Genomic DNA, 144,179 nt, shown 5'->3' with positions numbered 1-144,179 from the left:
TAACCCTACCATCGATTGGCAAGCGAGACATATTCTTGATTGGAGTGATTTTTGCATAGACAACTGTCTTAGCACGTCGCTTTCTGTTGTAACCACTAAAATAGTACCTTCTTTTATTTCGGATTTTTCTGATGTATTCTCTGAAAATGGAGACCAGGAGTTACCTCCACATCAGGAGTATGATTGCCCCATCAACCTTATTCCCAGAGATAGATTGCCCAAGTCTTGGTTGTATAATCTTTCTGAACCCGAAAGAGTAGCCATGCGATAATATATCACGAGAGCTTGGCTAAAGGTCATATTAGACCATCCAAATCACCAGTGGCTGCAGGGTTCTTCTTTGTTAAAAAAAAAAAAGGACGGAACTCTTAGGCCATGTTTGGACTTCCTTGAGCTTAATCGCATTATTGACCGTGATTCCTATCCCCTTCCTTTGATCCCAGATTTGTTCAATCAGATTGTTGGTGCCAAGGTGTTCTCTAAGTTGGATTTGAGGGGGGCATATAATCTGGTAAGGATTAAGGAGGAGGACGAATGGAAGACGGCCTTTAATACCCCTGAAGGTAATTTTGAGAATTTGGTCATGCCTTGTGGGTTGACCAATGCTCCTGCTGTTTTTCAACATTTCATCAATGACATCTTTCATCTTATGGTGGGCAGGTTTGTGGTGGTGTATCTGGATGATATTTTAATTTATTCACCCGACATGGAGAAGCATCAGGATCATGTGAGACATCAGCATCATAAATACCAATTTTTTTTCCTTCCCAGAGTCCTTTAAATCAATATAAAGAGCCTAGTAATAGTAGAGTCTAGAAGGTACACAGCTATGATTGCCCTGTTTTTCTGCATGATACTGTGACAACACACGCTTCACAGGGTGACAATACCAGCTTCATGTATCCCAGAGTTACAATTTGCACATCTCTGGGTGGCTATATGTCACCGCCAGCTCTCTGAGAAGCTCTGGAAGACGTTCTTCTGTACCTCTTGCATGATGTTCTTTGTTTTGGTTTCACTTTGTCATCTCTTTTCCTTTTCCCAGCTGTCACCTATTTACACTGATTGCCTCCCTTTATATTCCCTCCCATACTGCCTCACTTTGCGGTTTATACTACTTCCTGGATTTTGTTCACTGCTAGAGGCTGCAACTGCTGGTTCCTCAGATAAGTCTTTTTCCTTTATTTGTGTTTCCGTTCTGGCTTGATTCTAGGTGACCCTGACTCCCTCCGTATTAAGTGCAGGGAGCCGGTGGTCATGTCCCCTCACTATTATAGGGTTTTCAGGTGTCACACAGTCTAGGTACGAGGGCATGCAATCCTCTATCATAAAGATCTTTGCATGGGCATAGCAGTCAGGGAGAGCTCTAGGGGTTTTATAGGGCTCACCCATATGTTCCTTAGTTTGGGATCAAGTCAGTCGGATGTTTATTTATAACTTCCAGTTTTCTGCAACACCATCCATGACATTATAAACCACCAATACCGTCTTAAGCATGGATCCGGTTTCAGCCTTGATTGACCGCATGCAGGGTCTTTCACTGGAGGTAGCAGATCTCCGTAAAACTGTGTCTCAGTTTCAGGTGACCGATTCTGCTTGCGTTCATGGAGTTTGTTCCGAGCCTAAGATCTCGCTTCTGGATACGTTCTCCAGGGGTAGTGAGAATTTTGTTAGCTTTAGAGAGGCTTGCAAACTCCATTTTCGCCTACTTCCCCATTCCTCTGGTGATGAGGAGCAGAGGGTGGGGATCATCATCTTGCTGCTCAGGGATAACGCTCAGTCTTGGACCTTTTCGCTTCCGGTGGGGGCACGGCCCCTCCGATCGGTGGATGAATTTTTTGTAGCCAAGGGGCAGATATATGATGACCCGGATGGTATTGCTCTGGCTGAATCTAAACTGCATCTTTTATGCCAGGGTAAACAGTCCGTAGAGATATATTGTTCAGAATTTCGGAGATGGGCAGCTGATATTGGTTGGAATGATGCTGAACTCCGAAGTCAATTTTGCCATGGTCTTTCGGAGGGATTGAAAGATGCATTTGCCTTTCATGAGAGACCTGCCTCGTTGGAGTCTGCCATGTCTCTAGCTGTTCATATTGACAGGCGTCTTAGAGAGAGAGGAGAGACCACTCCTTCCTGTCATATTCAGTCCAAGGACAGTGGGGCGGTCTTATTCAGTGTGCAGGGGCCTCAGTCTCTCTCCATTCCCTCTGAGCAGGAGGCCATGCAGCTGGGTTTGCTTGCCTCTGATAGTAGAGCATTCAGCTCTCAGAGGAGGGTTTGTTTCTGTTGTGGGGGTATAAATCATTTGGCAAATGTTTGCCCCTCTAGGAGATTCAGGGGGTTTTCTGAGGGTAATAAGGCAAACAAAAAGAAAAAAACCCTCCAAAAACTTTCCATCTGTTACTATTGGCAAGGTTGATGCGGAAATTCAAGGTTTACCGTTTGCTTGTAGTTCCCGTTTTGTCCTACCTGCCTGTGGCGCTAGATAGCAAGAACATTGTGAGATTTTTGTAGATAGTGGCGCAGCTGTCAATCTCATTGATAATCAATTTGCTATAACACATGGTTTCCAGGTATGCACTTTGGGAAAGGATATACCTGTTTTTGCTATCGATTCCGCTCCACTTTCTCAAAAATCGTTAAAGGGCATAGTTCACAATATCCGTTTGACTGTGGCTGATGCTCATGTTGAGGATATGTCATGTTTCGTCCTAAGCGGATTACCTACTCCTCTAGTGTTGGGGCTACCCTGGCTCACTAAACATAACCCCACCATTGATTGGCAAGCAAGGCAAATAAATGGTTGGAGTGACTTTGCAGAGAGAATTGCCTCACGGCTAGAGTTGAGCGAACACCTGGATGTTCGGGTTCGAGAAGTTCGGCCGAACTTCCCGGAAATGTTCGGGATCCGAACCCGATCCGAACTTCGTCCCGAACCCGAACCCCATTGAAGTCAATGAGGACCCGAACTTTTGGGCACTAAAAAGGCTGTAAAACAGCCCAGGAAAGAGCTAGAGGGCTGCAAAAGGCAGCAACATGTAGGTAAATCCCCTGCAAACAAATGTGGATAGGGAAATGAATTAAAATAAAAATAAAAAAAATAAAAATGAACCAATATCAATTGGACAGAGGTCCCATAGCAGAGAATCTGGCTTCACGTAAGCAGAGAATCAGTCTCTTCATGCCATAGCAAAGAATCTGGCTTCACATCAGCAGAGAATCAGTCTCTTCATGCCATAGCAAAGAATCTGGCTTCATGTCAGCAGAGAATCAGTCTCTTCATGCCATAGCAGAGAATCTGGCTTCATGTCAGCGCAGAATCTGTATTCATGTCATAGCAGAGAATCAGGATTCACGTCACCCACCACTGGAACAGGCCACTGTCACACATTTAGGCCCCGGCACCCAGACAGAGGAGAGCGGTCCCGTAACAGAGAATCTGGCCTTATGTCAGCGCAGAATCTGTATTCATGTCATAGCAGAGAATCAGGCTTCACGTCACCCACCACTGGAACAGGCCACTGTCACACATTTAGGCCCCGGCACCCAGACAGAGAGAGCGGTCCCGTAACAGAGAATCTGGCCTTATGTCAGCGCAGAATCTGTATTCATGTCATAGCAGAGAATCAGGCTTCACGTCACCCACCACTGGAACAGGCCACTGTCACACATTTAGGCCCAGGCACCCAGGCAGATGAGAGAGGTCCCGTAACAGAGAATCTGGCCTTATGTCAGCGCAGAATCTGTATTCATGTCATAGCAGAGAATCAGGCTTCACGTCACCCACCACTGGAACAGGCCACTGTCACACATTTAGGCCCCGGCACCCAGACAGAGGAGAGGTTCATTCAACTTTGGGTTGCCCCGCAATATAATGGAAAAAATAAAATTAAAAATAGTATTGAATGAGGAAGTGCCCTGGAGTAGAATAATATATTATTAAGGGGAGGTAGTTAATATCTAATCTGCACAAGGGATGGACAGGTCCTGTGGGATCCATGCCTGGTTCATTTTTATGAACGTCAGCTTGTCCACATTGGCTGTAGACAGGCGGCTGCGTTTGTCTGTAATGACGCCCCCTGCCGTGCTGAATACACGTTCAGACAAAACGCTGGCCGCCGGGCAGGCCAGCACCTCCAAGGCATAAAAGGCTAGCTCTGGCCACGTGGACAATTTGGAGACCCAGAAGTTGAATGGGGCCGAACCATCAGTCAGTACGTGGAGGGGTGTGCACAGGTACTGTTCCACCATGTTAGTGAAATGTTGCCTCCTGCTAACACGTTCCGTATCAGGTGGTGGTGCAGTTAGCTGTGGCGTGGTGACAAAACTTTTCCACATCTCTGCCATGCTAACCCTGCCCTCAGAGGAGCTGGCCGTGACACAGCTGCGTTGGCGACCTCTTGCTCCTCCTCTGCCTTCGCCTTGGGCTTCCACTGGTTCCCCTGTGACATTTGGGAATGCTCTCAGTAGCGCGTCTACCAACGTGCGCTTGTACTCGCGCATCTTCCTATCACGCTCCAGTGTAGGAAGTAAGGTGGGCACATTGTCTTTGTACCGGGGATCCAGCAGGGTGGCAACCCAGTATTCCGCACACGTTAAAATGTGGGCAACTCTGCTGTCGTTGCGCAGGCACTGCAGCATGTAGTCGCTCATGTGTGCCAGGCTGCCCAGAGGTAAGGACAAGCTGTCCTCTGTGGGAGGCGTATCATCATCGTCCTGTGTTTCCCCCCAGCCACGCACCAGTGATGGGCCCGAGCTGCTTTGGGTGCCACCCCGCTGTGAACATGCTTCATCCTCATCCTCCTCCACCTCCTCCTCATCCTCGTCCTCCTCGTCCTCCAGTAGTGGGCCCTGTCTGGCCACATTTGTACCTGGCCTCTGGTGTTGCAAAAAACCTCCCTCTGAGTCACTTTGAAGAGACTGGCCTGAAAGTGCTAAAAATGACCCCTCTTCCTCCTCTTCCTCCTGGGCCACCTCCTCTTCCATCATCGCCCTAAGTGTTTTCTCAAGGAGACATAGAAGTGGTATTGTAACGCTGATAACGGCGTCATCGCCACTGGCCATGCTGGTGGAGTACTCGAAACAGCGCAACAGGGCACACAGGTCTCGCATGGAGGCCCAGTCATTGGTGGTGAAGTGGGTCTGATCCGCAGTGCGACTGACCCGTGTGTGCTGCAGCTGAAACTCCACTATGGCCTGCTGCTGCTCGCACAGTCTGTCCAGCATATGCAAGGTGGAGTTCCACCTGGTGGGCAAGTCGCATATGAGGCGGTGAGCGGGAAGGCCGAAGTTACGCTGTAGCGCAGACAGGCGAGCAGCGGCAGGGTGTGAACGCCGGAAGCGCGAACAGACGGCCCGCACTTTATGCAGCAGCTCTGACATGTCGGGGTAGTTGCGAATGAACTTCTGCACCACCAAATTCAGCACATGCACCAGGCAAGGGATGTGCGTCAAACCGGCTAGTCCCAGAGCTGCAACGAGATTTCGCCCATTATCGCACACCACCAGGCCGGGCTTGAGGCTCACTGGCAGCAACCACTCGTCGGTCTGTTGTTCTATACCCCGCCACAACTCCTGTGCGGTGTGGGGCCTGTCCCCCAAACATATGAGTTTCAGAATGGCCTGCTGACGTTTACCCCGTGCTGTGCTGAAGTTGGTGGTGAAGGTGTGTGGCTGACTGGATGAGCAGGTGGAAGAAGAGGAGGAGGAAGCTGAGTAGGAGGAGGAGGAGACAGGAGGCAAAGAATGTTGCCCTGCGATCCTTGGCGGCGGAAGGACGTGCGCCAAACAGCTCTCCGCCTGGGGCCCAGCCGCCACTACATTTACCCAGTGTGCAGTTAGGGAGATATAGCGTCCCTGGCCGTGCTTACTGGTCCACGTATCTGTGGTTAGGTGGACCTTGCCACAGATGGCGTTGCGCAGTGCACACTTGATTTTATCGGACACTTGTTTGTGCAGGGAAGGCACGGCTTTCTTGGAGAAGTAGTGGCGGCTGGGAACAACATACTGTCGGACAGCAAGTGACATGAGCTGTTTGAAGCTGTGTGTGTCCACCAGCCTAAATGACAGCATTTCATAGGCCAGTAGTTTAGAAATGCTGGCATTCAGGGCCAGGGATCGAGGGTGGCTAGGTGGGAATTTACGCTTTCTCTCAAATGTTTGTGAGATGGAGAGCTGAACGCTGCCGTGTGACATGGTTGAGATGCTTGGTGACACAGGTGGTGGTGTTGGTGGTACATCCCATGTTTGCTGGGCGGCAGGTGCCAACGTTCCTCCAGAGGAAGAGGCCGAGGCGGCGGCAGCAGCAGCAGAAGAGGCCGAGGCGGCAGCAGCAGAAGAGGTAGCAGGGGGAGCCTGAGTGACTTCCTTGTTTTTAAGGTGTTTACTCCACTGCAGTTCATGCTTTGCATGCAGGTGCCTGGTCATGCAGGTTGTGCTAAGGTTCAGAACGTTAATGCCTCGCTTCAGGCTCTGATGGCACAGCGTGCAAACCACTCGGGTCTTATCGTCAGCACATTGTTTGAAGAAGTGCCATGCCAGGGAACTCCTTGAAGCTGCCTTTGGGGTGCTCGGTCCCAGATGGCGGCGGTCAGTAGCAGGCGGAGTCTCTTGGCGGCGGGTGTTCTGATTTTGCCCACTGCTCCCTCTTTTGCTACGCTGTTGGCTCGGTCTCACCACTGCCTCTTCCTCCGAACTGTGAAAGTCAGTGGCACGACCTTCATTCCATGTGGGGTCTAGGACCTCATCGTCCCCTGCATCGTCTTCCACCCAGTCTTGATCCCTGACCTCCTGTTCAGTCTGCACACTGCAGAAAGACGCAGCAGTTGGCACCTGTGTTTCGTCATCATCAGAGACGTGCTGAGGTGGTATTCCCATGTCCTCATCATCAGGAAAAATAAGTGGTTGTGCGTTAGTGCATTCTATCTCTTCCATCCCTGGGGAAGGGCTAGGTGGATGCCCTTGGGAAACCCTGGCAGCAGAGTCTTCAAACAGCATAAGAGACTGCTGCATAACTTGAGGCTCAGACAGTTTCCCTGATATGCATGGGGGTGATGTGACAGACCGATGGGCTTGGTTTGCATGCGCCATCTGTGCGCTTTCTGCAGAAGACTGGGTGGGAGATAATGTGAACGTGCTGGATCCACTGTCGGCCACCCAATTGACTAATGCCTGTACCTGCTCAGGCCTTACCATCCTTAGAACGGCATTGGGCCCCACCAAATATCGCTGTAAATTTTGCTGGCTACTGGGACCTGAGGTAGTTGGTTCACTAGGACGTGTGGCTGTGGCAGAACGGCCACGTCCTCTCCCAGCACCAGAGGGTCCACTAACACCACCACGACCATGTCCACGTCCGCGTCCGCGTCCCTTATTAGATGTTTTCCTCATTGTTCCCGTTCACCACAATTTTGAGAATGGCAAATTTGGGAATGCTTTTTCAACCCAGAACAAAAAGTCTGCTTTGAAGGTCACTACAAATAACTTGACCAGCTAAAACTGTGCAGATTTGGTTGAATAGAGATGTGAGACCTGTTTTTTTTTGCGCTGTGTGACAGTTATAGGTTTAATCACAGAATGACACTTCTATCAGCACGCTAGCGTGTGTCTTAGGTTTTTCTGAATGACACTATCAATAACTTCAATGTAAGATTTTCTTTTTGGGATAGATTTCAAGTAGGCCTGAAATACCACAAACTAGTTATTTTCAGAATGGCAAATTTGGGAATGCTTTTTCAACCCAGAACAAAAAGTCTGCTTTGACGGTCACTACAAATAACTTGACCAGCTAAAACTGTGCAGATTTGGTTGAATAGAGATGTGAGACCTGTTTTTTTTTGCGCTGTGTGACAGTTATAGGTTTAATCACAGAATGACACTTCTATCAGCACGCTAGCGTGTGTCTTAGGTTTTTCTGAATGACACTATCAATAACTTCAATGTAAGATTTTCTTTTTGGGATAGATTTCAAGTAGGCCTCAAATACCACAAACTAGTTATTTTCAGAATGGCAAATTTGGGAATGCTTTTTCAACCCAGAACAAAAAGTCTGCTTTGACGGTCACTACAAATAACTTGACCAGCTAAAACTGTGCAGATTTGGTTGAATAGAGATGTGAGACCTGTTTTTTTTTGCGCTGTGTGACAGTTATAGGTTTAATCACAGAATGACACTTCTATCAGCACGCTAGCGTGTGTCTTAGGTTTTTCTGAATGACACTATCAATAACTTCAATGTAAGATTTTCTTTTTGGGATAGATTTCAAGTAGGCCTGAAATACCACAAACTAGTTATTTTCAGAATGGCAAATTTGGGAATGCTTTTTCAACCCAGAACAAAATGTCTGCTTTGACGGTCACTACAAATAACTTGACCAGCTAAAACTGTGCAGATTTGGTTGAATAGAGATGTGAGACCTGTTTTTTTTTTGCGCTGTGTGACAGTTATAGGTTTAATCACAGAATGAATAGTATAAGTGTGTAGAGTGAATCTCTAAATCGCACATCCTCATACCTATGCTTCTGATATACAACTGTTTATGAATTATCAGCATTTCTTATGATAAAACATGGCTATCTAGCGATGCTATCAATCATTTGCTGTGCACTATAAAGAGACAATTAGTATACAGTTTGATCAAAGTTGGAGTTCCTGAGAGGCTGTGAACAGGTGAGCCATTTGCACCAGTTCACATGCGGCGCTGGACGGCGGCCGTCTTTGCTTCTATGCCGTGCTGGTGGAGTGATGGGACCCGGGGCCCATGCGGCCTCACTGTACAGTGGGGCTGCTATGCGGCTGCCGGGTCCCGTTGCCTGCTGGAGCGATGTGGAGGCGTGGTGGTCGCCGCACGGCTCTGCGCCATGGTTAGAGTAGGTTCCCACTTAAACTAGAGACACCCTTGTCGCGGTAAGTGGGCCTATGCGCTTTGATCAAACTGTATACTAATTGTCTCTTTATAGTGCACAGCAAATGATTGATAGCATCGCTAGATAGCCATGTTTTATCATAAGAAATGCTGATAATTCATAAACAGTTGTATATCAGAAGCATAGGTATGAGGATGTGCGATTTAGAGATTCACTCTACACACTTATATTAATCACAGAATGACACTTCTATCAGCACGCTAGCGTGTGTCTTAGGTTTTTCTGAATGACACTATCAATAACTTCAATGTAAGATTTTCTTTTTGGGATAGATTTCAAGTAGGCCTGAAATACCACAAACTAGTTATTTTCAGAATGGCAAATTTTGGAATGCTTTTTCAACCCAGAACAAAAAGTCTGCTTTGACGGTCACTACAAATAACTTGACCAGCTAAAACTGTGCAGATTTGGTTGAATAGAGATGTGAGACCTGTTTTTTTTTGCGCTGTGTGACAGTTATAGGTTTAATCACAGAATGACACTTCTATCAGCACGCTAGCGTGTGTCTTAGGTTTTTCTGAATGACACTATCAATAACTTCAATGTAAGATTTTCTTTTTGGGATAGATTTCAAGTAGGCCTGAAATACCACAAACTAGTTATTTTCCGAATGGCAAATTTGGGAATGCTTTTTCAACCCAGAACAAAAAGTCTGCTTTGACGGTCACTACAAATAACTTGACCAGCTAAAACTGTGCAGATTTGGTTGAATAGAGATGTGAGACCTGTTTTTTTTTTGCGCTGTGTGACAGTTATAGGTTTAATCACAGAATGACACTTCTATCAGCACGCTAGCGTGTGTCTTAGGTTTTTCTGAATGACACTATCAATAACTTCAATGTAAGATTTTCTTTTTGGGATAGATTTCAAGTAGGCCTCAAATACCACAAACTAGTTATTTTCAGAATGGCAAATTTGGGAATGCTTTTTCAACCCAGAACAAAAAGTCTGCTTTTACGGTCACTACAAATAACTTGACCAGCTAAAACTGTGCAGATTTGGTTGAATAGAAATGTCAGGTCTATTTTTTAGGCGCTGGGTGACAGGCTCAACTTGCCCCTGATGTAATATATGGCCAAAAAATAACCACACTGTTGATGGTTAAATGCACTTGGGTGACACAGGCTCAGCCTGCAGCTGATGTAGTATATGGCCAAAAAATAATCAGACTGTTGATGGTTAAATGCACTTGGGTGAAACAGGCTCAGCCTGCAGCTGATTTAGTATATGGCCAAAAAATAACCAGACTGTTGATGGTTAAATGCACTTCGGTGACACAGGCTCAGCCTGCAGCTGATGTAGGATATAGCACAAAATAACCACACTATCGATGGTTAAATACACTTGGTGATAGCTCGTGCTGGCGCACCACAAGTCACAAAATGGCCGCCGATCACCCCAGAAAAAAAGTGATCTAAAAACGCTCTGGGCAGCCTCAAAAAAGTGAGCAAGTCAATAATAGCACTTCAATGATCCACAGCTGCAGATCGATCACAGAATGAAGTCTTTTGGAGGAGTTAATCTGCCTAATCTCGCCCTAACGTCGCAGCTGCAACCTCTCCCTATGCTTGAATCAGCAGAGTGACGTGCAGCGTTACGTGACCCAAGCTTATATAGAGGCTGGGTCACATGCTGCACTGGCCAATCACAGCCATGCCAATAGTAGGCAAGGCTGTGATGGCCTCTTGGGGCAAGTAGTATGACGCTTGTTGATTGGCTGCTTTGCAGCCTTTCAAAAAGCGCCAAGAAAGCGCCGAACACCGAACCCGAACCCGGACTTTTACGAAAATGTTCGGGTTCGGGTCCGTGTCACGGACACCCCAAAATTCGGTACGAACCCGAACTATACAGTTCGGGTTCGCTCATCCCTACTCACGGCGTCTCTTTCAGAGGTTTCTACCAAGACGGTACCATCTTTTCTCTCTGAATTTTCGGATGTGTTTTCAGAGAGTGGTGTCCAGGAGCTGCCCCCTCACCGGGAGTACGATTGCCCTATTAATCTCATCCCAGGCGCCAAGCTGCTAAAATCACGTTTATATAATCTCTCCCAACCTGAAAGAGTCGCTATGCATACTTATATCTCTGAGAGCCTGAGAAAGAGACACATCCGACCCTCGAAGTCACCTGTTGCCGCTGGGTTTTTTTTTGTTAAGAAAAAAGATGGTTCTTTAAGACCATGTCTGGATTTCAGGGAGCTGAACTGTATCACAATTCGTGACCCTTATCCGCTTCCTCTGATCCCGGACCTGTTTAACCAGATTGTTGGGGCTAAAGTTTTTTCTAAGTTGGATTTAAGAGGGGCATACAACCTAGTCAGGGTCAGGGAAGGGGACGAATGGAGGACTGCCTTCAATACCCCTGAGGGCCATTTCGAGAATTTGGTTATGCCCTTTGGTTTGATGAATGCTCCAGCCGTCTTCCAACATTTTGTGATCAGCATTTTTTATAATTTAATGGGGAAATTTGTACTGGTGTATCTAGATGACATTTTGATTTTTTCTCCTGATTTCAAAACTCATAGGGACCACCTACGTCAGGTCTTGCTCATTCTGTGGGAGAATGAATTGTACGCTAAACTGGAAAAATGTGTGTTTGCGGTTCCGGAGATTCAATTTCTGGGTTTTCTTCTCTCCGCTTCTGGTTTTCGCATGGACCCTGAGAAGGTCCGCGCTGTGCTTGATTGGGAGCTTCCTGAGAATCAGAAGGCGCTGATGCGGTTTTTGGGTTTTGCCAATTATTACAGGAAGTTCATTTTGAATTATTCCTCTGCTGATATGACTAAAAAGGGGGTAGATTTTTCCTCCTGGTCGGTAGATGCGCTTAAGGCCTTTTCTAGTATCAAATAGAGTTTTGCTTCCGCTCCCATCTTGGTACAACCTGATGTCTCTCTACCTTTTATTGTTGAGGTGGATGCTTCTGAGGTGGGTGTGGGTGCGGTCTTGTCTCAGGGTCCCTCTCCTGCCAAATTGTGACCGTGTGCCTTTTTCTCAAGGAAACTCTCCTCCGCAGAGAAAAAATTACGATGTGGGAGATAGGGAGTTGTTGCTTTTGAGGAATGGCGCCATTGGCTAGAGGGATCCAGACACCCTATTACCGTGTTTACCGACCATAAGAATATGGCCTATTTGGAATCAGCAAAGCGTCTGAACCCGAGACAGGCCAGATGGTCTTTATTCTTTTCTAGGTTTAATTTTGTTGTCACGTTCCGCTCTGGGGTTAAAAATGTGAAGGCTGATGCCCTGGGGGAACTTTGAAGACCCGGGTCCCATTTTGGCTGAAGGGGTGGTCGTCTCTGCTCTTTATCTTGATTTGGAGGCAGAGGTTCAGGCAGCCCAGGCAGAGGCTCCTGATCTTTGTCCTCCTGGGAGGTTGTTTGTGCCTCTCGCTTTACGACACAAGGTTTTTAAGGAGCACCACGATACTGTCCTTGCTGGGCACCCGGGGAGTAGAGCCACAGTGGATCTCATTGCTCGGAGAGTCTGGTGGCCGGCTCTTCGTAAGACAGTTGAGGGTTTTGTGGCAGCCTGCGAGACCTGCGCTCGTGCCAAGGTCCCTCATTCATGGCCATCGGGTTCTCTCCTCCCGTTACCCATTCCTTCCCGTCCTTGGACGCATCTGTCCATGGACTTCATTACGGACCTGCCTCGTTCCTCGGGGAAGACTGTGATTCTGGTAGTAGTGGACTGTTTTAGCAAAATGGCGCATTTCATTCCCTTTCCTGGGTTACCCAATGCTAAAACGCTGGCGCAAGCATTTGTTGATCACATTGTCAAATTGCATGGCATTCCTTTAGACATAGTTTCTGATAGGGGCACGCAGTTTCTTTCCAGATTCTGGAAGGCCTTCTGTTCTCGCTTGGGGGTTCGGTTGTCGTTCTCTTCTGCTTTTCACCTGCAGTCGAATGGCCAGACCGAACGCGTCAATCAGAATCTGGAGACATATCTGCGCTGTTTTGTGGCAGAGAATCAGCAGGATTGGTGTTCTTTTTTGTCCCTTGCTGAGTTTGCTTAAAATAACTGTCGCCAGGAGTCCTCTGATAAGTCACCATTTTTTGGTGCATATGGGTTTCATCCGCAGTTTGGGACATTCTCTGGAGAGGGGTCTTCTGGTTTACCTGATGAGGTATATTGTCTTTTTTTTGGCAAAAGATTCAGGGTAATCTGAAGAGGATGAGTGAGAGATATAAGCGTGTGGCGGATAAGAGACGTGTGCCTGGTCCGGACCTGAATGTGGGTGATCTGGTGTGGTTGTCTACAAAGAATATCAAACTGAAGGTTCCCTCCTGGAAGTTGGGTCCTAAGTTTATTGGGCCTTACAAGATCTTGTCCGTCATCAATCCCGTTGCCTTCCGTCTTGATCTTCCTCAGACTTGGAAGATCCATAATGTTTTTCACAGGTCCCTATTAAAACCATATGTCCAACCCACTGTACCCTCCTCTTTGCCTCCTCCCCCGATTGTTGTTGATGGTAATCTTGAATTTCAGGTCTCTAGGATTGTGGATTCTCGTATTATCCGCGGTTCTCTCCAGTACCTCGTTCATTGGGAGGATTATGGTCCTAAGGAGAGGATGTGGGTCCCAGTGGCGGACATTAAGGCCACTCGTCTCATAAGGGCTTTCCGTAGGTCCCATCCTGAGAAGGTGGGCTCTGAGTGTCCGGAGTCCACTCGTAGAGGGAGGGGTATTGTCACCGCCAGCTCTCTGAGAAGCTCTGGCAGACGTTCTTCTGTACCTCTTGCATGATGTTCTTTGTTTTGGTTTCACTTTGTCATCTCTTTTCCTTCACCCAGCTGTCACCTATTTACACTGATTGCCTCCCTTTATATTCCCTCCCATACTGCCTCACTTTGCGGCTTATATTACTTCCTGGATTGTGTTTACTGCTAGAGGCTGCAACTGCTGGTTCCTCAGATGAGTCTTTTTCCTTTATTTGTGTTTCCGTGCTGGCTTGATTCTAGGTGACCCTGACTCCCTCCGTATTAAGTGCACGGAGCCGGTGGTCGTGTCCCCTCACTATTATAGGGTTTTTAGGTGTCACACAGTCTAGGTACGAGGGCATGCAATCCTCTATCATAAAGATCTTTGCATGGGCATAGCAGTCAGGGAGAGCTCTAGGGGTTTTATAGGGCTCACTCATATGTTCCTTAGTTTGATCAAGTCAGTCTGATGTTTATTTATAACTTCCAGTTTTCTGCAACACCATCCGTGACACTATAGTATAGATGCTTCACACTTTCCAGGGTGACATACACTTAACCCAGGATGATCATAGTCGTTTAACGCATCATGGTGTCTCAATACATACTTCACACTTCCCAGGGTGACAATACATATTCCATGTATCCCAGGATGACAATATGCACTTCACGTATCCCAGGATGACAATATGCACTTCACGTATCCCAAGATGACAATATGCACTTCACGCATCACAGGGTGATGATACGCACTTCATGCGTCGCAGGGTGACAATATGCACTTCACACATTGCAGGGTGACAATACATGTGTCACGCATACCAGGGTGACAATACATGCTTCACACGTTGCAGTGTGAGAATACATGCGTCACACATCGCAAGCTGTCAATACACGTTCCACACACCCCAGGGTGACTATACGTATTCCACGCAGGGTGACAATACATGTTCCACACATCGCAGGGTGACAATACATGCTTCACACATCGAAGGGTGACAATACATGCATCACACATTGCAGGGTGACAATACATGTTCCACGCATCACAGGGTGACAATATAGGTGTCACGCATCGCAGGGTGACAATACATGCGTCAAACATCGCAGGGTGACAATATATGCATCACTCATTGCAGAGTGCAATACATGTCCCACACATCGCAGGGTGACAATACATACGTCAAACATCGCAGGGTGACAATATATGCATCACTTATTGCAGAGTGGCAATACATGTCCCCCACATCGCAGGGTGACAATATGCACTTGTATCTCAGCACATTCCTGTACAACAACGGGAGTTAATAACCGAACCAGTAAGCCTCCCTGCAGAAATCTCTGCTCACTTCTTTTCGCTGCCTCTGGTAATGTGCCTCTCGTCAGTAACACCACATATATTGGAAATAGCTTTATAAATCAACTGTGTAACTTTTTTTTATACCGCCGAATGCATTGCTTTACACTGGACTCTGCAAATAAAAGATGGTTTTATCTTTTACATCAAGGTATACATTCCCTGCACGTCGGCAGCAAGTATTAATGTCATCCTCTGGTAACATATGGTACCAGTCAGCCATATAATCTATCTGGGGGTCCCTGGGACCATAGCAGCAGATCCTCCTCTTCCAGTGTTTGTAAGGAGTCGAATACTGGTTAGTAGGTGTAATTAAAACCAACATTCTTCCAATTTCTCTGGCTATAAAATGTCTGAGACAGCTTTATTCAGCAGGAACAGTGACCTTGCTTGAGACCAATCCAGTCTGACCTCGTTCACATCAAACTATCAATCTGGCTATAAGGAGAAGAAAGGAAAATCATAGTTCATTCTGGAGTCAGCTGTTACCTTTGAGCTCTTGACTGAGAGTGTGAATGGTGTAATTGAGTATGTGGCGAGCGGGGCTTAGCGAGTACACAATGGCTTCCACAAGTTGAAAGGAGCAGGTCAGTTTTTGTCATGCAGCGCCGTTCCTCTGCTACGGTTTGGACTGTCTTCTCAGACTATTCATTATGGTAATACCCATACCGGGCTGTAGATTTACTGTGAATGGAAAATACAAAAAGATAAAAAAACAAATGGTCGAGCCGTGCCGTACACCGACCAACCACTGCATGGAGTTGTGGTACCTGGAGGCCAAGGATATGACCACGCGGTCATGTCTACTGATGCAGTTTCAGCAAAAATCAGGAGTGGATCATAAAAGGAGAGAAAGTATAAAGGACAGATACGACTTCTCCTCTTTTTTTTAATTTACTCCTGGTGTTGGCTTCCAAAGCTACATGCAGAAACCTGACAGTGTGGTCGTACCCTCAAGGTACCTTCACACATGGCAAATTTTGTTGCAGAAATGTCTAGGTCTGAACTTCAGTTCCATTAGTAGTTTTGGCAAGAAGCCCATGGATTTCTACAAGCCATAAGATGCATGATGTAGAAAAACAACAACTGTTTTTCTTTACTGAGTGAAAAGGATGAGCTACAGGACATCCAATTTTCTGTACAATGTGCAATGTCTCTATCCTCAGATGATGAGATATGGTGGTAGGCAAGATGGCAGATAATAGCACTCTAAGGTAGTCCTTCCCTCTCTCCTGATTTCCCTTTGCTATGGCTATAAATTGGTAACTGTGGCTTTCAGGGTCCACTTGATAATTACAGGCTTCAGGGTTTAACTGGTCTGGGCTGTGGTGATAGATGTCTTAAGATGTTCTCCCTCACCTGCAGCAGGATCTTTGAAGCTATAGTTGTTGATCACCCCATTGACTGTAGCACCACAGCTCCAAGGAATATCCACGTTCTTGGACCTTCAGTCTCCCTGGAGCATTGTTCCTCACGGTTGAGCTTATTCTGTGGCCCTAAGACCATTGGAGCAGGAGCGATGTTTGTACCTCCTCACTCCTCACTAGCTCTGCCTCCTCCTAGCAGGAAGTTGGACCAGCCCACTGCAACCAAGAGGGGGAGGAATAGGACAGTTAGTCCTATTCCTTATACCAACCATACTTTATCATTGCTGGTGTACTTACATATCATTGCAATAAAAATACATAACATTACAATTTAAAATATAAAAAAAATAACATTTGCAGATACCCCCACGTCTGGGGTACTGCATATGTATGCTACTGTGTGTGTTATGACTGATTTTTACATGTTATGATGAGTTCATGGCATGGTTCTCTCCCATTCTCTACTCTTAAGGGGCTGTCCAGCACTGTCATGGTTTTAAAATATCAGCCCCACCCTGTCAGACCTATTAAAGGAAGCATAATTACCAGCTCACCGCTGCTCAGTTCTGGCTCCATGGGTCCCTGGCTCTCTCTCTTGAGGTTTTCGAGTCCCCGCATGTAAACTTCTGGCAAGATGGGGATCCCTTGCTGCACTGCAACCAATGACTGGCCTCAGCGGTGATGTTCCTAAGTGGCATATGCCCCAGCAGTGCTTCTTGGGGACATATTACCACTGAGGCCAGTAATTTACTGCATCAGCACAGGTGACCCTGTCCTTCTGGAAGTTTACATGCAGGGACTGGAAATCTGAAGAGAACCAGGGACCCACAGAGCCAGAACTGAGCAGCAGGAGGCAGGTAAGTATGCTTCCCTTCACAGGTCTGGAACGGTGGTGCTGGTATTTAAAAACAAAACATGTGTTGGAGAACCCAAGGTTCTTTCACATAGTTTTCTCCCTGGTGTTTTTTTGCCCTTATAACTGTTTTTACCACCTGTTTTTCAGTGGCGTATTTTGCATGCCACACTGAACATAGAATTTTTTGAAGCAGAAAAAAAAACAATAGTTGTCTATGGAAGAAAAAAGTCAGGCAATGAGGAAACAAAAATACACCAGATTGCAAAAAAAAAACAAAACGCACCTCAAGGGTGAAAAAACACTACTAAAAAAAACACCTGTTTGTCTTGCATTTAATATTTCACATATACTTCCTTGTAACATCTGCAGCTGGCGTTTTTTGCCTAAGAAAACACGGCAAAAATACCAGCAAAAAACCACACCAAAAATGCCACAAAAACAAAAAAAAAATATGTGTGACACCATCCTAATGCAGGGGGTCCACCTAGCCTTTCTGCTTCCTGAGGCGAAAAATGAAACCCCCAATGCCAATTTCTTAACCTAACCCCTTCCCTCCAGCTCTAGTGTTGAAGACATACTTGGAAAACATTACATACAGAGCTACAAAACATACAGGGTAATACAGTGCCACATACTGTGCCCCAGGGGCATTGCTAGGGTCTCAAAAGATCCGGGGCCCAAGCCCAAATAAATATGGCCCGCATTTTACTGTACTTGCTTTACTGTACAGCAGCATACCTCTCACATCCAGTGCCTCCCAGGTGACGTCTCCTCCAATGTAGATCATTTTCGGTCATCATCTCCATTTGGTCCGTACAAATTCTCTCAGCCTCCTCGTCTCTGCAGAGTGTGACACACAGACATCTTAGCTTCCTCACATTTCTATCATCATCCCCCAGCCTCGAGTCCTAACCGTGTTATCCTGCTGCTCGCTGTGCCCCCCAATACCCCCAGATACTATCCTGAAGTAAAATTAGTGCCCCCATAGTAATACTGCCCCCTACAGTGCCCCCAACCGTGATAATGCTGCCCAAGAGTGCCCCCATTAGTAGAAGAGCCCTCCAGTATTATTAATACCCTCACAGAGCCCCCAGTACAAATAAGGCCCCCTATTGCTCCCCAGTGGTAATAAAGCTCTCTACAGACCCCTCAGTATTAATAAGGCCCCCCATAGTACTCTTAGTAGAAATAATGCGGATCTATAAGTCCCTCCTATAGAGCCCTCAGTAGTAATAAGAATGCTTATAATGTCCCCTGGATTTGCAGTGCCCCCTGTTGTTATATTCCCGCCTCCACCATAGGGCTGCAGTAAACGATTATTTCAGTAATCGAGTATTCTATCGATTATTTTTTACAATTAATCGAGTAATCTAATAAGAAAAAATGAATTAATAGACTGTTTTCCTTTATAAAAACTCATCAGACCCCCTGCCGTCATTCCCCAACACCCTTTGTTCCCCCCTGTGTGATCAGCCCAAGTGCATCAGTTCCCCCAGTGCAATCAGCTCCACTATCCCCCAGTGCCATCAGCTCCACTCCCCCAGTGCCATCAGCCCCTCCATGCCATCCATTGCCATGTCCCCAACTCCCCCAGTGCCATCAGATCAGCCCCTCAATGTCCCCCAGTGCCATCAGATCAGCCCCTCCATGTCCCCCAGTGTCATCAGATCAGCCCCTCCATGTCCCCCAGTGTCATCAGATCAGCCCCTCCATGTCCCCCAGTGCCATCAGCTCATCCCCTCCATGTACCCCACTTTCATCAGTCAGCCCCTCCATGTCCCCCACTCCCATCTGCCCCTCCATGCCATCCTTTGCCAGCTGTCCCCCTTCAGTGCCATGTCCCCAGCGCCAGTGAAATAAAATACTTACCTTTCCTGTAGGGGCGCCGCTACACAGCTCCTTCCTCTTCTTCTCTGCGCGTTGCACTGGATCCTGACGTCACACAGCGTCGGGTCATAGTGCGCGCTTACGTGCACTATGACCTGACGATGTGTCAGGATCCACCGCAGCGCAGTACGGGCCGGTGGGTGACCACGGAGCGGTAAGTAATAGCAAGCGCTTCACTCCCACTCCCTGGTCACATGACACAAACGAATCCTCGATGCAAAAAATTTGCATCAAGGTTTTTTTTGTGTCGAATTACTCGATTCTATCGAGTAATCGTTTCAGCCCTACTCCACCATACAGTCCCATGTAAATACCATCACACCATCTCTCCTGCCCCTCCAAAATACAGTCCTATGTAAATAACATCACTCCCCTCCCTTCACCCCCTCTAACATACAGTCCCATGTAAATTACACTATTTCCCTCCCTCTGCCATACAGTCCCATGTAAATAACATCACACCATCTCTCCAATATACAGTCCCATGTAAATAACATCCCTCTCTATCTACAGCCCCATCCAAAATACAGTCCCATGTAAATAACATCCCTCTCTATCTACAGCCCCATCCAAAATACAGTCCCATGTAAATAACATCACCTCCTCCCCAGCCACCTTCAACATACAGTCCCAAGTAAATAACATCACCTCCTCCTCAGAAGCCTCCAACATGCATTCCCATGTAAAAATCCCCCCCTCAACATTCAGTCCCATGTAAATAGCATCATTCCCCCCCACCAGCCACCTTCAACATAAAGTCCCACGTAAATGACATCGCCCCCTGAACATTAAGTCCCATGTAAATAACATCACTCCCTCCTACAGCCGCCATCAACATACAGTCCCAGGTAAATAACATCACTGCCTCCCCCAGCCCCCTCTGACATACAGTCCAATGTAAATAACATCACTCCCTCCCACAGCCCCCTCCAACATAAAGTCTCATGTAAATAACATGACCCCCTCCCTAGCCACGTCCAATACACAGTTTCACATAAATAACATCGCTCCCTTCAGCCCTAACATACAGTCCCAGTTAAATAACCACAACTCCCAGCATTGCTCTGCATCTCCCTTCACTTACCTCTCCTGATGTAGCAGACATCACCTCAGCTTCTTCCCCTCTTCACTGCCGCCCTCTCCTGCACTAGTCACATGATGGTGACCTCATCGCAGGTCCTTCTCAACCACTGACTGTTTTACTGGTCACATGACAGTGATGTCACCACAGGTCCTTCAGCTCTTCCACCGCATTAGATTCAATTGTATTGCCATCATGTGGATGGCAATACAGTTGTATCTAGCAGGGAGGCAGGACATTCATCAAAACATCAGGGGCCCAGGCCCCGAATGTTTTAACCTAGCAACGCCCCTGCTGTGCCCACTGTGCTTCTCAATACTATTATACAGAAACAGATACTCCCCCCCTCTTGCCCCTACCTGGTGCTGCCTGAGGCAATCGCCTCAACTCACCTCATTGTTGGTGCACCCCTGTCCTAAGGGTTGTATTGTTCTGGCACTACAGTGGGATAGTTGATAAAAGCATTGCATACCCAGACTAATTGGAACAGCAGGTTGCTCGTGTCGCTGGTCTGTTGAGACCCATCCTGGAAACCCAAATGTTGAGGCCTACCAAGGGTCAGGAGACCTACACAGGTAGAGACTATACATCAGCAATTGACAAGCCATTAGATGGTCACTGTAACCTGAGGGGCATAAGAAATGGAGTCAGGAAATATAGGAGAAACCCAGGCTTAGGACAAGAGAGAAGAGACCACAGCAACTCTGTAGTAACAAGTTCTGTTATAAAGTACTGGACCTCTGTATTTACTGGATGTGTAACCGCAAAGCCTGTGTGACTCCGTGGAACAGATGTGTAACCATTATTATGAATAGTGCTATTGCTGCTACCTGTACTGTAACTCTCATCATCAACTCAGTAAAGTGACTATATTTGGTGCAACCAATGGCCCTGGTCATTGCATCCACAATCCACCAGCAGTGCATCCATACTCCTGCCTTGCACCCTGCCAACTGATCACTATCAAGGGCACCCTAAAAACTACTAGGCAGGAGTCCCATTAGGGAGCGCTCCGAGGGAAAAAAGGGTGCACCCTCCTAAGACTGCACGGCCCCTAACACCATCTTCACCACTACCACTCCTCCCATCCTTACCTCCCCTGCGGGTCGCTGTGAAATGATGCTGGAACTTTACATTTGTAAACTCCAGAGATGCTAATTTTTCTTCCAGAAGTGATTTTCTCATGTATGGGAGTAGACCTAGACATAAAAGAGTCTGCAATGTGTGTGATCCAGATAGACAGCTGTGCGCCCCAGACGGGCGTCTTTTTTTCATCTCCGTAATACAACTTTCCTGATATTACAAGGACACACCTTTACAAAAACAGCTCAGGCGGCAGACAGTCCCCAAATGCCAACGCACAGATTCAGGCGCCGGCGATTTATTACCCAGATATCTGCTGTGTTAGGATTTTACGTGTTTATATAGTGATACGGTGCCAGCTGTATTTATTCTACCTGACTTCAGTCACCTGCATACAGAGTCAGGCTGAAGAGCCAGCAAAGCAGAAATCGCCCCTTGCTTTTACTATGTAAGACAGCGGTCAGCAGCCTCCAGTACTCCAGCAATTGTGAAACTACAACTCCCAACATGCCCCATTCACTTCTATTGGTGCTCCAAAAACAGCTGAGTAAGTGTGCATTCTAGTAGTTGGAGTTGCTAACCCCTGTTGTAATGAATAGTTCTACAAATTTTTTTGCATACTTTGTTTCAGTTCCTCACCGTTTACTATACCCCTGCTTGCAGTCAGGGAATGGAGACGATAAAAGAGTTGTCTGAATTTGTCAGATGAAGCCATGGATAGCCAGACATTTCCACTGGAGGAACAATGTAGTATTAAATGAGTTATTAAAACATTTTTAAAAGGTTTAGAATGAGTTAAAAAGTGTACCTGGATTTTCGAAATGAACTTTCTTAAAATCTGTTCTAAATGTGATTAGATTAGTTTTTGTAATATACTTTAAAAAAAAATTTTTTTAACTTTTGCTAGCTAAATTGGCGCCCGGAGTACAGGTGATAGCTCGGCTCAGCTCTGCTAAAAGCCTGCATACCACATCAGTACAGGCTCTTAGTAGAACTGAGCACAGCAAGTGCAGGACAGGAGCACATAGCACATTGCTGCTCCTCCCTGTGCAAGCCACAAAGCCAGACATAGCACATCTATGCCAGGCTTCAGCAGAGCAGCGCTGGTACAGGCAGGAGCAGCCATGTGCTATGTGAGCTCCTGCCTGAGCAACACACGGTGTGGCAGCAGTGGAATCTGTACTTCCATACACAGCGCTGTATGGGAGTATGGATAATTAGGCGTCATAGGCACCTGAACTTTAGGCACTTATTTTGTTAGGAAAAGTTAAACAAATAATAATAATATGTGGGTGATTGAGTCAGCACAACCCTGTATGTGGTGCACATCACTATGGCGAAATACATATACAAACGCAAAATACAAATGTGATAGCACTCTGCAACCAGCATTCTGCCCTGCCTCTATGCTGGATGAGGCATTGGTGTACATTTTGGCCAAAGCGTAATAAGCCACTCACCACGTCAAGGTCGCCTCTATGGAGTGGTCCCTCTCCATAGAGGCGACCTTGACGTGGTGAGTGGCTTATTACGCTTTGGAAAAAAAATGTACACCAATGCCTCATCCAGCATAGAGGCAGGGCAGAATGCTGGTTGCAGAGTGCTATCACATTTGTATTTTGCGTTTAAATAATAATAATAATAAAGCATATTACAAAAACGGATTTAATCACATTTAGAATAGGTTTAATAAAGTTTATTTGAAAGTTTAGGTACAGGCCCATTACACTGGCCAGCGTGGTGACGTCATACATCACTGTGAATGAGTGATTGGGATCTTCAATCAAGATGGCGTTCTCAAAAGGATGAGGTGAGTATGTTTTTTCTTTTACCGCCATTTCAGGGAAAATTGATTTGTTACCACTAAGCATGAGGAAATTCGGCTTCGCGGCAAATCAAATTTTTCCTGAAATTCGGATCGAAGTCCACTTCGGATACTTCGATTTGCTCAACCCTAATTGTAGGTATAAATAATCACAGGATAAAGTAAATTTCCGAAGCCACTTTATTTCTAGGCATACCTCTCTGATAGCTTACAGGATTTGTCCAGAATTAAATAAATGACCTATCCGAAGGATAGGTTATCAACATTAAAAAAAGTGGGGTTCGACCATCATGCACATTGCCCTACATTGTATAGTGACTGTGCTTGATATTGCAGCCCAATCCCATTCACTTAACTGGGACTGATCTGCAGAAAGGCCATGTGTCCATTGGACGTGATATCACAGGCTGAAGCAGAGGAAGCAGCACTCGTCAGAGCACCATAGTCCCTTTTTAACAGATGATCAGTGGGCATTCCAGGTGTTGAACCCTCACCGATCAGATATTTTTGACCTATCCTAAGGATGCCTGATCAATATTTGAGTCTCAGTCAAACCCTTGGCAACATACAGTATTTTTCACTCCAGATGATACACTTTTTTCTCCCGGAGGTGTGTGGGGGGGGGGGAATGGCATTTATTATGGAAGTGCTCACTAGTATGCAGGAGGTGCAGGGAGCGGTGAGAGAAGCACTGTACTCACCACTCCCTGGTCTTCCTCTGGGCGCCACGCTGCACATGTCCTGGCTGCGTACAGTGTCAGGACGTAGTGTACGCAGTGTGACCTGACACTGTACATAATATGAAGAATGAAAGAAAACCGGCACTCCCAAAAATCTTTGCTGGTGATAGATTTATTGGTCACTCATATGACGCGCAGCGTTTCGGCACTCACAGGTGCCTTTTTCAAACAAGAAGTGAGCAGCAGTATGAGTGAGCACTCATACTGCTGCTCACTTCTTGTTTGAAAAAGGCACCTGTGAGTGCCGAAACGCTGCGCGTCATATGAGTGACCAATAAATCTATCACCAGCAAAGATTTTTGGGAGTGCCGGTTTTCTTTCATTCTTCTGATTTTGGGATTACCTCCACACAAACCGAGCACCCCTCAACCAGTACGCTGTGCCGCCTGACTTCATTACACTGTACATAATATGGTCACAGTGCAGCCTGAGCCCAGAGAAGACCAGTGAGCAATGAGTGCAGTAGAGACTTCCTGATCTCCAGATTGGCGGCAGCGCAGAAGAGTTAAGTTAATTTATTTTATGTCTGATGGGGTCTGATCTGAGGTCTAATGCGGAATTGAGGTCTGATCTGAGGTCTGACAGGGATGAGATCTGAGGTCTGATGGGGGTCTGAGGTTGAATAATCAATGGAGGTCTAATTTAGGGGTCTGATCTGAGGTTTGATGGGGTTCTGATATGGGGATCTGATATCTAATAATGAATGAAAGTCTGATTTGGAGGTCTGATCTAAGGTCTGATAAGGAATGGGGGGTCTGATTTGCGGGTCTGATGAAGATTTGGGGTTTGGTCTGAGGTCTGATTTCACATATATGCTGAGCCCACTCTGTATTTTAAAGAACAAAAAGCAATGGGAGGGTGCCTGAGCGATAAGTTCTCTAGCTTGTTAGTTCCCTGCAAAGGTGCTCTGTATTCATTTGTCTGTTTGTGTACCTACTTCTGCCTGTTTCCTGGATACTGAACTTCCGCTGCCTGGCCTGACCTCCGTATTGACCCTTCGCTGCCTATTCAGACCCTGGACTGTTTAATGGATTGTGCATGCTCTGCCTGCCCTGATGTCGGCCTCTCCCTGACTATGGTTTTGCCTGATCCCTCGGTGCTTTGCACTGGTGTCTCTGACCCCTATGGGTCAGCTGTCAATCACACAGAGACTGCTCAAAGATGTAGGAGCCTTGTGGTTCCCCTGCACTGAAGTCCAGATTTATGTACAAAGGTTAAAGGGTTAAGACCAGAGGACTGCCAGGGTAATGTGCTGAGGAGTAGCCCCAAGCCAAATCACAGTGGTTCCACACACACTGCCATAATACTGAGTTGTTTGAAGAGTTCTCTAGTCTTCAAGGTGCCACTTTTTGCCTGATTCACACTGTGCTGAGGAAACTTGGCCCATGTGTCGGCCACATCTCCTGGACCGTCCAGGACTCACCTGACCTGAACTGACTTCATTATAGTGAATTATGATACAGCCAGTTCACAGTTGATTCTGGATCTATTGTACTGTACTCATATCATCTAGTGAGCATAGTATAATAGACATACGGTTAGATAGCAACTGACCTCATCATAAATCATTATCATTCACTTCAGTGGCAGCAACACTGCAATAATCAGCTCCGTCCACTGCACAACAGACAGAGCTGTGCATTTCTGGCACTGGAGCTACTGCAGAACAGCTGATTGATGGGGTACGGAGTGCCAAACCTCCACCCAGGGGTGTTGCTAGGGTCTCAAAAGATCCGGGGCCCAAGCCCCAATGAATATGGCCCAGTTCTCTAAGTCTCCTCCCGCACACCGCATTTTGCTGCACTTGCTATACAGCAGCATACCTGTCACATCCAGTGCCTCCCAGGTGACATCTCCTCCAATGTAGATCTTCTGTCATCATCTTTCCATTTGGTCCGTGAGTGTGACACAGAGACATCTTAGCTTCCTCACATCATCCCCCAACCTGGAGTCCCAACTGTGTTATCCTGCTGCTCGCTGTGCTCCCCAATACCCCCAAATACTATCCTGAAGAAAAATGAGTTCCCCCATAGTAATAGTGCTCCTCATAGTCCCACCAATAGTAATTCCCTTCTAGAATGCCCTCATTAGTAATACTGCCCCCTACAGTGCCCCCAACAGTGATAATGCTCCACAAGAGTGCCCCCATTTATAGAAGAGCCCTCCAGTATTAATAATACCCTCACAGAGCCCCCAGTAGAAATAAGGCTCCCTATTGTTCCCCCAATGGTAATAAAGCTATCTACAGACCCCTCAGTAGTAATAAGGCCCCCCATAGTGTTCTTAGTAGAAATAAGGCGGATCTATACGTCCCTCCTATAGAGCCCCCAGTAGTAATAAGAACACCTAATGTCCCCTGGATTTTTTAATACCCCTACAGTGCTCCCAGTATTTATACTGCCCCCCTACTGTTATAATGCTCACCCTGAAGTACCCCCAGTATTTATAATGCCCTCTGCAGTGCCCCCTGTAGTTATATTCCTCCCTCCACCATACAGGCTCATGTAAATAACATCACACCATCTCTTCAGCCCCCTCCAATATACAGTCCCATTTAAATAACATCCCTCTCTATCTGCAGCCCACTCCAAAATACAGTCCCATGTAAATAATATCACCCCCTCCCCAGCCGCCTCCAACATGCAATCCCATGTAAAGATCATCCCCCTCAACATTCAGTCTCATGTAAATAACATCACTCCCTCCCCCAGCCGCCATCAACATACAGTCCCATGTAAATAGCATCACTGCCTCCCCAGCCCCCTCCGACATACAGTCCCATGTAAATAACATCACTCCCTCCCACAGCCGCCATGAACATACATTCCCATGTAAATAACATCACCCCCTAACCAGCCACCTCTAACATACAGTCCCATGTAAATAACAACCCTCCCTTCAGCCCTAACATATTGTCCCAGTTAAATAATTACAACTCTCAGCATTCCTCTGCCTCTCCCTTCACTTACCTCTCCTCATGTAGCAGACATCACCACAGCTTTTTTCCCCAGGTCTTCTCCTCTTCACTGCCCTCCTCTCATGAACTGGTCACATGATGGTAACATAATCGCAGGTCCTTCTCAAGCACTGCCTGTTTACTGGTCACATGACCTGTGATGTCATCACAGGTCCTTCAGCTCTTCCAGTGCATTAGATTCAATTGTATTGCCATCCTGAAGATAGCAATACAGTTGTATCTAGCTGGCAGCAGGGCCGTCTTTAACGTGGGGCAAAAGGGGCAGCTGTCCTGGGCCCAGTTGCTCCTGGGGGGCCCAAGGTGACAAGTGGGGGGTGGCGGCAGGGCACAGGGAGATGAGGACCTCAATACCAGAAGAAACGTTTCCGTTTAGTCCTCATGCATTCTGAATGGAAAGAGATCCGTTCAGGATGCATCAGGATGTCTTCTGTTCCATTCAGTTTTGTGACCGTATCTGAAACAATGTAAGTCAATAGTGACGGATCTGTTTTGAAAAGTGGGAATGGGAGCGGGTGTGGTCAGTTATGTTAATTAGCTTCCCTCCAGATTTATGACTGTGATTGTCATGAACTTACTTGTCTGGACTTCAGCGCCGAGGTCACTGGCTTCGGCACAGCCGCCCTGGGTGAGACGTGCTAGCAGGCCACGCCCCGCGGTGATGCAGTCGTGTCCCTAGCATCATAGTGCAACGCACTGTTTCTCCATGCGGCATGCGTGCGCTGGGGGAGATGGGTGGAGGGCTAATTTACAGCTCAGTTGCCCAGTGACTTTGAAGATTGAAAACTGTCCTATAGAGTGCCGAGTCCATGGACTTATCAGGTTCTGATCCAGGGGCTCAGCACTCTATTTAAATCCCCTCCAGACAATGCACCTTTGCCAGTGATAGTCCTTGACTCCCTAGCTGTGCTCCTGGTTCTGTGTGTGCTTTTGGATTGTTTGTATATTTGACCTTGGCTTGGTTTTGACTAGGGTTGAGCGAACCCGAACTGTAAAGTTCGGGTTTGTACAGAACTTTAGGATTTTTGGACCCCAGACCCGAACCCGAACATTTCAGTAAAAGTTCAGGTTCGGGTTTGGTGTTCGGCGCTTTCTTGGCGCTTTTCGAAAGTCTGCAGAGCAGCCAATCAACAAGCGGTTAACTGTCTGACCTTAGAAGCCATCACAGCCATGCCTACTAATGGCATGGCTGTGATTGGCCAGAGCAGCATGTGACCCAGGCTCTATATAAGCTTGAGTCACGTAGCGCTGCACGTCACTCTGCTTTTACAAGTGTAGGGAGAGGATGCTGCTGGACTTGTGATTTCAGGGAGAGAATAGGAGAGAATCTAACTCAGCGATCTACAGACAAATAGTTGTGTGGGTGCAGGGCACAATCGTTTTACCCTGCCCTGAGCTCATTGGCCAAAAAAAAAAAACTTTTAGAATTCTGTTAGGTGGGCGGCGGCGGCCATTTTATGCAAGCTCAGTGCACCAGCACTGCATCTGAACTTTTGGGACATTGCAAATCACCATTTTTTTTGCAAACTACAACATCTGCATTAGTTAGTGTGCAATTTAAGCTAGAAATACACCCATCATTTTCTGGGGTTTTAAAAACACACTTTTTTGTCAAAAAAACTGTATTTTCCTGATCTGCAAGTGTTAAATTCAAGTTTAATATATACAGCTTTCATATTCTGTTACCAAAAAAAGACTTTTTTGGCAATCTACAACATCTGGATTAGTCAGTGTGCAATTTAAGTTAGAAATACACCCATCATTTTCTGGGGTTTTAAAAACACACTTTTTTGTCAAAAAAAAATATTTTCCTGATCTGCAAGTGTTAAATTCAAGTTTAATATATACAGCTTTCATATTCTGTTACCAAAAAAAGACTTTTTTGGTAATCTACAACATCTGGATTAGTCAGTGTGCAATTTAAGCTAGAAATACACCCATCATTTTCTGGGGTTTTAAAAACACACTTTTTTGCCAAAAAACACTATTTTCAGGCCTTGCAGCATCAGCACATGTGAAATTACAGGCTTATATACTGCTGTCAAATTCAGTTGTTAAACAAACACTCGTTTGGGCCAAAAAAAAAATGTTGGCAGCCTTTGATGCTGATGTCATTGTGAGATACACCCTTAATTCATTTGTGTTAGATTCAGAGATTTGAAATACTGCCATTTGGTGCACCAATATTGAATTCAGCCCTACACTGGTTCAGGCCCTGTGAGATACACCCTCTACATACAGGGGTTTGATTCAGGCATTTGAAATACAGCCATTTGAAATACAGCCTTGTTGGGCAAAGAGAGGATCTTCCAGCAACACCACCACCTGGGTCACCAAGCATCTCCACAATGTCCCATGGAAGCGTTCAGCTCTCCATCTCCCAAACCTTGGAAACCCTCGATCTCTGGCCCTGAATACCATCATTTCTAAACTACTGGCCTTTGAAATGCTGTCATTCAGGCTGGTGGAGACGGACAGCTTCAAACAGCTCATGTCGCTTGCTGTCCCACAGTACGTCGTTCCCAGCCGCCACTACTTCTCCAGGAGAGCCGTGCCTTTCCTGCACAAACAAGTATCGGATAAAATCAAGTGTGCACTGCGCAACGCCATCTGGTCCACCTAACCACAGATACGTGGACCAGTAAGCACGGCCAGGGACGCTATATCTCCCTAACTGCACACTGGGTAAATGTAGTGGCGGCTGGGCCCCAGGCGGAAAGCTGTTTGGCGCACGTCCTTCCGCCGCCAAGGATCACAGGGCATCATTCTTTGCCTCCTGTTGCCGCCTCCTCCTCCTACTCGGCTTCCTCCTCCTCTTCTACCGCCTCCTCATCCGGTCAGCGACAGACCTTCACCTCCAACTTTAGCACAGCCAGGGGTAAACGTCAGCAGGCCGTTCTGAAACTGATGTGTTTGGGGGACAGGCCCCACACCGCGAAGGAGTTGTGGCGGGGTATAGAACAACAGACCGACGAGTGGTTGCTGCCAGTGAGCCTCAAGCCCGGCCTGGTGGTGTGCGATAATGGGCGAAATCTCGTTGTAGCTCTGGGACTAGCCGGTTTGACGCACATCCCTTGCCTGGCGCATGTGCTGAATTTGGTGGTGCAGAAATTCATTCACAACTACCCCGACATGTCTGAGCTGCTGCATAAAGTGCGGGCCATCTGTGCGCGCTTCCGGCGTTCTCATCCTGCCGCCGCTCGCCTGTCTGCGCTACAGCGTAACTTCGGCCTTCCCGCTCACCACCTCATATGCGACATGCCCACCAGGTGAAACTCCACCTTGCACATGCTGGAGAGACTGTGCGAGCAGCAGCAGGCCATAGTGGAGTTTCAGCTGGAGCACGCACGGGTGAGTCGCACTGCGGAACAGCACCACTTCACCACCAATGATTGGGCCTCCATGCGACACCTGTGTGCCCTGTTGCGCTGTTTCGAGTACTCCACCAACATGGCCAGTGGCGATGACGCCATTATCAGCGTTACAATACCACTTCTATGTCTCCTTGAGAAAACACTTAGGGCGATGATGGAAGAGGATGTGGGCCAGGCGGAGGAGGAGGAAGAGGGGTCATTTCTAAGACTTTCAGGCCAGTCTTTTAGAAGTGCCTCAGAGGGAGGTTTTTTGCAACAGCAGAGGCCAGGTACAAATTTAGCCCACTACTGGAGGACGAGGAGGATAAGGAGGATGATGATGATGAGGAGGAGGATGAAGCATGTTCACAGCAGGGTGGCACCCAATGCAGCTCGTGCCCATCACTGGTGCGTGGCTAGGGGGATACGGAGGACGCAGACGATACGCCTCCCACAGAGGACAGCTTGTCCTTACCTCTGGGCAGCCTGGCACACATGAGCGACTACATGCTGCAGTGCCTGCGCAACGACTGCAGAGTTGTCCACATTTTAACGTGTGCTGACTACTGGGTGGCCAGCCTGCTGGATCCCTGTTACAAAGACAATGTGCCGTCCTTAATTCCCTCACTGGAGCATGATAGGAAGATGCGCGACTACAGGCGCACGCTGGTAGAGGCGCTCCTGAGAGCATTCCCGACTGACGCCGGGGGACAAGTGGAAGCACAAGGCGAAGGCTGGGGAGGAGGAAGAGGTCGCCAACGCAGCTGTGTCAACGCCAGCACTCAGAAGGCAGGGTTAGCATGGCAGACATGTGGAAAAGCTTTGTCACCTCGCCGCAACAACCGGCTCCAACTGCTGATATGGAGCGTGTTAGCAGGAGGCAGCATTTGACCAACATGGTGGAACAGTAAGTCTGCACACGACTACACGTACTGACTGATGGTTCTGCCCCATTCAACTTCTGGGTCTCCAAATTGTCCACATGGCCAGAGCTTGCCCTGTATGCCTTGGAGGTGCTGGCCTGCCCTGCAGCCAGTGTACTCTCTGAACGTGTATTTAGCACGGCAGGAGGCGTCATTACAGACAGATGCAGCCGCCTGTCCACAGCCAACGTGGACAAGCTCACGTTCATTAAAATGAACCAGGCCTGGATCCCACAAGACTTGTCTGTACCTTGTGCAGAATAGACAGTTCTAACAGCCTCAACCATCCATCCTTGTACTCAAGTGCACTTATTCCTTTTTTTTATTTTTATATGTCCCAATATTTTGGGGGATACCCCTATGTAAAAATGCAAAATAACACACATCTGTGTTGGCTACCTATTCCTCCTTCACCACCGCTTCCACCAAGACCGCAACGTGAGCCTACACCTCCACATCCACCCATTTACTGCCTCCTCAACCTCTTCCTCCTAGATCATTCCTATTTTTTTTTTAAGGTCTTTTATGTTATTTTTATTAATTTCCCTATCCACATTTGTTTGCAGAGCATTTGCCATGCTCTTAAGCACATTTTGCTGCCTTTTGCAGCCCTCTAGCTCTTTCCAGGGCTATTTTAAAGCCATTTTAGTGGCCAAAAGTTTGGGTCCCCATTGACTTCAAGTTCAGGTCCCGAACCCAAACTTTTTTTTAAAGTTTGGCCGAACCTGCCGAACCCGAGCATCCAGGTGTCCGCTCAACTCTAGTTTTGACCAGTCTCTGCCTCGTGATTTGGTACTGTTTCCCGCCTAGTTCTAATTTCGGCTTAGTTATATGACTACTCTCTGTCTTGTGATTTGGTATTGTGTTTCCCGACTAGTTCTGATCTCGGCTTGTCTGTTGGACTACCCTCCGTCTCTCATTTTAGTACTGTATCGTCCGCCTGGTTCCGACCTATTCCTGTCTGACTCTGCATTTCTGTTGTTTTTGTCTCTGTGTGTTGTCTGTCTTGCACCTTAGTAGAGTAAGGAACGTCGACCAGTTGCAGTCTTGCTGCCTAGGGCTTGCACTGGCAGTAGTCAGGGAAAGCAGGCGAACTCCCAGTGTCTTCCTTTCCGACTGCTGTCACAGTGATACAATGAGAATTCAGACAATAAAACATAAAGGAGTAATATTTCAATAATATTTATGGATTTCTAAGGACCCCTTTGACTACCTAGATTTATTTGAGGATCTTTATACAATAAGAACATAACATGTCATTAATACATTACACTGAACATTGCACTGTATATGTGGACACGTGTCAGTGCTAGTCATCTCACTTCCGGGCAATGAACCTTTTTTATTTTCCACAAAAAAATATGACTATACTGATGTGTTTACAAGCGAGATCATGCAGATTGCAAAGTGAGTAGTATACTTAAAGTGGAGTACACAATAGACTGTCACAAGATGTTCCTGCATGGATAGAGCGTTCACCTAACAATAACGGAGCCTTGACTGGCAATCAGCATGAATCAGAGCCGACAAGCTAGAGCAAAGCAATTATCAAAGCGGAATATCTTTTTCATAGCGCTAATCCTCAGAAAATGCCACATTAAATATTGTGAAGACATTGCAGAACAGGACATATTAATGCTGACATATGGATCAATAAAATCAGTGAAGCAAATACAATGTAACATTGAAGTTGGTCAGAGTGCAACAATACCTAGCAAATGTCTCTCTCGTGGCTAGTTTTCTGTCAGCTGCCAGTTAAAGGACACTTCTATAAAAATGTATATTTGCCATTGTGTGGTGAAGTGAGAAAATTACAGTCCTTTTTGGCGTCTATTAGTAGCAAAAAATAGATATATTTGCGTTTCAGCTGTGTAGTAATATGTTCTAAAGACCTTCTTGGCGAGTATTAGTGGCAAAAAAATATATATTATTTGCCGTTCGGCGATTCAGTTATATATTCTAAAGCCCTTTTTACGGTGTATTAGTGGCAGAAAAATATATATTATTTGCCGTTCGGCGATGCAGTTATATATTCTAAAGCCCTTTTTACCGTGCATTAGTGGCAGAAAAATATATATTATTTGCTGTTCAGTGGTGTAGTTATATGCTCTAAATCCTTTTGTGGAGTGTATAAGTGTAAAAAAGGAAGGGCCTATTTGCCGTTCAGCAGTGCAGTTATATGTTCTAAAGTCCTTTTTGGCATGTATTAGTGGAAAAAAATAAGGGCCTATTTGCCATTCAACGGTGCAGTTATATTTTCTAAAGCCTTTTTGGCGTGTATTAGTGGCAAAAAAATATATATTATTTGCTGTTCAGCGGTACAGTTATACGTTCTAAAGCCTTTGGCGTGTATAAGTGGAAAAAAATAAGGGCCTATTTGCCGTTCAACGGTGCAGTTATATGTTCTAAAGCCCTTTTTTGGCGTGTATTGGTGGAAAAAAAGGGCTTATTAGCCGTTGTGTGGTGAAGTGAGAAAATTACAGACTTTTTTGGGGTGTTTTAATTTCCTTTTTATTTATTTATTTGATCTAACAGTATGTCAGACAGAGAAGTGCCAGGCCCTGCACAGAGGAGTGGCAGAGGCCTAAATGTTTCTGGCGCAGGCACAGGTCGCAGCAGAGTAAGGGGGCGTGGCAACAGGGGTCGCAGTGAGAGGCCTGAGCTCCCAGTGTCATCTAGCGGTCGTGTCTTGACCAGCAACCCAGAGATTCTTGAATGGTTGACTCGGTCAACCACTTTGTCCCAAGTGACATCAGACACCCCCAGCCAAAAGTCAGTGGGTTCGTCAGTAGTGTTGATCACGAATATTCAAATTTCGAATTTTTATCGCGAATATAGGTACTTCGAAAATTCACGAAAATTTCGAATATAGTTATATATATTAGAAATTTAGAAAATTCGAATTTTCTCCAGATTTTTATTTTTTTTATTTTTATTTTTAATTTTTTTATCAGTACACATGATCCCTCACTGCTTCTAGCTTGTGGGCCAAAAAGAAGGCTGCAATAAAAAAAAAAATCGAATAGAGCAATTTAACTAATATAGTGATATAATCTTCTTTGTCTAATAGTTGTAAGTTGAAAAATTCGCAATAAAAAATTCGAATCCGAAAATTCGCATATTACACAATCATTACCTTTACGATTTTTTGAGTAAAAAAAAAATCGTGAATTTTCGAATTTGCGAATTTTCAACGAATATTCTACAAAATATTCGCGAAATATCGCGAATTCGAATATGACCCCTGCCGCTCATCACTATTCGTCAGACACAAACCTTAGTTGGCATGGCCCGGAAGCAGGCCTTGTGCCCTCACCTGTCCTCAACCTGCCTCTGTCCTTTTCTGTTCCCTCAGCCAGACAAGTATATGCTGTGGACTCAGCTCCACTATTTAGCGAGGACGAGCTACTAGAGGACAGTCAGCAGCTACTGACCAGCCAAGATGTGTAGGAGACATCCGCCGCTTCCTCCGGTAGGCGGGCAAGTAGTGATGAGGAGAGTGGCGTGGGAACTAGTGTTGCGAGCGGTCTGACCCAGAGACCGTTGAGGAGGACATCAGTGACATGCAGACAGTACTCGTTAATGATGATGTAGCTGATCGCACTTGGGAGCCGGGTGAATTCCTCATCGGGAGAAGAGGGTGGCAGGTTGCCCGTGAGGCAGCGGCGGATCCAGCAAGTCGCTAGCGTGGCAGGGAGTCAGCAGGTTGGCAGCAGTGGGAGGTCGGGAGCTAAACGTGCCTGGGGCAGACCACCTGTTTCGCAGGAGCCTACCTGCCCACAAAGTAGTTCACGGAAGCAGCAGCGGTAGCAGTCAGTCAGTGCTGAGTGTTGGGGGTAAAATCACCTACTCGGTCGGTGTGGCAGTTTTTTGTTAAGCCGCCGAGGGAGGTGAACATGGCTATTTGTAGAATCTGTGGCCAGAAGGTAAAGCGTAGGAAGGGTGCCAATGTTGGCACCACGGCCCTGCGTCAACATATGCAGCATCAGCATAAAGTGGCCTGGGAGAATTGTGGCTCCGATGTGGTGGTCCAGCCTTTTGCAGCAACCGCTGCATCACCCAGTGGCACACACCTGATTTCAGGCAGTCAAGGCTCCACCACCTCAGCCGAAGGGAGCTGTCTGTCCTTCCCATCATCTGATGCTCCTGCTTCTCCTCCTACTCCTCATCAGTCATTCCGTCAGCAATCGATCACCGAAGTGATTGCCAAGAGACAACAGTATGCGTGCACTTATCCAACGGCGCAGAAGCTGAATGTGCTCCTGGCCAAGTTGCTGGTGCTGCAGTCCCTCCCTTTCCAAGTGGTGGACTCTGCACCTTTCATAGAACTGATGGCTTGTGCCGAACCAAGGTGGAGAGTAGTGTTGAGGGTGAATATTCATATTGCGAATTTTTAGCGCGAATATCGGCACTTCGAGAATTCGTGAATATTTGGAATATAGTGCTATATATTCGTAATGATGAATATTCAGTTGTTTTTTTTTGTTTTATTTTAACACAGTACACATCAGGTGATCATCCCTCCCTTCTTATAGCTTGTGGGCCAATGAGAAGGCTTTGTCACAGCTTAGCAACATCCCTAGCAACCAAAAGAAAAATTACCTACCCCTTCACTATATAAATTAAAACACTCCCCAGCAGGCATTTTGTGGAGTTTCATGTGAGAGAGAGAGGAGCTTGAATACTGTGCTGTGCTTTTTCAAATTACATTCAAAATCGCATATAAATATTCCAGATAGTTAGTGTTAGAAAGTAATAGGGACTTGTGTAGCTGAATAGCTGATAGGGTCCAGTGCAGGGAGTAGTGTAGGTTATAGAGATAGCTAGCTGAAATATATAATCCATATAGTTAGCGTTAGATAGTATAGTTTATATAGTGTGTGGCAGGAAAATAAATGTGCAATGTGCATGGGAGAGAGATTTCTCTGCTGTCCTTACATACATACTACAGACATAGTGCTGTGATGTCACAACAATACTAAGTTCAACAATCAGTATTATGTTGTCAGACCTGATTAAAGGTGAAGTTGTATGTATTGCGCTAAAATATTCGAATCAATAGTTGCGATTTGCGCGATCTCGAATACTTTGAAAAACTCTATCTGCATATAAAGCTATTGTTATGACATGCATGGAATTTTAATCTAAAACAGTGCTGTAATGTACAATTACTTACCGTGGTCAGGAGTTCTTCCTCACTATCCCAAAAGTTGCTGCCAACCATTTTCATCACTTATGTAGCTAATAGTGCGTGTAGCGCAATCGAAAAGAATATCACGAAATCGTGAATATTTGGTGAATATTCGGCTAATTATTCGTGATATATCGCGAATTCGAATATTGCCCCTGCCGCTCATCACTAGAGTCCTAAGCCATCATTTATTTGCCAAAAGTACCAGCCCTGCACACGTATGTAGAACAGAATCCTGTCGGTGTCTGCCAAAGTGTACAGCAGCGCCGAAGTGAGGAGCTGTAACTACGGTCAGGGACAATACATGTCTGTTACAGCCCACTGGGTGAATGTGGTCAGGGCCGTCTTTAATATTGATTGGACCCTGGGCAAAAATTTACTTGGGCCCCCTGGATCCCGCCTTCCCACACCTTAGGCAATCACGCCCTCCACCACAACACACACACAAAAAATCCCCACATCTGGTAGAGTACAGTGAATGACTGTAAATACTTCCAGTTCTGAAGACTCCAGCGGCTCAGGATCAGTGCTCGGGGCAGCTGGGCTTAGGCTGGAAGTGGGCACCGCTCTCCAGGAAGGAGACCAGGGCTCGGCTCACCCTAGTGTTACAGTGCACCCCAGCACCCCACAGTATGCAGTATAGCACCCTATAGTATACAGCACCACACAGTATGCAGTTTAGCACCCCACACTATACAGTACCCCACAGTATATAGTAGAGCAGTATAGCACCCCACACTATACAGTACCCCACAGTATATAGTAGAGCAGTATAGCCCCCCACACTATACAGTACCCCACAGTATATAGTAGAGCAGTATAGCAGCCCACAGTATACAGCACCTTACAGTATACAACACCTCACTGTATACAGCACCCCAAACTATACACTATACATCCCCCCACACTATACAGTACAGCAGTATAGCACTCCACACTATACCGCACCCACAGTATACAGTATACAGACCCCCACAGTATACAGTACAGCAGTACAGGCCCCCCCACACTATACAGGCCCCCCCACACTATACAGGCCCCCACACAGTATACAGGCCCCCACACAGTATACAGCCCCCCCACACTATACAGGCCCCCCCCACACTATACAGGCCCCCCCACACTATACAGGCCCACACAGTATACAGGCCCCCACACAGTATACAGCCCCCCACACAGTATACATCCCCCACACAGTATACAACCCCCACACAGTATACAACCCCCACACAGTATACAGCCCCCCACACAGTATACAGCCCACCACACAATATACAGCCCCCCCCACAGTATACAGGCCCCCACACAGTATACAGCCCACCACACAGTATACAGCCCCCCCCCCACAGTATATAGGCCCCCACACAGTATACAGTCCCACACAGTATACAGCCCCCCCACAGTATACAGGCCCCCACACAGTATACAGCCCCCCCACAGTATACAGGCCCCCACACAGTATACAGACCACCACACAGTATACAGACCCCACACAGTATACAGCCCCCTACAGTATACAGGCCCCCACACAGTATACAGCCCACCACACAGTATACAGCCCCCCCCCCCCACAGTATACAGCCCCCCCCCCACAGTATACAGGCCCCCACACAGTATACAGCCCCCCCCCAACAGTATACAGTCCCCCACAGTATACAGGCCCCCACACAGTATACAGCCCACCACACAGTATACAGCCCCCCCCCCACAGTATACAGCACCTTACAGTATACAACACCTCACTGTATACAGCACCCCAAACTATACACGATACAGCCCCCCACACTATACAGTACAGGAGTATAGCACTCCACACTATACCGCACCCACAGTATACAGTATACAGACCCCCACAGTATACAGTACAGCAGTATAGCCCCCCCCACTATACAGCCCCCCCCCCCCACTATACAGGCCCCCCCACACTATACAGGCCCCCACACACTATACAGGCCCCCCACACTATACAGGCCCCCACACAGTATACAGGCCCCCACACAGTATACAGGCCCCCACACAGTATAAAGCCCCCCCCCCCCACTATACAGGCCCCCCCACACTATACAGGCCCACACAGTATACAGGCCCACACAGTATACAGGCCCCCACACAGTATACAGCCCCCCCCCCACAGTATACAGGCCCCCCCACAGTATACAGGCCCACACAGTATACAGCCCCCCCACAGTATACAGGCCCCCACACAGTATACAGCCCACCACACAGTATACAGCCCCCCCCCCCCACAGTATACAGGCCCCCACACAGTATACAGACCACCACACAGTATACAGCCCCCACACAGTATACAGCCCCCCACAGTATACTGGCCCCACACAGCATACAGCCCACCACACAGTATACAGCCCCCCCCCCACAGTATACAGGCCCCCACACAGTATACAGCCCCCCCCCCCCACAGTATACAGGCCCCCACACAGTATACAGCCCCCCCCCCCCCACAGTATACAGGCCCCCACACAGTATACAGCCCACCACACAGTATACAGCCCCCCCCCACAGTATACAGGCCCCCACACAGTATACAGCCCACCACACAGTATATAGCCCCCACACAGTATACAGCCCCCACAGTATACAGGCCCCCACACAGTATACAGCCCCCACACAGTATACAGCCCCCCACAGTATACAGCCCACCACACAGTATACAGGCCCCCACACAGTATACAGGCCCCCACACAGTATACAGCACCCCACTATACAGTAGTTTACAGTATATTAACATAACAGCCCCTGTCACCTTTTTCTGATGTAATCTTCACACAAATAAGCTCCACAGTTAACTTCTGCAACACTCCTGGTAGGACCTGTGATGACCTCATAGCCATGTGACCAGTAATTGCTAGGTTACTGGTCACATGGTGATGATGCCATTAAGGTCCTGATCACAACTTTAACACAGAACGATCATGATGCCTTGACTCAGTGCAGGCAGGCATGGCAGCACCCCCTGTGTAGCTGACAGCTTGACACCTAGGGCAGTAGCTAGCAGGGCTCAAGAGGCAGCTGCCTTGGGCCCCCCAGGAGCAACTGGGCCCGGGGAAGCTGCCCCTTTTGCCCCTTGGTAAAGACGGCCCTGAATGTGGTTCACACCAGCAACTTGGTCAGGTGACGTCGCTTCCGCCTCCACGCTCTCACACCGTTGGTCCTGCGACAATATCCGCCTCTGCCTCCTCATTCTCCACGGTCTCCTTAGCCTCCACTGCAGGGACAATTCACAGTGCCTCTCCAGCATACAACATGTGCAAGGCACCTCGTATGCCTGGGCAAGCAGAGTCACACAGGGGAGGAACTGCTCCATTTCCTTCATCAAGAAATCGAATCCTGGCTTTCTCTGAGACAACTCAAAATCTGAACCATGGTGACTGACAACGGGAAGAACATGGTGTTGGCGCTGCGTCAAGGAGGGCTGAGCCATGCGCCCTGCATGGCACACGTGTTCAATCCGATTGTCAAGCGGTTCCTAAAGTCTTTCACCTATCTGCAAGACATCCTAAAAATGGCCAGGAAACTTTGCATGCACTTCAGCCACTTGTACACCGCAAAGCACACCCTCCTTGAGCTTCAGCAGCAGAACGACATTCCCCAACATAGGCTGACATGCGACGTTTCTATCAGTTGGAAACGGGTAAATCTGGCTGGTAAGGGGAGTGGAGACGTGGCGCCTAGATCTCATGGCCACATGAGCCCTGTGGGGGCTGAACTGGAGGAGGAGGACATTGGAGCACAAGCAATGTGTAGCGAAATGGGTAGTTTTTCTACACAGGTGACAGGAGAGGAGGAGCAGGAGCAGCCAGAGGAGCTACAGGGCGATGAGGAAGACGAGTCAGAGGACCCAGACACACCATGGTAGTATGCAGTGGAGATGGAGGCAGGGAGTCCTTCCGAGTCACTTGCACAAAATGGCCCGATGCATGCTCACTTGCTTGCGTAATGACACCGAATTGTCACCATTTGGCAGAAGGATGACTTCTGGCTCTCCACCTTGTTGGACCCTCGCTACCGGTCCAAAATGGGGGCCTTTTTTACACCCAATGAGAGGGAGGACAAACTGAACTACTACAGAGACATCCTATGTAGTTCTGACCGGGGGGTCCTCTGCGTTCACGTTCCTCTGCCATGGCTGCTGTGGCAGAGTTGGGGGGTAGAAGCAGTTCCAGCTTCATCAGCAGCAACTTGAGTCTAGAGTCGCTGATGAGCAGCTTTCTTCACACGCCTCGTGAAGAAACTACTCACCAGCAGCAGCAGCTAGAACAGGAGCAGCACCTGAATCAGCAGGTGGTGGCATACTTGGACAGCACCCTGCCACCCCACATTGAAGATCCGCTGGACTACGGGGCAGCCAAACTGGATTTGTGGCCGCAACTGGCAGAGTTTGCCCTGAAAAAGCTGTCCTGCCCGGCCAGTAGTGTGACATCAGAGCTGGTGTTTAGTGCGGCGGGGGCCATAGTTACCCCAAAAAGAACTCGCCTGTTCACCAAAAATATGGAGAGACTGACCCTTCTCAAGATGAATCAGGCGTGGATCAGTAAGGATTTCCACCGACCAATGCCTGATGCATCAGACTAGATCATCCATGGTGCCACACCAACACTTTGTCAAAAGAGACCGGTTTCTTCTGGCTACCTGCCTCAGTTACTATTCTGATGCTGCCACCCGCCTGATGCCACACATCTGATGCCAAGTGTCCTTCATTCACCCACCATCTTCAGCTGGTACTGGTATTGCCACCCACCTCCCCACTCTGTCATCAGGTCACTCTGTGGTCTCCTGATGCTGCTGCCACATCCACACTATGTCACCTTGCCACTCTGTGGTCTCCTGATGCTGCTGCCACCTCCACACTATGTCACCTTGCCACTCTGTAGTCTCCTGATGCTGCTGCCACCTCCACACTATGTCACCTTGCCACTCTGTGGTCTCCTGATGCTGCTGCCACCTCCAAACTATGTCACATTGCCACTCTGTGGTCTCCTGATGCTGCTGCTGCCACCTGCACACTCTGTCATTGTGCCAATGTGTGGCCTCCTGATGCTGCAACCACCTCCACACTGTCATTGTGCCACCCTGTGGCCTCCTCCTGATGCCACTGCTGCCACCTCCACACTCTGTCATTGTGCCACTCTGTGGCTTATTTTATGGTCCCTATTTTGCATCAGAATTGGCTTATGATTTGGTAGCCAAAAGCAGGAGTGTGTACAAAACACTGAAGACATGCAAATATTCCATTTACGTGTCATCTCTGTTTTAGATCCACTCCTGTTTATTTGGCTTTAGCAATACTGATGGATTACTGACTAAATGCTGACCGAGTGAAGGCTGATGCTCCACAGACAGGATCCGTTTTTTGGGGGTTATTGTTCTGATGGATCAGAGGAAGGGCAAAATAATTAGCAACGTCAACACAAAGTTACTGCTGACACCCTGTCCACTCTGTCGGGGGGGCTCTACTTGTATAAGCATTTAATAGAACAGGTTCTGTAGACATCTATGTGGAATCAGCTGCCGACGGTGTAAAATGAGTGTGCTTCTTCTTGACGTTAACATTGACCTGTAAGGCTGAGTTCACACTTGAGTTATTTGGTCAGTTTTGGCCCTGTGACTGCCCAAATAAGTGCAGTGTGCAGTGATTCTAACAGCGACGCCTGTCATCTGCATGTCATACGGACTCACAGTATTATTTCACTACCACAGCAGACTCCCTATGTGTGCTACTGCAAGGCACAGTGTTCTACACCACTATAAAGGCTCTCTGCAGCCAGGAAATAGACGTTTTTTAACGAGCAAATTCGCCACAAATAAATTCGGATCGAAACTAATTTTTTTGGAAAATTTGGCGAACCGGCCGAATCGAATTTTGGAGAAATTCGCTCATCTCTAATCTTTATCACTCACAAATCTCACTGACCCAAGGTTAGATTTGAAGATGATCTGACTGCAACCTTATTTACCGCTAGGGCTGATTCGGCTGCCTAGACGCGTGTCTTCTTTCTCCTTCTCCACTCATTGGGGCAGATTTACTAATAGTGTCGTACCTTGCACTGGCTAGGAATACCAATCCCATTCTTAATATTAGACAAATTTACTATTCTGGCACATGGACCTTTCTAACTTTGGAGTATTGTAAATCCTGCTCCAGATTCCGTCCGTACACCAAAAATCTGTTTATGCCACCTATAAGTTATCATAGTTTTACTCCAAAAATGTGCCAAAATTTGCCCTCTTGTAGGACATATGCAAAACAGTTGGTAAATGTGATCAAAAGCATCAAATGTACTATTGAAAATGGCGCATTTTTAATAGTAAATCTGCACACTTGATCAAAGATGGTAGCTATTCCCTGTAGATGACACAGAAATTTTTGGTCAAGGGTAAGCAAGACCGTACACATGCACTGCTTAGACCCTCCAAACAAGTTCAAGATCCTCTCTGTTTTCATATCATCTATGGTGGTGCTTTATTTGCCACCAGTTGAATACAGTGACAGATAAAATAAGCAAAAACGTAACGTCAAAACTGTGGGGAAAAATTTGTTAAAAATAAAAATTAATCAATACTCACCCTCACCAATGCCCTGTCGCTGTCATTTCTGACACTACCACCGGTTCTGCTACTCTCTACTTCTTGGTCCTGGGCTCTCACACATGAAATGGTTTGGACTGCCCTCTCAGCCAATCATTGGCTGAGGCGGGCCACTGCTTTGGACAGTGATTGGCTGAGCGGCATTCCATGACATTTCCTGTGTCACTGGTGGGAGGTCAGTGAGGGTAAAGTATTGATTAGTTTTTACCCATACCACTGGTTTAATTTTTTTTATCTATCTATCTATCTATTTATCTATCTATCTATCTATCTATCTATCCATCTATCTTATCTATATTCCCTTGGAAAAACCCTTTAAGGACTGCCCATCAATGCTTGAAGAGGTACAAGCATGTAAGATAATATTAAAATAATCCTCTTGCTTAAACAAAACTCAAGTCTGCTCCCATCCTGCTGTGAGTCACTCCAGGCACATCCCAGCAACTTCTAGACCAGGAGTAGGTAACCTCCGGCACTCCGGCTGTTGTGAAACTACAACTCTCAGGATGCATAATTGCTCTGTCTTTTTAGAACTCCCATAGAAATGAATGGAGCATGCTGGGAATTGTAGTTTCCCAACAGCAGGAGTGCCAAAGGTTGCTGACCCCTGTTCTAGACACTGTTGCCTCTGGTGGTAGGGGTGGGATGTACATGGATGGATAGTTATTATTATGAATACACATATCATTTCTATGTAGCAGCTTAGGAGAAAAATTTTAAGTGTACCAAAACTATCAAATAAACTTCACTAAAACGTATTCTAAATGTGATTTTATAAATTTTTGTAATATACTTTATTTTTTTTACTTTTCCTATCAAAATAAGCACCAGAAGTTCAGTTTCCAATTGCGCTAGGAATCCGTGCTCTTGTACACCGCTGTGTATGGTAGTATGGATTCCATCGGGGCTACACTGAGTGCTGTACAGGCAACAGTTCGGATAGCGCATGGCTGCCCCTGCCTGCTCTGCTAAAGCCTGACATAGCCCATCTAAGAAAGGCTTTAGCAGAGCAGCACTGGTACAGGTGCAATGGATGCCTCCCCCCAGGGCCCTCTCTATTGGGTGTCCCAGGTGTAGGAATGCCGAGTGGTGTAGTGCGGCCTAAATGTCTCTTTATCTGGGTCACGGTGCTCCTACCTGGATACGGCTGGACCTCAGCCTTTGACTCCGAAGCAATAAATAGGGGGAATAATTAAGGAATTGGAAAAAAAATTTAGTCCAGACCTTGTATGTACTTGAACAGCAGCTTTACTTGAATAAACGTTCATCAGAAACAATCTTCAAGCTTTGTCTTGGTCCCAGCAGGATTTAGCATTAAAACTGGCAGGCAAACTCGACTTTGCTACATCTGTTTCTCTCTGGCTCTGCTGTACTGACAGGCTGGCTGTATAACTTTGCTTCTTCTGTCTGCTGCACCTTCTCTCTGTAGTCTAACTCTTGAGTTATGCCAAGGAACTATGCTCCTGGCTTCTGAGGCTTTAAGCTTTGGCCTCCATGGCCAGCAGAGCTTAAAGGGAACCTGTCACCAGTTTTATGGTGTCCTAACTAAGGGCAACATAAATAAGTGACTGACTCTCATAGCAAAATGCTGGGTCACTTTCTTTAATTGACCCAGACAATAGGCCAACATCTTGTATCGGAAAGCTCCAGCTGATAATGATGAGTCCTGAATATTCATGAGCTCCTGACACTCCCCGCCCACCTGCTGCTGAGTGACAGTTGTTTTCCATATGAATCAGCAGCAGGTGGGCAGGGGAGTGGCTATAGCTGTTAATTAAATAAACGCTGGACTCAATTACATCACGCCGGACTCAAATCAGCTCATTAGCATGCGGCATCTTTGTGTATATATTATAAGGTAACCATCTGTCACACCAGTAAGTGAATACATCTAAAGTACTTTTTAGTAGTTAATGATTGTATATAATTAGTTAGATTATAATCAATTATCCACATGACAGGTTCCCTTTAATGCTCGGGCTGGGTTGCGCACTCCCAACAGAGACGTGCCCTGCACACCTTTCCCTAGCAGGGGGTAAGCTACACTAACTCTCACTGGTCCCCACCCTTCCTGCAAAAAGTAGGACTCGCCCACTTCTTTCCGGGGGAGGTTAGAATGGAATGGGAAGCTCCTTTCTACCTAACTGCAGCTCTGTCGTGTTTGCTGCCACCTCCTGGTGAACCAGGCACATTAAATGGGAACAGAACAAAATACAAAAGATGACGCTTTGTTAGCCCGTTAGAGATAGTAGCCGGGTGCAGAAGTAATAATGACACTCTGGGGCGTTACACAGGCAGGAGCAGCGATGCTCCGGCTTATACACCACTAAGTACGTCCCAAATGGAATCCATACTACCATACACAGTGGTGTACGAGAGCACAGATTCTAAAATGCAATAACCAACTGAACTTCAGGCATCTATTTTGCTAGGAAAAATGAACAAAATAATAAAGTATATTACAAAATTTCATTTTGTCATATTTAGAATAGGTTCTTTTATTTGAAAGTTTTTAGGTACACTTTAAAACAATGTTTCCGGAGGACAAACTATACACCAGGTCCAGTGTATGGAAACGCTGCGGAAATGATTTGTGGCTTTCTCAACAGCCGTTTTGCTTTAGTGTGTGATCTGCCAGGATCCTGCTGTGTGATGTCACAATCGGGGTTACTAATAACTCGCACACAAGCTGCTGGAACCTTATGTAAACTATTAAACAATCAACTGATGAGAAAGTGACATGCTCCTAGCCAGCAGCACCAGACTACTGGGTTGTGTCTTCTGTCACTGGTCATGTATGCAAGGAAGAACCGATCACTGGGGAAATGGATTTTTGGTTGTCGTTGGTAAGATGCTGACTGCCTATTGTAGATGAGTGGTCAGATTAGGCCAGGGGTGCACAACCTTTTTTGGTCTGGGGGCCGCATTGTCACATCGCAAAACAAAAGTTAATTAGCGCTTGTTTGCATCAGCCTATTACACAAGCTACCGGTAATGCAAAGCGACTGGGGAGGAATGATCACTACCACAGTCATTTCTCCCTCATTCACTTCTATTGATTATTGGTTACACGGTGAGATGTGCTGACGATTACTGTACGTCTTTCATCCTGATAAAATATGCAAATCAGCCGACAAACGAGCGATTCCTTGTTTATCGGCTGATCAGCGGCACGATTATACCGGCCAGATATCAGGAATGAGCGCTCCTATGAACACTTGTTCCCAGTAATTGTCCTGAATATCGTGCCCTGTAACAGGGGCTTAGAGATTTCCTGGTAAAAAATGATTTTTAACACATTCCTGCAGCATGGGCCTGAAACAGAAGATTCATACTCTCCTGCTCCCCGCCGCTCCCGCTGTCTCCACCTTCTGGTTCCGGCCGGTTGGATATGGGCATAGTCACTTGTGCCGCTCCAGCCAATGACTGGCTTCAGTGGTGATGTGGCCACAAGCAGCGTGTCACCGCTAAAGTCAGTCATTTGCTGGAGAGGTGCTCAGGGACCGGAGGATGGAGACAGCGAGAGCAGCACGGAGCAGGAAAGTAGGAATCGTCTGTGTCAGGGACCAGTGATGGCCAGTTCACATTGTTCGCCCGCGAACATATGCGGGCTGCCATCTTTTTTCACAAGTCCGGCGAGGCACAGGTAAGCCCTTACCTGTGCCTGTGTGCGAGCCGGTCTGAAAACAAGTGCGGTCAGCGGGAGCAGGCAGTTCCGAGAACAGCCACTGGGGGCCTTCATCTGGGCTGTTCTCGGAACTGCCTGCTCCTGGTGACCGCATTTGTTTCCAGACCGGCTCGCGCACAGGCACAGGCAAGGTCTTACCTGTGCCTCGCCGGACTTGTGAAAAAAGATGGCAGCCCGCATATGTTCGCGGGCGAACAATGCGAACTGGCCATCACTGTGAGGGACTATGCTGCAGGGACTGGTTAAAAATCATTTTAACTAGGAAACTCCTTTAAGTGGCGACGTTTCCTTCCTGCCTCCTATTTACTAATGAGCGTTCTCCCTCACTGCAGAGGTCAACGCTCACTGGTCATTACCACCTCCTGCACCCCCAGATATACTGTAGGTGCCCTGCAATAACCAGTAAGCACTTTCCCTGAGGGCTCACGCACACGGCATCTGAGACGCTTTTTTTTTGTGTGGCTTGGATGTGGAACCATTCACTTCAACGGGGCTGCAAAAGATGTGGACAGTGCTCCATGTGTTGTCTGCATCCGTTACTCCGTTCTGCAGAATGCAGAACATGCATGGCTGGTGTCCTGCAGACCAAAAGAAGGGGAATGGTCGTGTGTACGAGCAGGGGCGTACATAGAAATCATTGGGCCCCATAGCAAGAATCTTAATGGGGCCCCACTAACTCCGTCCACTGGCCCATCCCACCACCTGCCCTGGCTTCTCCCCTGCCATACCCCCAGCAGTTGCAGCCGTGTAGACATTAGGAGCTACTTTCACACTTGCGTTTCTATTTTCCGGTATTGAGATCCGTCATAGGGTCTCAATACCGGGAAAAAACCCGCTTTTGATTGTCCCCATTCATTGTCTGAGGGCACTGTCCACTATAAGCAGCACACAGGCACAGCTCATTGGGGGTGCTATGGTGGTGCTGGCATAATAGTATACCAGTGCCACCATAGCCCCCCTTGCCTTATGAACTGTCAGAACCTCCTAATGCATACCTCAGCTGATGCAGAACATATAAAGCTTCGTTCACATCTGTGTTGGGGCCTCATTCATGGATCAGGTCATAAATGCTGGACACAATTTTATAGCCTGGAAGATGGCAACCTGACAGATCTCATCATAGTCAGCGGGATCCGTCAGGTGTTGTCGTCCATGAAGTGCCAGATCCGGAACTGCAGTGATTTTCGTTGTTGTGCTCCTATGACGGCAGAACAGCGACCGTCACCAGCACAGAAGTGAACAAGTAATATACACCTCAGCTGCTGCAGAACATTATAATAGTGACAAGGGAACTACAAGTCTCATCATCACCAGATTATTATTGGAAATTAGGGAGCAACACAGGGAGAGGTGAAAGTGGAGAGAACTACAACTCCCAGCATGTCCAGGCTGTTATGATCAGATACAAGTAGATATTACACAGAGTATAAGGCCGGGTTCATATCACCGTTTAGTTTTCAGTTCTTCTGATTCGTCAGATAAACAGAAAAAGAAAGAAAAAAAAAATGATCCTGTATTTCAAGCATCAGCTCTGCACATTTGGCATCCGTTTATGCCATTTCTGTCGGAGATCCGTTATTTTAGACAGAAAAAAGTCCTGCATGCAAAACGGAAAACTAAACTGTGATGAGAATTCAGCCTAAGAAAAGAGAACTACAACTCTCAGCATGTCCAGATTATAGGACATCATCTAGTTGTACCAGGTAAGAGCTTTAAAAAGAAATAACTATAACCCCCAGTATGGCCAGACTTATTATGGGTCATCAGTATACATTCCAAAGAGAGGGTATAAGAGGAGAGAACTACAACTCCCAGCATTACCAGCCTGTACTAGGGCATACGTTTAAATTACATTGAGAAACATATAATACGACAAAACTACAACTCCCAGCTTTTCTAGGATGTTATGTTATCCCAGAACACCACTAACCTCTCCTTCAGGCGCCACACAGAAGCTCCGCCCCCTCACAGCGATATGCCACAGGTCTTTCACCAGTCCTCTGCACTGGTCACATGATGATGACATCACCAAAGGTCCTTTAGACTTCTGCTGCTCTGCTATTCATTGGCTTCCTGCACTGGTCACATGGTTGATGACATCACCAAAGGTCCTTCTCTACCTCTTACTTTCTCAGGTAGCCATACAAGTGTAATTAGTGGGCGGGGCCTATCCTCCACTGCGGGCCCCCTTCGCCCAGGGGCCCCATAGCAGCTGCGTGGTCTGCCTCTATTGGAGGTACGCCACTGTGTACGAGGCCTTACTAGCCGGGAAAGCACTTATCGGTTAACCCTTTAATGACCAGACCTGAAAAGGCCTTAATGACCAGTCACTTTTTGGAGATTTAGCACACGTGGTTCAAGCACTTGTAACTTTTTTATTTTTTGGGCTACCAAAATAACTTTTACAGCTTTTTACTACATAACACAGGGCTTTTTAATATATAATTTTAGTTTTATTAGGGTAAATAGTTATAAGATTAGGTGCACTACTGTGGTGGATGCAAACAGTAACATCTGACTAACCCTCACACTGATGTTATAAATGAGACATTAGCCAGTATATCCTTATATTAAGGACATACCTGAGCCCGCACACCACGCCAAGGTTTCTCAAGTGGCACGGGACCTAATGCTAAACCTACCTGTACCATATGGGTAGTACCACGAGCCAATGGGTAAATAGGTAGGTATGTCCTTAATATAAGGATATACTGGCTAATGTCTCATTTATAACATCAGTGTGCAGGTTAGTCAGATGTTACTGTTTGCATCCACCACAGTAATGCACCTAATCTTATAACTATTTATTCCATATATTATTCTACATCCACACATTTTACCATCTGGTGAGGATGTCTCTGTGGCACTTGTGGTCTGCTGCTGGCATCCTCCATTGTATTCATTTTTTGCAGGGGATCGTCATTAGCAACAGACCACAAGCGCAGTATCTGCTCCCCCGACCATAAATGCACAACTGCATTTGGGGGGTTGAGCATTTCCTGCCTTTTGAGACCACATATTTTTGTCATTTAAATAGTTTTATTAGGGGGAAACTGTACAATTTTCATTTTTTTTTTGTTGTCATTTTTATTCAAACTATAGCTCATTATTTAAATATGCAAATTATTATAATTAGTTCCCTATATGTGTTAGATCGTTTTATTATACAATATGTATAGTTTCACATGAATGGGGTGATAATTGTAATGGTTTTGGTTGTTGCGGGAGGTTTTTTCTTTTATGTATTTTACTATTTATTCTTTTGTTTAACTTATTTTTTTAATATATTTCTGCTACAAAAAGACCTTTGGGGGGACAGTGACTTTCTTTTTTTGCACATTTTCCTTTTTTTTCCGTTTATTTGTATTTTATTTTGTATCTTTTAATTTTTTTATTATCACTTTTTATTTATTTTTAAAATATATTTTTGCCACTTAATATAACAGTGAACAATTTTATTTTGCACTTTTCCTTTTTATAGATTCTTTCACTTGTATGTTATTTATTTATTTTACATCTTTTTGCTAAAATTTTCTTTTTTGTTTTTTTCTTTCATATATTTTTGCAGCACTGTATGTCCCTCAAGAGGTCTTTAAAAGACGTCTGTGGGACAGTGACTTTTTTTTTTTTTTTTTCATTTTGCACTTTTATTTTCCTTTTATTTGTATTTTTTTGTACAGTATATTTTCTTCTAATAGACAGCTATACAGCCAGATGGCTGTCCATGGACAGCCACACTCCCTCAGCGCTGCTCTGTGGCACCCTTTTCTTGCCTGGGTTCGTGCAGGCAAAATGGACATCTCTTACCAATTCCACTTCTCACTTGTTCTGCTGCAACACTTCAGATGTCCATGCTCAGACAGACTCTGCTCTGGTGATTTGTCTCCTGATCATCATTACCATGGTGACTGCCTCACTTTATCCTAGTCAGGGACCCTGCTCCACAACTGGCCTGCAGCCTGTGCTCCCAGGCCTGGTCTGTGGCTCAGGCTTCAGCACATCCCTGGCATAGGGCAGTGCTCCACTTCCAACACTCCTGCACCACTGTGTCATCTATGAGTCTTTATGCTGCTGCATCCCTCTTCTGGCGCACCCCTAGCAGAGAATACACATGACATCCCAGCATGGCTGTTCCACATTCTGCAGGAAACACTCTTCTGGTTCTGTTACCTGGATGAAGGAACAAGTGCTCTTCACCTGCTGCAGCAAAGCCTAGTGCTCACTCATCCTCAGCTGAGAGATGAGTGCCTTAACACGCGGTATGCACTGCAGTCTGCCCAATATGCCATTATCAGGTGCTTATGAGGGGATGCTTACTGTCCTTCAAATTGGGTGACATACTGGATATGTCACTGCTTATCACTACAAGGGGGCTGGCAATTTTTCCACCTAGCTCCCTGCATGAAGCTGAGCATAAGTCCCATCAACGGTGCTACATCTAGTGGCCAAACTGTGGCATTGCATCCAGGCCATCATTATCTTCCAGCGACAGAGCAGTGCAGCATTGCAACTGCAACTCAGTTTAGGACTTCAGAGGAGTGAGGCTTTGTACAGGGCAGAGCTGGTGAGGCTCTGCAGTCGTCTGCCCCTGACACCCAGCGATCACGTGATCGCCGAGTCTAAACTGCACAGCGCGCCGCCCACCTGTGTGAGGAGAAGGCCGAAGCGCTGATACACTGCTTCTGCCTTCTCCTCAGGTCTCGTGCTGTCTCTGACAGCCGGGGACCCGTCCTGCTACAGTGCAGGAGCAGGAGCTGTAATCCTGCAATTGCACGATCAGCTGTGTTTCTTCCCAGCAGGAAGGGGGCCGCAAACAATGGCTCTGGGGGCCGCATGCGTCCCGCGGGGTTGTGAACCCCTGGATTAGGCATAGGTTGTAAACAGTCATAGCAAATTACAACTTCCAGCATGCATGGTTTGTCAGGGCATGCTAGTGCAGTACCCCAGGCCTGGGTGTATCTTCAATTGTTTTATATGTATGGTAATGTCATGTTATGAACAAAATTCCAGCAGAAGAGGTATGGTTGGCAGGAACAGGGCTAAACACCCTGTTTCTTCCCTCTTGGGTTGGTCCTGCTTCCTGAGAGGAGGGGGAGCTCCAGTCCAGACAGCAAGGAGGTAGGAAATATATGCCAGAGCTGCTTCTCCTCTCCAAAGGACTGTATCCAGTTCTCCTGTAAGACCTTCACTCCAGGAAATCATCAGAATCGAGAACACTGCTTCCAATAACTTCAGACAGCAGAGTGATCAGTGAAATCCCAGCTGCCGGTGAAGGAACACAGGTCAGAAACCCATCACCATACAAACCTTACAAACCTCAAGTGCCTACAGCTGCTTTTTAATTGCCACACAACCAGCCATCATACCTCCCCATTTGATTCCAGAAACTGCACTTTGCACTTATTACTGCTGGATGCGTCACAAGTTATATTCTGCACTAAGTAAAGGCAGACTGTTATATGTTTGCTTCTGGCCTGATTCTTCAATCTACATTATCTCTGCACCAATTCCCAGGGAGCAGCAGAATGAGAGAGTACACCGCGATGCAACATCTCATCAGGGCCACCACCACTCCCATCCTCTGCACCAGCTCCTCCTGCACTAGGAGTTGTAGCTTTGCAACATAAAGAGAGTCACAGCTTGTAGACCACAGGCCTAGGGCACAGTTCCTCATTTTCTGGTAGAGGTACCTATACCTATAGGTGGGTACATGCTATAATCCAGACCTCGAGGTTCTCCATGTCATGCTTCTGTCCTTGACTTTTCCCCTCCTTTACCATAGTTTGAATCCATCTCTATTATGGGGCTGTCTTATAAGGCTAGTTTCACATCTCCATTTAGAAAAATCACAGAAAATTATGCACTAACACAATAGATGCAAACATTATATATGGACTAAGCCCCCACTCTGATGTAATAAAATCTGAGCCTCTCAGCTAATATACTGTATTCTGAACAACACACATCTGTGCCCGCCTACCCGCGCCAAGGTGGTTTCAGTCAGGCAGGTCCTACTCTAAACCTACCTATGCCGTATGGGCATCTACATTCAGGAGAGTTATCATATCGTGCAGAATGTTTTGTATCGTTTTCCCGTGATTTAAGTTTATGTTCATGAAGGAGTGGCACCATCAAGTGTGAATTCGCTCCTATTTTATCAGGGGAGCATAATTTTTGTGCACTTTTCCCCCGCCTATCCCACAGGCGACCTTGATTAGGTGGTACACATAGCTGTTTGTGCTCCTCCTCTCATCGGTTGCTTGGTGCACATAGAGGTAACTAGGAGCAGCACACTATATGTGCAGGGTCTGCACACCATTATACATACAAACAATAGAGCTAAGAAATGGGGGTCATTATAAATAAAAGTGGTACAATACCTACTATAAATGAGTCAATGGAAGCTCTTAGCGCACATATCTGACCAAACGTGTGTCGGGCCCATCTACCAGGCATCAATGCACCTTCTGCAGATGGGTCCCTAACCCTAGTATACTGCCTCTGTTTGGACTTACCTAAGCCTACAATATTCAGGGCAGTGTAGGAACCAGCTACATACGTACTCTGCTCAGAAGTCCAAGGTAGATGGGCGTGTCCAGTCTAAAAGAGGCACTACCCTCAATTAATACTAGAAGAAAATTTAGACTAGAACCTTCAGAATCACAGGTGCATATCCATAAAGCAAACATGATTATAAAAAAGAAAATGGCTGCACACCATTATACATACAAACAATAGAGCTAAGAAATGGGGGTCATTCTAAATAAAATGACCCCTGAATGTACAGTGAGGAACAGAAGTATTTGAACACCCTGCGATTTTGCAAGTTCTCCCACTTAGAAATCATGGAGGGGTCTGAAATTTACATTGTAGGTGCAGTCCCACTCTGAGAGACAGAATAAAATAAAAAAATTCAGGAAATGACATTGTATGATTTCTAAAGAATGTATTTCTCCTGCACTGCTGAAGATAAGTATTTGAACACCTGAGAAAATCAGTGTTAATATTTGGTACAGAAGCCTTTGTTTACAATTACAGAGGTCAAACGTTTCCTGTAGTTCTTGACCAGGTTTGCACACAATGCAACAGATTTTGGCCCATTCCTCCACACAGATCTCCTCTAGATCTGTCAGGTTTCGGGGCTGTCGCTGAGCAACACGGAGCTCCTTCCAAAGATGTTCTATTGCATTTAGGTCTGGAGACTGGCTAGGCCACTCCAGAACCTTGATATGCTTCTTACGGAGCCACTCCTTGGTTATCCTGGCTGTGTGCTTCGGGTCATTGTCATGTTGGAAGACCCAGCCACGACCCATCTTCAATGCGCTGACTGAGGGAAGGAGGTTGTTGCTCAAAATCTCACAATAAATGGCCCCATTCATCCTCTCCTTAATACAGTGCAGTCGTCCTGTCCCCTTCGCAGAAAAGCGCCAAAGCATGATGTTACCACACCCGTGCTTCACAGTAGGGATGGTGTTCTTGGAATGCAACTCATCCTTCTTTTTCCTCCAAACACTACGAGTGAAGTTTAGACCAAAAAGTTCTACTTTGATCTCATCCTACCACATGACTTTCTCCCAAGCCTCCTCTGGATCATCCATATGGTCATTGGCAAACTTCAGACGGGCCTGGATATGTGATGACTTGAGCAGGGGAACCTTCCGTGCAATGCATGATTTGAAACCATGACGGCGTAGTGTTCTACCGACAGTGACGTTTGAAACTGTGGTCCCAGCTCTCTCCATGTCATTGACCAGCTCTTCCCTTGTAGTTCTGGGCTGATTCCTCACCTTTCTTATCATCAGTGATAACCCACGAGGTGAGATCTTCCATGGAGCCCCAGTCCGAGGGAGACTGACAGTCGGATTTAGCCTCTTTCATTTTCTAACAATTTCTCCAACAGTTGATCTATTTTCACCAAGCTGCTTGGCAATTGCCCCGTAGCCCTTTTCAGCCTTGAGGATGTCCACAATTTTGTCTCTGGTGTCTTTTGACAGCTCTTTGGTCTTGCCCATGGTAATAGTTGGCGTCTGACTGACTGTGGTGTGAACAGGTGTCTTTAAAGAGCTCAGACAGGTGCTACTAAGTTAGATTAATGAGTGGAGTAGAGGTGGACTTTTTAAAGGCACAGTAACAGGTCTTTGAGAGCCAGAATTCTTGCTGTTTCTCAGGTGTTCAAATACTTACGGCTCAGCAGTGCAAGACAAATAAAAAAAATTTAAATCATACAATGTGATTTCCTGATTTTTTTTTTTTATTCTCTCTCTCAGAGTGGGAATGCACCTACAGTGTGAATTTTTGACCCCTCCATGATTTCTAAGTGGGAGAATTTGCAAACTCGATCTTCAACTTCGTCACAAGTGCCATTAGACACTCCCAGCCAAGAGTCGTGGGTTCGTCAGACACAGCCCTTAATTGGCATGGCCCGGGAGCAGGCCCTGTGCCCTCACCTGTCCTCAATCTGCCTCTGTCCTTTACTATTCCCTCAGCCAGAGAAGTATTATATGCTGTGGTCTCAGCTCCACTATACAGTGAGGACGAGCTACTAGAAGACAGTCAGAGGCTACTGGCAAGCCAAGATGTGTAGGAGACATCCGCCGCTTCCTCCACTAGGCGGGCAAGTAGTACTAATGATGAGGAGAGTGGCTTGAGTGGTCAGGCTCCTGACCCAGAGACGGTTGAGGAGGACATCAGTGACGTGCAGACAGTACTCGATGATGATGATGTAGCTGATCGCACTTGGGAGTCGTGTGACGAAGGGGCTTCATTTTTGCTTTTCTTTATATAATAATGTAATATTATAAAAGTTGGTGTCTTCATGATAAATCTGCAGCGAGGGGGCCCCGTGTGGCTTATACACACTCTCACAATAATCCTTCAGAGGGGCAAATAGATGCCGGATGACCGGGACGCTCCATATCCTTCCCAGCAGCTTCTGTCGGGAGCAGTGGTTCATTTCTGAGATGCCTGTATAGTGTGAGGGAAATCCGAAGACCCTTTCCATCTTCGTGCTCCACAGGGTGTCCTCCTTCCCATCCATGATGATTGGGAACTCGTGATGCTTTGCCTGACGAAGAGACCAGGGGCTGGTAGTTATGGTTTGAATTTTGATGAACTTCGCGACTCTTCTGGGCTCCAAGCAATCTTGAAGCTTTGTCTTCTCATTGTCTGTAGCTACTAGAGGCCTGTTCATGCCAAGGAGGTTACCTAAGAAGTATCTGGCTCGATGAGCAGCCGATACCGCACTTGCATCAATCTTGACAGGATTCGTCTCCAGGTGGAGAGAAATTGTTTTTTGGAATGTTTTCTCCATCTCAACCACATTCTCGAATAACGAGAAGACTGGCCGATTCTCTCCTGTCTTAGGCAACACTTTATTGAGTAATCGTGGAAAGTAAAAAAACTGTTGTCCACTGCCCCCATAAAGGCCTTTCCGATGCGGGTTAACCACAGATATTACAAGGATTGCCACCAATTATCAGATCGATTTGTCCCCATTCTTCAATCTATTTCCTGGTTATATTCTGTATGTCGCCCATATATACAATCTGCCTTGGATGGCGCACCCGTCCTATCGTGATGGCGTCCTCACACACCTCTGATGCCATTTATTTTTCTAAATTGATTCCAAGCTTTTTGAGAACCAGTAATCCTGTCTGTCCTAGCCCTGCACATGCATGTAAAACAAGATTGTGGGCTAGTCCTTGAGCCTGTCGGTGTCTGCCAAAGTGCACGGCCGTGCCGACGTATGGAGTAGTGTTGAGAGCGAATTTTAATCGCGAATATCGCCACTTTGAGAATTCGCAAATATTTAGAATATAGTGCTACAAATGTATCGCGAATATATTACATTGCCGATTTTTAGCAATCAAGTAAACAATGACTGGCGAATTTATGGCGAAGAAGCCAGATCTACTGGCGAAACGGCGTTGGGTCAGGGGTTGGCCGAGAGATCTTTGCACCATTCAGGGTATGTTTAATTGTGTTCCTTTGTGTTCCTTCAATCTTAACCTCAGTCTCTACAATCGCCTCTTTTGCATTGTGTTTGGGGCGTTGCTGCTATGAGGCTCTGAGGTATGCTCTTTCAGCTAGTATTCTTTTTCCCTGTATTTTTTTGCACTGATCTCCCGGCCTCTCCTTGGGTCCTGCTCCTCATCTGTGTGTCCCGCCTTGTGCTGCCTGTTTTATAATACATGTATGTACTGTTTATATATATATTTACAATAAAGCTTTTTGGATTTTCATACATACGAAAGTTAGTTTCATTTTTTTGGTGATTATTATGACTCCTTGGGGGTCCGATGTTTTGATATCCTTCTGTCCGGTTAATATTGGTTGACCATTTAATAGAACAGGTTCTGTAGACATCTATGTGGAATCAGCTGATGACGGTGTAAAAGGAGTGAGCTTCTTCTTGATGCTAACATCGACCTGTAAGGCTGAGTTCACACTTGAGTTATTTGGTTAGTTTTGGCCCCGTAACTGACCAAATAAGTGTAGAGTGATTCTAAGAGCGACGCCTGTCATCTGCATGTCATACAGACTCACAGTATTATTTCACTACCACAGCAGACTCCCTATGTGTGTTACTGCAAGGCACAGTGTTCTACACCGCTATACAGGCTCTCTGCAGCCAGGAAATAGACGTTTTTTTACGTGATTCGCTGCAAATAAATTCGAACCAGCCAAATTGAATTTTTTAAAAATTTGTCTGTACTAACCCGTATCAGGTGTGGATTTTTATTTTCCAGCATGTGGCCTGACAGATCTACTCCAGGGAATCTGTCTCCAGTTTTAGGTTGTCCTGTCTGAGGGCCGAATAAAACCCACTGAATTACAGTATTAGGGCTCATGCACACAAACGTATTTTCTTTCCGTGTCTGTTAGGCTTTTTTATGGGGACCATATGCGGAACCATTCAATTCAATGGGTCCGCAAAAAAACAGAAGCCACTTCGTGTACATTGCGTTTCCACATATCTGATCTGCAAAAAAAAATAGAACATGTCCTATTATTGTCCGCATAACGGACAAGGACAGGACTGTTCTATTAGGAGCCAGCGGTTCTGTTCCACAAAATACGGAATGCACATAGAGGGCATCAGTTTTTTTTTGCGGACGGCAAAATACATACGGTCAAGTGCATAAGCCCTCAAGATGACCAGGCCATTTTACTACTGTACATCTGGGATAAGATCCGCTTCTCTTGGAGCAGATGCCGATTTAGGGCTCATGCACACAAACGTATTTTCTTTCCGTGTCCATTCCGGTCTTTTTGCGGACTGTATGCGGAACCATTCATCTCAATGGGTCCGCAAAAAAAACGGAAGTTTGTGCATTCCGTTTCCGTATTTCCATTCGGCCAACAAATCGAACATGCCCTATTATTGTCCGCATAATGGACAAGGATAGGACTGTTCTATTAGGGGCCAGCTGTTAAGTTCCACAAAATACAGAATGCACACAGACGTTATCCATATTTTTTGCGGACCGCAAAAAACCTACAGTCGTGTGCAAGAGCCCTTATCTATAGATCTTGTCATAATAATTTGAAGCGACACTACACAACTATCATTTAATGACTTCTACACTGTATTTTTTTTCTTTTGCAGTTATCATAGCTGCTAATTAAGCATATACACGGTAATAATGTGCAAATGTATACACACAATAAACAGCATGTTTGTATTTGTACAACGCTCTGCTGCCATGCGGAACGACTGCAATAATGTTAAGTAACTGAACAAAAAAAAAAAATGTCTGCAAAACTGTAGTGAACGTCTCCATCCAGCAGCAGCGGCACAGGGGAAAATAATGAATCTCTATCGCCACCATGTGGCTGGGATTAGAAGTGAGAACAGGACCAGTCTCTAAAAATAGCCCTCCATCCCATCAGTTGCACTGTATGTCTGCGAGGCTGGGGCACCGGGCTGTGATGGGATTGGCCCTTGATTGCTACTTGTTGACAATCCTCGAGGATAAACAAAGCCCTGTTGCCGTGGCAACATCAGCCGAGCTCAGAAAGTAGGCCAAGTATCTCCTCTCATTTATTCATAGGGAAGAGGCAGCGATGAGACGCCCTGACATTAGCCAAATATTGCACGCAGGGTGCACCCCAGCGCCAGGTGCAGAGAGAGGAGCCCAGGCTCAGGGATTCCATGATTTATAAATCCCAGCTCACATTTCTTCTCCTTCTGTCATACACATTCTGCCAATATAGACAATGTAAATACTAAAGGGGTGATCACATCATTAATGTAAAAAATTAAAATCAGACATCATATAGAACAGGACAATCTGTTTCCAACAATGCTAGAGCCAGCCCTGTACCTCACATGGATCCAGAGATCTACCCATACATAGCTCCAATTGTTCTGCTAGATTTATTCAATGTGGCATCTCAGGGGGCGTGTCCTTTCTGTTGAAGCTCTCTCCCTATCACAGCTCAGGGGGTGTGTCCTTTCTGCTACAATTCTCTCCCTAACACAGTTCATGGGCCATGTCCTTTCTGATGCAGCTCTCTCCCCATCACAAAATTACGGGGGTGTCCTTTCTGCTACAGTCCTCTCCCTATCAGAGATCAGAGGGGTGTCCTTTCTGCTACAACTCTCTCCCTATCACAGCTCTGGGTGTACATACTTTCTGCTATAGCTCTCACCTTATCACAGATCGGGGGTGTCCTTTCTGATACACCTCTCTCCCTATCACAGTTCAGTGGACATTTTCTTTCTGCTACAGCTCTTTATCACATATCAGGGGGCATGTCTTTTCTGCTGCAGCTCACTCCCTATCACAGAGGGGGCGTGTCCTTTCTGATACAGCACTCTGCCTTTCACAGTTCAGTGGATGTGCCTTTTCTGCTGCAGCTCTCTCCCTGCAACTTTAACAGCGTCTAACACAAGACAGGGATGCTGGCATTTGATGGAAGGATGGATCTGAGCATGTGCGACCACCTCAACAAAGTGGGCAGAGAAATAAGGAAAACTAACAGCAGGTGGCGCTATACAGATACATTTTATTGACTGAGTGACTATAGTAAATTTTTTAAGTACATGCAATTAGAAAGGTATTGAGATCCAGGTGCTGCTTTGTAAAATGGAGTTTTTTTCATGGGACAACCCCTTTAATGTAAGACATCTTAAAGGGGCATGTCCAGTTATAGATGAATAAAGCCTGGTCACTGTGTAAATGAAGGTCTTTCTGATATAGCTTGTGCATTGATTTCTCATGAATTTCAAGATACTGGTTTGCAGTCAGTGAATGAGAAGACTTCTTTACATTCAGAGGCAGTAATCCTCAGCTGAGACGGGGATACAACTGTATGCAGTCTAGATAATGTTCTGTGTGCCGCACATGTCTCTCTGGTGGTTTGCTACAATGTATCAGTGTAGAGTCAAGGCTGGTTTGGTCACAGAACATTGTCTAGACTGGATACAGCTGGAAGCAGGATTGGCTATGTACTTGGTTACTGCCTCTGAATGGAAACAATGGAAACAACATTCACCGACAGCAAACACTTACTGTAGCTTCAAACTTTTCATGTACAGTGGATTTCCCCATTCCCACAGATGGATGTACCATTATGTCCAGGTGGTGATGCTATTACCACAGACCGATGTACCGGTACAGTGGGTGCCGCTAAAATACAGCAGGCATCGAGCTGCAGTGACGGAGACAATGCCAGCCATTATACCCAAAAGCCCAAGGAAGAACTTGCTTCCCATCTGTGTCTCTGCATCTTGCAGACCCATTCAAGTCAATGGGTACTGTGAGAGAGAGACCGAGAGCGACAGCCAGAGACCGAGAGCGACAGCCAGAGACCGAGAGCGACAGCCAGAGACCGAGAGCGACAGCCAGAGACCGAGAGCGACAGCCAGAGACCGAGAGCGACAGCCAGAGACCGAGAGCGACAGCCAGAGACCGAGAGCGACAGCCAGAGACCGAGAGCGACAGCCAGAGACCGAGAGCGACAGCCAGAGACCGAGAGCGACAGCCAGAGACCGAGAGCGACAGCCAGAGACAAAAACTGCAGTTTTGGGAGGGGAGCAGGGTGCTGTGTATGGGGAGACATCATAGCAGCTAGTCTCCATTTACTCTTGAGGCAAGCTCAGGAAAAACTGGAGAAAAATGCTTTATATAAATGATATAATGCCAGATATAATGGTAATCCTCATATACACCTGCAACAGCTTATTGGGAAATGAAACGACAGGTACACTAAGGGGCAAGGAGCAATATTTCTGCAGAATTTAAAGACTAAGTCTTAAGCTAAGTACATAATGCTCAATGCTAAGGCTACTTTCACATGTCTGGCATACCACAGTTTTTGACCCGCTAAACCCTGCTGAAAAGTGGCTGGATCGGATCACTGCAAGACCCCATTGTTGTCTATTAAATCCAGCAAATCTGACATACTGCAGTCCGCCGGATCGGCTGCCGCAGATGTGAACGTGCCCTAACAATGCACACCTCCAGGGAAATTACTCACTTGTTTGTTTCATGAAGAAGTAGTAAATACATACTCTTCACTTAGCGATCCTTGCTTTATTCTAGAGAATAACTAGTTTTCATATACTGTATATGCAAATGGCCAGTTAAGTGCAACGAGGGTGAGCTGAGGTGGCTCTGTGCACCCTTGCGCCTCCTGCTTCCTCTGCCAGCCTCTCTCTCTGCTTTCTGATTGACCAGGTTCTGCTATAGTCAGCTCGCCGGGCCCTCTCAGTCAAGGAGAGAGAGATAAACTGGCACAGGAAGCAGGAGAAGCATGGGTGCACAGAGCTTCCTGGGCCCGCCCTCGGTGCACTTAACTGCATATGGATTAGGCTGAGTTCACATCAGCGTTCAGCCTTTCCGTTCTCAGAGGAAGATTTATGAATTGCAGACAAAAGTCCTGCAAGTTTCCTCTCAGCGGAAACCTAACAGACCCCATTGTAGTGTATGGGGCCCGAAGGCTCCGTTTGGCTCAGTTATGTGCCAAATCCGTCGTTTAACGGAGCAGGAGAACGGAAAGGCTGAACGCTGATGTGAACTCAGCCTTAAAATTACTTTTTCTCTAGACTGAAGAAATGGATCAGAAAGTAGTGCAGGAGCTCAGGAGTCCTGATATTAGTGAAAGAAAACTACCCCCCCACCCCCACCCCAAATCCAAACCCCTGGTTCCGCCGTATCCCCTATAAATCAGACCAATAAAATAGTATTGGAAGCGTTTATTCCGATTTCCACTGCATGCACTGAACGTCGTCCAACACCTAGAACAAAACAGAACTACACGACGTCTCTCAAATTAAAGTCTAGTACGGACCAAAAACAAAAAAGGAAAATCCAAGAATTCTGAATGTCCATCCTATTTCTTGAAGATGGATAAGTGCAGGTCAGTGAGTATACAGAGGCGTCTAGCTGCAGGATCCTCCGGTGCTCATCGTCAGCATTTCTCAACTCAGAAGGTTCTGAAGAGCTGGTTCTGTAGATAGCCCATGTGCAAGAAAGACGTCTGCGCCTCTTTCTCCAGAGAAGCCAATTCCTGCACCGTTGGTGCTAAGATGTCCACATGTCCTTTATAGGAGCCGCCTACAAGACCAGAAATAATGTCAAATCATGAAAATTATCAGAAGAATCTGGTAAATCATTTGTGGTGGTGTCAGGCAATACATCACTGGAGGAGACAAACAGTAACGAGTTGTCTCCAGGGAAGGAGGACAGGCAGATGCCGCTAATGCTGGACTATAGTTAGGGAAACTAAGACCAACTGTCTGATCAACGTCCGCACCCTACTGAAGAGTGTAGTCCCATACTGACAAAATTAGCTACCTGGGGTCACAATCATCTCATGTCTATAGGTATCTTCAAGGAACAATATGGATATTTTGGATATACACTTATTGACCAAAAAAAAACATAATGCAATCAGATGGAAATGTTGTACCGCTGCAAAACTCTGCATGCGTTATGTCTCAGATGTAAATGATTACAGGCGAGGTCTGAGTAGATACTGGATCTGGCCACAAGAGGGCGTAAAAGTGTAAATGGGTTGTCCCAGTACAACAACCTATACCTTATTTACAGGATAATGATAAGTGTCTGACCGATGGGACCTCCACTTATCACAAAAACAGGGGTAAGGGTGTGAATGGATTGATGTGCCCACAGCTTTATGGGGCTGCCCGAGTGCTTGTACTCCCCTATCTCCAGCAGTCCCATACAGTTGAATACAGCAGCAAACACACGTGTCTAATGCTGCATTCGAATGTGGGACCACAGAGCCCTGTTCTCGTGATAGAGGCCCCATTGTTTAGACCACTGCTGATCAGACTCTAATGAGGTTGTTTATTAAGACTGGCGTTTTAGACGCCGGTATGATCACCCCTTGCGCTGGCACTTAATGCGCATAAGTTACGTAGAGGCACATCCACCTCCAGCCTAAATCTAAGCCAGCTCCCATGCCAGCGTAGATTTAGATCATTTTCTATGCCTAAAACAAGAGTAGAAAATGATAAATGTGACGGGCCGGCTGGCCCCCTTCCTCGCCATGCCCCTTTTTTTAGACCTGGCGTATAAAGGGGAAGAAGTTGCAGATTTGGCTGCAAATCGCCTTTGTGACCAAATCCACGCCAAAAATTGGCATATATTTATTCATAAATAAACACCTTATCCCGTACCCCTTTAAAGACTAAGTCCACCTTTACAACCACATTTTTACTGCCTTAATGCACCTAATATAAGAAAATTTTAAGCAACCTTGCAAATAAGCCTTGAATAAAAATCTACTACTACTACTGTTTGTAGTCTGTAACCATGGAGACGCATTGATGATGTATACGCAAAAACAGTAGGACATTTTTAGTCGAGTTGATTAGTAAAGTCAATATATATATATATATTTTTTTTTTTCTAAAATCATGGGGGTGGAGGCAAAACCAAATTTGGTTGCAAAGATTCATATACCCTTTATATGTGGAATCAAAGGTGGTTTGAAGAGCACAGGACTTACCCCCAGTAGCCCTCCTTTGCCCATAGGTCACCTTTCCATCAAACTCATCCAGGGGCACCTTCATATCGCACTCCACTTGGGATATAGTGCAGGTCAAATGCTCCTCAATTTCTGACAACAGCTGCAGATGGGAATTGCAGAGACAAGACAAGGGGTAACGAGACAGAAGTGGTTTCCAATAGCAAACAGACAGATTTGAAGTTAAAAGGGAATCTGTCCCCACGATTTTGGTGTATTATTTACAGTAGTCCTGCAGATAAGGAGTCCAGATCGGGATTTCTTATTTTCCTACTGCCCCTCTGTCAATGTGTGGGGAATGGGGGGCAAAAGGAAAATAAAAAAAATGGTGATCTGGATTCCTTATCTGCAGTACCAAGCATGTTTTACTGCAGATAGTCCCGGATTGTGGTGATAGATTTTCTTTAAGTCTTCTAAATGCAGGAATACTATCACATTTTATGGCATAAAAAGGTGGGATAGACGGGTACCTGCATCTCATTGTACCAGATGGTGCAGCCGCCTTCTTCCTTTAGCCGGGTGTTGTAACATCCTTTTCCACGACTGCTGCAAACATGATACCAAACCTGTGATAAAACAAAAGGGGTCGTTAATGATTTCAGAAAGATTAGGAAGAGTTCACCTCATGTCACCGAAGTCTCATTGCTTTTCTCCAGTAACCAAGTCATATGATGGGAGCTTCTCTGTGACATTATGTCAGTCAGAAATTACCCCTTACCCACAGGATAGTGTATGACAATTAGATTGGTGCAGATCCGACTGATCACGAGACTGGGGGTCCTGTATCCCCAAAACAAATAATGCGACTGATCGAGAATGTGCACCGATGCTCCATTCAATGCTATGGGACTGAAGATCTGAGCATTGTACCCGGCTTCTCCTGTCTAGTTGCTCCATGCACTTGGGAGGTACAGGGTCCTCGCTGCTCACCTCACTCTCAGGACTCTGGCAGCTCATTCTCGTGATCAGTGGGGATCCTAGCAGTCAGGCCCCTAGCAATCTTATGCTTATCGCCGATCCTGTGGATAGTGGTTATGGTGGGACAACTCATTTAAAAAAGAGTTGTTTGCTTTAGATATCTCCATTACATATACCCTACACGGATGAATTCGAGAGTGGTCCTCTGCTTAGGGCTTCTCACAACCCATTAGCCAGAGCGGAGGGTGAATAAATAAAAAAACAACTCTTATTCAGGACAGCCATAATCCATGATTTTACTGAGGACTTGGTGTCCACCAACTCGAGCAATAACAGCAGATTATGGAAGCTTTTCAGCGAGTTCCACTCCACGGTCAGCTCATTGTAATGGGACCAAACTGGACAACCCATTCCAGGTCTTACAGACAGCATCAACCTCAGAATCTAAAGGTCCTGTCCATCTTCAATGTTCCTATGATAACCTCTCATCTCTGTCTTGTGTACAAGGAACCATTCTGTTGAACTTGTTGCTTAGGCAGGCTCTGCTTAAAGAGACCAGCCTTGCATAGAGACTTACTCTCAATGCTCCACAGGAAAACAATATGCAAAGAGGTACCTCCCAAGGAAAGAGGACCATCCAGCTAGCGCCGCCATCCCGATGTGGTTTTCTAGGAGTCAAAGTCCTACTTTTTAACAAGCCCTGGGACATGACGAGGGAAAAAGTGGATTTTTTGTACTCACCGTAAAATCCTTTTCTCGTAGTAGGCATTGGGGGACACAGCACCATGGGTATATGCCCAGCTGCCACTAGGAGGCTGACACTAGAAACACAAAAGTGTTGGCTCCGCCCAGGTGGGCTATACCCCTCTGCAAGAGCCGAGATACACCAGTCGGTACAAAAGCAGTAGGAACGCCACACACCTGAACAAACAGAAACTGAACGCCAACAAGTCTTCAACTGGGGAACCCAACGACCACAAATCGCCGGGACCACAACAAGAAGAAACTCAATAAGAAAAAAGGGCGGGATCTGTGTCCCCCAATGCCTACTACGAGAAAAGGATTTTACGGTGAGTACAAAAAATCCACTTTTCTCGTGCATGGCATTGGGGGACACAGCACCATGGGACGTCCCAAAGCAGTCCCTGAGGGAGGGAAGAAGAACGCCATGTCGCCAATCTAAAGCACAGCTGCTTGCAGAACCTTGCGCCCCAGGCTAGCGTCAGCGGAAGCCAGAGAATGAATGTGGTAAAACTTAGAGAAAGTGTGAACTAACGCCCAGGTGGCGGCCCGGCAGACCTGGGAAGCAGATGCCTGATGACGCACTGCCCAGGAAGCCCCAACTGCCCTAGTCGAAAGAGCGGTCAACCTGGAAGGGGGAGCACGGCCCTTTGCGATATAGGCCTCCTTGACAGCCGATCGAACCCAGCGAGAGATGGTGGCCTTGGAGGCAGGCAAACCCCTACGAGGACCCGCCGGGACCACGAAAAGGGAATCCGAACGACGGAAGGGTTCCGTGAGGCGAAGGTACAGGCGGAGGGCCCGAACAACATCAAGGCAATGGAGGGATTTCTCCCTAGGGTGAGAAGGATTAGGGCAGAAAGAGGGAAGGACGATCTCTTCATTGATATGAAACGAGGAAACCACCTTTGGAAGAAAAGAGGGAACGGGACGCAACACCACCTTGTCCTGATGGAAAACCAGGAAAGGCGAACGGCAAGAAAGCGCCGCCAGTTCGGAAACCCGGCGGATGGAGGTGACTGCCACTAAGAAGGCCACCTTGAACGAGACCAACGACAGAGAAATCTCTGCCAAAGGCTCGAAGGGAGAAGACTGAAGGGCGTCAAGGACGAGATTCAGGTCCCACGGCTCCACTGGAAAACGAAAGGGAGGGGCTCGGCGAGCGACACCCTGTAGAAAAGTCCTAACCTGAGCCCGCGAGGCCACGGGACGTTGGAAAAGGACTGAGAGGGCCGAAATCTGTCCTCTGAGAGAAGCCAGGCGAAGACCCTTCTCAAAACCGGCCTGAAGGAAGGCCAGAACGTTAGGGACGGAGAAATGGAGCGGACGGAAACGCCCAAACTCGCACCAGGCAAAATACGCTCTCCAGGTCCGGTAGTAAATACGGGCTGACTGGGGTTTGCGAGCGTGAAGCATCGTCTGAATGACAGAATCCGAGAGGCCACGGGACTTCAAGACCGCGGTCTCAACGGCCACGCCGTCAAACGAAGCTGAGGTAAATTCGGGTGGTACAGAGGACCCTGAGAAAGGAGATCGTGGCGCGGAGGAAGTCGCCACGGGAGGTCGGCGAGCAGAAACACTAGATCTGCGTACCACGCCCTGCGGGGCCAATCCGGAGCCACCAGGATTGCCGAAACCCGGGCTGCCTTGAGACGCTTGAGCACTCGGGGCAGGAGGGGAATGGGGGGGGGAACAGGTACAAAAGGTTGAACTGAGACCAAGGCAGAACTAGGGCGTCTACCGCGAAAGCCTGAGGGTCTCTGGACCGCGCGACATAGCGCGGGATCCTGTGGTTGAGACGTGACGCGAAGAGATCCACGTCCGGAGTTCCCCATCGGTGACAAAGTTGGAGGAACACCTCTGGGTGTAGAGACCACTCGCCCGGGTCGACTAGCTGACGACTGAGGAAGTCTGCCGCCCAATTGTCGACCCCGGGAATGTGTACCGCGGAGAGGACGGGAACGTGGGTCTCCGCCCAGCGCAGGATATGGGAGGCTTCCTGCAAGGCCATCACGCTCCTGGTGCCCCCTTGGTGGTTCAGATAAGCCACGGCGGTGGAATTGTCTGTTTGAACCCGGACCGGGAGACCGCGGAGACGTGGGGTCCAGTGAGACAGTGCCAGGAAAATTGCCCTGAGCTCGAGCACATTTATCTGCAGGGAGGACTCCTGAGCAGACCAAAGACCCTGGACTGTGAGAGAGTCGAGGACCGCTCCCCAACCCGAGAGGCTGGCGTCCGTCGTGATCACCCGCCAACTGGGGGGAAGAAAAGAACGGCCCAGGGACACCGTCCGAGGAAGCAGCCACCAGGAGAGGTCCTGGCGAAGCTGGAGAGGGAGACGAACCAGGCGATCGAGACCTGCCTGGGACTTGTCCCACCTGGATAGGAGAAACAACTGAAGGTCCCGGGAGTGGAATTGGGAATAGGGAATGGCTTCGAAGGAAGCCACCATCCTCCCCAGGACGCGCATACACGTCCTGATAGTCAAGGTGGACGGACCGCGGAGAAGAGTCACCCCCGCCTGAAGGGAGGCAATCTTCTCTGGGGGGAGAAACACCCGCCCGAGGCGAGTGTCGAAAATCATGCCCAGGAAAGGCATCCTCTGGCATGGGACGAGGGAGGACTTGGAGTGGTTGACGAGCCACCCGAACTGAGCAAGAGCTGAGAGGGTGATGTGCAGGCTGGACAGGTTGTCCTCCAACGACGGGGCCCGAATCAGAAGGTCGTCCAGGTAAGGTACCAAAGCGACCCCCCTGGTACGTAGAAGGGCCATGAGAGGCGCCAACACCTTGGTGAAGACCCTCGGAGCAGAGGCCAGGCCGAAGGGCAGGGCTACGAATTGGAAATGAAGAGAACCTACCGCGAAGCGAAGGAACCTTTGGTGGGAGAGGGCAATGGGTACGTGGAGATAGGCGTCCTGAATGTCGATGGACGACAGGAACTCGTCCGACTCCAAGGAGGCGATCACCGACCGGAGGGATTCCATACGAAAGTGGCGGACCCGGACAAAGTGATTCAGCGCCTTCAGGTCCAGGATAGGACGGAGCGAACCGTCCTTCTTGGGAACCGTGAACAGATTCGAATAGAACCCCCGAAAACGTTCTGATTCTGGAACCGGAACGATGACCCCTAGAGAGCGAAGGGAACGAATGGCCTGAAAAAAACCTTCTGCCCTGGAGGGGGACCTGGGGGGCGGCGTCAGGAAGAACCGTCCCGGCGGAAGATCGGAAAACTCGATCCTGTATCCGGAGGAGACTACCTCCAGAACCCAAGCGTCTTCTACGCTTGCTCGCCAGACGTCCTGAAAGGCGAGCAGACGCCCTCCCACCTTGACAGAGTCATGCGGAAGGAGGTTTAGTGGACTGAGGGCGAGCAGGTTTGGGCTTGGCATGCCAGGAGGGCTTGGCCTTAAAGGAAGGCCTGGAGGACTTCTTGTCAGTTCGGGCAGCGGGGGCCCGAAAGGACCGAAAGGACTGCGCCCGAGAGGACGACCCAGGAAAGCGACGGCGGCGAGGCTGATTCTGGGGAAGAAGAGAGCTCTTACCGCCAGTGGCCTCCGAAATGAGCTCCTCCAAACGCTTCCCAAAGAGCTTCCCACCGAGAAAGGGAAGGGAAATCAGAGCCTTCTTGGAGGCGGAATCTGCCGCCCAAGAACGAAGCCAGATGGTGCGGCGAATGGCCACAGAGTTAGCGGCCGCACGGCCGGATCGGCAGGCCGATTCCATAGAGGCATCGCAAAGAAATTTGGACGCCTGGTAAATTTGAGAGGCAAGCACTGCCAGTTCCCCTTGATCAGAGTCTGGGGGTAAGGCGCGAACAAGCTGTTTTGCCCAGATAGCGCAGGCCTTAGCCACCCAGGAGGCGGCAAACGCAGGGCGGATGGCGGCACCCGCTGCGACGAAAACAGACTTGGCCAAAGAGTCGACCCGTTTGTCCGGGATCCGACAAGGAAGCCGCGTCAGCCAGGGGAAGGGTAGTAGCCTTCGCCAGGCGAGCAACCTGAGGGTCCACCTGAGGAGGAACCGTCCAGGTGTTGACAGACTCCTCAGAAAAGGGATAGGGGACGTCAGAGGCTTGGTAAGATGAAGGCGCCGATCAGGATGACGCCACTCCTTAGCCAGAAGCGCGTCCAGATCCTCGTGATTCGGGAAGACCACAGTGGAACGTCTAGCCCGGCGGAAGGACACCGACTCCAGGGAGGAGGAGGAGGGAACGTCCTGCACATGGAGCGCGTCACGGACGGCTTTGATGAGGTCCTGAATGGCCGCAGACATCGCCGAGCACCGCTCTGATTCAGAATCAGAAGCGGAGGAGTCCCCAGGAACGGCGGAAGCGGCTGAAGAAGAAATTTCGCCCGACTCAGACCTAACCGGGGAGTGATCCGAGGTAGCTGAGGAAGAATGGGACCCGGCCGAGGCTGTGCGAGGTCGCTTGCTGGACCTTGTACCAGAGCGGGAACGGACTTCCCCGGCGGGGGGGTCCCTGCCCGAGGCGGCCGCAATCTGAGCGGGCAAGCGGTCCAAGGACTGCGCTAGGGATTGGGAGAGGCTGGCAAGGTTACCTATAGCCTGGGATAGGGTAGCAGCCCATTCCGGAAGGACCGACAAGGAGGAGGCCGCAGGGGCGGACTGGGTGGGCCCGGGGGGAAGGCACTGCACACAGAGAGAGGAAGACTGACCACATGGGAACTTCCTACTACACACAGAACAGGCGTAATGAGTGGAAATGGCGGCAGGGGGAGTGGGGGCCCGACCAGAAGAAGACATGAGGGCGGTATGGAGGAGCCTGCAAAGCAAAAAAAGAAGAGTCAGCCAGAGGCTGCCTACCAGACCCAAGGTGCTGTGTCCCACAGAAGCACGTCCAGAGAGACGAGTCGCAGGAGAAGCTGCAGGCAGGACAGGAGCCGGTAGTAGAGGAAGCCACACCCCCCCAGCAGCCCGCGCTGGGGTAAGAAAAAGCGCGCCTCCCAGGGCGCCACCCACAGAGGGGAGGGAGAGGCGAAAAGCCCGGGAAGGCAGGAGGCGGAGCGGAGCTCCGCCCCACGTGACCTGCGGCCTAGGCTGAAGAAAAGCCGGGGCCTAAAGTAGAAAAAAACGCCCGGAGGCAGCAGCAGAAGCGGAGACGCAGCGCCGAGTCCCCGGCGGGGTGCGGGGGCCCGGAAGGCCAGGTAGGAGCAGGGGGAAACCCGTAAGTACGGGAAGGAGCCGAAAAAGCAAAACCGGCCGTCTTAAAGGGCCAGACCCTAGAAACGAGGGTGCCCCAAAAAGTTTTGCCCCACGCAGAAAAGAACCCCAGGCAAGCGTGCAGTGCCCCCTAAGTTGGAGGAACTCCTCCGGACCCAAGTGCTAGGCTAAAAAGGGGTCCAGGACACAAGGAGACACAGGGTGGTGGGGGAGGGGGAGACACTGCCATACTCACCTTCTGACGTTTTCAGGCGCAGCAATGACCACCCCCTCGGCGGACTCAACACGGGAGCCGTGGGTCCGTCGGAATTCCTCTGCGGAAGCAGATAAGTGGGGACTAGGTGGCTGCCGGGTACCTGAGTACGCGCCCGCAGGGGGGCAACTAAAGTGGAACACGATGGAGCCACCCCTGCATCAGGAAGAACCTGTAGAAAAAAAAGAGAAAAAATAGAACAAAATAAAAAATAAATTCAGCAGGATGACCTGCAAGACAGGTCATGTCTGCCTCCTACGGACACTAGAACTAGACTGGTGTATCTCGGCTCTTGCAGAGGGGTATAGCCCACCTGGGCGGAGCCAACACTTTTGTGTTTCTAGTGTCAGCCTCCTAGTGGCAGCTGGGCATATACCCATGGTGCTGTGTCCCCCAATGCCATGCACGAGAAATGCATATTTGGCTTGTCCATTTTCCCTCGTCATATCCCAAGGCTTGTTAAAAAGTTGGATTTTGACTCCTAGAAAACCACATCCATAAGGTGGCCCTAGCAAGATGGTTCTCATTCCTTGGGAGGTACCTCTTTTGCATGTTACACTTGTTAAAGAGAACTCAACACTTTGCTAAAGCATGCAGACTGTATAATCCAGCAAAATTACCATTTTCTATTCCTTACCTTTTCTTTTTCTGATGCAACCAGAGAAACAGCTAAACCCATTCTGAAATAATAAGAAACTTGATGAGTCGCAGCATTGATAGGACAAAGACAATGTACAATGTTCAGTCCTTTGAGGAATGATGGGCATAATTTACCCTTTATTCAGCTCCATGATATGCCAAATAAGGCCAGTAGTGGTGGACCCTGCCCCTGTGACATCATAGAAGGAGCAACCGGTCCTACTAGCAAGAAGCGCGGCATGCAATTCAATGGGGGGTCCTGCCTTTAAAGGGGCTGTCCAGCATCTTGATATTGATGGTCTATCAACAGAATAGGTCATAAATATCAAAATCAACAGGGGCCTGACAACCGGCACCCCTGCAGACCAGCTGTTTGAGGGCCCGGGCCCCCCCCACCACCAGAGAGTACTGCAGTCCTCTCACAGCATAGTCCATTAGACTGGATCTCAGCTCAGTCTCATTCACTCAGGACAGGCCACCAATATCAAAACCTTGGAAAAGCCCTTTAAAAAGGAGTTGGTCCCATAAAACACATTTGTCCCCTTGTCCACTGGATAGAGGATAAGTGTCTGATAAGCCAGGGCCCCACTGCTTGGATCACTGCCGATCACGAGGCCATGTTTCCCTGTATAAATGGAGCGGCTGGTCACATGTGCCTTGTTACTGCACCGATTTTCTATGGGACTGCCTAAAATAACAGTACAGTGCTTGTCTATCTCCAGGAGTCCCATAAAGTGGAATGCAGCAGCAGCGGACATGCAAGACAGTCGCTCCATTCAAATGGGGAAACACAAAGCCTTATTCTCATGATCGGTGGGACCACAGCGGTCGGCTCCCCATCCTTCGTATTTTGTGGGACAGCCCCTTCAAGCATGCAGTGCTGAAGCCTGCAACAGAGGTCACCACAGACAGCTGCCACATGAAGGAATATCGGCCGCCAGCTAATAAGAAGCTATATGATGTATAACGGGAAGAGTAATGTCAATCAATCAACCCAACCCACAAAGCACTTAGACCAATGGGATTTAGGAGGATAAGGAGGACGCATATACAATACCTCTCAGCTCTGCCCACTCTCCCAATGCGGTGGACATAGTTCTGCTTCTCATCTGGAAGAGTTACATTGATAACTGCAACAAAGAGAAAACGAGAGTGTCACCCACCTAAACCCAGCCAACTCTATCAACACATCAATTATCACACAAGAAGCACTAACCATAAGGGACTCCACGGATATCGATACCTCTGGCAGCCACATCCGTACAGATCAAAAACCGAACATCGCTTTTCTTAAGGGAATCAATGAAACAAGCAGTTATCAAACACGATGATAAAGCTTGAGATATTGGGGAAAAAAAGCTTAATTTTCTTAAATGTCCCTAAAGAAATTTGGCAGATGAGCACTACTTGTCCTCATGCACACTGCAGCATCCTATTATCAGTCGGTGAAAATTATATCCTTCTGTGTGCATACAGGGTTTTTGGTCATAGAGACTAAATACAAACAATAAGCGGCAGACTACATAGACATGGAAAACAACATGCGGACGATATATATATATATATATATATTATATATACACACATATCTACATCTATATAGTCAGCATGTTGTTTTCCATGTCTATGTAGTCTGCCGCTTATTGTTTGTATTTTGTCTCTCTGACAATCCTGTTGTGACGTGTTATTGACGTCGTACGTGGCGGACTATTTAAATCCCATATTTTCTGTTTGAATTGTACTTGACAAAGACTCAGTATGCAAGTCGAAACGCGTTGTTTTTCTAGTCCTCTACGTGGTGAAATAAAGAAAGATGGAAGTTCATACCTTACTGTGATTGCCGGTCCTTTACTTCACATTGGTTGTATTATGATGGAAGCGTTTTTGCTGATCGATGACAGATCCAGCAAAAACGCTGGTGGTGAAAGTAGCCTCATCCGTGTACTGTCCGCAAAAAGACAGAACTTGCCCTACTTGTGGTCACAAAACACAGATCACAGACCCATTGAAGTCAATGGAACATGGACGTCATCCATGGTTTGCAGATCTGTTTTGTGGACCGCAAAACTGATACGGTCATGTGCACGAAGCCTAAGGCTACTCGAATGCTTATTTGTGCAGGACTCTTAGTAAATGTACATGAATACTGATACCACATTAACGATTTGCAATTATAGAACAGAAGAATGAAATAGGTTTTGTTATTTCCTGAGAATATGGATACTGCCTACCAAAAATACACATATTGTAGTCCCCTTGACCACAAAACACAAAATGGCAAAATCTGCAGATGTTACAAACAAAGGAAACCCTAGGGACGCATTGTATGGAGAATCACTTATTAGAGCTTCGTGTTTGCATTGTCCATCAGCAGGGGGCGCTGTTGTACCTTAAATCTTTCCAGATTCTGTTTTCTTTCATGCGGCTTCCTGTCACTATGAAGACATACACACGAGAACTGATGTCCTTTTCTGTCAGGTCCTGGAAAATATTGAAGTATTTTTCAGATCACTGTATGGTGTTTGTTTTTGGAAACAAACTGCCTTTTTTTAACCCCTTAAAGAACTCTTTTGGTGTCACTGTAAGAAACGGCGGTGACCGCTTCTCTGAGCAGATTCTAGCAGCTCCTGGCCAAACCTTTAGTAGCAAAGGTCCATGACCACAATATGATCAAAGCGGACACCCCAATTTGACGAGGGTTTTCAGCAGTCTTTGATCAGGTCACTGGAAAACCCGCTAGCCCTTTCAGCCAGTCCCGAGGACTTATAAAGGACCCCAGAGCTGTCTGCTCGATGCACTAGGCGTGGCCCTAATAGCAGCCTGTGTCATGTTTTACAGGCTGGGGCAGCGCTAAAGCGGCCAATTAGTGCCAGTGATGTCACCGGGCTCACTGCTGGGTAGAAGCCTCCGTCTAGCAGTTCCTATGGAGAGCCCAGTACGTCACTGCATCTCCATAAACTTCTCTGATGCTCATATCAGGGGGGGCGGAGGGGTGAAGCCGTCCTGAATCCGGACAACCCCTTTAAAGGGGTATTACCATCTCGGACATTTAAGTCATGTCAGCAGAATATGCCATAAATGTCTGAGAGGTGAGGTTCCCAGAGGTGGAGCCTGCATCTGTGCAGAGACTAGGGGTTCCCTGAACAGTCGCCAAGTCAAGATGGTGGATTACGGGAAATCTGCTGGATACGTGTCCAGCTCTCTCCGGTTACAGAAACAGCGGGGCACGGTCAGCCTCTGTATATTGGGAGGTCCCATGCAACACCTCACGGACTGGCTGTACTTATTACCTCCTCCATGCTGTATAAAGTACTGCTCCAAATTATCACAGTCCAGCTTAGTCCGGCAGAAGACAATGGCCTGATCCATGTTATGTTCCTTGATGGCTCTTAGCACGTACTCTCCCTTCAGGAGCTTTATGGCTTCAGACATGGCTTCTGAAAGATAAAAGCTGTGATAAGTGTGGCTAAACTACAGCAATCATATGATCATCAGATTTATCATGTAGGAGCATTACCTGCAGAACTTCCCCCGGGTCTAGTGTTATCTTTATCATGCACACCATCTGTCTGGGGAAGGAAAAAAACAAGTAATTAGAAGTTCGATATGACTATCACTTTGCATATATCAGGGCTGATGCCCTTTCCTTGGCGATCAATGTCACTGTGACTGTAGACTACTGCTCCCTCTAGTGGTCATATAGGGTAATATATGGTTTCAGACTCTACACTGTGCTGACATCTCTAATTAGACATCAGCACAGAGCAAACAAAAGGAGCAGAAAGCAGAACAGGAGGAACTAGGGAATAAAAGAAAGACAAGCATTTTTATTTCAAATCTGCATGTCTGCCTGCCAGGGCTTAACCCCTTCCTGCCCTGAACTATTATAATGCAATGGATGGGAGCATAACCCTTCAAATCTGTGAGTCCATCAGTGTTATTGCAAGGTAGCGGCAGGGTGCTGATGGGAGGCCATAGCAGTTGAGGATCTAACAATGCAAGCAAGTGAGGCTAACAGAACCTAAATAGTTGCAGTGTAAAGGCTACTTTCACACTAGCGTTTTAGTTTTACGGTATTGAGATCCGTCATAGGGTCTCAATATCGAAAAAAAATAAAAAATTCTTCCGTTTTGTCTCCATTCATTGTCAATAGGGACAAAACGTAACTGAACTGAATGCTCTCAACAGCATTTTGTTCCGTTTGGTTGCGTTCTCATACCAGAGAGAAAACCGCAGCATGCTGCGGTTTGCTTTCCGTCCTGGGATTCGGAGAAAGACGGATCAGTCATGACCCACAATGCAAGTCAATAGGGACAGATCCGTTTTCTCTGACAATAGAAAACTGATACGTCCTCCATTGACTTTCTTTTTTTAAATCAAATATTTTTTATTGATTTTAGAACATTTTATAGTGAACAGTACAACAAAATAGGAAAATCCCCTCCCCGTCCCTCCCACAATCCCACCCATATCCACCCTCCCCAGCCCATTCTTGCAGCCAATATAATAAACAATATAGATTAAAGTTCAAAGGTCCATTTTTTAATGTCTTCTTATTGGTCACAGAACGTCCATGAAAGCAGAGTAAAGTCCTTCACTAGGTTCCCCACATCTCACCATCACAGCATTCATTACTCTCACATACATTTACTACAGCTTACTATAGCAATACTATGCAGGGTAATATTCAATTTTCAAAGATCCACTTTCCCGCTACATTGTAACATTTAGGACACTAGACTAAAACATTGTAATGATCTATCCACAAAGACCATATTTTATTACATTTTTTATTGTTCCCTCTTTTCTGGTACACATAACTTTCTAGTTTGACTAGTATATGTATTTTGTTTATCAGTTGCGATAAGAGTGGAGGATCAGGAGCAATCCAATAGAAAGCTATCAGCTTCCTGGCTTGGTATAATATTCTCAGGATAGCCAGTTTCAATTCACTAGAGACTGGGATATCTCCCATATGACCTAGTAAATATACCAAAGGGGATAAATCAATCTGCACATGATATACAGTGTTAATTAATTCCCGAACATCTATCCAGTAGCGCCGAAGTCTCGGGCAATTCCATATCATGTGAACCAGGTCTCCGTTATGAGCTCCACATCGCTGACAGGTATCATCGGACAGATAACCCATTCTAAACAGCAAAGCCGGTGTCCTAAACCTCCCCCATTGACTTTCAATAGAGTTCATGATGGATCTGTCTTGGTTATGTTAAAGATAATATAACCGGATCCGTTCATAACGGATGCAGATGGTTGCAATATTAGTAACGGAAGCTTTATTGCTGAGCCCTGCCGGAGCGAGTAACAATGCTAGTGTGAAAGTAGCCCAACACTGAGAGGCGCAATCAGTGGCGTATCTATCACGAGGCAAACAAGGCATTTGCCTAGGGCGGCACTTGCCAATGGGGCGGCAAAATGCCTTGTTTGCCCCTTGTCCCATCCGTCTTATATGCCGGTATACTCAGAAGATCCGATGGTATATTCTAAACCCCAGGCGTTCCCATGGTGACGCTTACCTGGGGATTAGAATATACCATCGGATCTGAGTTTTCACGATCTCAGTGATCCGATGGATCTCATGGTGACAGGGACGCTTGCCTGGGGGTTAGAATATACAGGGCCACGCCGCTCACAGGAGTACATTTATAAACTGTAATCAGTAACTTTAACTTTAATCATTGCTGACCTCTTTACTTGGATACCTTACTCTGTCTTAGCTCTGGTAATAGCAGGCAGTGTGGGCGGCGCTCACTCACTGACATCACGCGCCTGCTCCTCCCACTAGGCGGCGCAGGCGCATGACGTCAGTGAGTGAGCGCCGGCGCCGCCTGCCCGCACTGCCTGCTGTTACCGGAGCTAAGACAGAGTAAGGTATCCAAGTAAAGAGGTCAGCAATGATTAAAGTTACTGATTACAGTTTATAAATGTACTCCTGTGAGCGTCGGGGAGGGGGATCTGTGGATGGCACTGTTTAGGGGAGGGGGATCTGTGGATGGCACATAGGAAGGGGTGGGGTTTAGAGAGGAAGGGGTTTGGCCTTGACAGGAAGGGGTGGGTCAAATTTATATTAGGGGGGTGCCCGAGTTTAGTCTCGCCTAGGGCAGCACAAAACCAAGATACACCACTGGGCGCAATACATTGCAATTCCCAATAATTGCCCCGATAGTTGGTCCATATAAAGGTGCCTTGAAACACATTTGTATCTCCTCCTTGTAGGTGTGTAGTTTGCTAGTGCATCATGGTGGTCGCATTACATCCCCGCAAGATTACACCTCTAATCTATCCCCATAGGAAAGCATACAACGGTGTGCGTTACATTATTTTATGAAAGCCTCATACTGCGATCAGAAAAATGATGGGTTAGATGATTATCTTAAATTGCAAAATGTCAAAGGAGACATGATATTCTCTGAGATGTCATACAGAATAACATCTCTATGTATCTCTATATTGCATTGGAGTTGTCTGCCTGTACAAGATGCACAAGTTGTTGTCTCACGGCAGCAAGTGGAATTTATCATGTAGAGAAAGCAATACCAGGCACTTACTAATGTATTGTTATTCTCTATATTGCTTCCTTTGCTGGCTGGATTCATTTTTCAATCACATTATACGCTGCTCATTTCCATGGTTATGACCACCCTGCAAATCCAGCAGAGGTGGTCGTGCTTCCACACTATAGGAAAGAATCACCGGCCTACGTGCACTCCAACAGTCCCAGCCACCAGAGAGGCTGATGCCTTTTCCTATAATTTGCAAGCACAACCACCTCTGCTGGATTGCAGGGTGGTCGTAACCATGGAAATGAGCAGTGTATAATCTGATGGAAAAATTAATCCAGCCAGCAAAGGAAGCAATATGGATAATAGCAATACATTAGTAAGTGCCTTACTAATGTAATTAATAGTATCTACATGATAAATTTGCTGAAGTGAGACAACCCCTCTAACCACCGATACACACACAGTGAAAAAATCTGCTGTATCCTCCGCAAAGTACACATGTGTAACATGGATTCTGCTTCAGAGTCACCATGATTTACAATCTGCTATATGGAAATGGTGAAATCCAGTGATAGAAATTCCGCAGCATGTGGATAAGGTCTCTTAAAGAGGACCTGTCACCGCTCCTGACATGTCAGTTTTAATAGATTCATGCATTCCCTATATAATAACAATTCTGGAGCATCTATTCTTATGGCTCTATGTTGTACCATTCCTTTATTATTACTACTAGAAGTTATGACTGAATTGCTAGCAGTCGGCAGTAAGGGTACAGAGGGGAGGTCACCAGTTGGGGGGTGTACCTGCACAGTCTCACTCTATCCAATCAGAGCTGCCATTTTCAATCTGTGCTGGTACACACCCCCAACTTGGTACCTCCCCTCTGTACCCTTACTGCAGTCTGCTAGCAATTCATCATAACTTCTAGGAGAAATAAAAAAGGAATGGTACAACATAGAGCCATAAGAATGCATGAAGCTATTAAACCAGGCATGTCAGGAGAGGGGACAGGTCCTCTTTAAAATCTCATCCACATGGCTGGTATTGGAATACACTATGGATTTTTACCTACCTTACCTGTGTAGATGTAGCCTTACATATAACCTCTAGACCCATCTCCATCTGAACTAAACCCCTTACATCCATTCTACCAGGCTCCACAGCATCCTTACTCGAATGTGGTTTTTGCCAAGTCGCTCCCATTGCTTATCCTTCTTGGGGTTGACAGGGACAACGACGTGATGCACAGTTTCAGGGACTGAATCTTCTCCTTTCAAGTCCACCCATGTAGGAAAGTGCATGATCTTCTCGGACAGCTTCTTCACATCGAAAGAATGCAGCGTGGCGGAGCAGACAATCACCTAAGAGACACGCGTATGTTACGCTGAAAACGTGGCATCACGCAAGACCCTACAACGCAAGAATACGGTAAATTCACAGTAATCAAGTGTCTACCTGTAATCTCTTCCCGTCTGAGGTGACCTGTGGGATCTGCTGGTGAATTCTGTTAATGAAGTCGGAATATCCCTGGGACAACAGTCCATCCTGGAAACACAAGGGAGCGAGAAGACAAAGTGCGTACGTCAGGTATACAGAGGGTGAGGAGGATTTTCAGGTGTCACAGATGGCTTGTAATGGGGTATGTTACCTTTATTGTGATCTCTGGACTTTTATTCTTCATATTTTTATAAGAAGGGAATTCTTTCCCGAAGAAAAAGCGCATTATTACAATTTTTATTAAAGGGGTTGTCCAGCCTTTACTAAGTGATGGCCCTTCCTCAGGATAGGCCACCAGCAGCTGATCAGCAGGGGGTCCCACACCGATCAGCTGTAGCTCCATTGCAAGAAGTTAGCACCAGAATGGCACGACTCAGTCAGCCTTGTGCTGGAAAAAGCTCATTACTACAGAGCTGCTCACATGGTCATCACTGAGTAAAGGATGGATAACCCCTTTAATAATAAATTAACTTAAGGGAATAAAAAGCTCTAATATGCGCTTCTTAAACGGTGTTGTCCAGGATTAGAAAAACATGGCTACTTTGTACTAAAAACAGCGTCCCACCTGTCCATAGGTTGCATCCGGTATTGCAGGGCATTGATGAGAATAAAGCTGACCTGCAATTCCACTACATGGTCTGAGGACAGGCGTGGTTATTTTTAATTTTTTTTTTTTTTTAAGAGGACAGCAGCCTTGTTTTTAATCCTGGACAACTTATTTAACTCTTTGGATGCTGCTATCCATAGGAACTGCAGCACCTGAGGGAAGGGGCTCCTTATGCTAACCAGTCAGTGCCCTACAATGCGAATGAGGGAAGCCAAGGGGTTATTATGGCAGCCAGTGGTCTAACAAATGCCCCCATTCCTGCATGTCTGTCAGAAGCTCCTAACAAAGCTCTTGAACTCAGCTTAATTGTCAGCAAAGAGGATCTTTCCATTTAAGCCTTATAAGTAGCTGAAAACCGTGTGGTCCTGGTAGGTTGTCACAGGTATCTGGAGCCATGCTGACTGCAGTGCATCCCACAGCTGCTACAAGATCTCATCTGACCCAGGGAAGACAATCAGCATGTAGGGGTGTACATGATCTGCAAGGATTCATGCCCAAATTAGCTGAGACTGCCTTCCACATGGATGAGTGGCCCAGAGAATGCCACAAGAACAGACCAGACCATAACGCTGCCACCAGCAGCTTGTGTTTTTCCAGCAATGGTTGCAGGGAGTTTGTTCGTTGATGTTTCTCTGCTGGCACACCAACATCCATCCGTTCAATGAAGCTGAAAACGCGGCTCAACGGAGAAGACAACCCTTTGCCAATTACTGGAGGTCTAATCCGGATACCGCTGCGAAACCTGAAGCCTTTTCTGCTGATACAACTTCATTAGCAGAGGAGCAGTGACCGTCCGTCTGCTCCGGAGCCGCATACACAGTAGGGTTCTCTGAACTGTTGTGCTAGACACGTCTGGTAGCCCCTGGTTCATTTTAGCATTGAGCTGCTCCACTGTAGTGTGTCCATCTGCCCTCGCACACCTTCATAGCAGACGTTCACCTCTCACATCAATGGCACGTGGTGCTCCGCTCCACAGTTTCCATGTCACTTATTCACAACGGAGCCATTTGTCCACTCACCAGACACTTTCACCACAGCAGCAGAGAACAGTTCACACTGCGCAGGTTCAGAAATACAGCGGCCCGAAGGCCAATAATCATCCCTTATTGTAACCTATGATAAATCGTCCTTTTTACCCATTACAGCAACGAGGGATATGTGTGCAGACAGCCTATCACCCACCTTATATACCCACCGAACCAGCTCAGCACATGTGACTTCCTTCATGAGCTGTGTGCTGCCCTCAAAAGTAGGAAGTGGTCATTAGTGATGAGCAAAGAGAGCTTAGGATGCCTCATCCGAAGTCACTTCGTTCAAAACTTCTGAATAATATTGTACGGAGATTCATCTCCGTACAGCATTAGAATGTATGGGCTCCGATGAGCCAGTTAGTTATTCACGAAGTCGCGCGTGACTTCGCTCAATAACTTCGGTAATTGATTTTTAAAGTGGAAAACCACTTTAAAACTTGAAACCGAACATTAGTGACCATAATAATGGGACTCGACTGTGTAACAGGACTGTGAAAAGCCGCAGACAGCTATATAGTGCAGAACATACAAGAAGTGAGCCATAGAAAGCGGACTACCATGAACTTACAGCTTCATCAAGTACCAGGAACCGGACTTGTGACAGATTTAGTTTTCCTGTTGAAATAAGGTCATCTACTCTGCCGGGAGTCCCCACCACTATGTCGACCTGCAGGGAAAGCAGAGAGGTTGTCTTCAGTCTCAGGCAGTGAATGGGAAGGAAAAATGCAAAACGTTTTAGTGCCATGGCCTACAAGTATCAACCACGCCAACATTTCAAGGACTAAACCAAAACTCCCACAAACGTTGCGTTATAGGAGTGTGCCTAAGCACTTAGGGTTGTTACTGCCCGTTTCCAGGACGTCCCAGGCTGACAGCAGATCTAATGACCCAGACCGATGGATTTATGATGGTGTCAGTTCGGGACATTAGACCGGGGGCCAGGCCAGTACATGAAGCCTGTATTACATTTGCGTGAAACTGCACTAACACGTCGAGTGGTGTCTGAACGGGAACATAGTTTAACACTTTCACTGCCAAGGGAATGACACATTTTGACTTTCAATGCTTACCACTGCCAGAATACAAAGACTACAAGCTTACATTATGGGAAGTCAGGGAGCGGCAGGAAATGTTTTCTCCCCTGCATCGGGCAGGATACAGAAACACATCTTCAGGTTAGGGAGCATACGTGCCCTCAGATTGTCACAGGCGTGAGGAGATGAGCAGTTAGACCTGTATATTATCCGGAGGCTGGTACGTACATGGGCTCAGAGATTTGAGGAGTATTTCGCTTTGGTGAATACGTGATATGTGCATGCAGACATAGCTATACAGTGAGTAGCATGTATGAACTCTACACATACTGAATCTTTATTTTTAGGATGCGCTCTTTTCAGCGAATTGCAAGAAGGCGCCCATGAGTATAAAGTGCTAGGAGGCATGTGTAAAGGGGTTATCCAAGACTATAAAATGCTCCCCCATATGCCAGGCCCCTCTCAATGAATATACTTACCTGGCTCCCCCCGCGCTGATATAAACATCCGGTGTCAGGGAGAGCAAAATTGTCCAGGTAACGAAAGGGTTAAAAGTTTCTTGTTTTGCTACGGCTACTACAAAGAATATATCTGCTGTCTTTGGGATGTGCTGCTTTTAGATATAGTCCTTTTCTATTGCATACTCGCATTGTACTCCCCAACATTCCCAGCGTGCCCCCATCCCTCATTAAGGGCTTTTTCCTGTGTCTGTCAGTTTTTTTTTTGCAGCCGTATGAGGAACAATTCACTTCAATGGGTCAAAAAACAAAAAAACGGAAATTACTCTGTGTGCATTCCGTTTCCATATGTCTGCATGACAGTTCTGCAAAAAGATAGAACACGTTTTGCACACAAGGATAGGCATTGTTACAATGGATCCGCAAAAAAATATGGATGCAACATGGACATTATCCGTATTTTTTTGCAGATCCATGTTTTGCGGACCACAAAATACATACGGTCGTGTGCATGAGCCCTTATATTGTTAACTGGCCAAGTTAATCAAATCTAGATTCCAGAACTTACTCCATTCTCAAGCATAGAAAGCTGATCCTTCGCAGCCACTCCTCCAATGATGAGCAATTCCCTGTAAAACAGAACAGATGAGAATGATCAAGTGCCACGGTAGTGGGAGGCCATGGTCACCTTCGAACTCACAACCTTCTGTATGGGAGACTGACACCTTACCTGTGTGCTACAGAGCTGCAGTTACCTTAGCTTTGGATTGTCCACGTATTTCTTGAACTGTTTCACGTTGTTCAGAGTCTGTTCTGCCAGCTCTCTGGATGGTTCAATGATAAGAGCTTTGGGGGCATTGGGAACGTTCTTGGCTTGTGACACCTGTGCGCTTCCTAAAGAAAAAGGAGAAATAATATAAGTACAAGGAATAATAAAAAGATAAAATAAATGGTGGCGAGAGCATACAGGACAAGCAGAGTGAAAGGAATAGATCAGATATGAATGGGCGTAACCTAAGGCTACATTCACACAACCGCGCAGTGTTTTGTGGTCCGCAAAACACAGATGCAGGCACTGTGCGTTCCGCAATTTGTGAAACAGAATGGGCCGCCCATGATAGAAATGCCTATTCTTGTCCGCAAAATGAACAAGAATAGGACATTTTTTTTAGGAGGGCCGCGGAACAGAGCAATGGATCTTTTGCGGCCCCATTGAAGTGAATGGGTCTGCATCCGAGCCACAAAAAAAAACGTCCCAGATTCGGACGCAAACAGTGGTCACGTGAATAAGGCTTTATCTGATTGACTCGGGGTCAACAGTTTTCCATAGAAATAAACGAAGTGGTTTTCTGTGAGCACAATACAAGGAAGCTGTCTTACATTTAGAAGCGGCACTGGATACATCGAAGTTATGTAGAGGCCGCTTCATAACTCTGGTGGACCCGCCGCCAGGTATAGGGGTTAACAACACAGGCGTCTAAAACGCCGGTCTTAATAAAGGACTCCCATAGTGTAGTAAATAACTATTTTATTTTTAGGGGAAAAGAAAAACAGCAATATGAACATTATTTTGTGGAATTTATTTACGACGTTCACTGTGTGGTATAAATAACATAACTTTATGTGGGTCAGTACAGTGAAGCTAATGTCCCATTTCTATATATTTTTTACCATTTTTAATTTCCTCCTGCAGCTGTCAGCTCTGCAACTGCTCCCCCTCCTCCTACAGACTGAAGGGGAGGAAGGGAAGCTGCTTTAGATGCTCATATCTCTGGTTTGGTAGCAGCTAAAGATATGGGCGTTCCAAGCTTTCAAACAATACCAGAAGGACAGCAATATCTTCACTACATGGGAAGGTATCACTGTTAGAAATCGGTATGCAGTGAACGTAAAAGCAGGTTTTACCGCAATTATTCCCGACTCGATTTCTAACAGTGATATCTCCTGCTTATCTTGGGCTAATGCTGTCACTTTGATCTTGTATGAAAGCCTGGAATGCCAGCTTTCAAACATGCAATCAGGAGATAGCAGCAGCTAAAGCAATCCCCCCCCCCCCCCCCTCCTCCCACTTCTGCGGGGTAAGTACTGTTCCCACAGCCGGAGCTGAGCTTAGGCAAAATTGTTAGGTGTTAAGGTAAGGGAAGATTTTCAGCTGGAGACTGAACAATTGCTATATTTAGACGTTGCACCTTCTAAGAACAATTGCATGTCCATTTTTAATATTAAAATATAATATATTTAATTTTCTCCCATCTTCTGCATATTTACTTCTTCCTATTTCAGCATGACCAGGCAATAGGGGCGCATGCACACATACCGCTGCTTTGTGATTTCACCACATGGCCGTCTGGGGCTTTGCATAGAGCAACAAACCCGTCCTTAGGAGGAAACTTAAACTCTTCTTCTCCAAAGCTGAACTTCAGTTCAGCATTCTGAGGGGGGTAAACACATGGGAGATATCAGACATGCGGAAACATTATTATGGCAAACTCCCCCACAGCTAGTCTCACTGACATACTTTCTAAAGGGGCTGTTCCAGGATTAAACATGAATTTACTCGGATAGAACACCCAAAAAAAGTTTTCATCTAAATGTATATTTAAAAATAAAATGAGTCTAGATATGGCTATTACGGCGCCCCCTGGTAATTTTATGCTCCCCTCTCAGAGCATCCACCTGATGTGCCCACTACTAGCTGCTTCTAGTGCAACCAGTCTTAATGGGTGTCTGCATAATGACAGAGATCCTTTTGCCACCCATGTGCAAGATGATCCAGGCAAAAGGACTAATTTACTGGGTGTGTCACCACCAGAAACATTAGGTGGACTATCTGAGCAGAAATCAAAGAAACACCAGGGGGAGCCATACAAATATTTAGATGCAGGAGATTTTTTTTAATGACTCCAAGTGAAAAAAGTTTTGCCTCAGAGAAATTAACATAAAATCATAGGACAATTTTAAAATCGGGCCCAGTGTTTGTGGATGAGATAAAGTAGATTGCAAGCCTCGCTGAGGACAGGGCCAGGGTAAATTTAAGAGCGTTCTGGAATATGTCTGCAGGAATCAAAATAATCGTACAGTAACTTTACCTTCAAAACACATGATGCAAAGAACGGCTGGTTCTTCAAATGAGAAGGGATGTCAAATGCAAGGCCAAGGTCCTTGCCTAATGGGATAGGATAAAACACATTAGTGCTGAGATAAATGGAGGAGGTACACAAAGAATTTCATAGGGAAACGTGAGCAGCACTCACCGTTTTTAGAGAACTTCACACACCCGCCGTCTATGTCCAGATAACATCCAATTGTGTCATGCATTGTAAATTCCTGCACAGGAAAAAATAAATTACGTTGAGCCACCATTATAATACAGCATGAAAAAGTGATGGACGTTTGTCTTTTTTTTAAACGGTATTAACTATGTAACTATGACGTTTTTAAGCTGTATAGTAATCTGCATATCCACCTACTGAGGTGGTCGCACATGCTCAGATTCATCTTTCAACTGCCACCGGCCATATCTACTGTAAGAAGATGTGACAATTACAGGGAGAGATCTGCAGCACAAAGGCCAAGCCCTCGGGAAAAGGAAAAGCCCCCTGAACTGCCAGCCTGAAACCCCCCGATCAGCTGTTTACCAGGCACTGTGAAATGGATAGAGCTACATGCAGTACCAAACAAAGCCCCTACAGAATGTACGGCACGGTGCTGGTTAACGAAAAGGCTCGACTGAGCGCCGCGTCCGGTTTCATCCACCAATCTAATATAGATTGCTTATCTATAGATATCTTCACTACACGGGAAGGTGCCTCTCTTTAATTGAGGGGGTGTCTCTGTTCAAGATCCTATGACGGGAGTATAGAGCGTTTCTAGCTCTTAGTATGGGCACCGTGTAATTCTTAAATTCTCCTGTGGTGGCGCTGCACGGAGACTGCATGAGCAGCTCTCTTCATTCACTTCGATAGCACTTCTGAAAAAAAAGTCAGAGCACTTGGCTACTTCTGGAAGTGTGAATAGAGAGAGCCGCACATGGGCGGCTGGATGTGAGGATGCCCCGGGTTAGGACGTAGGAGCAGATCCCAGAGGTGGCACTTGCACCCATCAGACATCTATGGCATGTCCTGCCATAAATGTCCCAGATGTGATAACCCCTTTAAGTCGAGATGAAAATATAATGTTACTTAGGGAACAAAAGGAACGGGCATTACCTCGCCATAATTATCAAACTGCTTGTTATGGGATTTTTTCCCTGTTCCTCCGAAACCAAAGCCAAACTTGTCGGTTCCTAAGGAAAGATTACTTTATAAAATCAATGATCATAGATCTGTAAGTATGACACACATCACACAAAGATGGAAAACTCTCTGCGGGAAAATAAGGATCAAGGTAAAACTGGAAAAGGCTACATTCAGGCGACTACAAACCTCCACCCGAGGGATTTATTAATGGCTCTTTGCCAGCTTTCTGGAGTGAAAGGTACCACATTTTGGTGAACTCCATATTTGCACCAAAATCTGCAACTCTCTTCCCTTCTCTCCTTTGGAGGCAAGCACACGTGTAACAACTTACTCCAATAAGCTATTGTTTCAAGGGGTTGTCCAAGTTAGTGTTCAATACTGATGACCTATCCTCAGGAAAAGGGCTCATGCACTCGACTGTGCCCGTATTGCGGCCCATAAACAGCGAGTCCACAATATATGGGCCTGGGACATTTTTTCCCTGCATCAAGGATGTGGACACATTCACTTGAATAGGCCCGTAATCTGGAAGATGTTCTATTTTTTGCGGTGCGGACGGATCACAGACCCATTCAAGTTGAATGGGTCTGGATCCATCTGCAGAATCTACACGAATGTTGCCCGTGCATTGGGGACGGCACATTGTGGCCCCCAATGCACAAAACGGCTGGGTAGCGGCCGTGTGCATGAACCCTAAGTCATCAGTATATGATTGGCGGGGACCCATCTGGCACTCCCACCAATCAGGGCTTTGAAGGGGCCACGGTGCTCCAGTGACAGGGCTTGGCACTGCAGCTCAGCCCCTTGAATGAGACTGAGCTGCGCCTAGGAATAGGCTGCAGTCCTCACCAAAGCCAAGTGGCCTCTTCAAACAGCTGACCAGTGGAGGTGCGGGGTTTTATATAACTCAGACTGGTTTATGAAATGTTAGTTTTAACCCCTTAAAGACCAGGCCTATTTTCATTTTTGCATTCTTCATTTTTCCTCCACACTCTCCAATAGCCATAACTTTTTTAATTTTCCGTTGACAGACATATGAGGGCTTATTTTTTGTGGGACAACATGCATTTTTTTTAATGGCACCATTTAATTTACCAGGTCTTGTATTGGAAAAACCGGAAAAAAAAAAAAAAAAAAGTCTTTGTACGGTAAAAATGGAAAGAAAAAAAATAATAATTAGATTTTGTCAAGGTTTATGGGGTTTTGACTCTAGAAATGACAATCCTTATTCTGCAAATCAATACGATTATGGAGATACCAAACTTATACATTCTTTATTTTGTTTTATTGCTTTAAAAAAAAAAATAAACTTTGAGAAAAATCTAAATTTGTCTTTGCATCGCCATTTTTTGGACATCCATAACTTTAGTCTGAAGCAGTGAAACTGATACAGAGCGTTACAACATGATGGGGATGATGTGTGTGAACAGTGCTGTGAGCGCTTACAACACATCAGGTTGCATAGTACAAACAATTCCTTTCATTTAGAAAGCCTGATAATCCAGCACATAACTGGGATAAGTGGCCTCAGTGTGACAGAAGATCGCATAAAGAAAGTGAATGGAGCCACATTGCAACCGATTTGCTATGACACTAGAATCGCAAGAAATCCAACCCTGCGATCTTCTTCCGACTGTATTGTTGCAGCGCGACTCCACTCACTTTCACCATGACTCCTTGGATCACAGTGCAAGGACGATTTTCACTTGCACAATAGGTGCGACAGCCAAGATTTGTGGGTAGCCATAATCCAGAAAACGTCTTAACAAGAGACTGACACGCACGCTACTGATCTCAACTCACCAAGATCTAAGGAGGCCTGTGGAGTAGACCAACCCACTCTGCACAATCCCTGGTCATGGCAGGACACCTCGTAGTAATACTTTCCTGTATTTAAAAAAACAAAAACGAGATTTTTGTATAACTTAGCAGTAAAATCTCTTTCTCGCTCTTTCCTTGGGGGACACAGAAGACCTTGGGTATAGCTCATCTCCCTAGGAGGCGTGACACTAAGTGAAAACTGTTAAGCCCCTCCTCCACAGCTATACCCTCAGCCTGGAGAGAGAGACTGCCAGTTGCGTGTCCAAGTAGTGAGAAAAGGCAAAGTCCAAAAGCGGAACCAACAAGCCAACTACCCAACGGGTAAAACAACTCGGAAAACGTGTAAAGAAAAAAACAAAGAATGGGTGGGTGCTGTGTCCCCCAAGGAAAGAGCGAGAAAGAGATTTTACTGGTAAGTTATACAAAAATCTCGTTTTCTCGCCCAGTTTCCTTGGGGGACACAGAAGACCTTGGGACGTTCAATAGCAGTCCAAGAGGGGAGGGACCACAGCACCAAGGCGAAGCACCCGAAGGCATCAAGAAACCGCCGCCTGCAGACCAGGCGGCCCAAGGCAGCATACGCCGAAGCCCGAGTATGCACCCTGTAGAACTCGGTAAGGTGTGCAAGGAAGACAGTGACCGCCTTGCACAAATGCATGGCCGAAGCCTAATGCCTCCGGCCCAGGAGGCACCGACCGCTCTGATGAAATGAACGGTGACACCAAAAGCAGAACCCTGCCCTTGGTGCGGTAACCACAGCAATAGACACTCTGAGAAAGCGGAGGAAGCCACCCTGGAGGCCATCAACCCTTTGCGCGGACCTCCTGGAAACACAAGAGACCGAACGCAGACAGAGTCGGAGATCCCCAAGTAAAAACTGCAAGGCCCAACAACCTCCAAACGGTAAAGCGTCCGTTCCCGGGGATAGGAGGGAAAGGACGAAAGCCTCGTTGATAAGAAGGCAGATACCACCTTCAGAAGGAAGGAAGGGACAGGATGGAGAACAGCCCTGTCCTGGAAAAGGACAGAAAACACAGAACACGAAGGGCCGCCAATCAGGCACCCGTCAGACATGATGGCAAGAGAAACACAACTGTACAGGACAGAAGGAGTAGGGAGAACTTCTGCAACGGCTCCAAGGAAAAGATTGGAGCGCCGAGAGCTCAGTATGTAGTTCCCAGGGCAGAACCAGGGACCGGTACAGAGGAACCAAAGAGCCACTCCGTGGAAGAAGGTCATGACAGGCCCAAGAGGGCCAGGAAACGCTGGAAGGGTAAGGACAGCGCCGACACTTGACACTTCAAGTAACAGAGCCAAAGTCCCAGGGTCAGGCCGGACTAGAGAAGACAACCAAGGGAAAGAAAGGCAGAGTGGGGGAATGCCCTGCTTTCCACAAAACCCCAGGCAAGAACCCTAAGTCCGACAACCAAACCTGGACGAAGCACGGTCGGAGCGAACACTAGCGTGCTCGCAGGAATCACCTGGCAAGCGGGAGAAAACCGAATGTGATCAGGCGCAGACCAGTAACATGGCAGAAGGATCGGAAAAAAAAAACAGTCCTGTCGGCCCCCGAACAACATAGTCCCGTATCCAACTGGAGTGGGGGAGCAGAAGGACAGACGGAAGAAAACGGAAGGGTCCGCCCAGCATCCGACAGATGCCCGGACAAGACAGGCCAAAGTCCAAGTCGATGTAGCCACCACAGAAAGGAGTTCTACAGTCCCGGTATGGGAGATCCAAGGACAATCTTGACCGAAGGGTAGTCCTCCCAAATTACCGAGAAAGTAAGTCCAGCAGGACCATATGCACAGAATGGAAAGGCAATCTGCACCCAGCGGGAGGACAGAACGCGGTAGGCCCGGCAAACAGCTAGTACTGCCAGTGAGAACGAGGGAGATGGTACGAGATCACAAGTGACACCGGAACCATCCAAGTGAACAACCATGCTCACCCCCGAGGGTGGAGGGGGGGCGGCCAATGACGGAACAGCCTCTGAGGCTTGGCCGGGGTAGAAGCCACATTGGAGTGACAAACCCAGAGCGGAAGCCAAAAAAATCGAGCCGGCGAGGAAAAGAAGAGCCGAATCCCCGCTACTCTGTGAGACGACCTGCACACCGCTTCGCAGCAGGCGAATACCCTGAAGAAACCAAAAGTGGAGGTCCCCGGACCCGGATAATCGAGCACCCAAGAGGAGTTGGGTGACCTACCCGAGAGGAGCGGTCTGAACCTGGTAGCAGCAGACTGAAGCGCAGAGGGCGCCAATAGGAAGGACCCACACCACACTGCATCTGAGAGGATGAAATGGTAGTAGGCGAGGGAACTGTAGTCCCGCCAGAGCCAACGTAGAAGTCGAGCGGCACTGCAGACAACACTCTCGACCCCGACCGGTTGCGCGGGGAAGCAATGTCACGGGATGACGAATGGGTACGCATCAAGGGACCCCGAACACTCCCCAGGTGGAAGGGCCAACGAACATGGTGGGTGCCGACACAACGGGACCACACCAGAGAATGAGTACCACCCAGCTCGGTGCAGTAGCGAGCCAGCAGAGCCAGTCTACGTATATACAAGATATACAGCTGTGAATACATTGAGCATTCATTGTTGTGTGTTGGACAACAACACCTTAGGCTCATACAGGTGGACAGAATGATCTCTTCAGAGAAGAGTGCAAAGCTTGCGACAAGCAACCTCACCCCAAGAGAAAAGTATGTTGCAGGAGGAAGGGAGGCATACGTACTAGCAACCCTGCAGGCAGTGAGAAGGCCAACCCACCCACGGGAGGAGAAGGCATACACGGCCCAAACAACGCACAGAGCGCACAGCCAAAGCGTCCCACAGTATCCACGGAAGTGTAAAGTGCAACCTGAAAGGGAGTTATGCACAAGAACAGTACAGGCATGCGATGGAACGCAAGCAGTCCGCCCAGAAAAGGGGGAAGAAGGTACCTGGCAAACTCTGCAGATGGCAAGAGTGCAAAGGCCCGCACCAAAAGGAAAGGGGGGCATGCACAGGATTATCCTAGCATTAAATGATTGTGCAATAATCCACCCAACACCGAATTTCGTGAGAGTGCAACTACTTCGCCAATGAAAGGGGAACGTCCAGTACAGCATGTACAAGGACAGCCGTGAATCTTGTGAGCGTGCAAAATTCTGCCCATGGAATGAGAAGTGGTCATGCACAAACCCAGCACCATTTCCAATGGGAGTGCAAGCAGCGCACCCATGTTAGAGAGCCATGCTCACGGCCAGCAACGTATTCGGTGAAAGTGCAATGATCCTCCCAGAAGGGGGGGGGGTGCACATGGCCAGCATCGCATCCCAGGAGAGCGCGAGCATCCCGCCATGGATGGGGGTATGCACCTGGCCGGCAACGTACTGGCACAAGAACAAATCCAGTCAGTGAGAGTGCAAGAATGTCGCCTGAGGAGAGGAGGCATGCCCACGCCGGCAGCAATCCAGCGAGAGTGCGGTACACCGCCCACAGAAGGGGGGCCATGCATATGCATGGCCGTCAGCGGATCCGGTGAGAGTGCAAGCACCCAACCATGGAAGGGTGTCAGGCACGTGGCCAGCAACCTACCGCGAGAGAACAACCCCAGCCAGTAAGAGTGTATGTATGCCGCCTGAGAGAAGGAGGCATGCTCAAGGCCGGCAGCAAAACCAATGAGAGTGCAGCATACCGCTTATGAAAGGGAGTCATGAACATGGCCGGCAGTGAATCCAGTAAGAGTGCAGTGTTCCGTTTATGGAAGGGGGACGTGCACATGGCCAGCACCACATCCGGCGAGAGTGCGGAGTTCCTCTTATGGAAGGGTTTCATGCACATGGCCGACAGCGAACCCAGTGAGAGTGCAGCGTACCGCCTAAGAAGGGGGTTACACACATGGCCGGCAGGGAATACAGTGAGAGTGCCGCGTTCCCCTAAGGAGGGGGGTCGTGCACATGGCCAGCACTGTATCCGGTGAGAGTGCAATTATTCCGCCCCAGAAGGGGGTCATGCACCTGTCCAGCATTAAATCCAGTGAGAGTGCAGCGTTCCCCTAAGGAAGGGGGGTCGTGCACATGGTCAGCACCGATCCAGTGAATGTAGTATTCCGCCTATAGAAGGGGGTCATGCACATGGTCAGCCTGCGGCCAGAGGGAGCGCAGAATTCCACTTAGGAAGGGGGTCATGTCCATGGCCAGCACCATAACTGGAGAGGTGACTTTCTGCCTATAGAACAGGCGGAAGAGGGGCGCCTACACTTGGCCAGCGCCGTATCCCGGGAGATGGCAGGGGTCCGCCTAAAAGGAAGGGGGGCATAGTGTGCGGCCAGCACTACTGTATCAGGCTGCAGCGTCCTGCGCAGCCATTACGTTATTTATTAACTTCGCCATGGAAGCCCCTTTTTTTTTTTTTTTTAAACACAGCCACTCTGAGACACCATACAGGGGCACAGCCTCATACAGGCCTATTAGGAAGCCCAGAACATAGAGGGTGTCCTCCAGATGGGAGCCGGCCCCTGGAGATGGCCGGTACCCAACAGGTTAACAAAGATCCGGCCTGGGGGGCGGCGCTGCGATCCCCTGGGGGCGGGGGACCTCCAGGCGGGAAGAATTCGCGGCGCGAGAAGTTCCCGCCCCCTCCAACCGAGGCCGGAATTTTTCGGCCTAGTAGGTCGCAAAGCCGGGGCCTAGATTTTTGCGGCGCCCGGCCGGCCAGGAGGTACCGACGGTCGGCCGGGACCTGGAGGGAGCCGGGCTGACGCATGTACTAACGGCCGCGGGTGCCCACCCCGCGGGCCGGCAGAGACAGAGGGCCGGATTGCGGTCGAGCAGGCCAAAGCCCGAGTCAAAGTTTGTGGCACCTGGCCGACCGGAAGCATCAACAGTCGGCCGGGGTCTGTTGGAGCATCGCGCTCAGTACATGCAGGCCGCGAGCCTTGCGGCCGGGAGCTTCTGGAGCGGGCCCTTGGCCCTAGCGCAACGGTAAGGAGGGGGACCCTGAAGTCCAGCACTGCACCCCCTGCCCTAATGGACAGGCGCCCGTAGAGGAGGGACAGGGGCAGTTAGCGCGGGCCCCCTGTACTGAATCTGCGACCAGTAAGGGGGAGGGCCGGCATAACCCCTGTGTCAGGGGCAGCTAGGAGCGGGTCTCCGGCCCTGTAGCAGAATTCCTCCACAGCAATGCCATGCTCACCCCCGTGCAATGCCCTATGGAGGGGCAGTGTATTGTCGCCCCGCGGTCACCAGTATGGTGGTGGTGTGGGGCTATATGATTATTGGGCAACAGCTGGATATTGGCTGTTCACCTACGGCAACCCAGGGGCCAGTCTAGGTTCAGCAGGGACCAGTATGGGGTCCAGCACGCAGGAGACCAGGGAGGGGAACGTAGGGCTGGAGAAGCCTCTCTCTTACCACAGCCGTCTTCACCCTCGGTCCGTTCCAGCAGGGTCGCCCCTTCAGCTACTGGCACCGTAGTGGCAGGACGCTGGAAGAGGGACTTGGCGTGCGGACGACCCTTGCGCTGGCGGGATGTAGGGGAGCGAGGCTGCCCTGATCCACCTTGCCTTCTGTGGGGGAGGCAGCAGTGCGGGTGACCGGCACTGGCGCAGCTCAACCCCGGGAGAACAGAGAGGTCTAGTGCGTCTCTGTTGTCCCTGATGATCTGAAGAAAAATAAAAGAAAAAAAAAAAAATCTAAATTATAAACCAAACAGGAGAAAAACAGCCCTGCAGAGCAGGGAGTGTCTTGCCTCCTTGGACACTAAGCAAAAACTGGCAGTCTCTCTCTCCAGGCTGAGGGTATAGCTGTGGAGGAGGGGCTTAACAGTTTTCACTTAGTGTCACGCCTCCTAGGGAGATGAGCTATACCCAAGGTCTTCTGTGTCCCCCAAGGTAACTGGGCGAGAAAAGCTGACATATTAAAAAGGATTCCCAATTAAGGAACAGAACCAGATATCACCCCGGGAACCCGTGTCATGTTTTTCTATAAAATCAGTGTACGGATGTCTGAGGAAATTAGATTGCGAGCGTCATCAGGGACAAGGACTAATGTGATGGACAGAAACAAGTTCTTTACTGACATTACTGATGCACATTTAAAGGGCCCCATCCTATAAAGCAGGGGTGCACAACCTGTAATCCTTGATACCATTCTGTGCGGCCCCCAACCGTCCAGTAACATGTATGTCTATGTCTTGTGGCTGCTCACATGTACTTTTCATGTATTTCTCCAATTAGATGGGAGTCCTGGAACTAGACATTAATGGTATATACTGTATATTCAAAATGCCATAAATACAGTATTTCAGTTGTTAATACTCCTTTAAATTTTATTTTCGGCCCTCGTCATTGGTTCAGTCTGGCAATGTGGCCCCCAACCACAAAACGTTGTGCACCCCTGCTATAAAGCCATGGTTAGGGTATGCCAGCACTTCAGGATTGTGGGGTCCAACCACTCAGTCCCCCATGATATTGAGAAGGAAGGGGCTGCATTGCTAATTCCCCTCTGCTCAGCGGCGTCCGGGCCCACCAGCTCGGGTACTGCAGCCAGCCACATTCACTTATAAAGGGGATGCAGTGCTAAATTCTCAGGATCAGTGGTGGGCGCTGTGTCCCTTTTACTGCTTTTCCTTACACAGTGGTTCCCCGGGGCACAGAAGCGCAGCCCCATTCAAATGAACGTGGCCGGCTGCAGGTCCTGGCGTAGTTGCGTGGCCAGTAAACCAAATAGTGAATTAGAAGGGGGTGCCGTACAAAATAAGTGATGCAGCCCCGTCATTCTGGAGTCTAAGATGTTGGACCCCACAATCATAAAGTAACAGCATATCCTAGTATACAGGATGGGAACAGCACTAAGGTTTTCTCCATTTAATTTTTTCTCCAGAAAATCCCAGTCTTCTCACTTTGGGATGAAATATTGCTTCCTCAGTGTTTAGCTGTAGATTATCTCTGCGATCCTCAGACTCTTTTGCTCCGGTCCCAACTGGATGTGTTCCTGTTCAGCTACATATACTGTATAAGCAGCTCGACAGGAAGACTCGGGAAAAAATCCAGACATGACCTGAGCATTCAGTCCTGGCGGTCACGTGAGCGCAGCAGAGGTGACAGCACGACGGAGGGGTTAGCACTGAGGAAGCTATTCTGGTATTTTCTAAAAGAGACAGGAGAACACTCTAATAATGGGCAATACCGCAAACCTAGTTCAGCACAATACATCTAGAGAACCAGTCCGGTTTACCTTTACTGACTCCTCGGGTTGACCGGCAGCCGTGCCACTCCTTCATCTCTCTGCTCTGACAACAAAAGCCGTCTGGTCCAATAGCTGAGAGTAATAAAAGGGATAACATGTCATCAGCATGGGAACGAATGAACTGTAAACCAGCAGGATGTGATGGCGGCTATAAAGGAATGGCACAAACCACTGGCTGTGTGTGAAACACTCTTTCTACCATTGTTTCAGCCTCATTACGTAGTAGACAATTATTCTCGGTTACTGGATTTCTGCACGCCCCACTCAGATGGGACAGTCTAAAAATTACTAAAACAAATCTGCAGCCTGTGAATATACCCCTAAAGCAAGCCATACAAAAAATTTTTATGCAGCAATTTTAATAAAATTACAGTTTATTCCCCAGTTTCAAAATATTATCGAAGAAAAATGCACCGGAATTTACTGAATTTGCACAATAGGTCTATATATTTTTTTTTAGGCACTTTTTGTGGCTTCCCTTCCACTTTTTGGTGCTCCAAAATGTTGGTGGAAAATCGGTACAAAAAATGTTGCTGCGATGAAAGCAACCAATAGATGGTGTAAAGTAGGGCTGCAACGATTAATCAACTTTATCGACAATATTCGATAACGGGATTCGTTGTCAACGAATTCAGTTATCGAATAATCGCAGATTTGTTGCAATGCGGGCGGACGGTTTACTTTAAATCAGCGCATCTTTATTGTACCTTACAATGAAGCTCCAGTAACAGGCAGAGCGGGCGGCGGCGTAACGTCACTTACTCATGTGACGTGCCTCCTCCGCCTGCTTCATTCATAAAGTGGGTGGAGCAGGCGCGTCACGTGAGTAAGTGACGTTACCCCGCCGCCCGCTCTGCCTGTTACCAGAGCTTCATTGTAAGGTGATAAAGATGCGCTGAGTAAAACTTACTGCCAGAATAGTCTGCTGTGAGAAGCGGGGCCGGCGCTGTTATGGGAGGGGGATCTGTGGATGGCGCTGTTACGGGGAGGGGGGGGATCTGTGGATGACGTTGTTATGGGGAGGGGGATCTGTGGATGGCGTTGTTATGGGGAGGGGGATCTGTGGATGGCGCTGTTATGGGGAGGGGGGGGGGGGATTTGTGGATGGCGCTGTTATGGGGAGGGGGGGGATCTGTGGATGGCGCTGTTATGGGGGGGGGGGATCTGCGGACGGCACTGTTATGGGGAGGGGGGGATCTGCGGACGGCACTGTTATGGGGAGGGGGGGGGTCTGTGGACGGCACTGTTATGGGGAGGGGGGGGGGTCTGTGGACGGCACTGTTATGGGGAGGGGGGGGATCTGTGGACGGCACTGTTATGGGGAGGGGGGGGATCTGTGGACGGCACTGTTATGGGGAGGGGGGATCTGTGGACGGCACTGTTATGGGGAGGGGGATCTGTGGACGGCACTGTTATGGGGAGGGGGATCTGTGGACGGCACTGTTATGGGGAGGGGGGATCTGTGGACGGCACTGTTATGGGGAGGGGGGGGATCTGTGGATGGCACTGTTATGGGGAAGGGGATATGTGCACTGTTATGGGGAAGGGGATCTGTGGATGACACATATAGCATAAGATGCTATATAGTGTCATCCACAGATCCCCCCTATTCATAACGGTGCCATCCACAGATCCTTCTCCCCATAACAGCGCCATCCACAGATCCCCCATAATAGTGCCATCCACAATTTGTTTTAATATGGCCTTTGAACATAATTTTTCAAGTAAAATCATATAAACCCCTTTTTTTGTCATTTTGGTGTTTTTTCCCGATTAAGCAATGAAATTATCGACAACTAATCGATTATTCAAATAATCGTTGGACAAAAGTGTCCAGCCATGTGAGAAACTTTGTAAAATCTGGAGCATTTTTAGACAGCCTGTATAAGTTTACACTGTCTAGTAGTCTACCAAGCACAGAGAGATTTACTAAGCAAAATCTCCAGTGCTTTTTAGGCAATTTTTGCAAATTCTTTAAAAAAAAAAAAAAAAAAAAAAAAAAAAAAAAAAAAAAGTGTGGCTGAGAGGAGTCTTAAAATGCTGTTTCCTCTAGTCTTTCTTTGCATACTGGCTATAATGACGTGCTCCACCAGTATGTGACCTCTGCCTCCTGGCACTGGTGGTCACAGGCCCAGTATGGCACATCATCCCTAGCAAACTGACTTTGGGAGGGACCACCGGACCATCTGCGCTGGATCGGCAGGAGATTGAAGAGGTGTTTTTTTTATACTAATTCTGCCTTATAGTGTGTCCATACATTTAAACCTCTTATTCCCTTTTTCAGAATGTATATGGAAGAGATAAAAGACATCAGGTGAAACAAGCACTTACCAAATGCTGATCCTCTATCGTATGGATTCATCTGCCATTTATTTAGCACTATGAACAAAAATATATATATTACAAACACTGGAGCAGCCCTAGTATACAGTGCACATACACATTATACTTCTACATTACCGGGAAATGAAAAACCACCCGAAAACTTCATGTGGTGCTAGGTCAATGGTCATACAACTGATTCAGCCATCATTAGTACCAAGGCAGAACCGACATGGCCGCAACAGAGTTCACAGGAGGGCTGGGGAGCACCTACTGCCATCATGCATAGTGTGGAGACACACAGGACCAACGTCAGGTGTCATAGTGTGGGGCACCATAAGCTACCACGGTCATACCTGTATGGTATATTAGGAGGGAAAGACCAGAACAATGTGGAACCAGTCCTATTTTTTTATTTTCCTTACGCCAGCAGTTCCTCGGCCAGCTCGATCACCAGATCTCTCCCTTAGGACTGGATGGGGAGACAGATCTCCCATGCACAGGAGCCAACAACCACCTTGGCTGAAATACGGGTCAAAATTGAAAGAGCTTGGAATGACATACCACAGGAGCATGCCCAGAGTGGCAGCCCGTATCATAGCAAGGGGACATGCCACCCAGTACTAGGGTACATTCACACGACGATAAACAGCTAAAAACTAATGGGTTTCATAGTTGTTGTTTTTTTAACAAAACCCCTGCAGTGCCCTCAGTATAAATACACTCCATAGTGCCTCCTGGACATCAAATGGCCCCTGTAGTGGACCCCATTACAATTAATGCCCCCCATTAGGAATAGTGCCCCCTTAGTGGCTCCCAAGTAGGAATAATGCCCCCCCTTTGTGCCCCTCCCCCCGTGGCAATAATGCCCCCCTTTGTGCCCCTCCCCCCGTGGCAATAATGCCCCCCTTTGTGCCCCTCCCCCCGTGGCAATAATGCCCCCCTTTGTGCCCCTCCCCCCCGTAGCAATAATGCCCCCCTTTGTGCCCCTCCCCCCGTAGCAATTCCCCCCCTTTGTGCCCCTCCCCCCGTAGCAATGCCCCCCCCTTTGTGCCCCTCCCCCCGTAGCAATGCCCCCCCCTTTGTGCCCCTCCCCCATAGCAATGCCCCCCCCTTTGTGCCCCTCCCCCATAGCAATAATGCCCCCCCCCTTTGTGCCCCTCCCCCATAGCAATAATGCCCCCCCCCTTTGTGCCCCTCCCCCATAGCAATAATGCCCCCCCCCTTTGTGCCCCTCCCCCATAGCAATACTGCCCCCCCCCCCCTTTGTGCTCCTTCCCCCATATCAATAACGATCGCAATTCACCGGCTAATAGCCCCACAGACTTTAATTGGTTCTTAAATCAGCCGTGTGATGTTGCGTGACTACAGCCTTAATATATACCCTGCTGAAAATCCCAAAATATAGGGGCCACCACCTTGGATGTGTGATCATTGGCCAAGCACCACTTGCAGTTTATTCTTTCTCAATCTCAGCTCAGTTGCATCAAGTTTTTCAGGTGTTCTTTTCTTCCTTTTCCACTAGTGTGTACTGTATATACAGAATAGTGTATATACCAACTGTATGTGTCCATATACATCTCCAACTACCTGTATGTAATGTCTGTTCACTACATTCTATGCTTATCTGCTATGAGGATGTGAGAACTGACTGTACAGGAGGGTTACCTGAGCTTCCAGTCTTTATCGCGGCCTTGCCCTTTTTGCCTTCTTGTTGATCCTTCAAAGTTTCATACACAATTTGGATGACGGGTATGCTAAAAGCCTAAAAAACAAAGAAATACATTTACTTCCAATCATTACACCAACACACACATCTGACAATACATTGGGAGAGCCACATAAAAAACCCTGACGCATGACGTATGTTCTAAATGGCGTGGAATTTAAAAAAAAAAAAAAAAAAAGCCCTCACTCCTGGCAAGTCACTGCTAAGATGCCATGGTCACAGTTGTCTACGATCAAAAGCTCTGCTGGCAGATGTCTGTTGTGCGACTTCTTGATCAGTTATTGTTCAGTATTTTTAGGGAGGTTAAGAGACAAAAAAAAAAGAAGATGATTTGCACATTCTGATTTTTTTTTGTAGCACATTTTCATATTTTAACCCTATCTGCCACCGTGGCGTACTGGTACGTCAGTGGCTGAGGTAATAAATGGAGCAGGCTGCTACAGTCAGCCCGCTCCATATGCAGTGGGTGCCGGCTGGTTGTATAATATAACAAGCACCCGGCAGCAATGACGGGGACCGCCGATCTCCCGAACCCATTCAACATTGATTGCGGCATCTGTGAGCCAAGGCAGAGGGATGCGGCTCCCTTTGCCTTCCGATCAGCGCCCCCGCAGTGAAATTGCGGGGCTCTGATCGGTTACCATGACAGCCTGGACACTTCAGTAGCTTCCCAGGGCTGTCATAGTAACCTCCCTGCTAAGCTGTGCACGAGGCATAGCTCAGGTGGGAGCGTGTCAAAATCTTATTCCGCCAAACAGAATCTCTATTAGGGTGAATGGGACAAAGCATCAAAAGATCCCAGGTTCAACTCTATGATAACTTTATAAAAAAAACAAAAAACAACAACAGGTATCACTGCATCCGAAAATGTCAGAACTATTCAAATATCATGAAAAAAAAGAAAAGAAAACCACACTATTTGCTGTTCTTTTAGTCACCCCCCCCCCCCCAAAGAAAATTGGATAACAGTATCAAAAAGTCGTACGTAGCACAAAAATAGTACCAATAAAAACTACACTTAATCCCGCAAAAAACAAGCCCTCATACAGCTCTGTGGACGGAAATATAAGAGTTAGAAAATAGTGATAAAAAAAAATATATTTTTTCTTTACAAGTAGTAAAACAAAAAAAAAATAATAATAATAATAAACTAAGTTTGGTATCGGCTTATTCGTAATGAGCTGCAGAATAAGGACATCATGTTATTTTTAGTGCACAGTGAACGGCGTGATGTCAAAGCCCTAAAAACCTTGGCGAAACTGTGTTTTTTTCAATTTAACCGCACAAAGAATTGTTTTCCCATTTTCCAATAACAGACATGGTAAATTAAAAAGGTGCCTCGCAAAAAATAAGCCTTCATATGGCTATGCGCACAGAAAATTATAAAAGTTATGGCTATTGAAATGTGGGGAGGAAAAAAAATGAGAAAAAAAACCAAAAACGGGTACTTAACTCCTTAAGGACACAGCCTTATTTCCCCTTAAGGACCAGGCCATTTTTTGCAAATCTGACCAGTGTGACTTTAAGGCCCCTTTCACACGGGCGAGTATTCCGCGCGGATGCGATGCGCGAGTTTTTAATACCTTGAGGGGTTAAGTTTCTAGAATGGGGTCACTTTTGGGTGGTTTCTATTATGTAAGCCTCACAAAGTGACTTCAGACCTGAACTGGTCCCTAAAAAGTGGGTTTTTGAAAATTTCTGAAAACTTTCAAGATTTGCATCTAAAACTTCTAAGCCTTGTAATGTCCCCAAAAAATAAAATGGCATTCCCAAAATGATCCAAACATGAAGTAGACATATGGGGAATGTAAAGTAATAACTATTTTTGGAGGTATTACTATGTATTATAGAAGTAGAGAAATTGAAACTTGGAAATTTGCAAGTTTTTCCAAAATTTTTGAAATGATTTTTTTTTTTTACTCCATTTTACCAGTGTCATGAAGTACAATATGTGACGAAAAAACAATCTCAGAACGGCCTGGATAAGTCAAAGCGTTTTAAAGTTATCACCACTTAAAGTGACACTGGTCAGATTTGCAAAAAATGGCCTGGTCCTAAGGTGACATAAGGCTGTGTCCTTAAGGGGTTAAAGAACCAACATCCGCCAGACATGTCGGGAAGGAGTTGAAGGCAGTCTGTCATCAGTTTTAACCGTGTTAAACTACTGACAGCACAAGGTGGGGGCCAGGGAGAGCAGGACAAACATATCTTTTGTGGAGCTTTTTATAATAGGGAATAGTGTGAATCCGTAGTTTTATCCTGCAAGTGCCCTGGAGGCGGAGCTTCACTGAAGTGCACTCTGCATCGATCACTGTAGTGATCTCCTGCATGGAGGCTACAGCTGTCCTGCTGTCCTGGATGTTCGAAGTTAACCCCCATCTACGGCATATCCGCATGAGAACGGGGACCCCATGTCACCTGCAGCCCCCTTCAACAGAACGACCAGTCAGGCAAGTGTGTGGCCGCTCTGTTCATTTCAGGGGGGTTGCAAGGGATACGGATCCCCTGTTCTCGTGATGGGTGGGGGTACCAGCAGTAGGACCCCCACCGATCTAATAATTGTCCCCTATCCTGTGGATAGGGGACAACTTCTAACAACCAGAATACCCCTTTAAGCATGGTCAAATGGCTGACAGATTCACTTTAAAAAACAGCTGTCACCGCTCCTGACATGTCTGTTTTATTAACTACTTGCATTCCACATGGAATAACAATGCTGTAGCCTCTATTCTTATGGCTCTATGTTGTGCCATTTTTCTAGCTAAAAGCTTATGAATCAATTGCCAGAAGCTTGCAGTAAAGGTACAGAGGGGTGTTACCAGTCAGGGGCGTGTCCCTGTACAGTCTGACACTGGAAGCACTGATTGGACAGAGTCAGACACTCCCGCTACTGGTAACACCCTGCAGTACCTTTACTGCAGACTGCTGGAAATGTATTTGTAAACTTCTAGCAGGAATAATAAAGGAACGACACAATAGAGACGCATAAGAACAGATGCTCCTGAATTGATTTTTGAAGGCGGTCACTAAAACAGACAAGTCAGGAGAGGCGACGGCTCCTCTAACTTTTCCTCTTAGATCTGCTGGGACAATAAAAAATAAAAAAAAAGTAGGAAAGATGAACCAAACCATTAAGGTAAGTAACTGCAGCCAACATCTTGTAGAATTAGGAACACTTTATAGATCATTACATAACCGGTACTTACCCCAGTTTTCCCACTTCCGGTCTCTGCAGCCTAAAAAGAAAAAAAGATTCACGCTGGTTAATTACACGGCAGATCCAATACGAAAAACTAATTCTAGCGCCGCATCGGCTGAGGTCCGTGCCAATATCTGTAAACCTGGATTAATGAAGGGCGCCAGTAAGCTCACCATCAGCACGTCGCCTCCGCCCAGAATCAGGGGTATGGACTCCGCCTGGATGTCAGTGGGAAGGCTAAAGAGTGAGAGAAAGCAAAACTCATGAACTCCAGCGTCGAGAGCGCAAAAGTATTCACACCCCCAATAGAGAGAGCAAGGAAGGGTCAGGATATAACGCGACATTCTTCTACCAGCTTTCAGTCTGGCGGGTCAAGTTACAGTATTAATCGGTTCCGGGCTGACCACTGTATGTTGAAACCATCATAACTCTATAGAAAACTGGAAATTGGCTTCAAAATGTCATCCCATGATAAATAAGCAGATAACTAGTACAGAGAAATCAACAGTCAGAAAACAATGCTGGAAGCTGTAACCCACTTCCTATGATGGGGACAGGAGCATCTTCAGGGTCCTTTATAGGACACTGTGTACCAGAAGGTCAAAGAGGTCCATCCTGACACACGGAGAGGGCAGGGCATGTAATACCGTACTGTACTGGAAAGAGGAGCTACTAGACCGCCAATACAAGAGTTTCAACTAAAGATGGTCCAGGAAATATCACTGTATGTTGTATCCTGAGGGACCACTGTATATATTATGTATTGGTTTGTACTTACAGCCAATCCATCTCCTCCACGGCCTGAGCGATCTCCGGCATCACGCCCATTTCTGCAATATAAAACACCCATCAGTAAGAGTATGGTTTATAGGAGGATCACTATTTCTCAGCCCCCGCTCACCGCCGCACTGATTCCATCTTTGTGTGTCCATAAAGGTTTCGCTGGGGGTATGGCAGCCGTGATTAGTGTAAAAAATGAAAATCAGACATCATATAGAACACGACAATCTCTAACAAAGCTAGAACCGGCCCTGGACCTCACATGGATCCAGAGATCTCTCCAATCGCTCTGCTATATGTCAAGCTGGAAGCTCAGGGGGCGTGCCCTCCCCATCACAGCTCAGGGGGGCGTGCCCGTGCCCTCCCCATCACAGCTCAGGGGGGCGTGCCCGTGCCCTCCCCATCACAGCTCAGGGGGGCGTGCCCGTGCCCTCCCCATCACAGCTCAGGGGGGCGTGCCCGTGCCCTCCCCATCACAGCTCAGGGGGGCGTGCCCGTGCCCTCCCCATCACAGCTCAGGGGGGCGTGCCCGTGCCCTCCCCATCACAGCTCAGGGGGGCGTGCCCGTGCCCTCCCCATCACAGCTCAGGGGGGCGTGCCCGTGCCCTCCCCATCACAGCTCAGGGGGGCGTGCCCGTGCCCTCCCCATCACAGCTCAGGGGGGCGTGCCCGTGCCCTCCCCATCACAGCTCAGGGGGGCGTGCCCGTGCCCTCCCCATCACAGCTCAGGGGGGCGTGCCCGTGCCCTCCCCATCACAGCTCAGGGGGGCGTGCCCGTGCCCTCCCCATCACAGCTCAGGGGGGCGTGCCCGTGCCCTCCCCATCACAGCTCAGGGGGGCGTGCCCGTGCCCTCCCCATCACAGCTCAGGGGGGCGTGCCCGTGCCCTCCCCATCACAGCTCAGGGGGGCGTGCCCGTGCCCTCCCCATCACAGCTCAGGGGGGCGTGCCCGTGCCCTCCCCATCACAGCTCAGGGGGGCGTGCCCGTGCCCTCCCCATCACAGCTCAGGGGGGCGTGCCCGTGCCCTCCCCATCACAGCTCAGGGGGGCGTGCCCGTGCCCTCCCTATCACAGCTCAGGGGGGCGTGCCCGTGCCCTCCCTATCACAGCTCAGGGGGCGTGCCCGTGCCCTCCCTATCACAGCTCAGGGGGCGTGCCTGTGCCCTCCCTATCACAGCTCAGGGGGCAGTTAAAGGATGAAACTGAGCATGTGCGGCCACCTCAGGGAGCAGGACAAAGAAATTAAAAAAAGAGCAAACAGCAGGCGGCGCTATACAGATACCATTTTATTCAATAACTCACTGGCTATGTAACATTTTTAATTACATGTAATCAGTGGCATTGCAAGAAAATTTTGACTAAAACCTTCAGGATCACAGGTGCATATCCATGAAGCAAACATAATTACAAAAAAACAAAATGGCTGCACACCATTATATATACAAACAATAGAGCTAAAAAATGGGGGTCATTCTAGATAAAAGTGGTACAATACCGACTATAAAGTAAGTCCAAAGTGAGGCAGTATACTAGTGTTAGGGACCCATCTGCGGAAGCCACCTTGACGCCTGGTAGATGGGCCCGATACGTATGTGCGCTAAGAGCTTCCATTATTCATGTATACTCATTTATAGTCGGTATTGTACCACTTATCTAGAATGACCCCCATTTCTTAGCTCTATTGTTTGTATATATAACGATGTGCAGCCATTTTGTTTTTTGCAATTATGTAATCAGTGGCGTACATAGAGAAGTAAGGGCCCCATAGCAAGGATCAAACCAGGCACCTCACACAGGACAGAAGGGTTTCCGCCTAACCCCCTTTTAATGTCCCTTGGGCCATTTTTTCCACTGCCTCATCTGCTAAAAGTTGTGCCTTTAGATCATGCATCCTCAACCTGCGGCTCTCCAGCTGTTGTAAAACTACAACTCCCACAATTCCCTGCTGTAGGCTGTTCGGGCATGCTGGGAGTTGTAGTTTTGCAACAGCTGGAGGGCCGCAGTTTGAGGATGCCTGCTTTAGAGGGTGGAGTCCTGACCAAGTAGTAGAAGAGGAGATGATCCCAACTAAGACTGGGCCCCATAGCAGTCGCATGGTCTGCCGCTATGGTAGTTACAAAAGTATTCAGTGGTTTGAAAACTGTAGAATATTTTTCGTGGGACAACCCCTTTAATACAATTTTAGCAAAATGACTTAGTAAATAGTGGAAAGAGGGATCAGAGCGACTATGTTTTAATGTGCTCACCAAATGGTTGTTCCTCCCAGACCCCCACACGTGCATGCTCAGCTTGGACATGTGTGCATGTGTTCTCAACATCTCTAGCTGATCTCTTAGGGCAGTGACGTCTAACCTCCGGCAGTCCAGCTGTGGTGAAACTACGACTCCCAGCATGCTCCATTCATTTCTGTAGAGTCCTGAGAACAGCCAAGCAAGTGTGCATCTTGGGAGTCGTAGTTTTACCACAGCTGGAGTGCCGGAGGTTAGCCATCACAGTCCTATGAGAACTAAGGATCAGACATGCTGAAATCCAACAGTTCAATCCTTCTCTCACCCCCACCTTCAGCCATATCCATTAGATGGTGGAGGCGCTCATCTGAATAAATGCATTCACCGACATCCATTTAATGTGTATTGCCGCCTATAGAGATAAGAGAATCCTTAGGATAGCTCATCAATATCTGATAGGTGGGGGTCCCGCTCATCAGCCTGCTCACAGCTTACAAAGAACAGCGCCGTCCACTGTATAGAGGCTGTGCTTGGTATTGCAGCCCAGGACTCTGGAAATCGCTCACTAGCACCGAGGCCTCTTGTGCCAGGAGGAGGATTCAGTAAACATTTTTAATCTCTGCTCTTTCTCAGTCCAGGAGGCGGTCCTATCAGTGATTGACAACATTCCCTCTATGACTGTATACAGAGGGAGCTGTCAATCACTGATAGCTCCACCTCCTGGACTTTAACCCCTTAAAGGGGTTCTGCACTTTCATTTAACTGATGATCTATCCTCTGGATAGATCATCAGCATCTGATCGGCGGGGGTCCGACACCCGGGACCCCCGCCGATCAGCTGTTTGAGAAGGCAGCGGCGCTCCAGCAGCGCCGCGGCCTTCTCACTGTTTACCGCAGGCCGAGTGACGTCACGACTAGTATCAACAAGCGTGGGCGGGGCTAAGCTCCATTCAAGTGAACAGAGCTTAGCCCCGCCCACACTAGTTGATACTAGTCGTGACATCACTCGGCCAGCAGTAAACAGTGAGAAGGCCGTGAAGCTCCTGGAGCGCCGCTGCCTTCTCAAACAGCTGATCGGTGAAGCTCCTGGAGCGCCGCTGCCTTCTCAAACAGCTGATCTCCGATCAGATGCTGATGATCTATCCAGAGGATAGATCATCAGTTAAATGAAAGTGCAGAACCCCTTTAATGACCTCAGTGTAAATATATATATTAATTCAAAATTGCATTTTTCTCCCCAATTCTACACCATTTGGAATCCCCCCCCCCCTTTCTACTACATGGTATGCAACCGTAAATGGGGCCATTAGAAAGTACAACTTGTCCCGCAAAAAATAAGCCCTCATAAGGCTACGTGAACCGAAAAATAAAAAAATGTTAGGACCATGGGAAGGCCGGGAGTGAAAAACACAAAAAAGGAAAATCCCAGGGTCCTGAAGGGGTTAAAGCTCAGAACGAGCAGAGATTTAAAGGAATGATATACAGGTATAGGTCCATTCACACGTCCATAGTGTATTGCGGATCCGCAATAAACCCGGCCGTCACCCCCCATAGAACCGCCTATTCTTGTCTGCAATTGCGGACAGGAATAGGACATGCTCTATTTTTTTGCGGAGCCGCGGCCCGGAAGTTTGGGGCGAAGCCCGGAAATGCGGAGAGTACATAGCGTGCTCTCAACATCTCTTCCAGCTCCATAGAGAATGAATGGGTCCGCACCCGTTCCCGATATCGCAAAATGGATGTGGACACATTTGCGGACGTGTGAATGGACCCCGATACTGAATCTTTTCCCATAAATCTACATAACAATCTGCTCGGCTCCTCCTGCTCTAGTACGTGCTGCCTGGAGATGGCGCTGAGTTTTCATGGTGACACCTGTCAGACACCGCAGGTTTGGGGGAGAATTCACGGCACAACCTGCGTCTGTTGCGTAGAGATTTCGCTTGTAGTAAGAAAAAGTTTGGAAAAAAAATAGTAAAAAAAAAAGTTACAAAATAAAATGTTACTACATTGTAGTATTAAATATAATATGTATTACATCAAATATAATAGGAGTATAATAAAAACCAAACACTGAGTTTCCACACGGATGCGATTCTAAACCGCACAAAAAAAAATCTGCAGCAAATAAACCCATATGTGACAGAGCAGCGGCAGAGGGGCCTGTCTGCACTGAGGGAACCCCGTGACGTGCTGGTACTTGTAGTGCTCCACGGCAGGCCGCGCCTGGCTGCTCTAAGCTCACACGAGTCTACAGCCAAATGTTCCTTTACCTGAAAAAGCCGCCATGTCTACCGGTTGCCAGCACAGACAGCGAGCAGAAGGGCAATGGCTAACTCCTACTTCCGGTAAGGACCCGCTGACGTCACAGCGTCACGTGGCACTCCTAGATCACGTGGACCGGAAACAGGAGAGCTGCGCGCTTTTTCCAAGAGTGAAAGTAAAGTACGCGGAACCTACTAATATATACTGATGTTGTGCTGTGAGGGACTGTGCACTGAGACGGGAGACAGCTGTGTGGATGTGTCTGAGGGATTGTACACTGATATGGGGGGTGTCTGAGGGATTGTACACTGATATGGGGGGTGTCTGAGGGATTGTACACTGATATGGGGGTGTCTGAGGGATTGTACACTGATATGGGGGTGTCTGAGGGATTGTACACTGATATGGGGGTGTCTGAGGGATTGTACACTGATATGGGGGTGTCTGAGGGATTGTACACTGATATGGGGGGTGTCTGAGGGATTGTACACTGATATGGGGGTGTCTGAGGGATTGTACACTGATATGGGGGGTGTCTGAGGGATTGTACACTGATATGGGGGTGTCTGAGGGATTGTACACTGATATGGGGGGTGTCTGAGGGATTGTACACTGATATGGGGGGTGTCTGAGGGATTGTACACTGATATGGGGGGTGTCTGAGGGATTGTACACTGATATGGGGGGTGTCTGAGGGATTGTACACTGATATGGGGGGTGTCTGAGGGATTGTACACTGATATGGGGGGGTGTCTGAGGGATTGTACACTGATATGGGGGGTGTCTGAGGGATTGTACACTGATATGGGGGGTGTCTGAGGGATTGTACACTGATATGGGGGTGTCTGAGGGATTGTACACTGATATGGGGGTGTCTGAGGGATTGTACACTGATATGGGGGTGTCTGAGGGATTGTACACTGATATGGGGGTGTCTGAGGGATTGTACACTGATATGGGGGTGTCTGAGGGATTGTACACTGATATGGGGGTGTCTGAGGGATTGTACACTGATATGGGGGATTGTACACTGATATGGGGGTGTCTGAGGGATTGTACACTGATATGGGGGTGTCTGAGGGATTGTACACTGATATGGGGGGTGTCTGAGGGATTGTACACTGATATGGGGGTGTCTGAGGGATTGTACACTGATATGGGGGGTGTCTGAGGGATTGTACACTGATATGGGGGATTGTACACTGATATGGGGGATTGTACACTTATATGGGGGTGTCTGAGGGATTGTACACTGATATGGGGGTGTCTGAGGGATTGTACACTGATATGGGGGGTGTCTGAGGGATTGTACACTGATATGGGGGGTGTCTGAGGGATTGTACACTGATATGGGGGATTGTACACTGATATGGGGGTGTCTGAGGGATTGTACACTGATATGGGGGTGTCTGAGGGATTGTACACTGATATGGGGGGTGTCTGAGGGATTGTACACTGATATGGGGGGTGTCTGAGGGATTGTACACTGATATGGGGGGTGTCTGAGGGATTGTACACTGATATGGGGGGTGTCTGAGGGATTGTACACTGATATGGGGGGTGTCTGAGGGATTGTACACTGATATGGGGGGTGTCTGAGGGATTGTACACTGATATGGGGGTGTCTGAAGGATTGTACACTGATATGGGGGTGTCTGAGGGATTGTACACTGATATGGGGGGGTGTCTGAGGGATTGTACACTGATATGGGGGGTGTCTGAGGGATTGTACACTGATATGGGGGGTGTCTGAGGGATTGTACACTGATATGGGGGGTGTCTGAGGGATTGTACACTGATATGGGGGGTGTCTGAGGGATTGTACACTGATATGGGGGATTGTACACTGATATGGGGGTGTCTGAGGGATTGTACACTGATATGGGGGTGTCTGAGGGATTGTACACTGATATGGGGGGTGTCTGAGGGATTGTACACTGATATAGGGGGGGTGTCTGAGGGATTGTACACTGATATGGGGGTGTCTGAGGGATTGTACACTGATATGGGGGTGTCTGAGGGATTGTACACTGATATGGGGGGTGTCTGAGGGATTGTACACTGATATGGGGGGGTGTCTGAGGGATTGTACACTGATATGGGGGTGTCTGAGGGATTGTACACTGATATGGGGGGTGTCTGAGGGATTGTACACTGATATGGGGGGTGTCTGAGGGATTGTACACTGATATGGGGGGTGTCTGAGGGATTGTACACTGATATGGGGGTGTCTGAGGGATTGTACACTGATATGGGGGTGTCTGAGGGATTGTACACTGATATGGGGGTGTCTGAGGGATTGTACACTGATATGGGGGATTGTACACTGATATGGGGGTGTCTGAGGGATTGTACACTGATATGGGGGTGTCTGAGGGATTGTACACTGATATGGGGGTGTCTGAGGGATTGTACACTGATATGGGGGTGTCTGAGGGATTGTACACTGATATGGGGGTGTCTGAGGGATTGTACACTGATATGGGGGTGTCTGAGGGATTGTACACTGATATGGGGGGTGTCTGAGGGATTGTACACTGATATGGGGGTGTCTGAGGGATTGTACACTGATATGGGGGTGTCTGAGGGATTGTACACTGATATGGGGGTGTCTGAGGGATTGTACACTGATATGGGGGTGTCTGAGGGATTGTACACTGATATGGGGGTGTCTGAGGGATTGTACACTGATATGGGGGTGTCTGAGGGATTGTACACTGATATGGGGGTGTCTGAGGGATTGTACACTGATATGGGGGGTGTCTGAGGGATTGTACACTGATATGAGGGTGTCTGAGGGATTGTACACTGATATGGGGGGGTGTCTGAGGGATTGTACACTGATATGGGGGTGTCTGAGGGATTGTACACTGATATGGGGGGTGTCTGAGGGATTGTACACTGATATGGGGGGTGTCTGAGGGATTGTACACTGATATGGGGGGTGTCTGAGGGATTGTACACTGATATGGGGGGTGTCTGAGGGATTGTACACTGATATGGGGGTGTCTGAGGGATTGTACACTGATATGGGGGTGTCTGAGGGATTGTACACTGATATGGGGGTGTCTGAGGGATTGTACACTGATATGGGGGGTGTCTGAGGGATTGTACACTGATATGAGGGTGTCTGAGGGATTATACACTGATATGAGGGGTGTCTGAGGGATTGTACACTGATATGGGGGGGTGTCTGAGGGATTGTACACTGATATTGGGGGGTGTCTGAGGGATTGTACACTGATATTGGGGGGTGTCTGAGGGATTGTACACTGATATGGGGGTGTCTGAGGGATTGTACACTGATATGGGGGGTGTCTGAGGGATTGTACACTGATATTGGGGGGTGTCTGAGGGATTGTACACTGATATTGGGGGGTGTCTGAGGGATTGTACACTGATATGGGGGGGGGTGTCTGAGGGATTGTACACTGATATGGGGGGTGGATGCTGACGGATGGGGGGCTGTGTGGGATCTTACTCTGAGATGGGGGGCAGCTGTGTGTATACTGAGGGGGTGTCTTTTGTGGGATTGTATGATGTTGGTAGTGTGTGTAAAGGCTGTATTACATAGGCAGAATTTACAGGCAGCCATCTTGTCCACAGTATGAGGAGGAGCGGTTGTTGTACAATCACTTGTCTCTACACTGTACCGTTGTGCGCCAGATTGTAATTGGCACGATATGCCGTTTGCTTGTTCATCGGGTAATTACCGGCGGTATTACACTGTATTGATGATATGGGAATGTGGGGATGACTTCAGACCAGAGGTCGCAATAACACCTGTGTCAGAGAAAGGTTAAGGTGTACCAATACGTAGACTTTTCCATGCCATTCAACAGCGCAGGGTGCTCTGTACTGCATGGAAGTGCATCAATGCTGCCTGTGCCTGCAATAAGGAGAAGTGGCTAGCTGGCGGGAGCTGTGAGGAGGAGGGGCTAGCTGGCGGGAGCTGTGAGGAGGAGGGGCTAGCTGGCGGGAGCTGTGAGGAGGAGGGGCTAGCTGGCGGGAGCTGTGAGGAGGAGGGGCTAGCTGGCGGGAGCTGTGAGGAGGAGGGGCTAGCTGGCGGGAGCTGTGAGGAGGAGGGGCTAGCTCCTGGGGTTGTTATAGTAAAGTGAGCCGGGTACGCTTCACAAGGACCCCGGGAAATTTGATGGCGGTGGAGCAGAAGACGACATCCCAGATATCAAGATGGACGCGAAGAACAACGTGACAGCAGTGTGTAGTCTATCGATGTATGTGGGGCAGTGTGTGATCCTCATACGCTGCACTGCATACACCTGACGCGCTGCACCGTGCGCTGCATACGGTTTCCTGCATGCTCACCTCTTAGGGCATGTTCACACCAGCACTATTTTTTTCTGTTCTGCTCCGTTAGATGAGCAGAACAACAAAAATAACGCTAGTTCTGGATGGGGCACGTAAGGGTGGGTTTTTGTCACCATATACATTGTCGGACGCCTCAGACAGATGCTGTACTGTGGCCTCCGGCACCTTGGAGTTCCATTGTAAAAAAGTATAGTTATTGTTTTTTGCAGGATGGGAGAGTGTAGTGTACCATTGTTGCAGTTTTCCATCCTAAAAAACAACGTATAGGCTAACGTATATACAGTCAGGTCCATAAATATTGGGACATCGACACAATTCTAAAATTTTTGGCTCTATACACCACCACAACTATGGATCTGAAATGAAACAAACAAGATGCTCTTTAACTGCAGACTGTCAGCTTTAATTTGAGGGTATTTACATCCAAATCAGGTGAACGGTGCAGGAATTACAACAGTTTGCATATGTGCCTCCCACTTGTTAAGGGACCTAAAGTAATGGGACAGAATAATAATCATAAATCAAACTTTCACTTTTTAATACTTGGTGGCAAATCCTTTGCAGTCAATTACAGCCTGAAGTCTGGAACGCATAGACATCACCAGACGCTGGGTTTCATCCCTGGTGATGCTCTGCCAGGCCTCTACTGCAACTGTCTTCAGTTCCTGCTTGTTCTTGGGGCATTTTCCCTTCAGTTTTGTCTTCAGCAAGTGAAATGCATGCTCAATCGGATTCAGGTCAGGTGATTGACTTGGCCATTGCATAACATTCCACTTCTTTCCCTTAAAAAACTCTTTGGTTGCTTTTGCAGTATGCTTTGGGTCATTGTCCATCTGCACTGTGAAGCGCCGTCCAATGAGTTCTGAAGCATTTGGCTGAATATGAGCAGATAATATTGCCCGAAACACTTCTGAATTCATCCTGCTGCTATTGTCAGCAGTCACATCATCAATGAATACAAGAGAACCAGTTCCATTGGCAGCCATACATGCCCCCGCCATGACACTACCACCACCATGCTTCACTGATGAGGTGGTATGCTTAGGATCATGAGCAGTTCCTTTCGTTCTCCATACTCTTCTCTTCCCATCACTCTGGTACAAGTTGATCTTGGTCTCATCTGTCCATAGGATGTTGTTCCAGAACTGTGAAGGCTTTTTTAGATGTTGTTTGGCAAACTCTAATCTGGCCTTCCTGCTTTTGGGGCTCACCAATGGTTTACATCTTGTGGTGAACACTCTGTATTCACTCTGGTGAAGTCTTCTCTTGATTGTTGACTTTGACACACATACACCTACCTTCTGGAGAGTGTTCTTGATCTGGCCAACTGTTGTGAAGGGTGTTTTCTTCACCAGGGAAATAATTCTTCGGTCATCCACCACAGTTGTTTTCCGTGGTCTTCCAGGTCTTTTGGTGTTGCTGAGCTCACCGGTGCGTTCCTTCTTTTTAAGAATGTTCCAAACAGTTGTTTTGGCCACGCCTAATGTTTTTGCTATCTCTGATGGGTTTGTTTTGTTTTTTCAGCCTAATGATGGCTTGCTTCACTGATAGTGACAGCTCTTTGGATCTCACCTTGGTGGTTGACAGCAACAGATTCCAAATGCAAATAGCAGACTGGAAATGAACTCTGGACCTTTTATCTGCTCATTGTAATTGAGATAATAACACACACCTGGCCATGGAACAGCTGAGAAGCCAATTGTCCCATTACATTTGGTCCTTTAACAAGTGGGAGGCACATATGCAAACTGTTGTAATTCCTACACCGTTCACCTGATTTGGATGTAAATACCCTCAAATTAAAGCTGACAGTCTCCAGTTAAAGCACATCTTGTTCGTTTCATTTTAAATCCATTGTGGCGGTGTATAGAGCCAAAAATGTTACAATTGTGTCAATGTCCCAATATTTATGGACCTGACTGTATATCTTTTTTTACACTATGGTACTCTATGGTGATGGATGCCACAGTATGGCGTCTGCCTGAGGCACCTGCTAACATAGATGCATTATTTTTTTTTTTGGCGTACATTAAATGTATGACAAAAATGTGATGTGAACCCGGCTTAACTGACCCGGCTGAACAGACCCTGCCGACTATGATGGAGTCCGTTCAGTTTCCGTTCAGGATCTGACTTTATACCAAACAAAAAAGTGCTGCATTCAAGGCTTTTTTGTCTATGATGGAAAAATGAATCCAGCCAGCAGTGGAGGCAACATGGAGAATCGCTTTACATTAGTAAGTGGCTTGTACTAACTTTATCTACATGATGAATGCTATTTGCTGAAGTGAGAGGACCCCTTTAACTGGGTGAGAGGCGGGCCAAGTCAGGATTTGGGGGGTACCCTCTCTCTTTAGGCATGTTTATAATGGTGTACTACTGGTTAGGATTCTGTAGGTGCACTGGGGGGGGGACATGGTTTAGTGCTGGCACGGTGTGCTGGAAAGACATAGAGGATGATGGCATGCTTGAGATTTTTTTTTGATTTTTTTTTTGGTCCTTATGAAAGGTATATGGAAAGCTTGTGGGGTGCTTGTAACAGTGTAACAGTGTGGGTGTAGTCTGGAGGTACACGGGGGGGCCAGAAGTGTTACAGTATATTGCTCCTCCTCTGTAGCTCATTACAAATCACTGACATGGGCAAGATTACGTTTTTGGGGCTGAATTGTGTGTTTTTTTTTTTAAATTAATTTGGCAGAAAAGAGATACGCCTTCTTCTTTATAGGAAATCATTTTTATTCATTCAACACTTTCGCTTCAAAATTTTCGTGCGATAAAATGTTGCGCTATAAATGTCGTGGTGTAGACCTAGCCTAAGACCGCCATCCCCATGCGGCGTTCAGAGATGCCGGTCATTAAAGGGGTAGAACCTGGAATCTTTTAATCCCTTGTCCTATTCACCCTAATAGATCTTTATTAGGGTGAATATAGGATCTTACACTGTCCTGTGCTCTGTGCACACAGCAGCAGGGAGCGGACCATGGCAGCCAGGGCTTCAGTAGCGTCCTGGCTGCCATGGTAACCGATCGGAGCCCCAGGATTACACTGCTGGGGCTCCGATCAGAACTGCCACCGCTGAGAGGAGGTGAGGGGACTCTGTGGCCACTGCCACCAATGTTTTTAATACTGGGGGGGGGCCGCACTGCGCCACCAATGTTTTTAATACTGGGGGGGGCGCACTGCACCACCAATGATAATTAACGTTTAATATACAAATACAGCCAGCAGCAGAAACACATTGCCGGCACCCGACCTCTGACGGGTTAACTGCCGCTGATCGCAGCGCCCTGTCAGAGGCAGGGTGCTAGCAATGTGTTTCTGCCGCCGGCGGTATTTGTATATTAAACATTAATTATCATTGGTGGCGCAGTGGCCACAGCCCCTCCCCTCTGTGCTCTGATTGGAGGCAGCAGCACAGGGGGAGGGAGAGACTGCTTCCTTCTCCCTGTGCTGCTGAGGGAACATGGCCGCGCTGAGAGCAGCACGATGTGCAGTAGCACAGCCTAGTATCAATAAATAAAAGGCATACGATACCGGGACAAAAGTATCGACTGGGTATCGAAAGTTCTATATCGGAAACAACCCTACACTAGTGCCATAGATAATTTTTTGCAATTTGCTTCTATTATTTATAATGCACCCATTTTGATAAATTCCTTTCCCTCTTACCCCATTGTTTACATGTGGCAACCCATAGATACGGCCACCGCTCCACGGCCGTATCTATGGGCCGTGCTTGGGCAGACTGCACTTACTTTTAACCCAGGTAGCTGGTCATTCCCACAAGAGCGTGCACGCTGCCGCACATGCGCATTTCTTCTTTCTTCATGGCCGCGTCTCATACAGAGCATGCTCTGTATGCAGCGCGGCCGTAGGAGCGAGCGGGGGAGAGAGGACGTGACCTGGAGGACCAACAGCAAAGGTAAGTGGCTGCAGCACATAATTCCCTCATCCACTAAACCACCAACGATTTTATAACATTAAAAAGGGGGAGAACTCTATAGAGTGGAGGGAGGCTGGGCACAACAATATGCAGGAAAATGGACCCTGAGGACAATAATATTCAGGAAAATGGACCCTTGGGACAACAATATGCAGTGAAATGGGCGCTGGCGACAATTCTATGGAATGGAGGGACGCTGTGGGGGGGGACTATGGAATGGAGGGACGCTGTGGGGGGGACTATGGAATGGAGGGACGCTGTGGGGGGGACTATGGAATGGAGGGACGCTGTGGGGGGGACTATGGAATGGAGGGACGCTGTTGGGGGGACTATGGAATGGAGGGACGCTGTTGGGGGGACTATGGAATGGGACGCTGGGGGGGACTATGGAATGGAGGGACGCTGGGGGGGGACTATGGATTGGAGGGAAGCTGGGGGGGGACTATGGAATGGGGTGACGCTGGGGACAACACTATGGAGTGTAATGTAAATTGTTTGAATGTAATGCAATGTAAATAGTTTGAAAGCATACAAAGTAAAGAGTGACACTTTTTTAATTATTTTTTTCCTAATCCAGTACCAGATAGCTGCGACTCCTACTCACTTTACACTGTGTCATCGTGTTGAGTTGTGAAACCAATCCACTAACTGACATCAGTTGCTGAAATAATTACGCCGGTTGCCTCCTTTCAACAGTAATTGATTCTAATTTTTGTACTTGATACTATTGACCTTGCAAATATTTGAGAGAAATACAGACAATCAGTATTGCCAAGATATGACTCTGTTGATGATCGGTGTGGTTCTGATAGCTTGTGCGGGTGGCACCCCCATGTACTTCAGTGCAGCCCACGTACATAGCGTGCCTATTTTCAATGTCCACACTGCAGTGAATGGAGGGCGGCTGCGTAAGCAAAGTCCGCTCTGTCTGATTTTACTTGGTCCGTTTACCAGATGGATGCGTGGTTCCATAGTTGTGAAGAAACAATAACTATGGTCTACTAGGTGCATATGCCATCAATATGCCTCCAGTATCTGAAAGTGACATACATAATTATATTGTTAACATTTAAAAAAAGGTATTTTTTAAATTCAAATTCCAAATTATTATTTTTTTCCCATTATAGATAACTAATTTTTGAATTGAGACCATGCCCTCGTGCATAATAAAGGGTTGTACGCACACCTGGAGGGACAAAGGGAAAAATATGATAATGCATGTTTTTCCGAAAGATCGGGGAATTGTCCGTAAATGGATTGAGCAGGCCCCCGATCGTTTTCCCAACGTAGAAGAATGGGTTGAAAAAATCATGGATTCCAAAAAAACACATGACAATTACCGATTGTGCTCTAAGCACTTTGACTTTTTTGCTTATGAAGAAGGTGGCTTACGTAAAAAATTACGGCCAGACGCTGTGCCCACCATTTTTCCAAAAAAACTTGACAGTACACAGGATTCGTCAGATGCAACTGCAGGGACAGCGAAAGAAAGCCAATCAACCTCGGAATCATTCATGAGTTCGGACTTGCGATCTGCTAGTGGAGAAACTCAAGCTGCAGCTGTAACAGTGCCCACGTTATCGACTACGCCATCTGTGAGAAGGAGACCTAAGAAAAAGGTTGCAAATGTGCCTACTACCCAAGTTAGGTCAGATGCTGTTATTTCAACTGGTAACGTAATTCTGATGGGGGAAATGAATTTGCTTGGAAACACGATACAACTGGACCTACCATTGACTGCTACCGTAACAGATATGGATGTTCAGATTGCTAGTCTGAGTCAGCCATCAAAGGAGGACAAATCGAACAATACAGACTTGTATTGGTCGAAAGATCACAATACATTTGTTTTAGATACCAGCTTTGTTAAAAGAGTCAATATTGGTATTCAGACCACAAAAATTAAGCATCGACAACGTGGCACACAGTGCCGTTTATTGGCGGACCCGGTCAAAATTGGAAAGGCACCTGTTTCTAGAGTGAGTAAGAGAAAAGTTACCATAATTGAAAAACCAGAGAGGACTTGGTTCGAAGATATTTGTTTAGAAAGTAAACATTTGGTAAAGCAATTGCAAAATAACAATTGTTGAATAATATTGTTTCATAGCTTGTAGAAATAGTTTATTTTTTACATATACATGTTAATAATGTTTAAATTTGTTAAATTAAAGGATAACTGTCACATTTAGACCCTAATTTCAATTTTCATATACAGGGAGTGCAGAATTATTAGGCAAGTTGTATTTTTGAGGATTAATTTTATTATTGAACAACAACCATGTTCTCAATGAACCCAAAAAACTCATTAATATCAAAGCTGAATATTTTTGGAAGTAGTTTTTAGTTTGTTTTTAGTTTTAGCTATTTTAGGGGGATATCTGTGTGTGCAGGTGACTATTACTGTGCATAATTATTAGGCAACTTAACAAAAAACAAATATATACCCATTTCAATTATTTATTTTTACCAGTGAAACCAATATAACATCTCAACATTCACAAATATAAATTTCTGACATTCAAAAACAAATCAGTGACCAATATAGCCACCTTTCTTTGCAAGGACACTCAAAAGCCTGCCATCCATGGATTCTGTCAGTGTTTTGATCTGTTCACCATCAACATTGCGTGCAGCAGCAACCACAGCCTCCCAGACACTGTTCAGAGAGGTGTACTGTTTTCCCTCCTTGTAAATCTCACATTTGATGATGGACCACAGGTTCTCAATGGGGTTCAGATCAGGTGAACAAGGAGGCCATGTCATTAGATTTTCTTCTTTTATACCCTTTCTTGCCAGCCACGCTGTGGAGTACTTGTACGCGTGTGATGGAGCATTGTCCTGCATGAAAATCATGTTTTTCTTGAAGAATGCAGACTTTTTCCTGTACCACTGCTTGAAGAAGGTGTCTTCCAGAAACTGGCAGTAGGACTGGGAGTTGAGCTTGACTCCATCCTCAACCCGAAAAGGCCCCACAAGCTCATCTTTGATGATACCAGCCCAAACCAGTACTCCACCTTGCTGGCGTCTGAGTCGGACTGGAGCTCTCTGCCCTTTACCAATCCAGCCACGGGCCCATCAAGACTCACTCTCATTTCATCAGTCCATAAAACCTTAGAAAAATCAGTCTTGAGATATTTCTTGGCCCAGTCTTGACGTTTCAGCTTGTGTGTCTTGTTCAGTGGTGGTCATCTTTCAGCCTTTCTTACCTTGGCCTTGTCTCTGAGTATTGCACACCTTGTGCTTTTGGGCACTCCAGTGATGTTGCATGTATAAAGAGGATAATGTGGTCAAAATACTCATTTGCCTAATAATTCTGCACGCAGAGTACAGTCGTGGCCAAAAGTTTTGAGAATTACATAAATATTGGAAAAGTTGCTGCTTAAGTTTTTATAATAGCAATTTGGATATACTCCAGAATGTTATGAAGAGTGATCAGATGAATTGCATAGTCCTTCTTTGCCATGAAAATTAACTTAATCCCAAAAAAAACTTTCCACTGCATTTCATTGCTGTCATTAAAGGACCTGCTGAGATCATTTCAGTAATCGTCTTGTTAACTCAGGTGAGAAGGTTGACGAGCACAAGGCTGGAGATCATTATGTCAGGCTGATTGGGTTAAAATGGCAGACTTGACATGTTAAAAGGAGGGTGATGCTTGAAATCATTGTTCTTCCATTGTTAACCATGGTGACCTGCAAAGAAACGCGTGCAGCCATCATTGCGTTGCATATAAATGGCTTCACAGGCAAGGATATTGTGCCTACTAAGAATGCACCTCAATCAACAATTTATAGGATCATCAAGAACTTCAAGGAAATAGGTTCAATTCTTTGTAAGAAGAAGGTTCCAGGGCGTCCAAGAAAGTCCAGCAAGCGCCAGGATCGCCTCCTAAAGAGGATTCAGCTGCCGGATCGGAGTGCCACCAGTGCAGAGCTTGCTCAGGAATGGCAGCAGGCAGGTGTGAGTGCATCTGCACGCACAGTGAGGCGAAGACTTTTGGAAGATGGCCTGGTGTCAAGAAGGGCAGCAAAGAAGCCACTTCTCTCCAAAAAAAAACATCAGGGACAGATTGATCTTCAGCAGAAAGTATGGTGAATGGACTGCTGAGGACTGGGGCAAAGTCATATTCTCCGATGAAGCCTCTTTCCGATTGTTTGGGGCATCTGTAAAAAAGCTTGTCCGGAGAAGAAAAGGTGAGCGCTACCATCAGTCCTGTGTCATGCCAACAGTAAAGCATCCTGAGACCATTCATGTATGGGGTTGCTTCTCATCCAAGGGAGTGGGCTCACTCACAATTTTGCCCAAAAACACAGCCATGAATTAAGAATGGCACCAAAACACCCTCCAGCAGCAACTTCTTCCAACAATCCAACAACAGTTTGGTGAAAAACAATGCATTTTCCAGCACGATGGAGGACCCTGCCATAAGGCAAAAGTGATAACTAAGTGGCTCGGGGACCAAAACGTTGACATTTTGGGTCCATGGCCTGGAAACTCCCCAGATCTTAATCCCATTGAGAACTTGTGGTCAATCCTCAAGAGGCGGGTGGACAAACAAAAACCCTCTAATTCTGACAAACTCCAAGAAGTGATTATAAAAGAATGGCTTGCTATCAGTCAGGAATTGGCCCAGAAGTTGATTGAGAGCATGCCCAGTCAAATTGCAGAGGTCCTGAAAAAGAAGGGCCAACACTGCAAATACTGACTCTTTGCATAAATGTCATGTAATTGTCGATAAAAGCCTTTGAAACGTATGAAGTGCGTGTAATTATATTTCACTACATCACAGAAACAACTGAAACAAAGATCTAAAAGCAGTTTAGCAGCAAACTTTGTGAAAACCAATATTTGTCATTCTCAAAACTTTTGGCCACGACTGTAGTTACTAATAACATGATATTCCAGAATCAGTTACTATTAGACTGACTTACCCCATATTTAATAAGATTCAGCCCTTAGCAACCAGTCTGCATAAAACTGCAATTTCACTATTCAGTTAAGATGGCCGCCACTGGCCTCCCCTGAGGCTAATCCCACCTGCCCTCACTAGCCAGTAACAATAGCCCCCCAAAAGTGTCAGTAACCAGAGCCCTCCCCCCTAAAGGGTTAATCTCCTGCAGCACAAAGGGGTCCTCTTACCACATGTTGCTGTCATTTAGACACTGAGCAGATGGCAGATCTCCCTTCCCTGGTCTGCGCTGCTCCAACTCTGCATTCTACAGCTCTGCTGAGTGAGGGAGCGTCTGCCAAGCGCAGGGACAGGGAGAAGTGCACACAGCCCAGGCACTGTTATCAGCTGCTGGGGAGGACCTGGCTTTAATCATTAACTTACAGTCCCTGGCTGTCAGTAATCTGACCTTGCACACGGGTCCTTCAACAGATAGACGGACCATGCCTAGCAACCCTATTTTAAGCACAGGTAAAAGTAGGCAGTACAGGGAACCACACTGTGGAATTAAGGGGTAATTGAATACACAGTGAAAAGTTGGAATAGGGCCACCAAGGTGATATTAATCACCACAATCCAATACTCCAAAAAAAAAATATACGACAGTTATCCTTTAAGTAAAAAAATATATATATTTTAAAAACATTTTTGTTACTTTTTAGAATATTTTTAGATGTCCTGGGTGGTACCTACATGTGTGAAAGGCTGTGTGAATAGAGAAAGTCAAATATGCAAATGATCGATATTGATACCCACTTTGGTGCCCCTGTTACCGACATACATTTGTTACATGGATTTTCCAATAGCAGACACTGGTGGCATATGTGTAGGATATATCCCCACGATATCTGATTGTTCCCATAGGTGGAAACAATCAGTCATTGGTTAAACGAACCCAGTAAAGTCCTGGACAGACGGACAGTGCTTTCGGAGCAGTAGTACATTGACATTGAAAATTGCTTGTAATTTAAAAGTATAAACAAATAATTCAATTTTTAATTATTTGATAATAATTTAAGAATAAATAACATACACAAAATATATATTAAAATTAGGTAAAATAAATACTATTTAAGGGTCAATTCACACGTCCACAATTTTAATCCGCATCCGTCCTGCAAAATTGCGGAACGGTTGCGGTATAGATGTGGACCCATTCATTTCAATGGGGCTGCAAAAGATGCGGACAGCATTCAATATGTTGTCCGCATCCGCAATTCCGTTCCGTAATGCGGATCCTGGAAAAAAGTAGAACATGTCCTACTTTTGGCCGCACATTGCGATCCGTGGCCCCATTGTCTTCAATGGGTCCGCAAAAATGCGGATGACATGAGGAAAGGTACCAAATGTCATCCGCAATTGCGGATCCGCAGGAAGTTTAAAAAAAAATATATGCCCCATGTGACCTTCAGCACCAGGGTGAGCTGAAGAGAAGAAGTGGTGTGAAGTGACAGATAGTGAAAGTAATCAAAAATGACTTCTTTTGAAGTAGAAAAATTGATAATTCTCATACAGGAGAGGCCTGCCCTGTGGCACACAAGAGCAGAAGTCTACCATGACCGGATAAGGAAGGGCCGAGCATGGAAAGAAATCAGCAAAGAGTTGCTACCAACGGCATGGAACTCTGCATCAGTGTCCAAAAAAGAAAAAATAAGTGAGTATATAATATTATTTAAAAATCAGTGTATTTTTAATGGGTTCATACACATATCCATGGAGCACAGTCTATGAAAACCCAGCCTGCCGTGCTCTGGAGTGCAGAAGTGCACGGCGTCATTGGTTGCAATGACGCCGTGCACTCAGCAGCATGGCAGGCCGGGTTTTCCTAGATTGTGACTGTGCAGCAGGTGCCTAGGTGACATTATACTGCATGGGCCAGCAGGAGTACACGGCATCATTGGTTGCAATGATGCCGTGCACTCAGCAGCCTGGCAGGCCTGATTTTTAATACTAATATATTAAAATATTTTTTATTTCAGTCCAGCAAATAAAAAAAAGATGGAATACTTGCCGGAACCAATTCCGGAGGGAATTAAATACGAAATGCAAGAGTGGTGTTTGGGGCAAGAAGAAGCCATATATGTATACCCGACACCTTCAATTTCTTAAACCAATAATGGATTTAAGAAGGTAAGTAATTTTTCTATATTTTTAGGACCGTGGAGTTTTCACTAGTTTATAATTAACCTCTTCAGGACACATGACGTACCGGTACGTCATGTTGTCCTGGTACTTAAGGACACATGACGTACCGGTACGTCATGTGTTGTTCCGATCACTGCCGCCCGGCCGGTGGTGATTGGAACAAGGTGCCTGCTCAAATCACTGAGCAGGCACCTCTGCTAAATGCGCGGGGGGGGTCCCGTGCCCCCCCATGTCGGCGATCGCAGCAAACCGCAGGTCAGTTCAGACCTGCGCTTTCTGCAGTTTCGGGACCGCAGGGATCAGAAACTTTAATATGCCTAAAATATAGATTCTGTAGGGGGGGTTGCAGGCGGTGCGGGAAGTGGGCGGTGCGATCCCCCGCCCGCCGCCTCTTGAATAATCATTGGTGGCCAGTGGGTATACCAGAGTGTCAGCACATTGCTGACACTCTGGTATAAACGGCTGACATCTGTGATGCGATGTCAGCTGTTTAACCCTTTCCATACCGCGGTCCGTACGGACCGCGGTATGGAAAAGGTTAACAGTGAGGGAGCTCCCTCCCTCTCCCATCGGGGGGCTGCTGTGCCTTTGCAGCCCCCAGACAGGATGGGGTCACAGAGGTAGTGAGCCCCCAGACAGCCCCCCTCCTTCCCCGTCTGCTCAGTTGTGGCAGACGGGGAAGGTTCCCATGGCAACAGGACGCCTTCTCAGGCATCCTGCTGTCCATGGTGCTGAACAGATCTGTGCTAAAGGCAAAGATCTGTTCAGACAAAGTGTAAGTAAAATACAGTACAATACACTATATAGTGTACTGTACTGTATTTTACAGACATCAGACCCACTGGATCTTCAATAAAAAATAAAATACTATGATGAAATTGAAATTTTGCCCACCTTACTTGCCAAAAAAGGTAATAAAAGTGATCAAAAAAGTTGTATGTACGCCAAAATAGTACCAATCAAATCGTCAACTCATCCCGCAAAATATGAGACCCTACCTAAGATAATCGCCCAAAAACTGAAAAAAACTATGGCTCTCAGACTACGGAGACACTAAAACCATGATTTTTTTGGTTTCAAAAATGAAATCATTGTGTAAAACTTACATAAATAAAAAAAATAGTATACATATTAGGTATCGCCGCGTCCGTGACAACCTGCTCTATAAAAATATTACATGATCTAACCCCTCAGATGAACACCGTAAAAATAAAGAACGGTGTAAAAAAAGCCATTTTTTGTCACCTTACATCACAAAAAGTGTAATAGCAAGCGATCAAAAAGTCATACGCACCCCAAAATAGTGCCAATCAAACTGTCATCTCATCCCGCAAAAATCCTACCCTACCCAAGATATTTGCCCAAAAACTATGGCTCTCAGACTATGGAGACACTGAAACATGATTTTTTTTTTTGTTTCAAAAATTTGATCATTGTGTAAAACTTACATAAATAAATAAAAAAATTGTATACATATTAGGTATCGCCGCGTCCGTGACTACCTGCTCTATAAAAATATTACATGATCTAACCTGTCAGATGAATGTTGAAAACAGCAGAAAATAAAAACGTTGCCAAAACAGCTATTTCTTGTTACCTTGCCTCACAAAAAGTGTAATATAGAGCAACCAAAAATCCATATGTACCCTAAACTAGTACCAACAATACTGCCACCCTATCCCGTAGTTTCTAAAATGGGGTCAGTTTTTGGGAGTTTCTACTCTAGGGTAGGGTTGGACGATATCAAAAATATTCCCACGATAACGATATTAAGAAATTTATCGCGATAACGATATATATCGCAATAAATGCCCATTTAGAAGAAAAAAACACTTGGGGCCACAAGGAGACGTTACACTGTATGGGGCAGCCACAAGGAGATGTTACACTGTATGGGGCAGCCACAAGGAGACGTTATACTGTATGGGGGCAGCCACAAGGAGACGTTACACTGTATGGGGCAGCCACAAGGAGACGTTATACTGTATGGGGGCAGCCACAAGGAGACGTTACACTGTATGGGGGCAGCCACAAGGAGACGTTACACTGTATGGGGGCAGCCACAAGGAGACGTTACACTGTATGGGGGCAGCCACAAGGAGACGTTACACTGTATGGGGGCAGCCACAAGGAGACGTTACACTGTATGGGGGCAGCCACAAGGAGACGTTACACTGTATGGGGGCAGCCACAAGGAGACGTTACACTGTATGGGGGCAGCCACAAGGAGACGTTACACTGTATGGGGGCAGCCACAAGGAGACGTTACACTGTATGGGGGCAGCCACAAGGAGACGTTACACTGTATGGGGGAAGCCACAAGGAGACGTTACACTGTATGGGGGCAGCCACAAGGAGACGTTACACTGTATGGGGGCAGCCACAAGGAGACGTTAATTACCGATACCAATTATAACAATGAAATAAATAACACATTTATTTTGTGACCACTGACCAACCAAAAGTCCAAAAAACAGCCCCCAGCCTCTGATCAGCCCCCCCAGCCTCTGATGTGCCCCCCAGCCTCTCCCTCTTATCAGCCCCCTCTGGTAACTCAACCCCCCCCCCACCCCCCTCCAGTATTAATCATTAGTGGCAGTGGCCACAGGGTCCCCCTCCCCCCCCCCCATCATTGGTGGCAGTGGGCAGTGCGCCCCCCTCCCTCCCCAGTATTCATCATTGGTGGCAGTGGCCACAGGGTCCCCCTCCTCTCCCCCCCCCCCCAATCATTGGTGGCAGTTCCGATCGGAGTCCCAGCAGTGTAATGCTGGGGCTCCGATCGGTTACCATGGCAGCCAAGACGCTACTGAAGTCCTGGCTGCCATAGTGAGCAGCATTATACTCACGTGCGCCGTGGCCTCACTTATAGCATTAGCAATGTGCCGCACAGACCTATGAGAAGAAGGAGCACACGGCGCACGTGAGTATAATGCTACTCGCTAGCATACCATGGCAGCCAGGACTTCAGTAGCGTCTTGGCTGCCATGGTAACCGATCGGAGCCCCAGCATTACACTGCTGGGACTCCGATCGGAACTGCCACTGCCACCAATGAGGAGGGGGACCCTGTGGCCACTGCCACCAATGATTAATACTGTGGAGGGGGGGGCACACTGCCACCAATGAAGAGTCAGAGACTGAAGAACATTCCCGGCACCCGACCTCTGAGAGGACGCTGTGATCCGCGCAATTAACCCCTGAGGTGCCACACCTGAGGGGCTAATTGCGCGGATCACAGCGTCTTCTCAGAGGTCGGGTGCCGGGAATGCGAGTCACAGTATTCCTTCCCCCACGCCGAACTGCTGAGAGCGCCGCCGCAAGCGGCCAGCAAGTATCGGGGACATTTGCACGAGTACAAGTACTCTGCAAATGTCCAGTATCGGTTCATGCTGGGGTGGGCGGACGCAGATAGAAGCGGTCAGCGCACATGACCGCTTCTATGACGTCACAAAATACCGCGGTAATTAGGAAACAGCCATATCGCCGTTTTTTTAATACTGCAGTATATCGTGATACCGGTATATCGCCCAACCCTACTCTAGGGGTGCATCAGGGGGCTTCAAATGGGACATTGTGTCAAAAAAAAACGGTCCAGCAAAATCTGCCTTCCAAAACCGTATGGCATTCCTTTCCTTCTGCACCCTGCTGTGTGCCCGTACAGCGGTTTACGACCACATATGGGGTGTTTCTGTAAACTACAGAATCAGAGCCATAAATATTGAATTTTGTTTGGCTGTTAACCCTTGCTTTGTAACTGAAAAAAAATTATTAAAATGGAAAATCTGCCAAAAAAGTGAAATTTTGAAATTGTATCTCTATTTTCCATTAAATCTTGTGGAACACCTAAAGGGTTAACAAAGTTTGTAAAATCAGTTTTGAATACCTTGAGGGGTATAGTTTCTAGAATGGGGTTTTTTGGGTGGTTTCTATTATGTAAGCCTCGCAAAGTGACTTCAGACCTGAACTGGTCCCTAAAAAGTGGGTTTTTGAAAATTTCTGAAAAATTTCAAGATTTGCTTCTAAACTTCTAAGCCTTGTAACGTCCCCCAAAAATAAAATATCATTCCCAAATTGATCCAAACATGAAGTAGACATATGGGGAATGTAAAGTAATAACTATTTTTGTAGCTATTACTATGTATTATAGAAGTAGAGACATTGAAACTTGGAAATTTGCAATTTTTTACAAATTTGGGGTATTTTTTTTATAAATAAAAAAAAAATTTTTAGACTTCATTTTACCAGTGTCATGAAGTACAATATGTGACGAAAAAACAATCTCAGAATGGCCTGGATAAGTCAAAGCGTTTTAAAGTTATCAGCACTTAAAGTGACAGTGGTCAGATTTGCAAAAAATGGCCTGGTCCTTAACCACCTCAGCCCCCAGTGCTTAAACACCCTGAAAGACCAGGCCACTTTTTACACTTCTGACCTACACTACTTTCACCGTTTATTGCTCGGTCATGCAACTTACCACCCAAATGAATTTTACCTCCTTTTCTTCTCACTAATAGAGCTTTCATTTGGTGGTATTTCATTGCTGCTGACATTTTTACTTTTTTTGTTATTAATCGAAATGTAACGATTTTTTTGCAAAAAAATGACATTTTTCACTTTCAGTTGTAAAATTTTGCAAAAAAAACGAGATCCATATATAAATTTTGCTCTAAATTTATTGTTCTACATGTCTTTGATAAAAAAAAAATGTTTGGGTAAAAAAAAAAAATGGTTTGGGTAAAAGTTATAGCGTTTACAAACTATGGTACAAAAATGTGATTTTCCGCTTTTTGAAGCAGCTCTGACTTTCTGAGCACCTGTCGTGTTTCCTGAGGTTCTACAATGCCCAGACAGTGCAAACACCCCACAAATGACCCCATTTCGGAAAGTACACACCCTAAGGTATTCGCTGATGGGCATAGTGAGTTCATAGAACTTTTTATTTTTTGTCACAAGTTAGCGGAAAATGATGATTTTTTTTTTTTGATTTTTTTTTCTTACAAAGTCTCATATTCCACTAACTTGTGACAAAAAATAAAAAGTTCTATGAACTCACTATGCCCATCAGCGAATACCTTGGGGTCTCTTCTTTCCAAAATGGGGTCACTTGTGGGGTAGTTATACTGCCCTGGCATTCTAGGGGCCCAAATGTGTGGTAAGGAGTTTGAAATCAAATTCTGTAAAAAATGACCTGTGAAATCCGAAAGGTGCTCTTTGGAATATGGGCCCCTTTGCCCACCTAGGCTGCAAAAAAGTGTCACACATCTGGTATCTCCGTACTCAGGAGAAGGTGGGGAATGTGTTTTGGGGTGTCATTTTATATATACCCATGCTGGGTGAGAGAAATATCTTGGCAAAAGACAACTTTTCCCATTTTTTTATACAAAGTTGGCATTTGACCAAGATATTTATCTCACCCAGCATGGGTATATGTAAAAAGACACCCCAAAACACATTCCTCAACTTCTCCTGAGTACGGAGATACCACATGTGTGACACTTTTTTGCAGCCTAGGTGGGCAAAGGGGCCCATATTCCAAAGAGCACCTTTCGGATTTCACAGGTCATTTTTTACTGAATTTGATTTCAAACTCCTTACCACACATTTGGGCCCCTAGAATGCCAGGGCAGTATAACTACCCCACAAGTGACCCCATTTTGGAAAGAAGACACCCCAAGGTATTCCGTGAGGGGCATGGCGAGTTCCTAGAATTTTTTATTTTTTGTCACAAGTTAGTGGAAAATGATGATTTTTTTTTCTTTCTTTTTTTTCATACAAAGTCTCATATTCCACTAACTTGTGACAAAAAATAAAAACTTCCATGAACTCACTATGCCCATCAGCGAATACCTTGGGGTCTCTTCTTTCCAAAATGGGGTCACTTGTGGGGTAGTTATACTGCCCTGGCATTCTAGGGGCCCAAATGTGTGGTAAGGAGTTTGAAATCAAATTCAGTAAAAAATGACCTGTGAAATCCGAAAGGTGCTCTTTGGAATGTGGGCCCCTTTGCCCACCTAGGCTGCAAAAAAGTGTCACACATCTGGTATCTCCGTACTCAGGAGAAGTTGAGGAATGTGTTTTGGGGTGTCTTTTTACATATACCCATGCTGGGTGAGAGAAATATCTTGGTCAAATGCCAACTTTGTATAAAAAAATGGGAAAAGTTGTCTTTTGCCAAGATATTTCTCTCACCCAGCATGGGTATATGTAAAATGACACCCCAAAACACATTCCCCACCTTCTCCTGAGTACGGAAATACCAGATGTGTGACACTTTTTTGCAGCCTAGGTGGGCAAAGGGGCCCATATTCCAAAGAGCACCTTTCGGATTTCACAGGTCATTTTTTACAGAAGTGACCCCATTTTGGAAAGAAGAGACCCCAAGGTATTCGCTGATGGGCATAGTGAGTTCATGGAAGTTTTTATTTTTTGTCACAAGTTAGTGGAATATGAGACTTTGTATGAAAAAAAAAAAAAATCATCATTTTCCACTAACTTGTGACTAAAAATTAAAAATTCTAGGAACTTGCCATGCCCCTCACGGAATACCTTGGGGTGTCTTCTTTCCAAAATGGGGTCACTTGTGGGGTAGTTATACTGCCCTGGCATTTTACAGGGGCCCTAATGTGTGGTAAGTAGGTAAATGACCTGTGAAATCCGAAAGGTGCTCTTTGGAATATGGGCCCCTTTGCCCACCTAGGCTGCAAAAAAGTGTCACACGTCTGGTATCTCCGTACTCAGGAGAAGGTGGGGAATGTGTTTTGGGGTGTCATTTTACATATACCCATGCTGGGTGAGAGAAATATCTTGGCAAAGACAACTTTTCCTATTTTTGTTATACAAAGTTTGCATTTGACCAAGATATTTATCTCACCCAGCATGGGTATATGTAAAATGACACCCCAAAACACATTCCTCAACTTCTCCTGAGTACGGAGATACCAGATGTGTGACACTTTTTTGCAGCCTAGGTGGGCAAAGGGGCCCAAATTCCTTTTAGGAGGGCATTTTTAGACATTTGGATACCAGCATTCTTCTTGCGCTTTGGGGCCCCTAAAATGCCAGGGCAGTATAAATACCCCACATGTGACCCCATTTTGGAAAGAAGACACCCCAAGGTATTCAATGAGGGGCATGGCGAGTTCATTGAAAAAAAAAATTTTTGGCACAAGTTAGCGGAAATTTATTTTTTTGATTTTGTTCTCACAAAGTCTCCCTTTCCGCTAACTTGGGACAAAAATTTCAATCTTTCATGGACTCAATATGCCCCTCACGGAATACCTGGGGGTGTCTTCTTTCCAAAATGGTGTTATTTGTGGGGTGTTTGTACTGCCCTGGCATTTGAGGGTCTCCGCAATCATTACATGTATGGCCAGCATTAGGAGTTTCTGCTATTCTCCTTATATTGAGCATACGGGTAATGAGATTTTTTTTTTCCGTTCAGCCTCTGGGCTGAAAGAAAAAAATGAACGGCACAGATTTCTTCATTCGCATCGATCAATGTGGATGAAAAAATCTCTGCCAAAAAAAGAAAAAGGAGGGGAAAGGCGTCTGCCAGAACATAGGAGCTCCGCCCAACATCCAATACCCACTTCAGCTCGTATGCCCTGGCAAACCAGATTTCTCCATTCACATCAATCGATGTGGATGAATAAATCATTGCCGGGATTTTTTTTTTATATATACAAAGTGTTTGCCAAAGTATATGAACACCGCCACCTCCTCAGCTCATATGCCTCGGCAAACGTATCTTTTACTGCAGAGGAGAAATCTCGTCTTGCAGCGCCGCATACACCGACTTGCGTGTAATCTGACAGCAGCGCAATGCTTCTGTACGAATGCACATCAGTGCTGCAGCTGGTCGATCGGATGGTCCACCTGGAAGGTAAAAAAAAACAAAACAAAAAAGAAAAAACCAGGCCGCAAAGCAATAACTTTATTAACTTTAGAACAGAACATATTAACTTTTTTTAACTTTTTTACTTACCGGTAATTTTTTTTTTGTTTTGTTTTTTTTACCTTTATAGAACAAACCTCTCCTTCCCCATGGGACAATGTGCAAAGCGCAAATCGCCCAAAGATGTGGCGAAGTACGTTATGCACTTTATCCCAGGTGAAAGGAGAGGTTTGCAGCAGCTGTGAGAGAAAGGGCCCTAATAGCCCTGTGTGCCTGTCCTGGTGAGATGTGATCCCTATGCTAGGTGTACCTGTGTGTGGTACTTCCGGAAACACTCTCCTAAGCATAGGGCAGGGTGGTCCGGACAGTCAGGACAGAAATAGCGGGTGTCACGCCTTATTCCACTCCTGCTACAGACACGACATTTTTTTCGGGGTGGCGGTTGGGTTGAGGTACCAGCAACGACACTGGGGAAATGTCGCTCGTGTAGACGGCTAACTACACTGGTGGATGGGGCCACGGAACCTCCTGGGTAAAGGAGGTTCTCGATGATCTCTTCCTGGAATTTGAGGAAGGATCGTGTTCTCCCAGCCTTACTGTAGAGAACAAAACTATTGTAGAGCGCCAATTGAATTAAATATACAGACACCTTCTTATACCAGCGTCTGGTTCTGCGGGAAACTAAATAGGGAGCCAACATCTGGTCATTGAAGTCCACCCCTCCCATGAGCGCATTATAGTCGTGGACTGAGAGGGGCTTTTCAATGACACGGGTTGCCCTTTGAATTTGTATTGTCGTGTCTGCGTGAATGGAGGAGAGCATGTAAACGTCACGCTTGTCTCTCCATTTCACCGCGAGCAGTTCTTCGTTACACAAGGCAGCCCTCTCCCCCCTTGCAAGACGGGTGGTTACAAGCCGTTGGGGGAAGCCCACGCGACTAGTTCGCGTGGTGCCACAGGCGCAAATCCGTTCTAGAAACAAATGCCTAAAGAGGGCCACACTTGTGTAAAAATTGTCCACATAAAGATGGTACCCCTTGCCGAATAAGGGTGACACCAAGTCCCAGACTGTCTTCCCACTGCTCCCCAGGTAGTCAGGGCAACCGACCGGCTCCAGGGTCTGATCTTTTCCCTCATAGATCCGAAATTTGTGGGTATAGCCTGTGGCCCTTTCACAGAGCTTATACAATTTGACCCCATACCGGGCACGCTTGCTTGGGATGTATTGTTTGAAGCCAAGGCGCCCGGTAAAATGTATTAGGGACTCGTCTACGCAGATGTTTTGCTCAGGGGTATACAAATCTGCAAATTTCTGGTTGAAATTGTCTATGAGGGGCCGAATTTTGTGGAGCCGGTCAAAAGCTGGGTGGCCTCTGGGACGGGAGGTGGTGTTGTCGCTAAAGTGCAGGAAACGCAGGATGGCCTCAAATCGTGTCCTGGACATAGCAGCAGAGAACATGGGCATGTGATGAATTGGGTGCGTTGACCAATATGACCGCAATTCATGCTTTTTTGTCAGGCCCATGTTGAGGAGAAGGCCCAGAAAAATTTTAAGTTCGGAAACTTGGACTGGTTTCCACCGGAAAGGCTGGGCATAAAAGCTTCCCGGGTTTGCGGTTATAAATTGTGTGGTATATTGGTTGGTCTCTGCCACGACTAAGTCCAAGAGCTCCGCAGTCAAGAACAGCTCAAAAAATCCCAGGGCCGTACTGATCTGAGCCGTCTCAACCCGAACTCCAGACTGGGCGGTAAAAGGGGGAACTACTGGTGCGGCTGAAGTTGGTGACTGCCAATCAGGATTTGCCAGCACCTCAGGGATTCTAGGGGCTCTACGGGCCTGTCTGTGCGGTGGCTGCGACGGGGTAACTAGCGCACGTGCCACCGTACCAGCTTCAACTGCCCTTCTGGTGCTCGCTACTTCACCATGTTGTACGGCAGTGCTGGTACTAGGTCCAGGAAGGGCTGCGCTGCTGGTGTATGCCTCACCACGTGATCCGGCAGCGACAGCCCCACTCTGCTGCTCTTGAAACGGATCCTGCGTAACCTGTGGTCTAGCGACACGGGGCCGGGTACGCCTGGTGCTGCCAGGGACCTCAACCTCCTCGTCCGAACTTTGGGTCAGAGAGCCACTGCTTTCTACAGGTTCATATTCTGACCCGCTAGATTCGTCAGATGAGGGTTCCCACTCCTCATCCGACTGGGTCAGAATCCTGTAGGCCTCTTCAGAAGAATACCCCCTGTTTGACATTTGGACTACTAAATTTAGGGGTATTCCCTGAGACTACCCAAGAAAAAAAGCAAGCCTGTCTTACAAAGGGGAGGCTAGCGAAGTACCGGAGGCCGCTGCGGTTGATAAAAAATATCAAAACTGATTTTTTTATCGCCGCAGAGCGTGTAAAGTGAATGTGCAGTGATCAAAAAATAATAATTTTTTGTCACTGCGGTGGGGCGGGCGTGGGTGAACGCACGTGTGGGCGACCGATCAGGCCTGATCGGGCAAACACTGCGTTTTGGGTGGAGGGCGAACTAAAGTGATACTAATACTATTATAGATCTGACCGTGATCAGTTTTGATCACTTACAGATACTATAAAAGTACAAATGCTGATTAGCGATACGCTAAACAGCGAATAAAAGTGACTGCGGTGCGGTGGGGTGGGCGCTAACTGATGCTAACTACCTAACCAAGGGGCCTAAACTATCCCTAAAACCTAACAGCCAATACTAGTGAAAAAAAAAAGTGTCAGTTTACACTGATCACTTTTTGTCTTTCACTAAGTGATTGACAGGGGGCGATCAAGGGGTTAATTTGGATGATGGGGGTGATGGATGGTGATCAGGGGCTAAGGGCAGTGTTTGGTGTACTCACAGTGATGTCTGCTTCTCTGCTGGATCCAACCGACGAAAAGGACCAGCAGAGGAGCAGAGAAGCCATATAACAGATCATATTTACTAATATGATCTGTTATCTGGCTTGTGATTCGATTTTTTAAAAATCAGCAACCTGCCAGCGACGATCATTGGCTGGCAGGTTGCTGATGAAATATTCCTCGAACTTTTGCCAGCCCGCGATGCGCATGCGCGGGCCGGCTGTGACCGAAATCTCGCGTCTCGCGAGAGGACGCGCCGGCGCGTCCAGGAGGAATTAAACAACCACCTCCAGAACGCGTCTGTGCGTACAGCGGTCCGGAGGTGGTTAAGGTGAAATAAGGCTGTGTCCCTAAGGGGTTAAAGGGGTTCTGCAGTTTAACTATGTTCAGGATAGATCATCAGCATCTGATCAGCTGTTTGAGAAGGCAGCGGTGCTGGCAGTAGCGCCGCGGCCTTCTCGCTGTTTACCACTGGCCTGGGCGCGGCTAAGCTCCATTCAAGTGAACAGATGATCAGATGCTGATGATCTATCCTAAGGATAGAAAACAAACTGCAGAACCCCTTTAATAAAAGCAGTGCCTCAGACTGTAGCCCATGTTACGTAGATGTCATGTTGCTTTTTATTTTTTTATATATTTTTTATGCTCCTCTGTTACGCCGCTGTGACCTCGTTCTGTTTATGCGCCCTGTATGTAATAACAGCGGAGCACCTCAGACATTGAGAAAAAAACCTTCTACCTGGCTGTGACGCGCTCCGCTGTGATTGGACAGCACCACAGCCAGATAGAAGAAGCGGCCACGTAGAAAAGCTGGTGTCTCCTCCCAGTTGTTCCCATGATATTAATTTGCATACAGGGCGCATAAACAGAATGAGAGGCACAGTGGCGCAACAGAGGAGCATTAAACTAATTCTAGAAATATGACATTTAGGTGACATGGGCTATAGTGTAAGGTACGGCATTATTGAGTACAAACTGGTGGAAGGTGCTCTTTTAATAAATGAAATAAATTTTATAATTAAATAATTTTACAGAACTGTGGACAACCTATCGGACAATTCAAATTCACAAGCACCGTCCTGCGAATTGGATGACAGACCAGGACTGTCCTCAGATACCCAAGTGAAAATTGAACAGCCTGAGGTCATGGGGGAATCTTCTGTGTCTTCAGTTTCTCTCCTTCACCAGCCTCTGCAGGAAAGATCAGAAATTCGAGAAGAGGTCCAGGATAACAATCCAGAAGTGGTCCAGGCCAATCCTGAACCCAGCCAGCAACAAAGAGCAGCACCTGTTAGCCATTCTTCTGGCAGACGAGGCCGAAGGGTCATAACCGATTCCGGGTTAGATCTCCGTGGTCAGGTAGATATGATGCTTATGGAGTATCTAAACCGGAATCGGTCTGATGCCAAGGAAGAAACAGCTTTAAAAGGGCTCGCTCCTTCCTTGTGCCGTGTGCCAGAAGAACGGCAAACACGGTGCCTTTCTGCGTTGGCCATGGTAATTGATGAATTTACGGGGCCTGCAGAGCCACATGAAGTGCTTCACTTCTTAGAAAAAAGCAGAGACAAAAGATTAAACGTAATAACTCCTTATTCCCGTCTTAACAGACCAGACACCCCAATTTTGCACACCCCTGGCCCATATTCTAGGGAATTATTTGAATTATAATTTTTTTTTTTTTGTTTAAATAAAACTTTGTTATCTTGTTACAATTGCGTATGTGTTTTTTTTTTCTCTTCCAAAATGCCATAATTTAAAAATTTTTATAATGATGACCTATTATCTATTTAGGTCATTATTATTAAAATATTAATAGAAGTTATCATGTACCCTCCCATTTTTGGTTCAGAGCTGAACCCGACAGTCCCCCCATTTTATCACTCTGGCAGCTTGATTGCGCACATAAAGGGCAACACACTGCCGGGCAGATGCTTCTGGCAAGCAGTGTGTTTGGTGACGTCACCAGCAGTAAAGGGGGGGCTTTTGCGCTGACCTAGCTAAAAAGGCTAGGGCAGTGCTGAAGCCAGCCCATCAGAGCCGCTGATGTCATCAAACACACTGCTTGCCAGAAGCATCTGCCCGGCATTGTGATTATTAAAAAAAAATAGCCTTTTCAATGTGTGATCAAGCACATGTCAAAAGAGAGCATCAAGGGGGCCTGTCCGCCAAATGCACATGTCCATGTAACACGGACCGTGAGATACCGGCCTTGATTCCTGCTGAGTGAAGGAGCGCACAGCCTCATTGGTTGCACTGATCTATACGAGTGTAGGCCTCATGCACAGGAACGTGTGCGCTCCTGCACTCAGCAGGAATTCAGGCTGGTATCTCATGGTCCGTGTCTGACGTGTGCATTTGGATTAAAATTGATGATCTAATATACTTACCTTTTCTGCATAGAAGTTTAATCTTTGTGGATTGCGGGCCTGATTATGTCTGGTGTAGTCCTTGTTCAAAGCTGAAGGCAGACATGTCCCATTTTTATTAATAAAAATTGGACATGTTCGTGTTTAGCTGTGAGGACATACACAAATTTAACCACCTCAGCTCCCCTAGCTTAAACACCCTGAAAGACCAGACCACTTTTTACACTTCTGACCTACACTACTTTCACGGTTTATTGCTCGGTCATGCAACTTACCACCCAAATGAATTTTACCTCCTTTTCTTCTCACTAATAGAGCTTTCATTTGGTGGTATTTCATTGCTGCTGACATTTTAACTTTTTTTGTTATTAATCAAAATTTACTGATTTCTTTGCAAAAAAATTACATTTTTCACTTTCAGTTGTAAAATTTTTCAAAAAAAACAACATCCATATATAAATTTTTCTCAAAATTTATTGTTCTACATGTCTTTGATTAAAAAAAAAATGTTTGGGTAAAAAAAAAAATGGTTTGGGTAAAAGTTATAGCGTTTACAAACTATGGTACAAAAATGTGAATTTCCGCTTTTTGAAGCAGCTCTGACTTTCTGAGCACCTGTCATGTTTCCTGAGGTTCTTCAATGCCCAGACAGTAGAAAAACCCCACAAATGACCCCATTTTGGAAAGTAGACACCCTAAGGTATTCGCTGATGGGCATAGTGAGTTCATAGAACTTTTTATTTTTTGTCACAAGTTAGTGGAAAATGATGATTTATTATTTTATTTTTTTCCTTACAAAGTCTCATATTCCACTAACTTGTGACAAAAAATAAAAACTTCCATGAACTCACTATGCCCATCACGAAATACCTTGGGGTGTCTTCTTTCCAAAATGGGGTCATTTGTGGGGTAGTTATACTGCCCTGGCATTTTAGGGGCCCTAATGTGTGGAAAGTAGTTTGAAATCAAAATGTGTAAAAAATGCCCTGTGAAATCCGAAAGGTGCTCTTTGGAATGTGGGCCCATGCTGGGTGAGAGAAATATCTCGGCAAAAGACAACTTTTCCCATTTTTTTATACAAAGTTGGCATTTGATCGAGATATTTATCTCACCCAGCATGGGTATATGTAAAATGACACCCCAAAACACATTCCCCAACTTCTCCTGAGTACGGCGATACCACATGTGTGACACTTTTTTGCAGCCGAGATGCGCAAAGGGGCCCAAATTCCTTTTAGGAGGGCATTTTTAGACATTTGGATCCCAGACTTCTCACGCTTTAGGGCCCCTAAAATGCCAGGGCAGTATAAATACCCCACATGTGACCCCATTTTGGAAAGAAGACACCCCAAGTTATTCAATGAGGGGCATGGCGAGTTCATAGAAATTTTTGGCACAAGTTAGCGGAAATTGATTTTTTATTTTTTTTTCTCACAAAGTCTCACTTTCCGCTAACTTGGGACAAAAATTTCAATCTTTCATGGACTCAATATGCCCCTCAGCGAATACCTTGGGGTGTCTTCTTTCCAAAATGGTGTTATTTGTGGGGTGTTTGTACTGCCCTGGCATTTGAGGGTCTCCGCAATCATTACATGTATGCCCAGCATTAGGAGTTTCTGCTATTCTCCTTATATTGAGCATACGGGTAATGAGATTTTTTTTTTTTTCCGTTCAGCCTCTGGGCTGAAAGAAAAAATGAACGGCACAGATTCCTTAATTCGCATCGATCAATGTGGATGAAAAAATCTCTGCCCAAAAAAAAAAAAAGGAGGGGAAAGGCGTCTGCCAGGACATAGGAGCTCCGCCCAACATCCATACCCACTTAGCTCGTATGCCCTGGCAAACCCGATTTCTCCATTCACATCAATCGATGTGGATGAATAAATCATTGCCTGGATGTTTTTATTTCTTTTTTATATACAAAGTGTTTGCCAAAGTATATGAACACCGCCACCTCCTCAGCTCATATGCCTCGGCAATTGTATCTTTTACTGCAGAGGAGAAATCTCGTCTTGCAGCGCCGCATACACCGACTTGCGTGTAATCTGACAGCAGCGCAATGCTTCTGTCCGAATGCACATCAGTGCTGCAGCTGGTCGATCGGTTGGTCCACCTGAAAGGTAAAAAAAACAAAACAAAAAAGAAAAAACCAGGCCGCAACGCAATAACTTTATTAACTTTATAATAATATTTGAACGGAACATATAAACTTTATTTAACTTTTTGAACAGAACGTTAACCTTTTGCTTACCTGTGTTTTTTTTTTTGTTTTTTGTTTTTTACCTTTATAGGACAAACCTCTCCTTCCCCATGGGACAATGTGCAAAGCGCAAATCGCCCAAAGATGTGGCAAAGTACATTATGCACTTTATCCCAGGTGAAAGGAGAGGTTTGCAGCAGCTGTGTGTGAAAGGGCCCTAATAGCCCTGTGTGCCTGTCCTGTGAGATGCAATCCGTATGCTAGGTGTACCTGTGTGTGGTACTTCCGGAAACACTCCCCAAAGCATAGGGCAGGCTGGTCAGGGCAGTCAAGACAGAAATAGAGGGTGTCACGCCTTATTCCACTCCTGCTACAGACACGATATCTTTTTCGGGGTGACGGTTGGGTTGAGGTACCAGCAACGACATTGGGGAAAAGTCGCTCGTGTAGACGGCTAACTACACTGGTGGTTGGGGCCACGGAACCTCCTGGATACAGGAGGTTCTTGATGATCTCTTCCTGAAATTTGAGGAAGGATCCTGTTCTCCCAGCCTTACTGTAGAGAACAAAACTATTATAGGCAGCCAATTGAATCAAATATACAGACACCTCAGGGCTCCAGATGGCGACCAAAATGGTCGCCAATGCAACTTAGAATTTACAAATGGCGACAAGACTTTTTAGTCTTGTCGCCATTTGCGACTAGACCCGCCGCCGCAGCTCTGCTCAATACAGCGGCGGGGCACAGGAGATGATCGTTCTCAGCAGCGCAGTGGAGGAGTCTCTCCCTCCCCCCTGTGCTGCTGCTGCCGCCGCCTCCGCCAATAAGCAGAGACGGGAGGAGGAGGAGGGTAGGGGCTGTGGCCACTGCGCCACCAATGAAGAAAACTGACCTGTAATACAAATACAGGAGGCGGGTGCTGGAATCAAATAGCCAATACCCGACCTTTGTGACAGGGAGCTGCGATCAGGGAGCTGCGTTGAGTTAACCCTTCAGGTGCGGTACCTGAGGGGTTAACTGCCGCTGATCGCAGCTCCCTGTCACAAAGGTCGGGTGTCGGCTATTTGATTCCGCCTCCTGTATTTGTATAAGAAACATTGGTGGCACAGTGGGAAGTGCCAATGAGGGTTAAAAAAAATATAAAAAAATAACTCACCTCCTCCAGTTGATCGCGTAGCTGCCGGTCTCCTGTTCTTTCTTCAGGACCTGTGGTGACATCACTGAGCTCATCACATGGTCCATTACCCTGGTGATGGATCATGTGATGAGCACAGTGATGTCACCACAGGTCCTGAAGAAAGAACAGGGGACGATCAATTGGAGGAGGTGAGTTAATTATTTTTTTATTTTTTAACCCTCATTGGCACTGCCCACTGCGCCACCAATGTTTATTATATTGAGGGGGGGGGGGGCACTGCGCCACCAATGTTTATTATATTGAGGGGGGCGCACTGCGCCACCAATGTTTATTACATTGAGGGGGGGCGCACTGCGCCACCAATGTTTATTATACTGGAGTGTTGGAGGGGGGCGCACTGCGCCACCAATGTTTATTATATTGAGGGGGGTGCACTGCGCCACCAATGTTTATTATATTGAGGGGGGGCGCACTGCACCACCAATGTTTATTTTATTGAGGGGGGCGCACTGCGCCACCAATGTTTATTATACTGGAGTGTTGGGGGGGCGCACTGCGCCACCAATGTTTATTATATTGGGGGGGTGCACTGCGTCACCAATGTTTATTATATTGACCTTCTACTAAGCATTCTGTATTAAGAATGCTATATTTTCCCTTATAACCATGTTATAAGGGAAAATAATACAGTGAATAGACTTTCATCCTAGCAACCATGCGTGAAAATCGCACCGCATCCGCACTTGCTTGCGATTTTCAAAACGCACAAGTGATGCGTGAAAATCACCGCTCATGTGCACAGCCCCATAGAAGTGAATGGGTCCGGATTTAGTGCGTGTGCGTTCCGGTATTTTGAATGCCAGATCCGGCACTAATACATTCCTATGGGAAAAAATGCTGGATCCGGCATTCAGGAAAATCTTCCGTTTTTTTTCGCCGGAGATAAAACCGTAGCATGCTGCGGTTTTCTCTTTTGCCTGCTCAGTCAAAATGACTGAACTGAAGACATCCTGATTCCTGATGCATCCTGAACGGATTACTCTCCATTCAGAATGCATGGGGATATGCCTGATCAGTTCTTTTCTGGTATAGAGCCCCTGTGACGGAACTCTATGCCGGAAAAGAAAAACGCTAGTGTGAAAGTACCCTAAAATATTAAGTTTAAATCCCCCCTTTCCCAATTTTACATATAAAATATATAAACAATAAATAAATAAACATATTACATAGCGCTGTCCAAACTATTAAATTATTTAAAAATATCTCCTATGCGGTGAGCATTCGCCATTTTTTTGTCACCTTGTCACCTCAAAAAATAGCATAGGACTGTTCTATTATGGGCCGAATGTTTCATAAAATGCGAAATGCACGCAGCTTTTTTTTTTTTTTTTTTTCGCGGTATTGAGTATCGCAATACTTTTTTATGGTGACGAAAGCGAATCAAAATTTTGGTTTCAAAACAACCCTACGCCGATCTGATCGGCGTAGCGTTGTCACGATACCAAAATTTTTATTCGGTTTCGATTTGGCGACTAAAAATTTGATTTGGCTCCTAAATATTTCAGTTCAGGAGCCAATGGCTACTAGGTATTTTTTTTAGTCTGGAGCACTGCACCTTCTTATACCAGTGTCTGGTGCGTCGGGAAACTAAATAAGGAGCCAACATCTGGTCATTGAAGTCCACCCCTCCCATGAGCGAATTATAGTCGTGGACTGAGAGGGGCTTTTCAATGACACTGGTTGCCAGTTCTATTTGTATTGTCGTGTCTGCGTGAATGGAGGAGAGCATGTAAACGTCACGCTTGTCTCTCCATTTCACCGCGAGCAGTTCTTCGATACACAAGGCAGCCCTCTCCCCCCTTGTAAGACGGGTGGTAACGAGCCGTTGGGGGAAGCCCCGGCGACTAGGTCGCACGGTGCCACAGCAGCCAATCTGTTCTAGGAACAAATGCCTGAAGAGGGGCACACTTGTGTAAAAATTGTCCACATAAAGATGGTACCCCTTGCCAAATAAGGGTGACACCAAGTCCCAGACTGTCTTCCCACTGCTCCCCAGGTAGTCAGGGCAACCGACCGGCTCCAGGGTCTGATCTTTTCCCTCATAGATCCGAAATTTGTGGGTATAGCCTGTGGCCCTTTCACAGAGCTTATACAATTTGACCCCATACCGGGCGCGCTTGCTTGGGATGTATTATTTGAAGCCAAGGCGCCAGGTAAAATGTATAAGGGACTCGTCTACGCAGATGTTTTGCTCAGGGGTATACAAATCTGCAAATTTGTTGTTGAAGTGGTCTATGAGGGGCCGAATTTTGTGGAGCCGGTCAAAAGCTGGGTGGCATCTGGGACGGGAGGTGGTGTTGTCGCTATAGTGCAGGAAACGCAGGATGGCCTCAAATCGTGAACTGGACATAGCAGCAGAGAACATGGGCATGTGATGAATCGGGTTTGTGGACCAATATGACCGCAATTCATGCTTTTTGGTTAGACCCATGTTGAGGAGAAGGCCCAGAAAAAAATTGAATTCGGAAACTTGGACCGGTTTCCACCGGAAAGGCTGGGCATAATAGCTTCCCGGGTTGGCGGCTATAAATTCAGTGGCATACCGATTTGTTTCTGCCACGACTAAGTCCAAGAGCTCCGCAGTCAAGAACAGCTCAAAAAATCCCAGTGCCGAACCGATCTGAGCTGTCTCAACCCGAACTCCAGACTGGGCGTTGAAAGGGGGAACTATTGGTGCGGCTGAAGTTGGGGGCTGCCAATCAGGGTTTGCCAGCACCTCAGGGACTTTAGGGACTCTACGGGCCTGTCTGTGCGGTGGCTGCGACGTGGTAACTATTGCATGTGCCACCGTACCAGCTTCAACTGCCCTTCTGGTGCTCGCCACTTCACCATGTTGTACGGCAGTGCTGGTACTAGGTCCAGGAAGGGCTGCGCTGCTGGTGTATGCCTCACCACGTAATCCGACAGCGCCAGCCCCACTCTGCTGCCCTTGAAGCGGATCCTGCGCAACCTGTGGTCTAGCAACAAGGGGCCGGGTACGCCTGGTGCTATCAGGGACCTCCACCTCCTCATCCGAACTTTGGATCAGAGAGCCACTGCTTTCTACAGGTTCATATTCTGACCCGCTAGATTCGTCAGATGAGGGTTCCCATTCCTCATCCGACTGGGTCAGAATCCTGTAGGCCTCTTCAGAAGAATACCCCCTGTTTGACATTTGGACTACTAAATTTAGGGGTATTCCCTGAGACTACCCAAGAAAAAAAGCAAGCCTGTCTTACAAATGGGAGGCTAGCGAAGTACAGGAAGCCGCTGCGATTGATAAAAAATATCAAAACTGATTTTTTTTTTTATCGCCGCAGCGCTTGTAAAGTGATTGTGCAGTGATCAAAAAATAATAATTTTTTTGTCACTGCGGTGGGGCGGACGTGGGTGAACGCACGTGTGGGCGACCGATCAGGCCTGATCGGGCAAACACTGCGTTTTGGGTGGAGGGCGAACTAAGGTGACACTAATACTATTATAGATCTGACTGTGATCAGTTTTGATCACTTACAGATACTATAAAAGTACAAATGCTGATTAGCGATACGCTAATCAGCGAATCAGTGACTGCGGTGGGCTGGGCGCTAAACGATCGCTAACTACCTAACCAAGGGGCCTAAACTATCCTAAAACCTATCAGTCAATACCAGTGGGAAAAAAAAGTGACAGTTTACACTGATCACTTTTTTCCCTTTCACTAGTGATTGACAGGGGTGATCAAGGGGTTAATTGGGGTGATGGGGGGTGATCTGGAGCTAAGTGTGGTGTTGGTGGGTACTCACTGTGATGTCTGCTCCTCTGCTGGAACCAACCGACCAAAAGGACCAGCAGAGGAGCAGACAAGCCATTTAACACTTTATATTTATAAATATAAGGTGTTAGATGGCTTGGGATTAGATTTTTTGAAAATCATCAACCTGCCAGCGACGATCATTGGCTGGCAGGTTGATGACGAACTTGTCCTGTAACTTTTGCCGGCCCGCGATGCGCATGCGTGGGCCGGCTTTGAGCGAAATCTCGCGTCTCGCGAGAGGACGCGTATA

At 46.9% G+C, this 144,179-nt stretch overlaps 2 protein-coding genes and 1 pseudogene across 5 annotated transcripts; 1 reads left to right on the top strand and 2 right to left on the bottom strand.

Moving 5' to 3' along the window:
- Positions 1 to 51,740: 51,740 nt before the first annotated feature.
- LOC120998984 lies at positions 51,741 to 59,052 on the bottom strand (annotated as a pseudogene).
- A 2,692-nt stretch (positions 59,053 to 61,744) lies between these two features.
- Positions 61,745 to 108,368, bottom strand: DDX1 (DEAD-box helicase 1). The gene is made up of 26 exons (XM_040427346.1): positions 108,270 to 108,368; positions 103,767 to 103,818; positions 103,162 to 103,225; positions 102,996 to 103,025; positions 99,729 to 99,825; positions 98,070 to 98,117; positions 95,727 to 95,810; positions 88,483 to 88,566; positions 86,650 to 86,726; positions 85,696 to 85,768; positions 85,531 to 85,607; positions 84,759 to 84,873; positions 83,197 to 83,335; positions 83,010 to 83,070; positions 81,518 to 81,616; positions 79,270 to 79,359; positions 78,987 to 79,175; positions 74,808 to 74,859; positions 74,581 to 74,727; positions 73,680 to 73,771; positions 72,507 to 72,579; positions 72,348 to 72,420; positions 71,289 to 71,331; positions 64,027 to 64,122; positions 63,539 to 63,659; positions 61,745 to 62,118 (listed from the first exon to the last, which is right to left on the bottom strand). The coding sequence occupies exons 1-26, from the start codon at positions 108,283 to 108,285 to the stop codon at positions 61,988 to 61,990; spliced, it is 2,223 nt and encodes a 740-aa protein (XP_040283280.1). The 5' UTR covers positions 108,286 to 108,368; the 3' UTR covers positions 61,745 to 61,987.
- A 23-nt stretch (positions 108,369 to 108,391) lies between these two features.
- Positions 108,392 to 136,067, top strand: LOC120997308. 4 transcript variants are annotated; one of them, XM_040427342.1, is made up of 6 exons: positions 108,392 to 108,436; positions 117,661 to 118,512; positions 122,997 to 123,135; positions 123,461 to 123,611; positions 135,424 to 135,715; positions 135,764 to 136,067. In XM_040427342.1, exons 2-6 carry the CDS (start codon positions 117,685 to 117,687, stop codon positions 136,055 to 136,057), a joined length of 1,704 nt encoding a protein of 567 aa, XP_040283276.1. In that variant the 5' UTR covers positions 108,392 to 108,436; positions 117,661 to 117,684; the 3' UTR covers positions 136,058 to 136,067. The 4 variants fall into 4 exon arrangements, with proteins under 4 accessions (XP_040283276.1, XP_040283277.1, XP_040283278.1 ...); XM_040427343.1 differs by having other exon boundaries at positions 108,401 to 108,441; XM_040427344.1 differs by lacking the exon at positions 108,392 to 108,436 and adding an exon at positions 114,779 to 114,827.
- The last annotated feature ends 8,112 nt before the right edge of the window (positions 136,068 to 144,179 follow it).

This window comes from Bufo bufo, chromosome 4, assembly GCF_905171765.1.
Source record: "Bufo bufo chromosome 4, aBufBuf1.1, whole genome shotgun sequence".
Lineage (NCBI taxonomy): Eukaryota > Metazoa > Chordata > Amphibia > Anura > Bufonidae > Bufo > Bufo bufo.
The sequence above is the reverse complement of the archived record's forward strand: the minus strand, read 5'-3'. Positions and strand labels throughout refer to the sequence as shown.

Bases quoted from the DNA above. Each gene is read 5' to 3' on its own strand.
- DDX1 (XM_040427346.1), bottom strand. The intron at 95,811-98,069 runs GTAAGTGCTTGT...TATTACTCTCAG, and splicing joins CGATAGAGGATCAGCATTTG to CTATTGGACCAGACGGCTTT. The intron at 73,772-74,580 runs GTAATAAGTACA...AATATTTTCCAG, and splicing joins CTTTATACAGCATGGAGGAG to GACCTGACAGAAAAGGACAT.
- LOC120997308 (XM_040427342.1), top strand. From the start codon at position 117,685: ATGCCCTCGTGCATAATAAAGGGTTGTACGCACACCTGGAGGGACAAA. The intron at 118,513-122,996 runs GTGAGTAAGAGA...ATTCTCATACAG, and splicing joins GAAAGGCACCTGTTTCTAGA to GAGAGGCCTGCCCTGTGGCA. The intron at 135,716-135,763 runs ATAACCGATTCC...GATATGATGCTT, and splicing joins GCAGACGAGGCCGAAGGGTC to ATGGAGTATCTAAACCGGAA.